The 144,179-nt window shown below is 37.7% G+C and overlaps 1 protein-coding gene across 5 annotated transcripts; it reads left to right on the top strand.

Moving 5' to 3' along the window:
- Positions 1 to 28,304: 28,304 nt before the first annotated feature.
- GUCY2F (guanylate cyclase 2F, retinal) lies at positions 28,305 to 135,017 on the top strand. Of its 5 annotated transcripts, XM_016160404.2 has the most exons (23): positions 28,305 to 28,625; positions 33,220 to 33,483; positions 40,928 to 41,072; positions 41,339 to 41,463; positions 48,157 to 48,971; positions 58,402 to 58,703; positions 69,639 to 69,993; positions 71,314 to 71,398; positions 75,249 to 75,345; positions 79,405 to 79,536; positions 85,003 to 85,092; positions 94,006 to 94,182; positions 95,664 to 95,820; positions 101,450 to 101,599; positions 104,592 to 104,740; positions 110,567 to 110,730; positions 111,532 to 111,724; positions 114,996 to 115,170; positions 118,518 to 118,616; positions 121,501 to 121,595; positions 130,581 to 130,669; positions 130,758 to 130,846; positions 133,772 to 135,017. In XM_016160404.2, exons 5-22 carry the CDS (start codon positions 48,242 to 48,244, stop codon positions 130,843 to 130,845), a joined length of 3,327 nt encoding a protein of 1,108 aa, XP_016015890.1. In that variant the 5' UTR covers positions 28,305 to 28,625; positions 33,220 to 33,483; positions 40,928 to 41,072; positions 41,339 to 41,463; positions 48,157 to 48,241; the 3' UTR covers position 130,846; positions 133,772 to 135,017. The 5 variants fall into 5 exon arrangements, 4 of the variants coding, with proteins under 4 accessions (XP_016015890.1, XP_016015895.1, XP_016015900.1 ...); XM_016160409.2 differs by lacking the exon at positions 33,220 to 33,483; XM_016160414.2 differs by lacking the exons at positions 33,220 to 33,483; positions 40,928 to 41,072.
- Positions 135,018 to 144,179: the final 9,162 nt, after the last annotated feature.

The following is a 144,179-nucleotide window of genomic DNA, read 5'->3' as shown; positions in this document are numbered from 1 at the left end:
CACAAATTTTGACTTTGATCTCTCTATTCTCTTTTTTCCAAAATTTTCCTGATCTTTAAAGACTTATCTTGGTCTGGTCTCAGTTTACCTTTCCAGACCTCTCGCCCCCTTATTCATCAACATTGGCAAAGTTAACTACTATTGTTTGCCAAAAGTGACTCATGCTTACTGCATTATAGGTGATTACTTTTCTTGATCGAGAGCATGGAATGTGTCTGGTATTTATTATGATTTCATTCAATCCTCTCAACCCCTGGAAAGGGAGATATTATCATCTAGGTTTTTAAGAATTTAAACGAAGTTCAAAGACGTTAAGTAAGTTGGCCAAGTTGACACAGCTAGTGGAGCTGTGATTTCAACTTACAGCTTTTAGTCACTCTACTATTGACATATTTGTTTATACTATGCTTATTTTGGAATGTTTGTTCCCTCCATTTATACCTGCCTATTCAAGGTCAAGGGTAGGTAACTCTTCTTCTGTGAGGCCTTCCCTCATTTTATGTCCCCAAAAACCCAGAGGATAGGACTTGTCCTGTGGCTATGAGTGTCTATTGGGGTGGGGTAATAATGCTGGGGACTAGAAGAGTATTAAGAGTACTGAAAAGGGACAGTTGAGCTGGAGGTGAAGGAAAGCTTCAGAGTTTTGCACTGAATGTTTGCACAAAATTTTTTTGCACTTTATTGATGTGCGACTAGGGCGGAAGGCTGGGAAAACTGATAATATAGAAAACAATGTTGGGCTCTGATTGCTCAGAGCAGTGAATTTGAACCTTATGAAAACTGTTTGGTGAGACAAATGGGAACCAGATGAATAAGGCACAAAATTACTTTTTAGTAGATAACTGCACCACATGTGCAAAAAGTGGAGAGAGTGAATAGGAAGGGTGTAAAAAGGCTTTTCTTATAACATAGAATGGCATACTGGTTAAGCACATTGCTGTTGACACCAGTCTAGGTTTAAATCTTTGCCATGACACTGAGTAGCTCTGTGATCTTGACCAAATTATCTAAACATGCCATGTCTCAGGTCTTCAACCTGTAAAATGGACATAATGTTAATAGAGATCTCATAACACTGATGTAAGAATTAAATGAGTCAATACCTAGCATAACATTTTCACTTCAGAAATATTATTTTCCTGCCCATGGCAGAGGAAATTATGCAGCCACCTATTTGAGACTATAAAGTTAGGACAGATTAGATAAACTTCAATGTATTGAAAGGCATCAGTACAGTTCAGGAGAGAGTTGGGGGCCCTGGAATAGAAGACTGCAGGAGCAATAAATTGGGTTAAGATTGCTTGTGGCTATGCTGTGCAGCCATCTCTCTTCGTCAAGTATAGAGGTAATGGAATTAAACTTTGGAGTTACCAAAGTGAAGATCTCTATTTGAATCTTCACCTTTAATAAGGACTATTCTATAACAATCAGCAAAGTGATCTGAGCTATCAGTTCCTTCTTCTTAGGTCTCTAATTGGCAACCACCCTTGTCACATTGTCTCATGCTCCACTAAGTTAGCCAGTTGCCTCTGGCCTGTTCACATTAGTAATGCTTTTGAAAACAGGTTTATTGAGATACAACTCATATACCATACAATTCACCCATTTAAGGTAAGCAATTCAGTAGATTTTAGTGTAGTTAGTATGAAGTTAGGACAGATTAGATATGCAAGCATGATCAAGAAATTTGAGAAAATTTCAATGCCCTAAAAAGAAACCTCTTCGCCATTAAGGTTCAGTTTCCATTTCTTCTTCATCCCAGCTCCTGGAACCACCAACATATTTCCTAATTCTATAGATTTGCTTATTCTGGACATATCATATAAATGAAAACATATAATATGTGGTTCTTTGTGTCTTAGCATAATGTTTTCAAAGTTGTGACATGCATTAAACTCCATTCTTTTAAAAAATATATATATTAGTTTCAGGTATACAGTACAATGGTTAGACATTTATATAATTTATGAACTGATTCCCCTGATCACTCGAACACCCATGTGACACTACATATAGCCATTACAATAATATTGACTATATCCCCTATGCTGTACTATATATCCCCATGACTGATTCATAGCTGCTAATTTGTACTTATTCATCACTTCACCTTTTTCATCCAGCATCCAACCACCCTAGTGATTGGATCCAATCACTAGTTTATTCTCTGTATTTATGAGGGTTTTTGTTTAGTTTGTCCATTTCTATTTTTTTAAGATACATTCTGTTGGTTTTTTTTTAATGGTGACATTGGTTGACAAAATCCAATACGTTTCAGCTGTACACTGTGTGTTCATCTCCCATAGTTAGATTTCTTTCTATCACCATACATTTGACCTCCTTTACCCTGTCAACCTCCCCCATGACCCTCCTCTTACCCTCTGTTAACCGCTAGTCTATTTTTCATGACCAGAGTTTCTGCTTGTTTGTCTTAATCATTTGTTACTTTTAGGTTTATATCCCACATATAAGTGATATCACATGGTTTTCAACTCTTTCTGTCTGGCTTATATCATTCAGCATGATTATCTCGAGGTCCATCCATGTTGTCACAAATGGCAGTATTACATCTTTTCTTATAGTTGAGTAATATTCCATTGTATTTATGTACAACCTCTCCTTTATCTAATCTATCGTAGGACACTTCAGTTATTTCCATATCCTGGCCACTGTGAATAATGCTGCTATGAACATCAGAGTGCAAATATCTTTTCAGATATGGGTTTTCAAGTCTTTGACATTAAATACCCAGTAGAGGGATTGCTGGATCATATGGTAGATTGATTCTTAGTTTATTAAGGATGCTTCATACTGTTTTCCATAGTGGTTGTACCAATTCGCAGTCCCACCAGCAGTGTATGAAGGTTTCTTTTCTTCTGCATCCTCTCCAACATTTGTTATTACTGGTCCTGTTGATTATAGCTATTCTAACAGGTGCGATATGGTATCTCATTATAGTTTTGATTGGCATTTCCCTAATAGCTAGTGATGTTGAGCATATTTTCATACATTTGTTGGCCATTTGTATGTCCTCTAGGGAGAAATGTCTGTTCAGGTCCGTGCCCATTTTTTGACTGGATCATTTTTGTTGTTGTTGTTGTTGTTGTTGTTGTTGTTGTTGTTGTTGAGTTGTATGAGTTCTTTGTATATTTTGGATATTAGGCCTTTATTGGAGGCATAGATTGCAAATATATTTTCCAATTCAGATGGTTGTCACTTTACTTTGTTGATGTTTTATTTCGCTGAGCAGAAGCTTGTTAGTTTGATGTAGTAACATTAATTTAATTTAGCTTTTACTTTCTTTGCCTTTAAGGTTAAATTCATAAAAAACAATTTAAGTTCAAGTTCCTTGGGTTTAGTTCCTATGTTCTCTTCTATGCATTTTATTGTTTCAGGTCTTATAATCAGGTATTTAATCCATTTTGAATTAATTTTGGTGTGTGTTGATACACAACAGTCTAGTTTCATTGTTTCGCAGGTGGCCTTCCAGTTTTCCCGGCACCATTTATTGAAGAGGCTTTCCCTTTTCTGTCCCGGCCCGCGCGACAGTCAACAGGGATCCTGAGACAGAACGGGGAGGGGAGGGAGACAAGACGACGCAAAGAATGGAGACAAGACAGGCTTTCTGATCAAGTCTTGTTTATTAAAGCTTGCTGCAGGCTTATATAGGGCGTGATCGGGTGATGTTGCATTAGCGGGGCTGATTGGCCAGAGACATTCAGGATATACTGTGTAACACAAAGGGGCCGGGCGGAAAGACCCGCGAAAAGCCCCTTTGGCAGGAAGCGAGGCAGATACATCCGGGAGGCTTACGTGGCCTTGGCGGGAAACCCTGCTGAGCAGCCATTTTCGGCCTGGCAGCCATCTTAGTCAAAACAGCCCCCGACACTTCTCCACTGTAGGTTTTTGGCTTTTTTTTTTGTCAAAAATCATTTTCCCATATAAATATGGGTTTATTCTGAACTCTCAATTCTGTCAAATGGTCCATGTGTCTGCTTTTCTGCCAATATCCTGCCATTTTGATTACTGTAACTTTGCAGTATAATTTGAAGTCACAGAGTGATGTCTCCAGCCTCATTCTTTTTTCTCAGGATGGATTTTGAAATTAGGAATCTTTTGTGCTTCCATACAAAGCTGATGATTTTTTGTTCTATTTGTTTAAAAAAATGCCATTGGGATTTTAATAGGGATTGCATTAAATCTGTATAATGCTTTAGGTAATAAGGTCATTTTAAGTGTGTTGATTCTTTGAATCCAAGAACACAGAATATTTTTCCATTTCTTTGTATGTTCTTCAATTTCTTTTAATAGGGTCTTGTAGTTTTAATTATGTAGGTCCTTCATGTGTTTCGTTAAATTTCTTACTAGGTATTTCATTCTTTTTGGTGCAATTGCAAAAGGAAATATTTTTTCCACTTCTTTATTGACACTTCATTTTTAGAGTATAAGAATGCTATGGATTTTTGAATGTTGATTTTGTATCCAGAAACTTTACTGTATTTGCTTATTGTTTCTACTAGTGTTCTTGAGCAGTCTTTAGGGCTTTCTATATAATCATGTCATCCAGAAATAGTGACAGTTTGAATTCTTTGTTTCCTACTTAGATGCCTTTTATATCTTTCCCTTGTCTGATTGCACTCGCTAGGACCTTCAATGTTATATTAAATAACAGTTGCGATAGTGGAAAGCCTTGCCTTGTTCCTGATTTTAGAGGGAAGGTTTTTAGATTTTCACCATTAAATATAATGTTGGCTGAGGGTTTGTTATATATAGCCTTTATTATGTTAAGCTACTTTCCTTCTATGCTGATTTCGTTAAGTGTTTTGATCATAAATGAATACTGTATCTTGTCGAAGGCTTTTTCTGCATCTATTGATATGATCATATGATTCTTATTTTTTAATTTGTTTATGTGGTGTATCACACTAGTCAATTTAAATATGTTGAACCATACCTGTGTCACTGGGATGATGCCCACTTGATTGTGGTGTATAATCTTTTTAATATGCTGTTGTATTTGGTTTGCTAGTATCTTATTTAGGATTTTTTAAAATCTGTGTTCATGAGAGACATAAGTCTGTAGTTTTCTTTTTTTGTGTTAATTTTACCAAGTTTTGGTATCAGGGTAATGTTGGCCTCATAAAATGTGTTGGGAAGTATTGCCTTCTCTTTGATTCTTTGGAAGAGTTTGAGAAGAATAGGTATTAAATCTTTCTTGAATGTTTTGTAGAATTCATTGGTGTAGCCATCTGGTCCTGGACTTTTACTTTTTGGTAGGTTTTTCATGATCATTTCAGTTTTCATACTGCTGACTGGTCTATTTAGATTTATCAATTCTTCTTGATTCAGTCTGGGAAGGCTGCATTTTCTAAGTACTGGTCCATTTCTTCTAGGTTATTAAATTTGGTGTTATATATTTTTTCATAATATTCTTGTAAAATCTCTTGTATTTCTTGTATCTGTCTTAATTTCTACTCTTTCATCTACAATTTTGTTTATTTATTTCTGATCTTGTCCTTTTTCTTTAGAGAAGCTAGCCAAGGGTTTGTCAATTTTATTAAACTTCTCAAAGAACTAGCTTTTTGTTACATTCATTGTTTTCTTTTTCTTTTTTTTGTTTTGAAATTCATTTATTTCTACTTTAATTTTGATTATTTATTTTCTTCTACTTTAGGGTTCATTTGTTATTCCTTTTACAGTTTTTTAAGATGAAGTTTTAGGTTGTTTATATGGGCTCATTCTAGTTTTCAGATATAGGCCTGTAATGATATGAACTTTTGTCTTGTAATTTCTTTTGCCATATCCCCAAAATTTTGATATGTTGTACTATCATTATCATTTGTTTCTATTAACTCTTGATCTCTCTTTTTATTTCTTTTCTGACCCAGTTATTCTGTAGTTGTATGTTGTTTAATCTCAATGTATTTGTGTTAATTCTTGCTTTCTTTTTGCAATTGATTTCTAGCTTCAAAGTATTATGATAAGATACTATGGTTGGTATGATTTCAACCTTCTTATATTTGTTGAGGCTATCTCTGTGTCCCAGTATGTGGTTGATCCTTGAGAAGGATCCATGTGCACTAGAGAATGTATAAGCAGCTGTTTTGGGATGAAAGACTTTGTAAATGTCAATTATGTCCCACTGGTGTACTGTATTTTTTCAGGATGTTTTTTCCTTATCGATTTTCTGTTTGGATGGTCTGTTCATATCTGATAGTGGGTATTGAGGTCTCCAACTATGATAATGTTTTGTTCTGTTTCTCCTTTTATTTCTGATAGTAATTGCTTTACACATTTTGGGGCTCCATGATTGGAAGCATAGATATTAATAAGTGTTATGTCTTCTGGTGCACGATTCCTTTTATCATTATGAAGTGTCCCTCAATATTTTTCTTTACTTTTTTTTATTTCTAAGTCTATTTCGTCCAATATTGGTACCACTACTCATGCTTTTCTCTGAATGCTATTTGCTTGAAATATCATATTCTACTCTTTCGCTTTGAGTATATAATTGTCTTTGGAGTTGAGATGTGTCTCCTGGAGGCAGCATATGGTTGGTTTTTTTTTTTTATCCATTGTGCAACTCTGTGTCTTTTTATTGATGATTTCATTCCATTTACATTTAGGGTGATTATATTGAAATATGAGGTCTTCTTATAGCCCTTTTATCTTTTGCTTTCTGGTAGCTCAGTGTTTCCATTGCTTCCTTGTCCTTATGTTTCTGTTTTCCTCATTGTGGTTGGCTTTTGTGGACGTTCCCTCTAGTTCTTCTTGTTTTATGTTATATACTTCAGTTCTGAATGTTTAGTGTGTTGTTACTATTATGAATACGTAAAGGATAGCTATATATATAAAGTTGTTCATGATTAAATAGCTACAAGAAAATAAAAAGGCATTATTAAGGCTTTATATAAAGCAAGGATCCAAGAAGCTTTGACTCCACCTACTGGAAACCAAATGAAAAGAACCTAATTTGCAGCAGGCTAAAGAGAGACTTTATATAATAAATCTTCTTTCAGGAAAAAAAAAGCAGAATACATTTCCATTAATGACCAGGTGGAGAAATAGTCCAATAAAAACCTTGAACAACCTAGGGGACAAAACATCTCAGAAAGAAAGAGAAAAATCTCCAGAAAATAAGCTTACAGACATAGAAATATGCAACTTAAATAACAGAATTCGGGGCAGTACTTCTGAAAAAATGCAGTGAGTTCTGAAACGAGTCATATCAACAATTGAAAGAATTGAAAAAACAGCTAGATGAGCAGAATGAGTTCCTTAGCATGGAGATTGAAACCCTCAAAAAGAACAGAATAAATCTGGAGATAAAAAATGTAATAGCAAGCTTGGCAAATAGCGTCAACCAAATGGAAAAAAGGATCAGAGATATCAAAGATAGAAATCTAGAAATAAATCAGAAATAAAAAGAGAGAAATCAAAGATTGAAGAAGAATGAAAGAGAATTATAAGAACTAGCTGATAGCATCAGGAAAGGAAACATAAGAATAATGCACATTCTCAAAGGGGAGGAAAAGGAGCAGGGCGTAGAAAACATTTTCAGATTAAGAGTTAATGAGAAATCCCCAAATCTAAAGAATGAGCTGGAGCTTGGAATTCAAGAAGTCAACAGAAGACCCAATTATTTCAACTCAAAAAGGCCTTCACAAAGACACATTGTATTAAAATTATCAAAAATCAATGTCAAAGACATAATTCTCAAGGTAGAAAATAAATTAATAGGACTACATCAAACTAATAAGCTTCAGCTCAGTGAAAGAAATCGTCAACAAGGTAAAGAGATAGCCAACTGATTGGAAAGTATATTTGCATGAAATGCCCCCATTAAAGGCCTAATATCCAAAATATACAAAGAACTCACACAACTCAAAAACAACAAAAAATCAAATGATCCGATCAAAACATGAGCAGAGGACCTGAACAGACACTTCTCCCAAGAGGACATACAAATGGCCAACAAATATATGAAAAGATTCTCAACATCATTAGTTATTAAGGAAATGCAAACCAAAACCAGAATTCTCACACCTGTTAGAATAACTGTTTTCAACAGGATCTGTAATAACAAATGTTGTAGAGGATGGGGAAGAAAAGGTACCCTCATACAATGCTGGTGGGACAGCCAATATGGAAAACAATATTAAGCTTCCTTAATAAACTAAGAATGGATCTACCATATGATCCAGCAATCCATCTATTGGGTATTTATCCCAAGGACATGAAAACCCATATCTGAAAAGATATTTGCACACTAATGTTTATAGTAGCATTATTCATAGTGGTCAGGACATGGAAGCAACCAAAGTGTTCTATGATAGATGATTGGATAAAGAAGCGGTGGTACATATATACAATGAAATACCACCACTTGGACAACATGAGTGGACCTTAAGATAATCATGGTAAGCAAAATAAGCCAGGCATAAAGTCAAAAATCACATGCTATCACTTATATGTGGGATATAAACCTAAAAGCAACAAATGAACAGAACAAACAGAGACTCATGTACATGGACTATAGATTAGTGTTTACCAGAGGGTAGGAGGTGGAGGAGGAGAGAGGGAAGGTAGACAGGGTAAAAGGGTCAAATGCGTGTGAGGAAAACATAATTCAACGATGGGAGGTGAACACATGGTGTAAACATGTATATGCCTTACTGTTAAAGTGTACAGCTGAAACTTATTGGATTTCATTAACCAATGTCACCATAAAAAAATAAATAAGTAAATTTCTTTAAAAAAGGAAAGAAAAACAATTAAAAAAATAAAAAGGAACGGACAGAAACTGTAGCAAGAAACTTGAGGGAAGGAGAGTGTAACTGATGATGAGAAATTACTAGAAAATGAGTAATGTAAAACTGGTGGCTAGGAACTTCAAGAGAAAGATTGCAAAACAGTGTTTAAGAAAGCAAAAAATATCTGGATTGGTTAACTAATAGGGTTTTAGATATACAGGGATAGGAATTTTTTTCATAGAAGCAGCATTGGGATTTGTAGTGGCAACCTAAATCCCTTTTTTCTAATAGCCGAATATGTGATTTAGAATATAAAATGTTATAAGCTAGAGTAAAAACCAGACAGCAAAATGAAAATCAATAGGTAGTACAAGGAAGGTAGTAACATCGAATAAGAACAAAAAATTGTGTCCAAAAGCTAATTTTAAAATCATAGGAGCATCCAGGGTGAAGAGGAAAAAATAAAGAAGGCAAGGTTTGGGCGGGGATAACCTACCTTGATGATCTCGCCTCATCGGGGATGAAAATCCTACATAGTTGGAGGATGAGGTGGCTGAGCCCAACTCTGAACCATTAAGGCTTTCTCTAGAAGTTGCTCTGGCATCCCGGAGCCAATTGTGAAATGAGCTACAGGGCAGACAAGGATCAAGGTTGGAAAGTTTAGCCCAGGTAGCTGCCATAGCCCACTGCTTTTCCAGTTACAGGTTCCTGCTAGAGAATGGAGGAGTTGAGGGAAAGGCTAAGGGGCAAGATTGAGGAGTTAGACCAGGCCAACTTCCATAGCCTGCTGCTTTCCTGGTAGAGAGCCTCCAGTGAAAATGAAAGCAAGGGGCCAAAAGGAAGAGACAGAAGACTCCCTGGGACTTACCTATCCTGTTGTGATCTAAAGGTGCTGTGCGGTCTTAATTTGGGGTCTGGGCAGGGTTCCTGTAGGTCTTCTTCACAATTCAGATGAGAGGCACTGAGTTTCAGGGAAGTTAGAAGAAGAGAAGTAGGAAAGACAGATGGGAGCGATGGAAACTTGCTCAGTCACAGGGTTGGCCTCTACTAGATCCCCAAAATGACATCGGGCATTGCCTAAGAGACCACTTGGATTTGCACAGATCCAGACAAGTACCAGCCACACTCTAAAGAGAAGAGTCATGGCCCACTTCGGCGGATCAAGGTTATGTTCTTTGGTTTCTTGATAGTCACCAAGAAAGATGTTGCAGGATGGGACAAATCTCCACAAGTAAGGGCTCAACCCTATGCCTGTTGAGAGAGGGTCCTTGACTCCGTGCAAGAGAAAATTCAAGTGCAAGCCAGAATTAGAGACAAAAGAAAAGTTTAGAGAAGGAATAATGCTCCACAGAGACACGGTCTCCTCTCAAAGTCAGAGAATGAGGCAGAGTGTTTGAGGAATTGAGTTTATATCTGTTTTCCTTTCATGGTATGGGTATGCAATGTTAAAGTCAAGGGAAAGTATTTGTTAGTAATCTCTGCAGAAATCTTCATGTAGGTTCCCGTGTTCTGGCTATATAATGATCAGCTAGGTTCCATGTGTTTAGCATCATGTAGCAGGCTCTGAATATAATCTGGTTTAATAGTCAATTTGTGTAGTTCTCATGCCTCTTTTCTATATTAAAGTTACAACACATACTTTTAGTCTGTATGTGTCAATCTGACATTTTAGAAGCTTTGCCTAGATAGCACTTCTGTAAATCTTTTAAAAGATATTATTATAGGCTATTTTTAACGGTTTATGTTTATGTTCTTTACTAGATTTCAAGTTCCCAGGGCTAACATTATGTGTTTCTCATATATTAAACACTTACTTATACCACTGGCACTGCATGAAAACTTTATACAGTGTAGGTAGTTAAAAGTAAACGATTTAATAAAATTTCCTCCTCCTTTTAGCTTGCCTTTATCCCCATTCTGAGTCCATTCTGAAGGAAGAGAAGGTGTGAGCTAATTTCTTATACAGGGAACATTTCCTTCCTGTCATAATAGAAGTGAGTGAATAATCCATTTTCACCTCATTACTTTTCAATTGCCTCCTCTATGAGATATTCACAGGTCTTATATTCAGGGGAGAACAGTTCTTTCAACTCTGTTGGAAACTTCTTTTTCTTCGAGTAATTATTTTCAGAAGCAAAATGTATAGTAAGGCTTTTGTATTGGTTGAGCTCTGGTTTTTGGAAGTCCCACTAAAACTGTGGCTCACCAGTCTGCAAATTTCTTAGAAAAATGTGAATCATCATTGTCAAGACATCATAATATGAAGGTTCAGACTGGGGCATTCATTTAATTAACAAGGTGAGAAATTAAAATCTGTAAATTTTCTTATCTTACTTGGCGCTATCTGAGAAGTCTCCTTCATACTAAACAACTATTTTTTCTTACTTTGTCCCTCCCACCTAATTCCAATCTTCTTGCTCCCAAGAGCTCAGTAAAAATAAACAAAACAAAAAGTGCTCCCGAGGACTTCAGAGGATTCCCTGAAACTCCACCTCTCCCAATTTTCAGCCCTAACCAAGGCACATCCAGTGGTGTCCTCAATATGCCATGTGCCCCTTGCTAAGCAGCTCTAAAGCCCGCACTGGTGGCAGCTGGCCTCGGTTTCTGATGTAGCCTTTTGAGGAAAGTATAGGCACAGTATCCAGGGATTGCATGCTGTACCTTGCCAGGTGGCCCCAGAGGGGCACAGGCTGGGGCTAAACTTGGTTTGCAGCTAAACTCCTCTCAGGACTGTGCCACTGGACACCTACTACACAAAGCCACACTAATAAGACCAGGGGACTTAAGAGCTTTGCTTAGTACATAGAAACAGCTACAGAAAGGCAGCCAAAATGGGGAGACGAAGAAGCATGTCTTATATGAAAGAACAAAACAGAGCTCCAGTAAAAATGGAGTCAAGCAATCTAAAAGATGCAGAGTTCAAAACACTGGTTATATGGATGCTCAATGAATTTAGGGGAAGTGTAGATGAACTCAGTGAGAACTTTAACAAAGGGATAAAAAAACATAAAAATGGAAATGGAAATTATAAAAGGGAACCAGTCAGAATTGAAGAATACAATATTTAAGATGAAGACTATATTAGAGGGAATCAACGGAGTGGATGAAGATTGAATCACCAATATAGAGGATGGGGTAGTAGAAGACTCCCAATAAAAACATCAAGAAGAAAAAAGAATACAAAAAAATGAATATAGTTTAAGGAGCCTATGGGACAACATCAAGCATAACAACGTTTGCATCATAAGGGTATCAGAAGGAGAAGAGAGTGAGTAAGAAGTTGAAAAACTATTTTAAGAAATAATGTTGGAAAACTGCCCTAACCTGGTGAAGGAAATAGGCATACAACCCAAGTAAGCTCAGAGAGTCCACCAAAAAATGAACCCAAAGAGGTCCACATAAAGACACATTGTAATTAAAATGCCAAATAATCTTAAAAGCAGCAAGAAAAAAGCAGTTATTTTCTTACAAGGAAGCTCCCATAAGACCGGCAACTGATTTCTCAAAAGAAACCATTCAGGACAGAAGGGCTTGGCACAAAATATTTAATGTGATGAAAACCCAGGATCCACAGTCAAGAATACTTTACCTTGCAAAGCTATCATTTAGAGTCGAAGGACAGATCAAGAGCTTCCCAGACAAAAATAAGCTAAAGTCCATCACCACCAAGCCAGTATTACAGGAAATGTTAGAGGGACTTCTTTAAGAAGAAAAAACATGTATCAAAAACATGAATAAAGAATGGCAATAACTACCTATCTATCATCAAGTACCTCAAATGAAAAAGAATTAAGTTCTCCAATCAAAAGACAGGGTACCCAAATGGATAAGAAAACAAGACCCTTACATGTGCTGTCTACAAGAGACTCACTTTGGATTAAAAGACATATACAGACTAAAAGTAAGAGAATGGAAAAGATATTTCATGATGGACCTAGAGGGTATTGTGCTGAATGTTGTAAGTCAGATAAAGACAAATGCCACATGATTTCACATATACGTGGAATCTAAAGAACAAACTAAACAACAACAACAACAATGAAAATAAACTCATAGATACAGAGAATATTTTGAAGACTACAAAATAGTCTTCAAAATATTCTCTGTGAATAGGGGCAGTGAAAAGGGGCAAAAGGATTAAGAAGTACAAATTGGTAGTTACAAAATAGTTATGAAGATATAAAGTATAACTTAAGGAATATAGTCAATAATATTGTAATAAATGTGTAAGGAACATAGGGGTACTAGATTTATTGGGGTGATCACTTTGTGAGTTATAAAGATCTCTAATCACCATGCTGTACAACCAAAACTAATTTATTATTGTGTACCAACTATAATTTTTAAAAGCTAATTGAATTGTACACTGTAATTATGAGCAACTAATTGTCTATTATATTTCAATAAAGCTGTAAAAAATGCAAAAAATGTGCTCCGCACTGCCTCCCTCCAAACATATTAGGGTCTTAATGTAATCACTCAATATTTTTATATTCTTTTTACCTTTAAATATATGTTTTCCTGATATTAACATAGATTTACAAAAATACTTTTTGTATTGCCTGATATAAGTATTTCCCATTTTTTTACTTTTCACCTTTTGAGTCCTTATGTTGAAGTGTGTCTTTTATAAATTGCAAATAGCTGGATTTTGGGAGCTTGGTAAATTATTTTTTAAAAAATGATATAAGATTTACCTATAGTAATGTACGTAAAGTTTAAGTGTACTGCTTAATGGATTTTACAAAAGTAAACACACTCATATAACCACTAACCATATCAAAATCGAATATTTTCCATGCCCCAGAAGACTTTTTCCCATCCCCTCCCAGTCAACACTCCCTAGAGGTAACCACTATAACAACTTTCATGATCATAGATAGTTTTTGTCAGTTATTTAACTTTATAACAATGGGTTCATACACTATATATTCTTTAATGTCTGGCTTTGTTCACTCAACATTAGTGTGAGAGCCAGCCATATTGTTGCACTCTAGCAGTAGTCCATTCTTTATAACAACCTCAATCTGGAAACAACGCAAATGTCAATCAATGAGAGAATGAACAAATAAACTGATCAGGAAAAAAGAGTTTAGTATTTCACCATTAAATGTGATGCTAGCTTTTAAAATATACCCTTTATTAGATTAGAAAAGTTCTTTTTTATTTCTAGTTTGGTGTGAAATTTAAAAAAAAATCATGAACAGGTGTTACATTTTATCAAATGCTCTTTCTGCATCTGTTGACAGCTTTCACTTTTTTCAGCCAATATAATAAAATACACTGGTTGACTTTCAAATATGAAACCAAAATTTCATATTGGGATAAACTTTACTCAGTCATGATTCATTTAATACACTGCTGGATTCCTTTTGTTAATATTTTGTTTAGGATTTTTGCATCTATGTTTATGACAGATATTAAGCTGCAATTTTCCTTTCTTGTCATATACTTGTTAAGTTTTGGTATTAGGGTTCTGCTGATTAAATATAACTGCACTGGCTTTATTCTTAGTGTTTGCATTATATACATATATACAACCTTTTCCCTTTCGACATTTCTATATCCTATTATTTAATAAGTCTTTTAAGCAGCGTTTAGTTACATTTAGTTTTCTATAAAAGAAAAAACAGTCTGATAATCTTTGTATTTATTTGAAGTGTTTAGTGTAGGTAATCCTAGAAATTATAACATGCACCCTTGACTTACTCTAGTCCATCTGAAATTAGTATTTTACTATATCTATATAAAAACATATAACAGTTTCACTCTATTTACTGATCTCTCAGCTATTGTTGTTAAATATTTTATTTCTATGCATGTTTAAAACCCTATAGGAGTAAATTTTATGTTATGTGTATTTTACCACAATTAAAACACTACAGGACATTATTATCATTGTTTTAAAGAGTTAGTATTCTTTGTTCTCTCCTGCAGTTTAGTGCTTCCATCTGTGATCATCTTCCTTCAGCCTGAAGTGTCCTTTTTCATATTTCTTATAGTGTGCATCTGCTGGCAAAAAAATTCAATTTTTATTTAAAAATCTCTTTTTCTTTAAGACGAAATTCACATAACTAAATAAACCATTTAAAAGTAAACAGTATGGCGACTAGAGTTAACAATACTGTATTGTATACTTCAAAATTGCTATGAGAGTAGAGTTTCAATATTTTTACCATAACAAAAACAAAATTGTAATTTTGTGAGGTAAAAGATGTGTTAACTAACCTGTATAAAGTTATCACACTGTACATCTTAAACTTACACAATGTTAGAGGTCAATTATATTTCAATAAAGCTTGGTGGAAAGTGAACAATTTAGTGGCATTTGGCGCATTCACACTGTTGTGTAACTACCGCCTCTATCTGATTCCAAATGTTTTAATTACCTCTGAAAGAAACACTGTACACATTAAGTTACTCCTAATTTCTCCTCCACCAAGCTCCAAGTAACCTCCATCTTCTTTCTGTCTCTACGGATTTATCTATTCTGGATATTTCATATAAATGGAATCATATAATATGCGATCCTTTGTGCCTGGTTTCTTTTACTTAGCATAATGTGTTTGCAGTTCATCCATGTTATAGCATGCATAAGTACTTCATTTCTTTTTGTGATTGAATAATATTCCATTGTATAATATACACTATTTTATTTATTCCTCTATAAAAGGACATTTAGGTTGTTTAAATCTTTTGGCTATTGGGAATAGTGCTACTGTGAACATGCATATATATGCATTTGTTTAGTACTTTTTCCAATTCCATGAGGTATAGAGTTTTCTTTTATTGTGGTGTCTTTGGCATTGGTATCAGGGTAATTCGGGCTTCATAGAATGAGTTAGGAAGTTTCTCCAACTCTTATTTTTTTGAAAGAGTCTGTGAAGGCTTGGTATTAAGTTTTCTTTAAACTGTGTGGTAGATTTCACCATTGAAGCCATCTGGTTCAGGGCTTTCTTCGTCGGGAGGTTTCTGATTAGGGATTAAATCTCTTGACTTTTTACACTTATGTTCAGATTTTCTGTTTCTTTTTCTGTCAGTTTTGGTAATTTTTATGTCTTTAGGAATTTGTTCTTTCATCTAGGTTATCTAATTTGTTGGCATATAAATGTTCATGGTATATTTTATACTCCTTTTTATTTCTGTAATATTAGTAATCATGCCAGCATTTTCATTTCCGATTTTATTAAGTACTCTCTTTTTTCCTTGTCAGTCTAGCTAAAGGTTTGCCAATTTTGTTAATCATTTCAAAGAACCAAATTTTGATTTTGTTGATTTTTCCTAATAAATTTCTATTTTCTATCACTTATTGCTACTTAATTTTAATATTTCCTTCTTTCTACTTGTTTTGGGTTTAGTTTACTCTTCTTTTTCTATCTCATTAAAGTATAAAGTTATATTATTGATTTCAGATATTTCTTCTTTTTGTTTTTATTTATGTATTTATTTTAATTTATTTCTTTATGGTGACATTGGTTACCAAAATCCAATAAGTTTCAGATGAAGATTTTAATAGTAAATCAGGCATACACACACACACACACACACACACACATATATTTACATTGTATGGTTACCTCCCATAGTTAAATTTTTTTCTGTCATTACATATTAGACCTCTTTTACTGCATGTACCTCCACCTTCACCCCTCTCCCCTACCCTCTGGTAGCCACTGGTCTATTGTCCATGCCCATGAATCTTTATTTGTTTGTCCTATTCATTTGTAGCTTTTACATTTATATCCCACACATGTGATATTGTGTGATTTTCAACTTTTTCTGTCTGGCTTATTTCACTTAGCATGATTATCATGAGGTCCATTCATGTTGTTGCAAATGGCAGTATTTCATCTCTTCTTATGACTGAGTAATCTTCCATTGTATATATGTACCACAGATTCTTTATCCAATCATCTAACATAGGACACTTTGGCTGCTTCCATGTCTTGACTACTGTGAAAAATGCTGCTATGAACATCGATGTGCAAATATCTTTTTGGATATGGGTATTCAAGTCTTTGGGGTAAATACCCAGTAGAGGGATTGCTGGATCATATGTTAGATCAATTTTTAGTTTCTTGAGGAACTTCTATACTGTTTTCCATAGTGGCTTACCAATTTGCGGTCCTACCAGTAATGTATGAGGGGGTTCCTTTTTCTTCGCACCCTTGCCAACATTTGTTATTACTTGTCCTATTGATTATAGCTATTCTAACAGGTGTGAGATGGTATCTCATTGGGGTTTTGATTTGCATTTCTCTCATAACTAGTGATGTTGAGCATCTTTTCATATATGTGTTGGCTATTTGTATGTCCTCTAGGGAAAAGTATCTGTGTAGGTCCTCTGCCCATTTTTTGATTGGATCATTTTTGTTGTTGTTGTTGTTATTGAGTTGTATGAGTTCTTTGTATATTTTGGATATAACACCCTTATTGGAGGCATTGCTTGAAAATATACTTTCCCATTCAGATGACTGTCTCTTTACCTTGTTGAAAATTTCCTTTGCTGAGCAGAAGATTGTTAGTTTAATGTAGAATTATTTATTTATTTTTGCTTTTACTTTCTTTGCCTTTGAGGTCAAATTCATAAAATCCTATTTAACTCCAAGGTCCTTGAGTTTAGTTACTATGTTTTTTTCTATGCATTTTACTATTTCAGGTCTTATATTCAGGTCCTTAATCCATTTTGAGTTAATTTTGATGTGTGGTGATAGACAACAGTATCGTTTTATTCTTTTTCAGGTGGATTTCCAGTTTTACCAGTACCATTTATTGAAGAAGCTTTCCTTTTTGGCTTTTTGGTTGAAAATTATTTGCCCATATAAATATGGGTTTACTTCTGGACTCTCAATTCTGTTCTGCTTGTCCTTGTGTCTGTTTTTCTGCCAATCCCATGCCATTTTGATTACTGTTGCTTTGTAGCATAATTTGAAGTTGGGCAGAGTGATGCCTCCTCCAGCCTTGTTCTTTTTTTCTCAGGATGGCTTTGATAATTCAGGGTCTTTTTTGCTTCCATGCAAAGCTGATGATTTTTTTGGTCTATTTCTTTATAAAATGCCAATGGGATTGTGATGGGGATTGCATTAAATCTGTATAATGCTTTAGGTAATATAGTAATTTTAACTATGTTGATTCATTCAATTTAGGAACACAGAATATCTTTTCATTTCTTTATATATTCTTAAATTTATTTTAATAGGGTCTTGTAGCTTTCATTATATAGGTCTTTTACATGTTTCATTAAATTTCTTACTAAGTATTTTATTATTTTTGTTGCAAGCACAAAAAAAATTATTTTTTTCTACGTCTTTTTCTGTGGCTTCATTATTGGAGTACAGGAATGCTAGTTATTTTTGAACATTGATTTTGTATCTAGAAACTTTGTGCTTTGCTTACTGTTTCTAGTATTGTTCTTGTGGAGTCTTTAGGGTTTTCTATATGGAGAATCATGTTATCTGCAAATAGTGACAGTTTGACTTCTTTGTTTCATCTTTAGATGCCTTTTATATCATTCCCTTGTCTGATTGCACTTACTAAGATCTCCAATGTTATATTCATTAACAGTGGCAATAGCGGACAACCTTGCTTTGTTCCTGATATTAGAGGGAAGGTTTTTAGTTTTTCACCATTAAGTATAATGTAGGCTGAGAGTTTGAAATATATAGCCTGTATTATGTTAAAGTACTTTCCTTCTATACCGATTTTGATTATAAATACATGCTGTCTCTTCTCAAAGGCTTGTTTTTTTTGCATCTATTGATATGATCATACGATTATTTTTTAAAATTTGTTTATATGGTGAATCACATTAATCGAGTTGCATATGTTGAACCATCCCTGTGCCCTGGAATGAACTCATCTGATCATGATGTATAATCTTTTTAATATGTTGCTGTATTCGGTTCGCTAGTATCTTATTTAGGATATTTGCATCTGTGTACATGATAGATAATGGTGTGTAGCTTCCTTTTTTTGTCTTATCTTTAACAGCTTTTGGTATCAAGGTAATATTGGCCTCAAAATGAGCTGGGAAGTGTTGCTTCCTCTTTGATTTTTTAGAAGCATTTGAGAATAGGTATTAAATCTTTGAATGTTTGGTAGAATTCATTGGCAAAGCCATCTGGTCCTGGACTTTTACTTTTTGGTAGGTTTTTGATGATTATTTGAATTTTCATACTGCTGATTGGTCTACTTAGATTTTCCAGTTCTTCTTGATTCAGTCTAAGAAGTTTGTATTTTTCTAAGTACTGGTCCGTTTCTTCTAGGTTATTAAATTTGATGTTATGTACTTTTTCATCATATTCTTGTATGATCCTTTGTATTTCTGCAGTGTCTGGCTTAATTTCCCCTCTTTCATTCCTGATATTGTTTATTTTTGTCCTTTCTCAATTTTTCTTTAGTTTATCCAGGCATTTGTCAATTTTATTAACCTTCTCAAAGAACCAGCTCTTTATTGTATTTCTTTTTTCTTTTTTTTGTTTTCAATTTAATTTATTTCTGCTCTAATTTTGATTATTTCTTTCCTTCTACTACTTTAGTTATCATTTGTGTGTCTTTTTCTAGTTTTTAAGATGAAGCGTTAGGTGGTTTATTTGGGCTCGTTCTAGTTTTTGGAAATAGGTCTGTAATGATATGAACTTTCCTGTTATGACTACTTTTGCCATGTCCAAAAAATTTTGATATGCTATAGTATCATTATCATTCTTTTCTATGTATCCCTTGATCTTCCTTTTTATTTATTTTCTGACCCAGTTATTCTTTAGTAGCATATTGTTTAATCTTCATATATTTGTGGTTCTTCCTTCTTTATTTTTGCAGTTGTTCTCTAGTTTCAAAGCATTATGATCAGAAAATATAATTGGTATATTTCAATCCTTTTATATTTGTTGAGGTTATTTCTGTGTCCCAATATGTGGACAATTCTTGGGAATGTTCCATGTGCACTAGAGAAGAATGTATAAGCAGCTGTTTCGGGATGGAAGGCTCTGCTAAATGTCAATTATGTCCAGTTGGTTAATGTGTCATTGAAGGATGTCATTTCCTTATTGATTCTCTGTTTGAATGATCTGTCCATATTCGACAGTGGTGTATTTAGGTCCACTACTGCAATAGCATTTTGGTCTGTTTCTCTTTTAGTTCTGTCATCAATTGTTTTACGTATTTTGGGGCTCCATGATTGGGACCACAGATATTAATAAGTGTAATGTCTTCTTGGTGCATAATTCCCTTTAACATTATGAAGTGTCCCTCAATATTTTTCTTTACTTTTTTTATGTCGAAGCCCATTTCATCCAATATTGGTACCACTACTTATGCTTTTCTCTGAATGCCATTTGCTTGAAATATCATATTCCACTCTTTCGCTTTGAGTATATAATTGTCTTTGGAGTTGAGATGTGTCTCCTGGAGGCAGCATATGGTTGGGTTTTTTTTTTTTTTTGATCCATTGTGCAACTCTGTGCCTTTTTATTGATGAGTTCATTCCGTTTACATTTAGGGTGATTATTGAAATATGAAGTCTTCTTATAGCCCTTTTATCTTTTGCTTTCTGGTAGCTCAGTGTTTCCATTGCTTCCTTGTCCTTGTGTTTCTGTTTTCCTCATCGTGGTTGGCTTTTGTGGATTTTCCCTCTAGTTCTTCTTGTTTTATGTTATATACTTCAGTTCTCAATCTTTGGCATGTGGTTACCATTATAAATATATAAAGATTAGTTACACACATATGTATGTGTGTATACATATATATATACATATATATATGTATATATATATTCCATTTTTTTTCTGCACATCCCTTATCTCCATTCCCCTTTGTGAATTTGGATCTTTGAGTTCTCCCTTTTTCAGTCATCGTTGTCTAATTTTGTCCCTATGTATGCTGAACATTCAATACTATCTTGTTATAGCAAATCTCTTCTTGTTGTTTAGGCTTATAATGCCCTGTTGTTAGTAAGGATTGCACTCCTCTGCTTTTATTTGCCTGATAATCACCTTCCTCCTAATTGTGTGGTTTTTTTTTGGTCATTTTCTTTTAGGTGAGGTGATCCTTTTCAGTATTTCCTGTAATATAGGCCTTGTAGTGGAGAATTTACTCAAATTTTTGTATGTCCGGAAAGGTCTTTATTTTTTCTTCATATCTAAAGGAGAGCTTAGCTTAATATATTATTCTTGACTGGAGTTCCTTTCAGTTAATAGTTTGAATTTGATTCCAGTCCTTTCTGGTTTGTAAAGTTTGTGCTGAGAAGTTTAATGATAATCTAATGGGGTTTACTTTATTCATTACTATCTTCTTTTCTCTGGCTGCCATGAGAATTCTGTCTTTGTCATTGATTTTTGATAATGTTGATAAAATGTGTTTTAGTGAAGGCCTTTTTGGGTTGAGATAATTGGGTGTTCTGTTGACTTCTTGAATTCCAAGGCCAGTTCATTCCTTAGATTTGGGAAATTCTTGTCAACTATTTGTCTGAAAATGCTTTCTAATCCCTGCTCCTTTTCTTCCCCTTCAATAATGCCCATTATTCTTATGTTTCCCCTCCTGATGATATAAGCTAGATCTTGTTTTTCTTTTTCATTATTTTTTTATTCTTCAGTTTCTCTCTTCTTCTTTCTGATTTATTTCTAGATTTCTGTCTTCGATGTCACTGATCTTTTCCTCCATTTGGTCAAGTCTATTTCCCAAACTCGCTATTTCCTTTTTTTCATCTCTTTCAGTGTATTTTTAATCTCCAGAAGTTCTATTCTGTTCTTTTTGAGGGTTTCAAACTGCTTGCTGAAGAACTCATTCTGCTCATCTAGTTTTTTTTTAATTTCCTGAAATTGTTGATATGACTCGTTTAAGATCTCGCTGAGTTTTTTCAGAAGTACCATTTGAATTCTCTGTTATTTAGGTCGCATATTTCTATGTCTGTAAGCTTATTTTCTGGAGATTTTTCTGTTTCTTTCTGAGATGCCTTGTCCCCTTGGTAGTTTGTGGTGTTTAATGGACTATTTCTCTGCCTGGGTATTAATGAAAGTGTATTCTCCTTTTTTTCCCATAAAGAAGAATTATTATATAAATATCTCTTCTCGCAAAGAAGACGTTTTTCTCTTGTTTTCAGTAGGTGGCACCTAAGCCTCTTGGATCCCTGCTTTACATAAAACCTTAATAATGCCTTCTTTTTTCTTATAGATACTAAATCACTCACTACCCTGAGTCACCGTCCCTCTCAATGTTAATGACAGTTTCAGTACCATTTGCTAAAATTCCCCTGGGAATCCACTATGTTTTGTTTCAGAGGATATGGGGGGAGAGGCTTTCTGGGTTTGTGAATGGGGTGTGTGGCTCATCACTGTTTGTAACACTGGTTGGTAATAATCAACTGTTGTTTCTCTTCTGGTCTGCTTCTCTGCCATACCCACTTTTTTGGGATTTTTTTTACCCTGAACCATGAGCACTTTCACCAGCTGCATGGATGTCACAGCTCTGTCAGGCTGGGTGGGCTGTTCAGGGACCCACCGCACCTTCATCTTTCTCCCTCCTCCTCTTGGTAGCTCTGGCTTCAAGAGGCAGCTTCTTTGTTTCTTCCAGTCTACTGCCCGACTCCCCAAGTTTTGACCTGTGATAGCTCTTATGTGCAGATCCCATGGTCAGACGTGCTGATGTACAGCTTGGGTTTGTTGTTGTTGTTGTTGTTGTTGTTGTTGTTGTTGTTGTTGAGTTTTAGCTATTCAGTTTATTGTTGTTTCAAGGGGAGAGGTCTGGGGACATTTCTCACACCACTATATTTCTGACATCACTCTTTATTTCTTCTTTTTAAATGTAGATGTTTAGTACTATATATTTCACAATTAGCACTTACTTGTTGAATCTAAAGCACAAAATAAACAAACAAACAAAATAGAAATAAACTCATAAATATAGAGAACACTTTGATGGTTGCCAGGTGGGAGGGGAGTTTGGGATTGGTGAAAACAGGAAAGGGTTTAAGAAGTATGACTTGGCAGTTACAAAATAGTCATGGGGATGTAAAGTATAGCATGAAGAATATAGTCAGTAATATTATAATAACTGTGTATGGTGTCAGAAGGGTACTAGATTTATCAGGGTGATCACTTTATAACTTATATATGTGTTAAATCACCGTATTGTACACCTGAAACTAATATAATATTGTATGCCAACTGTATTTGAAAAGAAAATTTTAAAGTCAACAATTAGATGTTCCACCTGAAATTCAGTTCCTTCCAATGAACTGAACTTCAGGTGGAACGTCTAGTTGTTGACGTAGTGTGAACAGAAAAATGACCTGAGGTGTGTGTTAGCTGATCGGGGACTTGGAAAAATATAATTGGACGATCGATGACACAAGATCTAGAAGATATATACATGGATTTCTTGAAATGGGCACAGTGTGTAAACGTAGTTATGCCCCACATAAATGCCCACTAGAGTGTACCTAGTCCAGAGGAGGTTCTCAATTATCAGCTGAGAAAGGTGAGCCAGCCTGTGGATATTAGCTAGATTCTCTCCTCAGTCACCCAGTGTTTGCACAATTGACCCGTGTGCAATAGAAAAGACATGTAACCAGGGATAGAGATTCAGCATGGACTTGGCAGCATAAAGTTCATTAAGATTGATTCTGGCTACTGCTCCTGCTGAGTATTCAACCTGCCAACAGCATAGGCCAGTATTGAGCTCCTGATAAGGCATCATTACTCTGAAGTACCTACTGGCTACCTGGTGGCAGATTGATTTGATCAGACCTTTCTCATCAGTACTGAGGGACCGTACTTTGTCCTCACAAGGATAGACACACAATCTGGTAAAGATTTGCCTTTCTTGTTCACAGGGCTTTTGCCCAGTCACCATTATTCATAGATTTAGAGAATGATTTATCTGTGCCAGAACTAAAACACTGTAATAATTAATTCATGTGTCGACTTGACTGTGTCCAGATATTTGGTCACACTATTCTGGATATTTCTGTGAAAGTGTTTATTGAATGAGATTAGCATTTAAATAGCTGAACTTTGAGTAAAACAGATTACCCTCTATAATATGGATGGTCCTCATTCAATCAGTGGAAGGCCTGAGTAGAAAATGACTGATCTGCTCCAAGTAGGAGAGAATTCTGCCAGTAGATTGCCTTTGTATTTGGACTACAATACTTCCTTGAGTCTCTAGCCTGCCAGCCTACCTTGCAGGTTTTGGATTTAGACCTACCCAATTTCATGAATTTCTTAAAATAACTCCTTCTCACATGTATACATTTCTGTTTCTCTGGAGAATCCTAATACATCCACCCAACATTGCATCTGACCAGAAATCCACTTTATGTTAAATGAAGTAACACTTAATTCACATTCATGGAATTCACTGGTCTTACCATGTGCTTCTACCAAAAAAAAATACCTGTCCTGGTAGAAATTGTAATGGCCAGCTAAAGGCTCAGTTATGGCACCATTTGGGAGACAACATCTTGTACATTTGGAGTGCCATTCCATAGCACAGTTCATGCTTAAAACTAGCAGCCCATTGCCAGAATGTATAGGTATGAGAACCAAGGAGTGGACTTAGAAGTAGCCCTTCTTACTAAAACATCTAATAACTAATGTTCTCTTCCTATATCCTCAAGCTTGGATTTGGTGTTTGAGGTGTTAGTGCCTGCTTGAGGGAGGAATGTTTGGTCATGTTTCCAATGAATAGGAAGTTAAGATATTACCTGGTCATTTCGGACACACCATACTACTAAATCAAAAAGCAGAAAAGGGAACAGGGCATTGGCTAGAGTTACTAATCCCAGTTACCAGGGGGAAAAATGGGTTGCTGCTACACAATGAAGAAAAGGAGAACTATTTTTGGAACTCAGGTGATTTACTGAGTTGTTATTATACTCTTTTGCCTAATTATACTGGTCAAATGGAAACTGGGAAAATCCAATAATATAGATAACACCACAAAGAATTCATATACTATAGATATGTTTGTTTTTCCCACAAGTTTAAGGACTCTATCTAGCCTGGATGCTGGTGATAGAAGAAGGTAGCTTTGATTATTACTTTATGCAAAGTAAAAGGTTTGCTTAAGAGGTTGTAGAAGCTGTAATTTATGTTACCTTTTTTAAACCCCATTTTAATCCTTATTACCTTATGTGAAGAGAACTAGTGATGACTGTTACTTTAGGTTTCAGCTGTAAATGTGACTGAATTCAGATCATCTGGTGATCACATAGTAGCTGGTGGGATTTTGCGTGACCCTGTGCCTGTGCAACAACTCTTAACCTAGATGAAAGAGTGGACACCGAGGAGCATACAGAGTGGACTGTGTTAGATATCTTTCAATTGCTTCTCCAAATTCACTTCTCTATTTTTTCTCACCCTGCTCTTCTCCCTTGGGGGATGACCTTTACAGATTCCATCAATAGGCTCTTTGTCCTTTAGTTAGTTTTAGTTAGGTTTGTCCATTGGAACCCTATGGCAAGATTTCAGAAAAGAGATAGGAGATAAACTATTTATTACCTCCAGCTCTTTCTTTGTAGGGCTATATAGAATTGGTTATGTCCATCTACCAAAGGTCACAATTCTTTTAAGAGGTGTCCTTCTACATGAATCTTTTTGGGTTCTTATAAACACTTCCTTCTCTCATTTATTCTAGCTTCGGGGTTTTAACAATGCCAGAATATAGTGCTGTCCCTTGTGGTGTTGCTACACTATTCTCACTAACCTTCCTTGAATTTTTGTATTTTGCACATGCACCTCTTTCCTACGGGTACCCTAATATGTCCCTCTCCCTTGTTTCTTTCCTTCTTGTCTTGTGAATTTTCTCCTCCAATTTCCTTAATTGTAGGTATTTACTAGGATTTCAACTGTTAACTCTAAGCATTTGGCACCCAAATCTATAGCATACCGTCATTCAGGCCTAAATCTCAAAATTATATTTAACTCCCAACCCTTTCCCTTCCCACCTCTACTGTTATCAAATAAGTTGCTATTATGTCTATTCTACCTCTTAAATATTTCTTTCATCCACTCTCTCCTCTTTTGTTTCCTGGTTACTATACTATACAGCATGGTGATGAAGGGCATGGGTACTGGCCTCAATCAGACCTGGGTTTGAATTCTATTTTTGCCACCCATTTGGATAAGTTCATTCTCTCATTCAATGAATAGTTATTAAACGTCGACTGTGTGCTGGGTACTGTTCTAGGCTCTGAGGATTCAGTAGTGAATAAGACTAAGTACCTACCTTCATGAACCTTATATTCCAGTGGGTGACGGACAGATTATAAATATGGACAAAACAATAAATTAGGCAATTTTGGATTGTCCCTTGATGAAAACAAAAGGCAATGAGAAATAAGTACCATGGGAGGAGGAAATCTTAGATAAAGTCATAAAGGAAGTTGGCTAGAGAATAAAAGAGTGTCCTAGACCAAGTCTGGGGCTTGCTAAGATTTGCAGGTTGAAAAAATACAGTAAGTCCTCATTCAATGTAGTCAATATGTTCTTGGAAACTGTGACTTTAAGTGAAATGACGTATAATGAAACCAATTTTACCATAGGCTAATTGATATAAACAAGAGTTAAGTTTCCACGATGTATCACCAAACATCACCAAAGTTCTAAATAAAGACCCTAGACACTCCTAATATTAAACATTGAAATGAATGTGAGCTATACATACATTTAAAAAAGATGAATAAAAACAAGATAATTATTTACAGCTCATTGATTGCAGTTCAGGTTCATGGGTGGCAGGAGCGTATCTGGGCAGCTCAGGGCACAAGGTGTGACCCAACCCCTCCAAAAATGCCCTTTTATCATAGGGTGCATTGATATACCCACACTCACTCAGGTTGGGACAATGTGGATCAGTTCACCTAACATGCAAATCTTTGACATGTGGGAGGAAACTGGAGTACCCAGAGACAACCCACACTGACATGGGTACAACATGCACACTCCACACAAACAGTAGCCCCAGATAGAAATCCATTATTTTTTACATCAACATTATAAAGAAATAATATTGAATGAAATGACATTATTTGAGGACCTGCTGTAATAGCAAATGTATCTATGGCCTTTACTGAGTGCCAGGTACTGTCTCAAGTGCATTACATACAGTAATTTATTCAACTCTTGCCAGAACCCTAGGAGGTATCATTTTGATTTTTATCATCATTTTATTACTGAAGAAACTGAGGCACAGAGAGATACCACATAACTTGCCCAAGGTTATATAGAAAGCAAATGGTAAAACTGGGATTTGGACTTAGGCAGTCTTGCTTTGGAATCCATGTTCTTGACTTTCTTTAAGAATATTGCCCTCCAAGAAGAGAGGAGAAAAAGTCAGCAAAAGAGACTGAGAAGTAAGATTACTTCCATGACCTTCAGTTTTCTCATCTGTAAAAAGAAAATAAAAATAGTGTGTGCTTCACAGGGCTGTTGTGAAGATAAAAGTCTTATAATGCTTGAAAAGTACATATCACAGTGCCTGTCAAGTAGTAGCCACTTAATAGACAGTAGCTACAGTTACTACTTTTTAGACTATTGTAATACTTTCCTAACTGTTCTGATTCCTCTCTCTCCAGCTGCACCACCCCCTGCCTTGAACCCAAACAAGACAACCAGCTCACATATTCCAATTTACCTCTATGTAGTGGTGCCATTGTGATTTTGCATAGTACTTACCAGTTTAAAATTCTTCAATGGTTCCCAATTGCCTACAGCAGGGGTAGATCAACATTTTATGTAAAAGGTCATATAGTGAATATTGTTAGGCTTCGTTGGCCATATGTTCTCTGTTGCTACTACTCATTCTTGTCATTGTATAGCAAAAGCATTCATAGAAAATACATTTAAAATGATCATGGATGCATTTCAATAAAACTCTACTTAGAAAATAAACCATGGGGGAAGGCATGATTTGGCCTGTAGGCCATAGTTTGTCAACCCCTGGACTATAAGATTAAGTTTTGTATTCTGGACCCTACCTTCTTCTCACAACCTTGCCTCCAATTGTTTTCATATGTTGCTTTGCAAACTGGCACCCAGAAGAGTGCAAGGGGAGACCAAAGAAAGGGGCAGGCCACTCCAGAATGGTAAGTGGTAGGTTTAACAAGCAAGGAAACTTACTTTAAGGCTTGACCTGAGCAGATGCAGAGGAGTAGATTTCTGCACACACAAACTGTAATCTTAAAAGTTTATATAGAGGCTTTAACTAGTTCGGCCATGTACATTATACAGATGGTCTTGTATTGGCTGAAAAATGAGTGCTAGAAATTTATTACTCACAAGAAAATTACTGCTTGGCTGTGTCCATGGGAACATGGCTATGTCCATGAGAACATAGGCTGTCACCCATAGGAACATAACATTCTAAACTAGCTTTCTGCTTCTGTAATCCTGCTTATGCACCTGACCTGTGAGTTGACAGGTAATGAATAGAAGAAAGATAGCCCTTTGTGTTTAGACAGAATGAAGAATGGGATTTTGGCCTTAAAACCCCTGTACCTCTTCATTTCGGGGCTTCTTAATTTGGGGTCTGTGTACCCCTGGCAGACCCAGCTGGCTGAATAAATAGTGTTTCTTATAACTCACTCGCTGAGTTCTGCTGATCTGTGTGTCTTTCGGGGGCTGGCGGCCACAACATTTGGAGGCCCCAGCAAGATCTCAGGGAGGGGCCCTGAGATCTAAGACCGGACCGGCCTCCAAAGCAATTGCTGTCCCTGTTACAGATTCAAAGGGGTGGCCAACCTGAGACGTTCCAGGGCCCTTGAATGCTGTGATGGGGTTAATGCAGTTGTCAAGGACACAACTTTTAGGACACACTCTTTGTTCCTGGTCCCGACAGGAATCTGGAATCTCTGAGGCCTCAGTGTCTGGATAAAAGGTACCTTCCTGGTTCTGTTGACTGGTCATTGGGGGTCCATGGAGAGACTAGACGCAGTCATATCTCCCGGACCATGGCCAGGCTGTGGGATGCCACTTCCTGTGCCCTGTTGGTGGGTTTTGTTTATTGTCTCTGGTCCTGTCTAGGTTGTAGGTGGCAGATTTCTCTGGGTCCACCTGCACCTCAGTAATTGTTCTTGTCTGAGTGTCAGTTTTGCGTTGTCTGTTTTGTGTTTTCTGCACAAGCGATGGGAGGAAGCCTGAGTTCACAGAAGATACCCTTGGGGTGTCTCCTGCGACATTTCAAAAAGGGGTTTGTAGAGGGAGCTGACTATGACATAAAGTTTTCTCCAGGCAGACTAAGGACATTGTATAAAGTTGAGTGGCTGTCTTTTGATGTAAACTGGCCTCTGGAGGGCTCTTTTGACAAGGGTTTGGTGAGGAATGTTTGGAAGGTTGTCACGGGAGACCCAGGACATCCTGGTCAGTTTCCCTACATTGATCAATGGTTAAACCTCGTTCAGAATCCCCCTCCTTGGCTCCGCCGGTGTGTCCTTTCTCTGGGGGAGAAGGCTGTAGTTGTGGGCACCCCGAAACATGCAGCAACTAAATCTCCAAGACAGCCCAGTCCCTCAGTCCTCCAATCTTCATTGGAGGACAGTGACCTTCCTCCACCCTATAATCCAAGACAACAGAGGCCAAATAGCATCGCCTTACTTTCTTGGATGGCCAGCAGGTAACCCCCACGGGCCCCCAGCTCCTGCTCTGGGTGGGGCATCAGCCGATAGATACCACCACCACAGTCATCCTCCCCTTGGGAGAAGCACCACCCCAGGGGCAGCACACTGACAGGCCCTTTATGGTTTACATGCCTTTATCGACTAGTGACCTGTACAACTGGAAGGCACAAAATCCGCCTTTCTCTGAGAAACCCCAGGCATTAATGGGACTCACTGAAAGACAGACTCACTGCCCAACCTGGGACAATTGCCAACAGCTTTTACTTACCCCCTTGACCTCAGAAGAACGTGGATGCATTCGAACTGAAACACAAAAGATACCTGTGGGAGGGAGGAGAGTTGAGGAAGCAGGGGAACAGATTGAAGAGAAATTTCCCTCCACCCGCCCAGCACAATTCTCAAGCAGGGAGAATGGCATTAGATCGGCACCACCAGATTCTAATTGGGGGAATTAGGATGGCTGCTCACCAGCCAACTAACCTTTCTAAGGTAACAGAAGTTATACAGGGAGGGACCTCAGGAATCCCCTGGAGTGTCTCTTGAATGAGGCATACCAGGTATACACGCCCATTGATCCTGAGGCCCATGACAACCAGCAGGAAATTACTATAGCCTTTGCTACTCAGGCAGCCCTTAATAACTGAAAAATTAGAAGGTTTTGCAGGGATGAATATGTCCCAACTTGCTGAGATAGCCCAGAAGGTGTTCAACAACAGGGAGGCACCGGATGGCCCCAAAGGTATGGCTAAAATCCAAAGCTACTGTCATCAACCCAGCCAATCTGTTGCCAAACTCAGACCCCAAGACCCCCGTTCATGACTGCACAGATTTCACAGATGCTGTGTATCCCTCGCGGCCAGACCTCAAAGACTCTCCTCTGCCTGAGGCCGATGAAGTTTTGTTCATGGACGGGAGCAGCTTCGTACAAGAAGGAAGGAGGTATGCTGGCGCAGGGATCGTAACTCTAACTGACACTACCTGGTCACAAGCTCTTCCCCATAGGACTTCTTCTCAAGAGGCAGAACTCATCGCCTTCACTGAGGCACTAAGATGGGAAAAGGATAAGGCAGTCACAATATACACTAACAGCTGATACGCCTTTGCTACTGCACAAGTACACGGAGCCATCTACAAGGAAAGAGGGCTTCTGACTTCAGCTAAAAAGGACATTAAGAACAAAGAAGAGATCTTAGCCTTACTTGGAGCCATATGGATGCCTAAGGGTCTGGCTATTGTTCTTTGTAAAGGGCATCAAAGAGGAAATAGTCCTGAGGCTGAGAGAAACTGTGGAGTAGATGCAGAGGCAAGAGCAGCAGCCACAAGGCCAGTGGGGCCCCCACCACATCTACTGTTGTCCCTTACCCAGAACTGCCTCTGTTTCAAAATAAGGGAGCCACTAGGAACCAACAGGGTTGACGGACGACCCCAGATGAAAAAATTGGGCTCTCACGGGCCCTTGGAAGGACTCTCCTCCACCAACTACACCAGACCACACACCTAGGGCAGACTAAGATGCTCCAGAAGGGAGAAGAACCGCAGAGGAGATTGCCTCATGATGCCCGGCTTGTGTCCAAGTTAATCCAAAGATGAGGAATATAGAAGAACCTAGGCATAGAGAAAGAAATAACTTATCCGGGAGACTGCTTGGAAGTTGATTTCACTGAGGTAACCCTGACTGTGGGGGGCTACAAATATTTACTTGTTTTTACAGACACCTTTTCAGGATGGGTAGAGGCCTTCCCTACCATGAAAGAGACTGCCTTAGTAGTTACTAAGAAACTACTACAAGAAATACTCCCTTGATTTGGTCTCCTCAGAACTTTAGGGTCAGATGATGGGCCAGCCTTCATAGCAAAGGTATTACGACAATTGGCTAGATACCTAAATGCAATAGAAACTCCACTGCGCCTACTGGCCCCAATGTTCGGGCCAAGTAGAGCAAATAAATCAGACCCTAAAAGAAATATTAGTCAAATTAAAATTAGAAACTGGTGAGACCTGGGTAGAACTTCTACTTTTGTTCTCCAAGCAAGCGTACTCTGTATATTAATGGATTCACCCCATTTGAAATTTTCTTTGGAAAACTCCCACCTGTAGTACCTAGAATAGAAGATGAGAATAAAGGCAGAACTGCATAACCTTGTCTTGAGTCTTTACAGGCCCTTCAAAGTGCACAGAAAAAAATTTGGTCCTGGGTTCATTCTGTCCACTCAGCCCCGGGGACAGACCTCCCCATCAGTTTCAGACTGGGGACTCTGTGTGAATCCAGAAGTTCACTTCCAAAGGACTAGAACCCAAATGGAAAGGACCCTTCACTGTCTACCTGATGATGCCCACTGCAGTTAAAGTAGATGGCATCCCATAATAGATTCATCACTCCCCTGTGAAGGCAGCATGAGAGTGGACAGCTCAAGAATATGGGCCCTTAAAAATAAGACTCAAGATTACATAAGTATAACCCTCTATTTCTTCCTCTTTTCCTCTTTAGTCCAAGCATTTGACCAGCTACAACCAGAACCAGAAAGATAGGACAAGATTGCTGGTTGTGCCTTAACCCCAAAACCCCGTTATGATGTCAGGGTAGGAACTCCCTAACCTTAACTGACCTCAGCAGGCTAGAATTTCGGGTTGATTCACTAGCCGAAGTAGTCATTTAGAATAAAAGAGGTTTAAATTTATTATTCTTAGAATAAGATGGATTATGTATGGCTCTAGGTAAAACCTGTTGCTTCTATGCCAACGACTCGAGAGTAATTAGAGAAAGCTTACGACTAGTACAGAAAAATTTAGATGCCAGAGAAAGACAGAGACAGGAATTAAATAACTAGTTTCATAAGATGTTCAATTGGTCACCATGGCTAACGACCCTTTTATCTGCTGTAGCTAGACCTGTAATCATCCTCCTCCTCTTGTTAACTTTTGGCCCATGTTTCCTTAATTTCTTGTTTACATATATAAAAAAGAGAGTTAATTCTATTAGACTTTTAGTATTACAGAATAGGGGCTATGAACAAATTCCACATAAAGAATCAAAGATTTGATTGTCTGCTAAGGCCAGTGGAGAATGTATTGGCTGAAAAATGACTGCTAGAAATTTATTACTTGCAGGAAAATTACTGCTTGGCTGTGTCCATGAGAACATGGCTATGTCCATGGGAACATAGGCTGTCACCCATAGGAACATAACATTCTAAACAAGCTTTCTGCTTCTGTAACCCCACTTATGCACCTGACCTGTGAGTTGACAGGTAATGAATAGAAGAAAGATAGCCCTTTGTGTTTAGACAGAATGAAGAATGGGATTTTCGCCTTAAAACTCCTGTACCTCTACATTTCGGGGCTGCTTAATTTGGGGTCTGTGTACCCCTGGCAGACCCAGCTGGCTGAATAGTGTTTCCTATAACTCACTCACTGAGTTCTGGCGGTCTGTGTGTCTTTCGGGGGCTGGTGGCCACAACAGTCTCTACAAAACGTTACTATCACAAGGCTATGTCCTTGGTATAGCTTCTAGCATTGGAAAAACAAGTGGAAAGCACATTGCAAGGATGGGAAAGGGGTGAGGAGCATCTGACTGCTCAGGTCCAGTTCATGGATCAACTGGTGGTCATATACTCTTGATGACCTCTTCCAATGCCCATCGTTCATTCAGTTCTCCAGTCAAACCAGATGACACTCTATTCTCTTTGCTTACATTGTTTTTTTTTCCTATCTGATTGCCCTCCTCTTCATGCTCTGTCTGTTAAAATCCTATGTATCTGTATTGATTAGTATCCTTTGTTTGCAAGCAACATAATTGACTTTGGCTGTGGTATAGACTGCAGGTGCTCATCAATACCAATGTTTTCTTCCTTTTAGATGCTAATCTAGATTAAATTTGCCACCCCACCTTGGCTAAGTGTGGCCATGGAACTGAGTCCTGGCCAATGCGATATGAGCAGAAGTTACATGTGCATTTTCCATAAAAACCTCCCACATTTGAACCTGCCAGCTGATGCAGAGAATGCCAGTCTTAGTCAGCCCAAGCTGTCATAACAAAATACCATAAACTGAGACAATTTATTTATCACAGTCCTGGAGTTGGGAAGTCCAAGATCAAAGTGCCAGCTGATCCAGTTTCTGGTGAGCACCCTTTTTCTGGTCTGCATATGGACTCTTTCTTGCTGTATTCTCACTTGTCTCTCCTCACGTCTCTTCTTATAAGGGCACTAATCCCATTCATAAGTGTTCCACCTTCATGACCTGATCACTTACCAAAGGGCCCACCTCCTAATATCCTCACATTGGGCATTAGCACTTCAACACATGAATTTTGGGGAGACAGAAACATTCAGTCCATAGCAACTCCTAAGACCTAGTGAAGAGCAGAACCAAAAAATATAAGGAGCCTGGGTCACTGAGTAATTGCGGAGCATAGTCCTCCTGCTAACCCACTTTGGATTAGACATAGATAAAAAATGAACATTAAAAAAATCCACTAAGATTGAGGAATTTGTTTATTACTTATTTATACCAATAATTGGCTAACTGAGGAATTTACTTGGAAGGTGATGGGTTAGCTCACAGAAGGAAAGACTAAACAACCGGTCCTCAGAAACAGGTATCTTCCAGGATCTAGATGGAACTAGTGTATCACTTTTCCAGGATGTTGTTGGCACTATGAATCACCTCCAACTGTTTTTCATCTTTGCGTGCTTAGCTTAAGATTCAAATTTTTGTGAGAATTCAATTGCCTTGGCTTAGACCTCATGCCCACGTCTTAACCAGAGGAGCACAGGGCATATTGATTGGCAGTCCTCAAACACTACACACATTGTAGTAGAAGAGTCTTTCAAAGGAAATAACAAAGCTGGTGCTTGGCATATCCTGAAAAGTAGCAGTGAACCTTAGGCTTTATGCGGTCCATTTATTGAATTCTTAATTACTGTTATTGCACTTTTTAATTTTAGAATTTTCATTTGATTATTGTTTTATAGATTCTAATTTTCTGGTGAAATTCACCATGCTGTCCTTTATTTTCTTTAATATTTATAGTCTACGCTACGTAACTGCCATAACTGGACCATTATGAGTCTGTTTCTATTGCATGGATTTGTTTCATCTCGAGCTTTTTTCTTGGTACATCCTTTACTGACTGACAGCTTTTGTGCCCGAAAAGATTTATAGGCTCTAGAAAATTTTATGTCCCTCCAGAGAGGATTTGCCCTATTTTCTGTAAGGTAGCAGAAGGGAAAATTACTTTAATCCAATCAGCCACTGAAGGGTATTGAGTCTGGTTTACAATGTTTGCTAGACTCAGCCTGTCTCTAGTTTGCCCCATTCCTAAGCTAGAGATAGATCTCCAAGGAGTCCCAAATGAGAACTCAAGGTGGATGTTTCCTAGATAACTTCCCCCTAGAGAAGTTCTGAACTTCAATCTTTGTCTTCTCAGCTCTGTGAAACTCCCAAAACTCTACTCTTAGCCACTATTCTTGACTTCTAACTTATTTCCCTGTGCCCTTTAATTGGAAGATTCCTATGCTGAGTGTCAGGCTCACTTTTCTGTGCTTCTCTTCTTTCCCTATTGTGACTGCTCAGATTCTAGCTGGCCTTGGTAGACCTTAAATTCCAATTTTTGTTCTTTCTCCCAGTCCTGTGATATTATCTAAAACTCTAGTGGCTTCTCTGCCTCTTAGGAGCTACCCTCTACCTAGTGTCTCAGCCAAGAACTGACAAATATCTTAAAGAGAAGAAACAACATGTAAGAAGTTCAGTTTACATTGGCGAGTTTCCCTTCTTTCTGGAATCTCACCTCTCAAGTCCTGGCTCTCTGATGCTATCGAAAATGATTGGGGGGGGGTGGGATTTTACCTGATTTTTCTAGTTGTTATCAGCAACAGCATTTGTCTACTATTAGCTACTCTCATGTTAAAGCAGAAGTCACTTGTGTGGTATAATATTTTAATAAGTATGGGGCCTAAATAATTTTTCTTGTATATTTATGTGGTTCCTAACTATTTTGAAAATTAGATGTTTGTAACACCTCAGATATATAATGTTTAATAATAATGATGACAATGTGTGTATCAGTTGGAGTTCATTGTGGGAAACAGAAGCCACTCTAAGAAGTTTAAACAAGAAAGGATGTCTCTACCTTTTTATTACAGAAATGGAATTATATAACCTGTTTCATAAATATATCCTATATCATGGCATACTTTCATGCAAAAACATATACAACATTTTTTTTCAGTTTGATTTAAAATATTTTATAGTGTAGATGTACTGTAATGAATTTGACCACTCCCCTATGATGGACGCTCAGGTTGTCTCCAGGTTTTTTTCTTTTTTTGACACTGTAATAAACCTTTTTGTGCAATGAGTCCTGGTGCTTTTTATTTCTGTGCGATAGAATTTTTCAAGTGAGATTGCTTGGTCAAAAAGTACATATTTTTAAATGATAATACGGTTAGATTACATTCCAAAAAGTTCATAACAATTTACAGGAAAGAATCAAAAATAGAGAATTGAGTACTTACAAAACTGCTGGAAGGTATAAAGGAGAGGGTTATAGGCTGAATTTAAAATAACAGTTTCAGAAAAATAGGGAACTGAAACTTCAAGTGAGCTACTACCTTCCATGTCACCCTCAGAGTTCTGCCTGGACCAAAAATCTACCATTGTCACTTCTGCAGCTGCTGCAGCTGTCTAAATACCCAGGGAATTAGATGAAGAACATCCATAGCTATGCATATGCACTAGTGGTTAGAAACTAGGTCAAGAAACTTCTGTTGCTGCCTTTTCCTGGGGTAAGGCCTCAGTTCCTCTTATACCCAGGAAGCTGGAGAAAAAACACTGCAGGAAAATCTCATACATATAGATGGGAATGGACTGCTCTTTCTAACTTGTCAGCCTATTTCCACCTGTCAGCCTTCACATAAGTGCATCTACTTGATTATACCTAATTTGCATGCAAAACCCTAGCTGCATGGGACTTTTGGGTGGAATGAAAGTGGAGTAAACTAATCCATAGTATTAGCAGTCTATAGTTATTACATTGTTTTGCTAACTACTTACTTCTGCATAAGTGAGCAAGACACTAATTTGGGGGTATACTTCCCCTACCACTAGACCTTAGAAGTGGGAGAAGAGACAGAGACAATTTGCAAAACAGAGAATGCATATGGCTTACAAAATTATAGAAAAAGAATATTTAAACAATTCATTAGTGGTCCAAAAATGCATATTGATACCAGATATCATTTTTTGGCCTGTGAAATTAACAAATATAAATTTGAGGCAACCTGAAGCTGGTGACAGAACCATAAAATGGACACTTTTATTCACGGTTGGAGAGAGCATAAATTGGTGTGAATATTTTAGAAAATAGACTATATATGTTAGGAATCATTACTGATAGTCACATACTTTGACCCAGTAATTCCACTTCAGGGAGTCTATTCTAAGGTAATAATGCTAACATACTGAAAAGAGGTTTATATTAAAAGTTATTAATTGTAGCATCATTTATAATAGGGAAAAATTGGAAACAACCTAAATATATAATAGAGGAATGGTTGAGTAAATTTTGACTCATACATGAAATTAAATATTCCACGGTTATAAAATAATGCATAAGTGGAATAATAATGCTAACCAGAAACTTAATTTTAATCCATTACGCACTATAGGCACAATGCATAAGGTCTCTGAACTTTTCAAGGACCTACAAAGGTGTTTGAAGCTTTGGAAAAATTATTGGCTTCAAAATACAAAGGTAACTGTTCCCCAAAACATGTTTAAGTAAATGTCAAAAACTGTAACAACAATTTTATAAATTATTTCCTTTTGTATTTTGAAAAAATTCAATATATCAGAAAAATAGTTTGTAAGAATTCCTGAATATATTAATCTCTGCCAAGAAGTCATAACTAACAATAAATTTCAAAAGCAAAATTTATGTCAAAGTTTCAGCAAAAAAAAAAAAAAATTAATGCTCTTAAAATGCTTGGTTAAGAAATGCCACATTTTGAGCACCTGCTGTGTGTCAGACACTTAATATGCATCATTTTTTTAAATCACCACAACAGTGCTGGGTTGTAACTCCGTTTCACATAATTTCTTTCATAAGAGGAGACCTAGGCTTTAGGGAACTTAAGCAACTAGCCCAAGGTTGCATGGCTAGGAAAAGTGGTGCTGTAGTTGGAAGGCAAGTTGGCTTGATTCCAAATCCTGGACCAGTAGTGAGAACTTACATATGTTATGGTATCAAATTAGAAGAAAAAAGCCCTACAGGATTGCATAAATAGTTTGATTATAATTTTAGAAGACATACAATATTTATTGAGAATAAAGTATTTTTCTGCTTTTTACTGCTCTGCATTTTCTATTTTTTTTTATAACAGTCAGGAATTTTGTTTTGTTTTGTTTTGTTTTTGTTTTTTAATTAAGAGGAGTTTGAGAATGCTTGTGTAATAGTGTCATCCTGTGGCTCAATAGGGTCATTACAGTCTCAGCTTTAATTGCAGGTTGGGAGCTGACAACTAGAGGGCAGCACTGCTCTTTATGCTGGTCAAGTTTTCCGGGCTGAATGTGGCAGAAAGCTAGGCCAGAGTTCCACCTCTCCCCTCAAAACTCAAAACTCAAAACTCAAAACTCAAAAAAAAAAAAAAAAATTTATAATAACATAAATAAGTAGATAGATAAGTGAAATACCTCCAAAAGCTTCTTTGTATCCTGAAGCAACATAACACAGTTATTAAATGTTGAGCCCTGCAGCCATCTGCCTGAATTTGAGCCCTGACTTAACCATTTAGTAGCTGTGTGACCTTGGCCAAGTTACATAACCTCTCTGGACTTTATCTTTTTCTCCGTCATTAGAGTGAGGATAAGAATTGTCCCAACCTCTTAGGGTTTTGTGAAAAATGAATGAAATAATATAGTGCCAGTTGAGAGGGGTGCTCAATAATTGGTAATTATTATGTTGTCTGTTAGTGTGTGTGTGTGTGTGTGTGTGTGTGTGTGTGTGTGTGTGTGTGAAGTGTTAAGGGACCGTGCTTTTGCTTTTTCAACTAAGTTAAGAGGGAAGCTAGAGAGATGTATATGTGTGTCTTCACAATCAGTCTTCTGGTGGGGAGAGGGTACCGTTTTGGATCCTTTCATTCCATGGCTCCTTAGGAAATAAAGATCATCCAGAGATGACTGAATTCTGTAAATTGCTAGGCTTTGGTATTGGGAATGTACAACAGGAACTGATATAAGTTTCAATAAAATCCAGTAGAATCCCATGAAAATTCTAGTGCTATAGGTCAACAAGACCCCGTGGGACAATATTTAATCAGTCAGATAGTGTAGTTGATGTCTCTGGCACAATGGTTCTAAAAGGTTTGTAGGAATGATCCTCAGATTGTACTCATAAATGAATTTGAAGTTTTAGTGTATTTTTATATTCAAAAGGAACCCAAATGGTTTTGAATATTTGTTATAAAATCATCATTAATTATACTGTTATTGAAGTCTACAAAGCCAATGGGTATTTTGAGCCTATGGATAAATTCAATGGGCCCACCCTGTGATTTCTTTTAAGAGGCAGTGGTTAAGAGTCTTGATTCTAAAGCTAGACCACTTATTTTCACAATCTGGCTGCACTACATATTAGCTGTGTACTACTGTAATTTTACTTGATCTCTCTGTGCTTCAGTTTCCTTGTCTATTAAATGGGGATGATAATACCAACCCTATAAGACTGTTGTGATGATTCAATGATTTGGTATATGTAAAGCCAATAGAGCAGTGCCTAGCATGTAGTGAATCCTCACTGTTAGCTACAACTATTAACAGAGGTGGGGGAAGGATAGACAGAAGTTTGTGGAACTCTTAATTTAAAAAATCACTTTCTAAATTTTATTTAGTTACTAATTCTCAGCTATTCCTACTTATGAATTTGGAACCTTATGACTAGTCAGGATTTTGGAATATTCCTTGAGTAATGGTCCCTTGAGCATCCTAGTCCTCATCTGAACTCTCCTGTGAAGTATCTGTTGGGGCTCACACACGACACCATACCACCAGTAAGTAGAGAAAGCTAGAAGGCCCTCATTTGCACAAATATTTTGACCAGGTCACCCAAACTTCTATAATTAGAGATTGCCTGCTTTAGGTAGTCACTGTGTTTTTCTGGAGTCATTGTTAAAGTACAAGTATCCCTTGGAGGGATAGCACAAGAGATGCATTAGTGGAATATAGCAAGGGTATTCATGGGCTTTGTTGGAGTCTAATGGCCTTGGACTTACATTCTGACTCTACTACTTACCCAAAATAAGACTGAATTTAAATTCTGGCTCCACTGATTAGTGCCTGTGTAACTTTGGGTAAGTTACTTTAACCTCTCTGTACATCTGGAATTCAATTAATATCTACCTCATGGGATCACTGTGCAGGTTAAAGGAGACAGGGCTTCCAAGTATGCCTGTCACGTCATCAGTACTCAATAAATATTATTGTTGCCTAAATTATCAGAGTCTTGGTATTCTTTACAAAATGAGGAGAATAATATCTACCTTCATGGTTAGTGTGAATATAAAATGAGATAATATTGATGTAAAAATGCCTATCATACCAAAAAAGACAGACAGACAATAATGAGTGTTGGCAAGGACATGGAGGAGCAAGAATCCTCATATATTGCTGCTTGGAATTAAAAATTATATAGCCTCTTTGGAAAACAGTTTGGTAGTTCCTCAAAAAGTTAAACATAGAGCAATTCCACTTTTAGGTATATACTCAAAAGAATCAAAAAGATATGTCCACACAAAAATTCATATACAATTGTAAGGGAAGCACTATTCATAAGAGCCAAAAAGTAGAAACTACCCACATATCCATCCAACGATAAATGAATGAATAAAATGTGGAATATCCAATAAAATGAAATATTATTCGGCCCTAAAAAAGGAATGAAGTACTGACATGCTGCACCATGCATGAGCCTTGAAAACAATATAATACATGAAAGAAGCCAGTCACAAATGACCACATACTGTATATTTGCATTTATAGGTGATGTCTAGAGTAGGCAAATCTAAAGAGACAGAAAGTAGACTGTGATGGTGGTTAGGAGGAAGAAAAAAATGGGTAATGACTACTTAATGCGTACAGGATTTCTTTGTGGGGGTAATAAAAATGTTCTGGAATTGAACAGTGATGAGTTGTACAACTTTGTAAATATATTACAAAACACCAAATTGTACACTTTAAAAGAGTAAATTTTATGGTACGTGAATTATGTTTCAATAAAATTGTTATTTTTAGAGTGTCTGCCATATAGTAGCCCTCATTTAATAGAAGAAATTTTTGGCCACCAACATCTTAGCTCTTAATTTAGGAATCCAGAACAGGGCCCTGAACTAATGGTGCCCATGACAGAGAGAACTACTAAGAGAAAAGGGATAGATCTAAAGTATGGGGAGTGTGTAGAAGTTGTGTGTGGGGGGTGGAGGTGGTTAGAGGACTCTCTTAGAAGAAAAGGGAGTGAAGGCATTTAAGAAGAATAGAAGGAGAAAAGCTTCACCTACTTTGAATTTTGCAGGAAGTCAGCCTGGATCATCTTTCATATCCTGAGCTAGAGTCACAGCTGATGAATGTTCTGACATTTAAAGCAGTCCTGGAGAAAGGATAATGTCTGATTATTAAACAGAAGGGAAAACGGAAGAACAGAGAGGCAAAATCCGAGGGTATGTGAGTCCAACTTTGAAAAGTAGAAGAAGGCAGTAGTCCGTGGAGGACACATTGATCCAGAGGGCTCTAATTGTTTATTAATCTCTGGGTCAATGCATTTAGGTCAGCACTAACTGTGCTACAGGTGGGATCAATTTAAAGGATTAGAAGTGTCCCCTTAAATCCTAATCCCAGTCTTGTTCTGGCGATGCTGAAGAGTGATTTACAAAACAGTTTACTATTCCTCTCAATTATTTACCTCATTAATGGAATTTATCAACAGATTGGAGACCTTGGCAGAATTATGAATGTGTAGAGGATGCACTGAAACAGACACACTGTGTAGCAATGCAAGAAATTTGCATGCACAGACGATAACTTGAAGATCTTTGAACGCTGACTTACATGGTGAGTAGTTGACAGCTCTTGTTTATTAGAAAGATTGTAATGAAGGAAAAACAACCCACTTGGGAGCTCAGACTTCTGACTGAGATATATTAGTTTTACTGCAAAACATAGTAAAAAAGTAAAGCGACAAAAGAAAGAATGAAAGAGAAAGAAGGAAAGAAGGGGGCAAAAAGAGCTTTCAAGACACTTTAAATAAAATTTGGGCTCAAAGGCTTTAGTCAAAGCTTTTGTTTAATTTCCCTCATGATTATTTTTTATTTCTTCCTGATGTTGTCTTATACAAACTGTTAACTTGGTTCAGGCTGCAACTACAAAGATCAATCATCCATAGAAATTCTTGGCTTGACAAGTTAGAATGAAGAACCATTTTTCTCAGCCATTTGTCATAGCCTTTCTTTGTACATTTAAAGAACTGTAGTTCTCCTTGTGAAATCAGGTTTTTACCAGATTGTGGAAGCTACCTTGAAATCAAATGATGCATCTAGCTACTTTTCATGGAAGCCTGATTCCATGCAGATGTTCAAGCTTGAATTACCACAGCAACAATCCCAGAAAAGCTGTGAATCAGTAGTACTCTATTTCCAAAATTTCATACCTTCAAGCTTTTAGTTATGTCCACGTTTCCCATTAACCCTGGGGGATGCTTCAGCTGGCTTGTTTTGAAAGACAGTGTCTTTTATACAAGAGCTTTATAATTTTGTCTTTAAACTCAAATCAGCAGGTAAAGGCTGAGGGCATCTCCCTCCCTCCCTCTCTTCTTCCCTTCCTTTATTTCTTCCCTCCCCTTGTCCCTCCCTTATTCCTTCCTCCATTCCTTCTATGTATTCCTACTTCTTTTTTTTTTCAGAATAAGTTTCCTTTTGCAAAATCTTGGGGTCAGGGATCAAGACTAAATCTCAGAGGGACATAGAACTTTCTGGTTCTCTAGGGAGTCCTGGCAGAGTTAGAAATACCAATGCAAATAGAGCCCAGAAAGAATGGAGGGACAAACCTTCAGCTTGAGGGTTGTTTAATAAGAAGCAACAACAATAGGGAACAAATAGCAAGAGGCACTTTCTGACACGTGGCTTGTGGAAGGACCCATATTGTAAATGTGTAAACTTGCAAAATACTATAAAAAAGCAAAATTTTAATTTAATTTTTTGTGGTAAGAACACTTCACATGAAATCTACACTCTTAAAATTTTAAGTGCACAATACAGTATTGTCAACAATAGTCACTATTTTGTAAAGCAGATTTCTAGATCTTATTCATCTTACTTATCTAAAACTTTATACCTATTGTACAACTTCCTATCTCCCTCTTCCCATAGCCCTTAGCAAACACTATTCTACTCTGTGAATTTGACCATTTAAAATATCTCATAAAAGTGGAATCATGTGGTGTTTGTCCTTCTGTGAATGGTTTATTTCACTTAGCATAGTGTCCTTCAGGTTCATCTATGTTGTTGCATATGGCAAGATTTCCTTCTTTTTAAAAACTTAGTGATATTCCATTTAATGTATATGCCACATGTCTTTATTCACTCATCTGTTGATGTACATTTAATTCCCCTCCCCCATATTTTGGCTATTGTGAATAATGCTGCAATGAACATGGAGTGCAGATGTCTCTTTGAGATCATTATTTTAATTCTTTTGGATAATATACAGAAGTCAGATTACTAAATTATATGGTAGTTCTCTTTTTAATTTTTTGAGAAACCTCCATACCATTTTCTACAGCAGCTGCACCATTTTATATTCCTACCAACAGTATGCAAGGGTTTTAATTTTTTGTTTCTATAAAAATGCCATTGGGATTTTGATAGGGATAATACTAAATCTGTAGATTGTTTTGGGTAGTATGAACATTTTAACAATATTAAGTCTTCTAGACCATGAATTTGGGATGACTTTCCATTTATGTCTTCTTTAGCTTTTTTCATTAATGTTTTGTAGTTTTTGGTGTACAAGTCTTTTATCTCCTTGGTTAAATTTACTTCTAAGTATTTTATTATTATTTATTATTATTATTTTTTATGTTATTATAAATGGGATCGTTTTCTTAATTTTCTTCGTACAGTTCATCGTTATGTAGAAATGCAACTAATTTTTGTATGTTGGTTATGTTCCTGAAACTTTATTGAGTTCACTTATGAGTTCTAACAGGTTTTTGTTTGTTTGTTTGTTTGTTTGTTTGTTTGTGGAGTCCTTAGGGTTTTCTACATATAAGGTCACATAATCTAGGAACCAAGATAATTTTACTTCTTCTTTTCTAATTTGGATGCTTTTTATTTCTTTTTCTTGCCTAATTGCTTTTGTCTAGGACTTCCAATACTATATTGAATAGGAGTGGCAAGAGCGGACCTTCCTGTCTTGTTCCTGATCTTAGAGGAAAAGCTTTTATCTTTTTATCATTGATTATGACATTAGCTGTGGGCTTGCCATATATGGTCTTTATTATGTTGCGGTACATTCCTTATATACCTAGTTTTCTGAGAGTTTTTATCATGAAACGGTGTTAAATTTTGTCAAATGCTTTTTCTGCATCTATGGATGATCATGTGATTTTTATCCTTCATTCTGTTAATGTGGTATGTCACATTTATTGATTTACATGATTTGAACCATCCTTGCATCCAGGGATACATCCCACTTGATCATGGTGTATGATCCTTTATTTTCAGTTAATTGAAACATTTTTATCACAAGTCTTGATATTCACTTCACTTACATAAAGGGCGCTTTTATTTATTCAAATAACACTGTGCTGAATGCAACTTTGCAAGTATCATTGCTAGAAGCATCTTTATTACAACTGTTGTTATACCTAACGACATGAATTACAGAAAAGGTATGGCTTTTATTCAATGAAAGAACACTGTGCTGAACCCTGCTTGCAAGTAGCTTGTAATAAACATCTGTACTACAAGTCTTATTAAACATTACAGAAAAGGTATCACTTCCATTCACTGCAAGAATCCTGTGCTGAAAGCAGCTTGCAAGTACCTTGTTAGAAACATCTTTATTATTGGTTTTGTTAAACACTTCACTACATGCATTACAGAATTGTTATTGCATCCATTCACTGAAAGTATAGTATCTTGAATGCTGTTTGCAAGAAGCTAGTTTGAAACACCTTTAACAAAAGTCTTTTGAAAAACTTCACTACATATTTTACAGATTTGGTATTACTTCCATTCATTCAAAAACATTGTGTTCAATGTAGTTTACAGGTGCCTTTATTAGAAACATCTTTTTAAAAAATATACAAGTTTCAGGTGTACAACATTATAATTCAACATCTGTATACACTACAAATGATCACTCCCAAAAGTCTAGTTGCTTTGTACAACATTATAATTCAACATCTGTATACACTACAAATGATCACTCCCAAAAGTCTAGTTGCTTTGTACATTATAATTCAACATCTGTATACACTACAAATGATCACTCCCAAAAGTCTAGTTGCTTTCCAACATGGAGTATGATTCTTTCAAGGTGCTGTTGAAAAACAAACTTTTTTAGAACTTGGAATAGGTACTTCTTGTGCTTAGGAGGAATGACCTGGATTATAATACATGAATGCTAACCTTACACATAGCCTAGACAGTTGGTCACTTAGGTCTGAGGAGCACGAAAATTTTCTTCATTTTTCTATATAAAAGTGGCCTATCCCCCTTTGCCTACCAGCAAATGATGTTTGAAATTGAAAATTTAATATTATAGATGAAATACTTTGGCATAAACTTCTCTTCAACCCCTGTGAAAAACAAACAATATTGGTTGGGGAGGAGTAGGAGAAAATGTCAAATATTATCAATATTTTACATATCACTGGAATTTATTTAAAAAGCATCTTTTTTTTTAGAATTGTTTTTCTCTCCATTAATAGAGACAGTAGAGAGAGCTGGACTAGAAGTAGAAGACAAACTTTACCTACTGGACAATTTTTCCTAAGGGTTTCTGATCAAGGCCTAAAATATAGTCCTTTTAAGAACATAGTAATATAAAACATTTCATTTGCTCTCCATGCCTCTTCTTCACTATTTAGTCAAAACATATTTGTTGAGTACCTATTAAGTGTTAGGCATTGTGCAGGACACTGGAGATACATGGTGGGCAAAAGAAGGAAAAGAACTTACAAATTTGACCTTATGCATGAATTATTATACTGGGGGGATATTTTTGCTCTCTTCTTGCTTTATATAGTTGCTAGGACTGGGCAATAGTAAAGGCAGCTCTATATGGGGAGTAGAGTCCTGTTCACAGCAACAGAGCAAGGAGGCCAACCTACTGCCTTTCCTCCCCTAATGTACCTAGTTTGATGAGTTCTCACCCAGAAGCGATACATTTAAACAGGAAATTAGCACTTGGATAACAAAGGCTAAGATTTACTGAGTTCTTGTATCAAACACTGAGCTAAACTCTTTGCATATATTCTCTTATTTTCAAACCTAAAAAAAACCCCCACTAATCATAGCCATTGGAGGTAAGTACTATTTTCACCCTCATTTATAGATGATGAAACTGAGCTCAGAAAGGGTAAATAACTTACTTGAGGGCCTCTAATCTATGAAGTCACTGAGACTACCATTATTAGACCTTTTATACTACCCAGATTGAATTCGAATGATTCATTTTTGGTTTTTAAGCATCCCTTGTTACAATATACACCAAAAATAGGGACAGTTTATAAGTCAGAATGACACCTTCTCTAATGAATATAAGTATGAGGAAAATATGGAAAAACAATGAACTCAACCTGGAATGTTAACTGCACAATATAGGGAACACTTCAGCTGGGTCTTGAAGGTAGAGCTCCTCAGGAGTACCTGGAAGCGGATTATGGGAGGAGGGAAGAGAGCATGCAAGGCAGAAGAAATGGCATTTTCCAAATCTTATGCTTAACAAAATATGTGATATATGTCTGTAGAACTGCAAAACATTTACTATAGTATCGGGTGAGAGCAGTGGGAGTTGGGGGTATAGAGAAAGGCAAAGGCCGGATGGAGAAAGACTTTACCTGTATCATCTTGAAGGAGGCCTCTACATTTAATGACCCCATTTCATTAATTTCTATTCCTTTTTGACTCACTGTGGTCCCTCAACTTGCAGCCTTACTCTCTGAATCCAAATCCAATGGACAAATACTCTTCTATTTTTAGCTTACTTGACTTCTCAGAGTGTGAGATGTGATAAATATTTTTTTATCTTCAAAGTCTCATCTTCCATAGATTGATTGTAAGGTACTAATTTCTCTGGATTTTGCTGTTTCTCTGGACTTTTCATGTAAGTTTTCATTATGACTTTCTTTCTCTCTGCCTGACCTTTACGTGTTGTGGGTTCTTAGTTTTGTCCTCTGGTTCTTTCTCTACAACTCTCTTTTGTTTTTCTTCTATACTGCCATGTCTTCAATTACCCTCTATCAATTGATCACACTCAAATTTATATCTCTAGCTCAGCTTTCTGTTATGAGATTCAGTATGTTAAATTGTCTACTGGATATTGCCTCTCCCATATTCTACAGGCATCCAGTTCAACCTGTCTAATAGCAAGAATTATATCTCTCACCCTTTCCTCTAGTGTTACCTATCTCAGAGACTTATACCATTTTCCAACCAGTTTACTAGGTCTGAAAAGCTCAAAATTATCTTGGAGTCCCTCTTTTTACCCCTTACCTTCTACACCTTGTTAGTTACCAAGTTGTTATTGGTTCTACTTTCTTAATTTCTTTGATATTTTTAATCTTGGTAAAATTCATCTCCATTCCTCTACATCTTCACTATCATTCTCTTGGTCTGTCATTTCTCACATGGGTTACTACAAAAGCCTCCAAACTGGTCTCCCTGACTACAGTCTTGCTTCTTTCCAATCCATTCTCCACACTGCTACTTGAGTAATTTTTTTAAAACTAGAAATTTGATTATATCATTTCTCTGCTTAAAACCATTGTCTACAGGATTAAATCTAAAAACCTATGAATAGCATATATGACTCTTGGTGATCTGGTTCCTACCTTGGCTGACGTTACAGACTCAAACAGAACAAATGGCTTTGAATTCTGAAAATCTAACATATCCTTTTAAAAAATGTTTTCTCTGTGTCTTACTGCATGCTGTTCCTTCTGCCTGGAAGGCTATTAGCATCAACTGACCTCAAAATCCCATTTACTTGTCTAAGCTTTCTTTCAATACTCAACTCTGAGAAATGTCCATCCTTCTCCCTCTTCCTCTTCCCTGAAATCTCAGTTTGGGTGAACTTCTTGTCTTTGTCTGGGCTACTTCGATCATAGTACTTTGTACCCTGCATGACCATTATCTATTTATATGTTTGTCTCTCTCCAAGAGAGAAGTACAGTGGTGAAAAATTGACATATTTACAACAACAATAATGATAATATCACTAATATAATGCTAACAACATGCCAGACCCTCTTATAAGTGCTTGCTGTATGTTAACCCATGTAATCCTCACAATACTGTGGGATGGTCAGTTATTACTGAAGTTGAATCACCAGTACTTAGTGGTGGATTAAATGTAGGAGCAGAGAAGAAGAAAGAGTCTCAGTAGATGGCACCTCCATTGACTATTCACTCAAAGTATAAACACTGGGTGAACAGTGTGAACATTTCCATTCATTCATAACCCATATTGCCAGATGCTTCAAGAAAATGTGAATAACGTATCTTTCCATCTTATTGACAGGCATTTGGAAACACCACAGTTCATCTTGGGAAATCCGACTAATCTTTCAGGATCTCTTTGTTAGCTTGTTGGAAACAGAAGGGCTATGTTCTTGAGACCCTCGCCTTTCTCTCACCTTATGCTCTGGTTTACGGCTCCCAGAAGACAGCAAGGACACCACGACCTTGCATCGTTCAAGCTCCTGTGGTGCTTGTGCTTCCTGGTCCTCACATGCTTCCCGCAGCAGGTGTGGGCACCCCCCTACAAGATAGGGGTAGTTGGCCCTTGGGCTTGTGATCCGTTGTTCTCAAAGGCACTGCCTGAGATTGCTGCTCAGTTAGCCACTGAGCGGATCAACAGGGACCCATCATTTGACCTGGGTTATTCTTTTGAGTATGTGATTCTCAATGAAGACTGCCAGACTTCCAAGGCCCTCTCCAATTTCATTTCCCACCACCACATGGCCTCAGGATTTATTGGACCTGTCAACCCTGGCTACTGTGAGGCAGCCTTGCTTCTGGGAAACAGCTGGGACAAAGGGATTTTCTCTTGGGCTTGTGTGAATTATGAATTAGACAATAAAAATAGCTACCCGACCTTTTCTCGGACACTTCCTTCTCCCATCCGAGTGCTGGTAACTGTCATGAAATATTTCCAATGGGCTCATGCTGGAGTAATTTCCTCAGATGAAGACATTTGGGTGCACACAGCCAATCAAGTTGCAAATGCTCTTCGGAGCTGTGGCCTACCTGTAGGGGTCGTCCTGACCACAGGACAAGACAGCCAAAGCATTCGGAAAGCTCTCCAGCAGATTCACCAGGCGGACAGAATTCGCAGTGAGTGCTTTCTCTGTGCTGAGGGTTAAATGTGGCTTCAGTGAAAGATATTACAATCTCCAAAAGGTTTCTTACCCTCACGCTCTAGGACAGCATATCACTCCCCAGTTCTTCATGTGTTTGCCTTCTTTCACTCACATGGAGGCCCCAAGCCTGTCCTGCTTTAACAGAGCCTATTTTATAAACTGAATAAAGGTACGAAGAACTTTGAGGTTAAAATGTCCTTGGAATCCAGCGCCTGCTCTGAGCACCTGAGTGGGGAAGAACAGCATCTAGAGTAATTATGGTCATGCACTCTCTATTCTCTTAGGACCCTGGTAATTTCAGATTAGCCAAAGAGGGGTGCTATTAGGTCTCCATTTTTATCTGTTCTAGTTACTAAATAGAGATTTGCCTTTCAATCTCTTCTGAATACTTTCCTCATAGGTGCCCAAGTACCTTGTGTCAACACATCTCACTTAGAACCTGTCTTCTCTGGACTCCAAAATCCACATCTTCCTTCTGTTTTCCACTTCCAAAAATAGGGCTTCTTTCTTAGCTGCACAGAACTAGTGGAAATGGAGGGTCCTGGCTGATGAATAAAAGCATATTAAAATAAGACTGCCTAAAATAAATTTTCCCCTTTCCAAGAGAAGTTTTATGTTCAAAGATAATTCTTGCAGAGACAATGGACAGAGTGTTAAGCATTTTGGAATGACCCACTGAAGCTATCTACCATCACCAGGGCAAGTTTGGTACATTTTGGGGAAGGAGGTCCTTCCTGGTCCTTTTTAATTAAATGTCTTTTACTTACTTACACCTATTGCAAGCCCTTGGAACACTTGGTTTTATTTTTTTTCTATTCTAACTTTTAAAATCTCTACCTTTTTCTAGAAAGTGGCAGCGATTTATGGGAACACTACTCATTTCCTCACTGCAACCACTCTACCACTTTAGGACAGATAGCTCAGACACTACTCTGTAAAACTAATTACTTCTGGGCTTAGTCCTAGTCCTAGTCATTTCCTTAACACAACGATGGGCTTGTTAGAGAATGGTCCAGTTTAGGCCTGGCCTATACCTAGAATCCCATTTTAAGTTTCAACTGTCTCTAGTATTGGACTTTAATTATGATTATTATGAGAAGATGAGAGCAAGAAATTTTAGTTCCAGGAACTACAGTAGACTGCTTCCAGCTCTGGTCTTCAAGATTCTGTAATGTTAAGCAATCAGTGTGGCTCTGATTACTTCATAATAAAGCTGATATTTTTAAAGCAGAGCACAGAACATTTTTAAATATATAAAACCATTTCCAGGGAGGAGTCATACCAGAAACAGGCTAACATATTTTATATCATAACTTTATAATATGTTACAAATCTTCATGAAGCCCTTGCAGTATTTCCTGCAAGTTTACATTTCATGAATGTTTCACATCCCACACATTCTAAATAATATACTCTTTAAAATGATATTTTGGCCTCTACCATAAAATATTAAATAAATCCAGGTCCTGAAGCTCTTTGGGTTGTCAGGTTGAGAGAAGTTAGGACTGAGTGCTCACCACCCACAACTCCTTTGAGTCAGGGATGCAGCAAAGTTACACATTATTGCCCTTCTATTACATACTGATTGTTTTAGGTCAATGGTTCTCACTCTGGCTGCACAATAGAATTACCTGGACATCTTTTCAAAATGATTTGTGTCGCCTCCAGAGATTCTGATGGTCTGATAGTGGGGCCCCAGCAAAGATATTTCAAATAGCTTCCCAGGTGCTTGTAAAATGCAGCCAGTGTCAAGAACCACTGCTTTAAGTTAATGAAATTGCAAACAAATGTCTTAATATGACTTTATTTAATCAAATTGTCTTCTTTGTAACAGTAAGCATCAGCCCACTAAAGGAATATAAATTTTAAGATTGGTGTTGGGGAAGCCCAGAGAGGAAGGTATGTGGTTGCAGAGCAAAGGAAGACCCTGGGTAGGGAAAACAGCAATGAGAACTGAAGTAGGAACTCAGAGAGGAAGATAAAAGGAAGTGAAAACAAAACTGTGGACTCCAGGACTTTGTCTCTGATTTTTGACAAAACAGGCAGACTCAGATGAAGCATGCTGAGACTCCAGCAACATGAGTCAGAACGTGGGTGGGTGGGTGGGTGGGTGGAAGGGATGGGCAAGGAAATGGAGCCATGGGTTAGGCTGTGCCCTGAGTATGACCTCTGGTAGCTTAGTGTTCAAATGTCCAAAAGAGTGAGTGGTACTCACTCACACTTCATATAGCCAGTTATTGGTATATGAGGGCATGGCAAGTGGTGGGTGGGATTTGACAGGAGTTGTGGAAGAGCAGTGAGTCTTAATAAGAGTGAGATAGACTTTTTGTCTACTTGATTATCCATTGAGAACAGCACTCCCATTTCTGGGAGCATGAAAAGTAGGATGCAGAGTATAAACATAAATAGAGTATCAGGAATTTAGTTAATTGGCCTACAGTTCAGGGCACATCTCTAGTCCCATCACTTTCTGATCCAATGGGACAAAAGAGCATCGATTCATCAGGCAGAGCATGGTGAATGAGTATGAATTGGGCCAACAAAGCAGGAGGAAAGTTACAACACACCAGGTATAGCACATACCAGATCAAATCGCTAATTGATTTTCTACCCCCTCTCAACTGGTAGGACGGGCACTCCTAAAGTATTAAGGATACTTTTATAGATAGGTAGCTGTTATCTATCTTGACTGAAAAGGCACTAAACTTTTTGAGTGACATCTGAGAAGAGCTGAGGAAGGCAGCTCCCTATTCTGCTGGATATGAGCCTACTTTTAACACTGTGGACACCCAAGCAAATCTTCAGAGAACAAACTTTTCGATATACAAAATACAGCAGAAAGGGATCCCTTCCTTTGGAGATGACTGTTAATATTTGGAAGTAGTAGAAATAGTTGGAAGATTGTTTTGGTCTGATCTGCTCACAATAACAGCCCCTCCCAGCCCCATGTGGTAGTAGTGGTGAGGGATAGTGGTGGGAGGGAAGGGAGAGAAAGCTAGCCCACTGCTGGCTGGTATGCCACGTCTCTTTCTTGTAAATTTATGTTCCCAATTAGGAAACGTCACTGGAACCTTACTGGAGTCAGAATGATCGCCTTCTCTGAAACAGTTCAAAATTATGGTTACAAAATACAATTCGTGATAAAATTTAATAACAAAAATGATAACAATAACAATAATAATAGTTGTGGGGTCTTGGGAGGGGCAATAGCAGAGATGTCGTTGGATGCTGCCATAGAGAAAATGAAAGCCACCATAATACTACTTTACATATGAACCACTCTCTACAGTTTACAAAGTATTTGCATACAGATACTCTCATTTAATCCTCAAGATCATTCAGGAGATAGGTATTTCCTTTCAAATTTTAGAACACCTGTGAGTCTCATGAAACAAGTAAATACCTGTAGGCATTATTAACACCAAAGAATGGGGTAAATGAAGTTCTAGAGAAGGGGGAATTCAGCCTCTCTGATTATCAGCTCATATCCTTTAAACTTCAAAGGCAATTATCAATTATTTTTGTTTCTCACAAAGTCAAATAGTAGCGATATTAATCAAAGACAAAGGCTTCATGTTACAGTCAAGGCTGCTGTGTGGTTCTGTGGGTTGTGCCCTCCACAAGGGAATCTGAGTAGGCATGAGGGCCAAATCCAGTTCACTCTCTGCTCCTTTAACCATGAGCCCTGTTGGAGGTTTTGATCCAATGGGACAAAAGAGCATCCGTTCACCAGCCAGAGCACCTGTGGGATTGCAATTACACCAAAGAGGTTCTTTTGCTAATTCTCACAAAGGCTAGCAGGAGGTCTCACTAAAAAGCTCTTTAGAGAGCTTTTCAAATGGCTATTTTAAGCCCTCCTCTCTTCTCTTCAACTTTTTGCCTATCAATGCTTGGTTAATTGTGAAACCCTTTCAATTTGAGCTTAACAGGTCACTGAACCATTTAGGAATTCCTTTAAATCTTTCTAAATTGAGAATTCTTCATTAACAATATGATGTTCAGTTAAATAAGACACAATTAGAATGGCTATCTTTTGTTCTTCGAAAATGAGATACTATATTACTGTCTTATTGCCAAGGACCCAGCTAGCCTCTTCCCATCTATTGAAGGTTATGGTGCATAAAAAATAATAATATCAATAACAACAATAATAATAGTTAATATTTATTGACAGTTCATTATGTGCTAGTTGTTTTGCAAGAGTTTTGTATGGAACATCTCGTTCAATTCTTGAAACATCCTTACAAAGTAAGGCCGCTTATTATTTAATGCACTTCATGGATGAGACTTCTGAAACTGAGATGTTAAATAACTTGCCCTACGCCACACAGCTAGTGAATGGGAAAGCCAGAATATATATTCAGGTTGGTCTACAGCAGTGCCTATCAAACCTAGGTGTATACCAGAATCCCCTGGAGGGCTTGGTAAAACACAAATTGCAGGGTCTCTCCTTCATAGCTTCTGATTCAGGAGGGCTGGGGTAGAGTTTAAGGTAAATGTGTGACACTCCAAGAGAAGTTTTAAAAGCAAGCTTTTATTGAGAGAGCGCTCTCGGGTGAGGTTCTCTGGTCCAGAGAGGAGAGGGGCCAGAGAAGTGCGCCCTGGGACGGAAGGGCGTAGTTTTTATGGGATTATGCGGAGGTAGGGTATAGAATGGGGAATGTCAGTTGAGCATCCTGATTAGGATGGTGGCGAAATAGGGCGATGGCACCAGGGCTTTAGGGTGGGCCCTTGTCTGAATTCTGATGTCAAGCTGGGAAGCCTCCAGGCAGGCCCCCAGCCGACCTAACATAGGGCCCCAGAATTAGCGTTTCCAATCAATTTGCAGTGATGCTTATGCTGCTGGTCCAGGGTCCACATTTTGGGAATCACTGGTTTAATGAAAAACTTATGCTCTACTGCCTCCTGTCCACTTGAGGTAAGCCCCTAAATCATATTCATTTGAGATCTTGTGTTCCGTGTATGGTTTATAATTCATCCCTTCCATTTTTCTTACCTTTTTGACCCACCAATGAAATTCTTTTAAGTGCTTCAGGGTGTCAAGCTTCATTTTCCTAACAATAATAACAATAGTGATACTGATAGTGCTGTGGCCAGAGACTTAGCCCTGATAGGGGATTTGGTATAGGTTTTGATATAGATAAATGTAAGTGAATATAAATGGTGAAAGAAAAACTTGTTCTTATAAATGAGTCCACTATCAGTAATGATAAAATTATGAAGATCTAGCATAAGAAGAATCTGTAAACATCTATGCTTCCTGCATTTAAGAGGACTTATCTATGTAGCAGTTTAGGAAGTTGAAGAAGACATATGTTGTAAGGTGTGGAGAACTATTAAAAATGTATCTCAAGCTGGGCTGCAATGTGAAAGCAATAAATGCACTTGCACTACTAGTTCTATTGGGTATGTAAAAACATGATGTGATGTAGACAGAATGGCTATTAACTATAATAAGTGTCTGACATCATGCTGAGCTACTTGGACCAGTTCAACATTAGTGGCAACTAAGTAAGTGGTAATATCAGCTTAATGTGAAAATGTGTGGGGTATCCTCAGCAGATAGAATCAGCTACATATCACCTAGTGCAGTATTCTTAAAGTATACTTTGAGGGCCTCCTGCACCGAATCACACTGGTGGGAGGGGGCTGGGAAACATTCACATTCTAGAGCCTCCCACCCTCTTGTTATGTATTCATTTTATAGTCTGGGTGAGGTTAACTGAGAGGAAGAGGGTATGACTCTACCTCTTTCACAATATGTACAGATGGGGTGAATTATAGAGGAATATGAGATGGGATAAATCACACTGTATGCCTCTTCCTCCTCTGGCTTGCCTAACTTCCCTCTCAACATTTATTAAAATGACATAGGTTAAAATAGATGTTAGTGGTAGGAAATGTCACAAAAGGGTTAAAATGAAGAGAAAGGACAATAGAATTGGGAGTTTCCATGGGTTGGGAGCAATATTATAGGCTCATAATATGATTGTGACCCTTAAGGACTTCTTCAGCAAAAGCTAGTGGAACCATTTCCATCTCACAAGGTGTAAGACTGAGCCCAGGTTCCTCCACCAAGAACTCCACAACCAATAATCTGTGAAAAATAAAAAAAGTGATTTTTGCCTTCTGAGAAACATAGTTCCTCTATCTCAAGGAAATCTTGGGCATAGTATTTCATTATAGGAAGAGAAGTAGGAGTTGAGTGACTTGGTAATTAACTTTTCCTAGAGTTTCATGACATTTCCTGCTGCTAGTGTTAAGCATGAAAGAGAGGGTCCTGGACAGCTTGCCACACTGGGTACCATAGTATAAAGACATAGTTGCTAAACAGCTCAAGGGGGCTCAGGTAGCCCAGAGAAAGTGTTAATATCTTATCCTGGTGAGATGGGGTCTCAGGAGGATGTATCTTCTGGTCTTTGTTTTGGTTATGGAGTGGCTTGACTATTAACAATCAGGATGGAAACTTAAAAATTGCTTTTATTTGATGATCATCTGTTGACCCAGGCCTTGTCTAGGATCTAAGGTTTCTGTCCACTAATCCCTTCCTGACAATGACTTATAGGTAAAATCCTATTTTAATGAATGTAATTTTGAGATAAGGCTACTTAGTAAAATCATCATGTAGAACAGATGCATCCACAAATCCCTGTTCACGAAGCACTCAATCTATTAAATTAAAATGTTGTTGTTTAAATTCAATATTTATGCTTTCTACTTTAATTGTATTCAATAGTAGGGTCTTGCCATGCAAAAAATAAAGAGGCCCGGGATCAGGCTCTCGAGGCTTCCATTTACTCATCTATAAAGTAATGGGAGAGAGAGAGAAGATAGATGGTTTCAAAGGGTCTTTATAATTATAAAGATTATGACTCTGTCTGAAATGCCCTCAGTGTGGGCCAATGAAAGGAAAATTAAGAGGAGAGATTCAGGTTGAAGGTAACATCTTGAGGATAATTAAACATTAGAAACAGGCATGGTAGTACCTACGTGCCCAGCAAATATCACTTCAAATCGTTCCTCCATACTAACAATTCAAATATGTCAATGTCTTTTATCTCAAGGAATCAACAAAAGATATCAAAGTACATAACCTCTCTTTCTGAAATTTTAAAACATTTATCGGGTGCATAATATTTACCAGGGGATGCAGATAGACAAGGCACAGTCCCAGGAGCTCAAGAGTTACATAGTGGGGGCTCACATAAATAAATAAGGGTAATACTTCTTGTAAGTCCCATGATAGAAGTCAGTTCACTGTCGCCATGCCCGATTTCATGTTACAAATGTGACATTAACTAGGTCATAAAATCCCTGAAACTTTGACCATAGGCTCTTGTGAACTAGCTCCAGCTGATTCCAGCACACTATTGAGGGGATGTGACCTTGAGAAATGTGACACTCCTTCGCTGAGGGCAATTCCCAGAGAGGCATCAGTAATCATCTTCTAATACCTCCAACAGTTAGGAGAATGCAGTCCCAAAGGGTGCATCTGGGTGGCACACCATAGCACCCACTACATGTACTGCATGTTACAATTATTTGCTGTATTTCAATCAACACAAAGTACTTAGCTCTATTTAACAATTTCTATCCATTGATGTAATTTTAATATTCCTTGAATTCTAGCTATTGGGTAACCTTGATCAAGTCATCTAGAGTCTGCTTTTGTAGAAGAAAGATGCCAACACTGACGTATTTGCCAAGGACGCTGTTGAACAAACTGGCTAACTAACTTAAGCACTTGACTTAACTCAATTTCCCCCCTCATTGGACCTGTTACTGGGCTAATTTGACCAAACTGATCCATGTTTGATAGTGTAAAAAATGTAGGCCATTGGAGGCCTTTGGTTCTAGTTTCTCTTTCTAACCCTTGCCATGTCAAACTTCTCTGGCACTCCGTTTTCCCATTATACAATATGTGATTATGAACAAGAGAGGCTGAATTTCTTGTTTGGCTCATGAACTAGCTCTAAAGATATCCTGAATATTCGAAGAAATATTTGAGCATCAGAATACATGTAGAACCTCTTAGAGTAATTATACTAAAGGAGCTAACAGTCATTTGGAAATTTAAGTTATGGTGTGTGTGTGTGTGTGTGTGTGTGTGTGTGTGTGTGTGTGTGTGGTGTGTTTAAATCAACTTCAAAACTTGCTAGTTATACTTTAAAAATGAAGGGGCTTTAGCTCAAAAGGGGAAATTTTCTGGGGGTGTTTAACAAGTGCAAAGAAGGTCTTTGAAAATAGATGAAGCAAGATGTAAATTCTAAAGACCACTCATTGAACATAGTTAAGCATACTCAGTTCCTGAAATTAAAGGTTCTGTGTAAGCATGTATAATTAATATTTACCAATGGCAATAGGACCTTTGCCATTCTTCAAGGAGCTCAGAATATTTACTATGCATTATCTAATTAAACTACTCAATGTACTTGTGAAATGCATTGGAATCTACATTTTAAAGATGTTGGCACTGAAGCACAAGTAAGCTTACACTAAACTCATTTAGCATGCCAAGGGGGAAATTAGATATAAGACTTTCAGTCTCATGATCTAGCTGCCATTCTTCAACCATGGCCTCCTCTAATCCATTCTATTCTAGCATAACCTTACTAAAAACATAATTTCATAAGTCTAGGAAGAATTAAATTGAGTGCAAAGTAATTTCAATTATAGAGAAGTTAGGTTTTTTAGAGCTGAACTTATCACCCATAATGTAAGTAGCATTTATAGGTGAGTGCGAATAAGTGTCATTCATTAACTGTAATGGCTTTGATAAGGGTGGGGACAGTTGGTCAAAATCTATAGGAATGTATTTAGGAGTTTGGCAATAAAAAGCAACAGTGGCTATGGAAATGTCTCCCATCCTCTCCTTTTAGCCTTCTTATAATAGCTACTATTTATTGAGTACTATGTGATTAAGCCCATTATATGAATTGCTGTTTCAGTGATCACTACCATCCCATGAAGCACATATTTATTATCTCCATTTTATGAATGAGGTAAAGAGAGGTTAAGTAATTTACTTAAGGATATACACCTAATAATTTGTGACATTTGATATAAACTTATGTCTTTGAACCCCAAAACCACTTTCTTATACTACTTCCTATTTGTTATAATTATTCTGTTTGGTATTAGGTTCTGTAGCCTGTAGACGTGTTTATCTTATTCCTATGCCTAATCCAGAGTCCCTGGGGATACTTCAGCCTTAGCTCAGGCCTTCAGCAATATCTTACTCATCTTGGAGTCATAAGATAGAAATCATTTACAAATTGGTTATAACACATTTATTTCTCCCAATCTGTAGTTTTGGATTTATTTTATTTTATTTGGATTTATTTAGTTTTGGATATATTTACTAACATATTACTGTCATAACCTTCTTGCTTTGTTGGTTTCAGTAATCATCATGTGTATGCATTCGGCCTTGATTGGGGGAGAGACTCAGAGACATCTCTTGGAATGGGCTCATGATCTGAAAATGACTGATGGAACCTATGTCTTTGTTCCCTATGATGCCCTGCTCTACAGTTTACCTTATAAGCATACCCCATACCATGTTTTGAGGAACAACCCCAAACTCCGGGAAGCCTACGATGCTGTATTGACTATTACAGTAGAGTCCCAAGAGAAGACCTTCTATGAAGCCTATACAGAGGCAGCAGCTAGAGGTGAAATTCCTGAGAAACTGGAATCAGATCAAGTAAGTGCAGATTCACAAGTTATCATGAGCAAGAACCTCAAAAACCAGGAAGGTAAATATTTTTCTTATCAAGAGCCTCTATTCCATAGGAAACCCAATCAACAGCAGGCAATCATACATTAATTAAAATCACTTTATGTTTGCAAAAATATTTATAAAACAAAGAAATGTTGTTGGAGACTTTTTTTCAAGCAACCCACCATTACAGCATACAGCTATAAAGAAAAAATATATTTAAGAACAGGGAAATAAAACTTTGATATATACTAATGTTGTTCAAGGGGGGCTAGTAAAAAGAAGTCTTGTTTCTGATCCAAGTTCTGAACCAATTCAACAATAAGACAAGAGAGCTGGTATATAAGAAGATATTACCTTAATTATTGATAAAGTTTGTATTAGAGAGTGTGGTTTCTGTCTGTAGGCATTTGAGCTTCCCAGTATTGAATCTGAAGATTAATCAGACTTCTCCATCTAGTTAATAGCATTGCTGGACCACCACATTCCTACTTCATGATGGCATATGTTTTGTAAAATGTACAGCCTGGAGAAGCATAGTAGAGCACATGTTCCTTATAGATAGCTTACTCCCAAGAGAAAGATATTAGGAGGGGTTGAACTACACGTGCTTAGTTCTGTTTCCAAACTAACCAGTCCAGTTAAATCATTCCTCCTTGTGGGATGGAATAAGCAAGGGAATGAAGAGAGGTCAGGTGTTTTTTTTTTTTTTTTGCGAGTGAGCTATCTCTATATGAAAGGAATCATTTGGAATGGGAAAGAATTCCTACCTCCTAATGTACAGGTAATGTTTAATTTTATATATAATGTTTATATATAATGTATGTGTGTGTGTATAATGTTTAAACATGTTTCAGATTCAAATCATAGCCACTTAAGAACTAGATGAAGGAAAAGGAGTGGGGATGGGAAGAAAGCAGAGAAAAAATGGAGAGCAAAGACAAAAACAAAGAGGATAAATACAAAGACAAGGAATATGAGAGGAAGATGGGGAGGCCAAAGATGCCAATTAGATTAGAAAAATACAGAGGTGGTTTTTATAGTTTGGAGGCCATATGTAGAAGGCAGTCATTTTCAGAAGTATTTAGAATGACACATAAATAAGTGTTAAAAGTTTTAGCATTTGCTAACATACTGTATTAGTTATAAAACTTCTGGCTAAAAGTAACAGAGAGCTCAACACAAAATAACCCAAGTAATTTTTTTTTCAAAATTTAAAGTTATGGGAGCTTCAGGGTCAGTTATTCAGCAGCTCAATGATGTTATCAATGAACCAGGTTTTTTTTTCATCTTTTCACTTTACAAGCCATAGCATACTAGCTTGCCCTCATGATCTGGTTGTCCTCGTGGTCCCAAGGTGGTTGCCACAGTTCCAGACATATCAGTTGGAACTGTCTATGGACAAAATGAGGAAGATTACTCTCTTGTGTTTCTTTTTAAGAGTGAAGAAATCTTTCCCAGAAGCTTCTTTCCCACACATTCCTGGGCACATTTGTGTTCCATACCCATACCTAAACCAATAATTTAGAAAGAGGAATGAGACCATTGTAACTATTACTACGACTGCTGGGCAACTGTGAATAAAATTGGGATTCTGTTAGCAAGGAACAAGGCTGTCAGGAAGGTAGTTGATTGTGTCTAACACATTCTCCATGATATTTTCCTTTTAAGCCACCCACTTTTTTTATCCTGTGTACTGCTTTTCTCTCTGAATAAGTGATTTAGAGGAAACTTACGTTTATGCATCTCTGTCCTGAGTATTGGTAGAAAGGATTTTGCTGATTCTTGTTCTAATGAAAAGAGTGACAAGCAGTGATCATAATAGTGCTGAATTTGAACTTTATGGCCACTGATAATGTTTAATAATAAATCTTTCTTTTAGGACACACACATATTTAACTGAAAACAATTGGTCAATTTGGTCAATAATTGCAAGAATTCCTCAGATTGCTAAGAATGGTTGTTCAAACCAGTTGTTTGGTGTATTTATAGGCAAACAATAAGATGGTGAATTTTTGTACTTTTAGCCGATGATATAGCACCACAGAGATACAGACTAGGTCATCTTTTTTATTTTAATTACAAGATTGAGGGAGGAGAAAGTGGTGTGTGTGTTTGTGTGTGTGTGTGTGTATTGTACGTATGTATGAGCATGTATTTTGATACAAAAACCTCAGACCTTCTACTCTTAATATTTGATCCAACCTCTTTGAGCTTGCGGTAAAGGTAACTAAGGCAAAAAAAAAAAAAGATGCCATCAGTTTGGTTGCTAGGCAGCCTGAACTCTGCTTTATTCAAGGAAATGGAGCTAAAACAAGACTCCAAACTCAAAAAAGCTTGTTTGGATGCACTTCTACCCTTACTTTGCATGCATTTTAACTTCTATTTTGTAGGTGCCTAGGCTATAGCTTCATAACCAAAGAATGATAAAGAGTGAGACAATTATCTTCACATTTGTTATAAACAAACCTTCCTATTCCTAAATTACTTTGCTGAAAGGTATTTTTGAAGGCAGTTGGTATATAAAAAAAGAACATATGATAAGGAGTTAAACAAACTTAGATAAATCCTAGCTCTCATTCTTACTAGCTGTGTGTCCTTGGGCAAGTTACTTAGACTTTTTTGAGTTTCAGTTTTCCTATCTGTAAAGTGAGTTAGTGATCTATAACTTCTAGGATTACTGTGAAGATTAAACAAAGTAACATGTGTAAAGTGACTAGCAGAGTGCTTGTCTTAAATGACTACCTTCCTTTCTACTTTTTCTCCTTTGGGGCCAGGATGATTTTATTTGTTGATGGTAACATAGCCTTTAATTGCAATCTGAATTCAGCTTCCTACTCTCATGTTTTCTGATTACTGACAGTCTCTCAGTAGTTCCAGCTTTTTAAAATTATTTTGCTTTTAGAATTCCTAATGATATTTTCTCAGATCAAATTATGCAATTCAATGTTTGCTTATCCCTGGGCTCCTGTTTTTTCCCCCTACCCAGTCAAAAGATTAACAACTATTTATCGAGTAACTGCCATGTGCCATGCACTATATTGAACTCCAGATAGAACAGTGAACAAGACAGGATTTTTTTTCAGTGGTATGTTGGAGCCCGTTCACAAAGCCAATTATGTGCATCTTTCCCCCAACTCTGTGTCAGGGCATCATGCTGGTAGCTTACAATCAGGCATTGGGAGTATTTATACCACAGAAATTCATAAATGATTAGAATTAGGAGCTATTTTCCCTCCTCACAAAGCTGTTAAACATTTACTAGACCATTACTTGTTCCTGCTCTTATGAGGCATAGATTCTAGTGAGAGATATAGGTAGTAAAGGTATATAAAACAGGTCTGTATTTTTCCCTTGCCCAATAACTTCCAACAGAACTGAAACTTCTATATATAGGCTATATTGCATATAGCAGTGGTTTGCAACCTCTTTTAATTTATACCCTTGCTGCTTTAAAAAGTAAAACGAACAAGCAAAAACCTAAAAGTGATACATGCACGTAGCTTTTAAAGTCAAGAAATTCTAAAAGGTTTGTATCAACAAAAAAGAAGAGTTCCTAGGTCTTCCCCCCATACTTCATCAGAAGCAACCACTTTCATGTCTTTAGCTCTTTACTCTAGCATTTACCTCTACTTTTCTAAATACCATATTGCTACTGATCTCTTGATTAATCAATTTTGGACATTATTTATTGACTACTTATTATAGTTGAGGGTTGTTAGCTCTCACTACTTCTTTACCCTTCTTCAAACTCTAAATATAGTTATGTCACAATCTTTAGTTAAATTTGTTTAATATTTTTAATCTTATACCTATATAAATATCATAACTGATCCATGTGGTGTAATGTGGTAATAATTCATTTCACATGTGACTTTAGATTTTTACTAATGTTTCTAATTGCTATACTTTTTAACTTGTTTACCTTAATTTGAATTTCTAAATATTTCCATACTATCAGATAAAGCTATAGATGCCTCTCGAAACAATTTTATATGTGGATGTGGCAAAACCTTTTAAATTCTTTATCATTTTCATTTGTTTTTCCTGAAGCAATCTGTCCTCCTATTCCAATCTAAACTTGCTCCCTAAGTCTGCTGCATAACTATTATGCTAGCGTTTATCTTTTCATTACTCTGGAAATTCTCTTTCCCTTTCTTCTGTATTGAATCCACTATTTCATGAACCTCGGGACCCTCATTTTCTTAGTTTACACACTCATTTTGGTGGAACACTTCCCCTAGTAGCTTCTGAGAAAGGTATACAGGAGGTACATTTTTGAGATTTTGCACATCTGAAAGTCATTATTCTATCTTCACTATTGATTGATAGTTTGACTAAGTATATAAATCTAGGTTAAAAATCATTTTCCCTTAGCACTTTGAAGACAAGGCACATTGTCTTCTAATTTTCATTGTTGGTATTGAGTACTCCAATAACATTCTCATTCCTGATCCTTTGATTTAACCTGTTTTCATTCCTCTCTATCTCCCCTAGAAGCTTTTAAGATTATCTCTTTATTCTTGATGTTATAAAATTTCATGATGCTATCTGACATGTATTATGCTATATATTTGGTGGGGCCTTTCAACCTAGAAGCTCATTCTGCATAGAAAATTATCTTATATTATTTCTTTGATAATTTCCTCAACAACATTATCTTTGTTATCTCTGGAAATACTATTAGTTGGATATAAGAGTGCCTAGATTAATCTTTTGTCCTATTATTTCTTTTGTATTATTTATTCCTTTGCTTTTAGTTTTTCTTCCTGGAAAAATTTTTCAATATTGTGTTCTCTTTAACTGATTTAAAAACAAAATTTGCTATCATATTTTTAATTTCCAAGAGTCAGTTCTTGCCTTTGTTTCATGACTATAGCATTTTTTGCTAGTTCTCTAAAGATACTCATGATAGTTTCTTTGATGTTTTCTTCTGCTCTGTGTTCTCCTCCATTCCTATTTTTTACACTTCTTTGTTTTAGTCTTTCTATTTCAAGTTGAAAGCTTTCCTTAAATGTCTGGCAATTTCGGTGGTCTATTCATATTTAAGAGTGGGTTCCAGTATAGGGCAATTGGCTAACCAGCTGCTTTTTTTTCAGTAATTGTTGTAGATCTTGCCTCTTTGGCTACTCACTTTTCTCAAAGAAGAAGATGGCTCCAATCTCATTCTTGGGAGTCATAATCCTGGCCATCAATATTCTAGGCCATTTTGATGGAAAGAGACTTGGATTTTCATCATAAGTATAAAGAATTTAACTTCATTACTCTTTTCTGTGGCCCACCTACATTCCACCTTCCTTTGGGTCAAGTGCCCCAGATTTGGAGCATCTCTGAATCAATTTAACCTGTTTCCTGTAGAGATCTGGATCTCCTTAATAAAGGTTGGGATGGTGGATGTCTAACTGCTTCTTACACAGGCATTCAAACAGCTCTCCCTCTTTTAGAACTCTGCCTCACCCCCACTTCCATAGTGCCTCCAATTCCTAAGCCTTTCTGGGATTCTCAGGGGGCACATCTGCTTGTTGCTTACCAATATTCCCCTCTTCAAGTACTTAGGTTTAATCGCCCTCCACTCTGCTTAATTAGTTACCACTCCTGCAGCAGCCTTCCATCTTCATCTTCTGTGGTTTAGTGTTACAGACATCTGCTAATACTATTAGACATAGAGGTTTAGTGTTTCTGTCTCTTGTTTTCTTTGCTGTTTAGAAACAAGATTTTAGAAAGGAAGAGAATGAAGAAAAAATCTTGATTTCACTATCTTTAATCAGGAAGTAAGAAAGAAAAAATAATTTCCAAAAGGGTGTATACGATATTCTTTTATTGGTGAATTTATCACAGTCTATTAATTAATTAAGCAAGCATTTGTTAAACTCAGATATAACATGGTAATTAAGAGCATGGCCTTTGAAAGTGGACTGCTATAAATTTATTTAAGCTCTGTGTCTTCTTTTTATTATTTTTAAATTGAGAATAATAATACCTACCTCATAGAGTTGTTGCGAGGATTAAATGAGTTAACACATATAAAGAACTTGCCTGGCATCTAATCAGTCCTCGATAAATGTTGATTATTATTAATTTTATTATTACTATGGGCTAGGCATTCTGCAGCTGATATAATAGAGAACAAAGGAGAAACAAAATCTTTCCCCAATGAAGGGAAACAGTTTTTACCATTTCAGGGTGCTAATACACTGGGTCTAAAATGGACTCTATTACTTATTGGTCACAAATTCAAGACTGGGACAAGGGACTTGAACACTGCATTACCAGGAAGATATTACTAGAGCCCTGTGCTCCTCTTCTGAAATGCAAACAATAGTAGCTATTGTGTATTCAGGGCTTACTCTGCACAAAGCAGTTTACATAAATGATCCCATCCAATCTTCAGACCAACCCTACAAATTAGGTTTTAATATCTCCATTTTATGGATAATGAAAATGAGGCTCAAGGTAACTTGCCCAAGGCCATACAGCTGGCAAGTAGCAGAGTTGGGATTTCAACTGACCATTCTAAAACCTGACCATTTAACAACACATTATTAGCCTTTTTTTTAAAAAAACTACCGAGTCCCATATCTAATGCCTTACTCAAACAAAATAACATTACTAAATGACTAATACTTTGATTTGAATAAGTTTATTGGATTGTTTTCCTCTGACATAGGATATGATAGAGCTTTCAGGACCCATGAAAAGGGAACAATAAATCAAAATAGAAAGATGGGGGGGGGACACCAGTGACAAACTTCCTAATTTGGTCTGAGGATGATTGGGTAAGGATTATAACTTTGTACCTTTATATTTTGGCACTGAATAGACTTTTGAAATAAAATCTTAGTTCCTACATTTTTCTCTTTCATTGTATTTCCTTGTTTTCAATAAAATTCTATTGGCTAAAATATATGTATTGCTGGAACACACATTTTGGATAGTTTTTCCAAATGTGCCCTTATTTGGCTAAGCAAAGGAAATCCTCTGGATTTCTCAGCAAGACCAGGGAACCTTAAGATCCTTGCACCCGCTTTTTCCATTACCCTAAATATGGGTACATCACAGGGGGATGCTAGGCTGAAGGGGATGCTGTTAGGACTGGAGCATTTCAGGATGAGGCCCACCAGATAGATTGTCAGGAAAAGTTGCCTGCAACTTGCAGTGGCTACAATTGTCTTTGTACTTCATTCTATATAAAATAATGGTACTGTGTTCATGAGTATCATATAAAACAGGTTGGACTATTAGACATCTTTTGGCTAACTTCAAGGGTTGAGATCATGCATTATTGGGGATACTACCTTTAATAATAGAAATTCAATTATCCTTTGGTTTCTTGATCTCTGCATGCATCCTGCTTTTTGTTCGAAAGTGATGTTGTCATTTTGTCCTTCAAGTGATACATTCCAAGCCAGGTGTGTTTTAATGCATGCTTCCAAGGACAAAATTCTTTGGAAGCCAGTTTTGTATCTTTCAAACACAGTAAATCTGAACTGATGATAACCAACTGAATGACAGCGTGAACTACTAAATCGAACAAATTCAAATATCACTGCTCTTGACCCAGACCTTGTTCTCTTACATACAAGCTCCAAAAGGCCTAGAGTAGGGCTAGTTAAAGTCAATGAATAACATTCAAGGATGAGTTTTAATTATCATTCATTTATTTAAAATTTACTCATTCATTCAGGTTCTGGTCCATAAGCAGACAAAACCAATAGACTGAGTCATCAGCAGTTTCACCATTCTGGGCTGTGATGTTAACAAGGGCATCTACCTGACAGAAATTCTTGCCAATCCTGTCTTTCTTCTTTGGTGCTATAGTTAGAAGCCAGGACAGAGGATTTTTGAGAGTGTCCTTTCTTCTCTTATTTGACCTTGTACCTCTTCTTTTTCTCATTATTTGAAGCAGCTGCAACTAGAGACCTTTTGTGACCAATGCTAATAAAGTGTGCCTTTGATTAATGGGAAGGGGCAGTTCTCCTTGCTAAAGGGCACAATAGGTGAAACAGGAACACAGACCAGCTAAAACACAAACCCAAGCCCTCACAGTAAGAGTAAGCCATTGTGACAGACATTCTTTTGCAGATGAATACTGTTGCTACAGCTATGTTATTTTCCTTAGTTTCAGGTCTCTCTACAATACTTTGTGGCTGTGTGTGTGTTTGTGTGCATTTGTGTGTGTGGGGGGGGGGTATGTGGTGGAGGATAGAGAATCCTGAAGAACAGGCTTCAGGTTTCAGTCATCCTGATGAATTGCTGTTAGTCAGCTCTAACAGGGGTCAATCAGAGAGCACAAAGGGCAGCATAGCCAGGGCAGCTGAAAACCCTGCAAGAGGGCTCAACTCAGAGGTGATTGTGTTGTTTTTACAGGTCTCAATCTTTGCTTTTGGCCATAGGTAGATGTGGTCTCTTTCCTAGAAGGCTTTGTGCCTTTCAAAACAGAATACTAGCATTCTCCCTGCTTTCAGGGGCCTGCTGCCCTGTGGTTTTTAACTCACTTTTTTTACTAGTATTGATTTTATACTCTATTTTCCAGCCTTCACATATTGTCATAACCTACCAAAGCCCCAGAAAAGAGGCGGGCTCTTGTAGAAATCTTGAAGACAGTTAAGAAGCATCCAAGAATGTGAGGAGGGGTAGTTAGTGGAAACCCCTTAAGGGATGTCAGTGTGTGCTAGGCAACTAAATGTGGATATCTTTGTGGCAGAACATATCATCCATCCACTATGCCTATTTTTATAGTGCATGTTAAGGCAAAGTGGTAAAGGATGATCATTGGAACTCAGTAGACTATGGAATAGATTTCTGGGCTATTAGATATCTATGTAATTTGAGGCAGGGTTTTTGGGCTGAATAACTGGAAAAATGGAGTAACTTAACAAAAATGGGGAAAACTTGTAGATGAAGCAGGGGGATTTAGAAGTAAAAATTAGGAGTTTTGATTTTGGGTCCATTAAAATTTAACATCTAAATAGATATATCAAGGTAGGCAGTTGACTACATGAGTCTGGAATTTAGGAAAGAGGCCAGATCTGGAAGTATAACTCTGAGATTTATGGCATAGATATGGTATTTAAAACCACGAGGCGAGAAGAGATCACCCCCAGAGTGAGTATAGAGGAGAGGATAAATGACCGAACTGTGGGGCACTCCAATGTTAAAAGATCAGAGAGACAAAGAGTAACCCATATGTAGGCAAAACAAAAATATTTGCAAGCTAAATTTGGTCCTTGGACTAGATCAAGAGTTAGGAGATTTCGCAGGTGTTCTGAACTAGAAGTGACCACAGGTAACATCTATTTCAACCAAGAATGCTGAACTAAGAAACAGGATAACTGATTTACAGACCTGATTTTATTGCCTAGGTGAGTGACCTTGACAAATCACTTAACTACTCTCAGTTTCCCTTTACTATGTGGAAAGTAAGACAGCTAGACGAGATATCTCCCAGGTTTAAACATTCATGATTCTATGTCCTCATTTTAGAAAGGAAGAAACTGAACTCCAGAGAGAGAGGATAAGTGATTTGACCAACGTCCTGTTATTAGGAATAGACCATAGGTCAGTGTGTCTTCTATGCTCTTGGTTTTAAACTGTGTGTGTATGTTAGAATCCCTGGGGAGCTTTCAGTAATTCTGATTACTGGGTTCAAAATCTAAAGTGTCTCATTTTGTTGGTCTGGATTGGGTTTGGCATTGGTATTTTTGACACCCTCAGATAATTTTTATGTGCAGCCAGGAGTGAAAAACCTCTGCTCTGCATTAATAAGGCATGGCAGTATCTTGTTAGCTGCTATACGTCTTTGCATTTTGACTTATATTTCCACCACAAAAATGATTCAGTTAATTTTAAATCCTTTAATTCAGATGAATGTTTTTACAGGAAGATAGCTTCCTAGACCTAGTGAAACAAAAGTAGCAAGTATCAGCTTTCCCTGAAGCTCAATAAAATAGCATGACCACAACTTTCTTGAACTCCATCCTAGAAGTGAAATGTTATAGAAAACCATGAAACCTTAGCTGGTGTACAAGGAAGGAGGGCGGGATTGTTACTCTTCTTTCCTACTTTTATGGGGGGAAATATAAGGTTTATTCCAAAAATAAACTTACAAAGTTTAAGGAGCAGTTCATTAGGCATCGTACACAAATGCTGTTTTTATCATATTTTAAAGGAGGCAGAATCATGGTGTCTATGATGGCAGCCTTACTGCTTAACAGTGGCTTCTCACCATAGCTTTGCCACCTTACACACCAATAGGATATAGAGTTTCTTGATTAAAAGCCACATTCTCCATATACTACAACATTTGACTCTGTATTTGTGGGTGTATGTGTGTTAGCATGCATGTCTGTATGCATATGTGTGGGGATATGTGTTTAAAACTGTATTCTAGTGTTCACTGTCTCTGAGGAGCATGTGTCTAGAAGAATAACCATTTTGAACTAAGATAGGACAAGACATAGACTATGGATACACATTATTTACAGTCTTACCACACATACCTACCATTCTAGTAGTGCCAGCAAAATGAATTTACCATGCATAATGCACCAGTGATTAACCTAGTAAATTTCCTTTGAGTGCCTCTTGTCTATCCTGTACTTTTATTAGTGTCCTTTATAACACTAAATCATTTTCTTAGTTTAGAAACATAAAAATATATTGTGGATGACTTGGTTCGCTCATAAAATTGTCATATTTGATATATTTAAAGATGTGAACACCTGAGGGAGAAAACAGAAAAATTCAGGGGAGAAACCATGCAAGTCCTCAGAAACAATTGTTCCCTCCCCACCTCCCGGGTCTTCATAGCTCTCTTCCACTCAGACGCGCAGCCCATAATAATGAACACAGGCTTGGAATACATTCTGAGATTACTCTAGGGCGACTAGGGCTCAAGGTAATTGTAATTTCTAAAAATAGGTTTCACCGTTGTTTGGAACCATCTACAATTCAATTTACTTTATTGCAAAAGCCATGAATAATGCTATGAAAGAAAATGGACGGGCTAGTGCTGCAAGCCTGGTTCAGCATTCCAGAAACATGCAGTTCTATGGATTCAACCAGATGATAAGGACAGATTCAAATGGAAACGGAATTTCAGAATATGTAATCCTGGACACCAACTGGAAACAATGGGAACTCCATAGTACTTACACTGTGGATGTGGAAACGGAGCTGCTATGGTTCGGAGGAACCCACATTCACTTCCCTGGTGGAAGGCCCCCTCAAGCAGATGCAAAATGCTGGTTTGCAGAAGGGAAGATATGCCGAGGAGGTAAGGAATGGAAAATCACTGGTAGTTAATGGCTCAGCTTGGGTTACAAGGGAACGTCTTTAGAGGAAGGCATATTTTAATATTAGAACACTCATAGAATCAATCATGCATTCAGATGACATAAATATCTTGGCACTCTATGTAGTTAATTTAAAATAATATGGATAATGAGAGGTACTTTACAGCCTTGAATAATCATCCACAATTTAAAAGCTGCCATCACATGTTTTAAAAATACTTGTTCTTTTGTAGGCTGCGATTGTTTCCCTTGCTAAAAAGATCACCTATCCTTCCCTTAATATATCCAAATCCTGTGGATCAGGTCCCACAGAAGTAACATATCTATACCCTCCCCTCTTTGAACTCTCATTGAACTAAAAGTCTGTACCTCACAGCTTAGTACAAAATTGCTTTTCAATTGTTTCTTGTGTATTGATTGTGATTCCCTCTCCCAAATAGACTGTTCCTTGACAACAGGGACCATAGCTAATAATTCTTATCGCCCCCAACTGCCCAGCACAGTCAGCATCCAATAAATATTTGCAGTTTGATTGACTGATGAAACTTCTCTAGCTTGTGGGAGAGGAAACCATCAAATCTCTGAGAGCCAGAGGGGAACTTTAGAAACATCCATATTATTCCCATGTAAGTGTACACCACACCCTTCTAAAACCAAATGTATGTATGTGAAATGGTCTTTGGTTTCCATTTTGTTTTAGCATGACATACCACACCTGCCTCTTTACTTGTTACATCATGTATTTCCTTCTGAAATTTTAGAAATCCATCCAAATATTTAGATTTTCCACAGACAATTTTATATTCTGATGAAAACACTATCAAAACTAGACTCACCTTTGAAGGACAAGTGTCATGTTTTACATCTATAACTCACAAGGTCTATGGGCTCAGATGAATTAAAAAGTTCTTTTATTTTTTGAAGGCAACATAATACTTACCCTTCACAGGTGAGATAGCATATTTATTCTCAAGAACTCTAATGCTATCCAGCTTAAATTAAGGTACTCAGAGTTTTTCATTTGTGGACTTTTTCTTCTAAAGAAACACCCGGGTCAGCCTTAATTCATGTAATTTGTTATTTTCAGAATGGTGAGTGGTTTTGCTTCAGAACAGTGAAATTGCTTTTTGTGTTCATAAAGTCAACAAGACAGACTGTGCTGTAGAAAAATGGAATTAAGTTAGGTAGATGCGGCTTGATTTTAGAGCCACCAGTAAGCATGAGGAGCCGCTCTGTTGTGACCTTTATTTATAGCTTCTCTCTGATAATGTCATTCTTCCTCTTCCTCTCGGTCTCTGCAGGCATTGACCCTGCCTTTGCTGTGATGGTCTGCCTTGCTTTGCTTATAGCCTTGGTGTCTATTAATGGATTTGCTTACTTTATAAGGTAAATTTTTGTTCTTTTTGTATATAAAAATGTAAGCCCATAATAACCTTGTTAATATTGATTTCCAGGAAGTTATGTTATAGTACAATGGCCTCATTACATGACCCACTGATTTTATTTTTTCCATAGTGATTTACCATCCCTACTGGCCCCATTTAGGGTGAAGTGTTTTCATGATGCCAAGAATAACTTCCTCAGTTTTGTTGTTGGCGTTGTTGCCTGAGTAAATCTGGCTCTTAACATTATGGTGAAATAAGAGAACTAGTACTTTAGGGCATATCTACTCCTCATCTGTGTTCCCTTTTCCACTGGCAGCATTTCCTATAACCACCTCCTTCCCCAAATGGTATGAACTTGTAGGGAATGGAGTTGGAGTATTTTTAAAAGTTCCAAGAATTAGGTAGATTTGGCTACAGTCTAAGATTTAGGGATAATGATACTAACTCATAGGATTGTAGTGGAGATTAAATCAACTAAAGAAAGTAAAGCACCTAGAACAATATCTGACTCATGGTAGGTGCTCAACAAATGGTAATTCTCAACTTCTTCCCAGGCACATGCTGATTGTTGGGAGCCCAGAAGCCTCACTTTGATACTCATACCTTTCGCCCAAAGTATCATAGCACAGATTTTTTTTTTTACTGCTTTTCTTCCTTGGGGAAAAAAAGCTATCCTAGTTAATCATTAACATCATCATTATTATCAAGTCTTTGTCATTCTCCCTCAGATCCCTTGATAGGTGACCAATTACTCTGATCAGAATCAGGGATAAATGGCTAAAGATGGCTTAATATGACATCCCCTTTTTAAAATAATCTTTGCATTTTAACAGTTGAAGCCTCCTTGTATTAGGATGATTTAGGGAAAGCAAAAAATGAAATCAACTACAATCCTCACATTTTGCCCTTTCCACCCTGAGGACCATACCTTTGTTATTTCTTTGTAAGGGTGGTCCTGATAACAATGTGACACAATCATGGTAGGGAATGGAGTGGAACTATTTTGATCAAGAAAAATTTCTACCGTGTATTAAGTAGCTGTACAAATTTGGACAAGACACTAAACTTCTCTTGGCCAGATTTTTCTTATTTGTAAAATAAATGAATTGGATTAGATGATCCAGCTCTGATATTCTGATGTCTGTGAAACCGTGGATTGAAACTGTAATAGGTGTTACTCTTAGTTTGTAATATGTTGGCATTGCTGTGGGGAAAAAAAAAAACACTATTATAAAACCTCCTCAGAATTAGAAACTTGGTAAAGCCACACAGAGTAGTAGGTAGCTTATGAATTTTGTTAGCTTGCACTTAATAAAAACATTAGTTCAAAGGAAGTTTTTCTTTTAATTTCGGTGACTGTGACATATTTCTGCTCAGAACAGAAATTTAATGTCTTTAATTTAGCCGTTGCCAAAGAATAACGTATTTAATTAATGTCATTACATACTTAGTGAAAATAAATGTCATTTCATCAAAAAACATTTCCCTCTAGGGAGATTCAAAGAGTAATAGCCTCAGGCTACTCAATGTCAGAACGTTCTATGGCAAGGTGGAAAATGGAGTCACTCAGCTGCTTACGTTATTTGCCTCCCCACCCCCACTGTGCCACCTTGCCCCAAATGACTGGTCTCACCGGTCTGTCCCATAAAATGAACTGATTCTTTGGGCTTAGTGTGAGCCAAATCTTCAATTCTTGATAAGACAAGGAAAAAAAAATCAGGGGGTTGGGAGAGGATTTGTTTGGATGTGGGCTGATGGGGAAGGAAGACTGGAGAAAAAAGTGATTGGGGAGGGACATGATTAGAGATGAAAATGATTGGAGAGGGACATCAGTTTGAGACAATTGATGCTTCAAGTGGTCACAGAAAACTCAGAGATGGGAGAGAAGCACATCATTTTCCAAAGTCACTTGGTTCTTGGTTCTTCAGCTAACAAAGCACAAAAGACGCCTTCTCTTTGCTGCCTACCTCCCTCTCTCTTCCCACCATGGCTGCAATCAGAAAGGCTGAGCGGCTGATGAGTTTCTGTAATAGATGGTGATTACTTGCAAGAGAGTGACTCTCTGTTCCTTCATTTTCTGTGTGTTTTGATTGTTTAATTTCTTTCTTCAGAAAGAAAGATGGGTAAAAAACCCAACTACTCCAAAACAAGGGTTTCTTTGAACTCCTCCTTTCTCCCTCTTCTGAACCAGATTGCCTCTCCTTTCTATGAAGCTCTCCCATGCTTTGTAATACTAATGATGATAATGATAATAATGAGCCCTTATACTTTCAGAATACTTCGTGCTTTTCAGAGCACTTTCACATACATTATCTCATTAGATTTTCAAAACAACTATAGAAAAGCAGGTAATGCAAGGACAATTATCTTGCTAAATAGATAAGTACACTGGAGCATGAAGAGTTAAATTATTTATCCAAGGTCATCTGGCTAATTAATGACAGAATCTGCATTACACCCTAGGTCTTTGGATTGGGAGTCCAGTTCTCATTCTAGTTGAGTATATTCTGTAGCATGATTATTTCGACAGGTGTGCCTACTTTAAGACAATTTACTACACATATGAAACAGATAAGTTAGGGAGTAGTGCTTTACTTTGCCAAAAGATTCATGTGCTCTACCCAAGAATTCACTATGGGGCTCTTTTAATTTTCTCTGCATGGCAGCAACTCCCACAGTGATAAGGGACATATTTGTTGGCAGACAATTAGAAACAGATTGTTTGTTTATAAACCAGTGAAATCACTGAGAAAAAAACTGACTGGGTTGCTGATACTTAAAGCTATAGTGACACTATAGACTTCTTAAAACAACTTGATGAAACACTTTGATTCAGTGGTTGTTTTTCCCACTCTGACATTCAGTTTTAATACATTCCGCAGGGTAACCATTAAGGGGTTATGGAAAAAGTGAAGCCAAACCAAAGCTGTCAGAACCCCAAGACAAAACAGAATAAAATAACCACATGGACCAATTCAAGTTTCCCTCCACGTCCTCAAATTGCCTTGTTGGCTCGACTAACATGACCTGCCTGACTATGTGGGTAGACATCATAAACTCCTATGTGTCAAATAATTAATTTATAGGAAATAATTATATTTAGTGCAAATTAATTGGCATGCTTAGAAAGAATCAGGGTTAAACTGTGTCTATGTAATGCTCACACAAGAGACTCATTCAGTAAAAGAAAAAAAAAAGCTAGTCAGCACACTTGTTTGGAACCATGTAGACAAAGCAACCAACTGATTGAATTTTTCCACTTTTCAACCTGTTGTTTTGGCAATGCATAGATGCAACTTTGTAAGACAAGTGGTCTTGTGGGCAGAAATTTGGGCCCACAGCCAGGGACCAAGGATTCTAGTTCCAGCCCTGCCTCAGGCTAGGGGATCTCACACAAGTTGCTTAATTTTGTTTTGTTTCTTTAATGTGTTTTTGTGTCTATAAAATGGAGGTTAACGATTCTTGCCCCTGGTATTCTTAGAATATATACTATGGTATATGAAAACAGTGTTGAGTTCTTAAAAAGTATTTGAGGTGATTTTTTTTGAATGTGCCCTTTATGTGGGAACACCATTTTTTAGTCTCCGATACTAACCCCATGCAGCACCCCCACCCCTCCCTTTTGCTATCTCTTCAATAGCATTTTCATTTTTCTCCTTTGGTCATTATAACAGCAGGTCGTAAGGAAAGGGTTGTTGTCTCTTCTTGCTATGGATACTATGGTAAAAATCCATGTGTGATTATTCTCTCAATTATCCTGTGTATTTTTAAAATTCTATCATAGGGTAAATTTGCCCTGGGTGGCAAAACATTCAGCCCCCTATGACCCTCTGATATTATGCTTGTTTCAGGCATCGTATAAATAAAATCCAGTTGATTAAAGGACCCAATAGAATTCTACTGACTTTGGAAGATGTGACATTTATCAATCCCCATTTTGGCAGTAAGGTAAGGAGCTTCTCTTTCTATTATTTCTTCAATATGGTATCCACAAGCCACAAGTGACTATTGAACACTTGACGTGTGGCTAGTCCAAATCGAGATGTGCTGTAAGAATAAAGTACACACTTTAGAACACAGTACAAAAATATGTAGAACATCTCATTAAATTAAAAAATATATATTTTAATTACATGTCAACATAATACTTTGGATATATTGGATTAAATAAAGTCTATTATTAAAATTACTCTCATCTTTCTTTTTATGTTTTTAATGTGCCTAGTAGAGAACTTAAAATTACATATGTTGCCTATGTTACATTTCTATTGGATAGTGCTGTCTTAGAACAGTTTTGTGGAGGTGATGCAGTGCACTTGGAGCACCTTGACTTTGACTTCATGTATCTCTTCCTTGTACACTTGGATTCAACATTTGATTACTAGTTCCTCAAGGGCAGAGGTATATCTTTTTTTAATGTTAGCCCACACCACCTGACATGGTGCTGATAGCATAATAGGTACTGATAGTATAAAAGTTTGATGAATGAATCAACCAGTGAAAGACGGTTGAGTTTTGCCAGGGGTTCTCTTCTGGTTGTGATTTTGTGGTAAATGGTGATCTCCACTGAGTGCCTGCTAATATACTCTGGCCCTGCACTAGAGGTGGCATGTAGTCCCTGCCTTCAAGGAGATTACAGTCAAGTCAGAAAGGCAAATTATACCACACAAGAAAGTCAATAGATACCATATTGCACAAAATGCACTATAAATATGGTAAAATTTCAAAAAAGATAGATCAGTGGAGAAGGGTGTTTCAAACACCCAGCAGATCACAAACTGTCAACCACTTTTGTCTGTCTTTATAGTTATAAAAGATAGTAGTCAGAATCTTGAAAATGTGAGATTATCAATGAAAATCTGGATTCCTGGGTGTCCTTTAAAGGTTGGAAGATCTATAAACCTTGGGAATCACTGTGATAATTTGCTAGAACTCAGTAGTAGGTACCTTTTTTGGAAGAAGCATGCCCTCTGTAGTTTGATACAGTTCCCATCACTCTCCATTGTCTTATATTCAGCCTATATCATCAATTTCTATTATTTACCTGTCCCCTAGAGGCATCCTATGCAGAGAAAAGAGAATGTGTGAATGTGTGGGGAAGTATTTTATCAAATGTAACTAGCAATGAGAGAGGGCCAAAATAAAAATATCACTCTTTGAAAGTTGTAATATGGTGGTAGCAGAATGTAAAAAGAGGGCACAAATACATCATATTGTCCCCATGTACTAGTGTACCAGATCTGAGAATTCTGTGACCAAACTGATCATTTGCCTAAAGTGACACTGAAAGGTGTGCATTAACTAGTTGGCTGGGTGAGAATGAATTTGCATGGCAATAGCCTACCCAGTTGGAATAAATGTTCATCTGTTTTGTTTAATTCTCAATTACATAACCCTCTTACTTGTTCAAATCATTTTGTAAAGCTGATATTGTGTTACTGGAAGTGAATTGCTGAATGCCAAAATAACCACTCTGGCTGAAAGCTATATATCCACCCTCATGCTATGAAAACTTATGAATGTTGGTGTTAATTTTTGAAGCCACCAGAGGACCCTGGGACTTATGGTAGTAGAATTTGTCTGTTTTTGCCACACTTAATATATCTTCTATGAAATTTCTCACCTTAATTAGAAAGGGTAGATACTGAAATGCAAGCTCTAAAGCAATTCCAATAGATAACACAATACTATAAAAACAAATATTTAATTCTGTGAAAAATATTTTTTTGTACAGAATTAGATGATTAATAGTAAAAGCAGATGGCTAGAAGTTATTGTCCAAATGTAGAAATCTGAAGTTTTGGTCAAAAGCAATAAACCAATTTTTAAAATCCTCACTTCTTTAGTGGTATCCATATCAAAATGACAGTTCATATCAATTGCCTAGAAGTTTTGGCTCTAAAGTATCAAAACAATAAACATAGCTCAATATTGAACTGGATTAGACTTTTCTTTGTATAGTCCTTGCAATAGTCCAGTAATGTCTATGGAGCTTCCATCTATGTCTTCTCTCTTTCCCACTGAAGTAAAAAATGTATTTAGGTTTCATACAGTTTCTCACAAATTTCACTATAAACAGCAGAATAATGCTACCTTCAGATAAACACAGGGCTTAGGGTTTTAAAATCTTCTTCATGATGATAGATATTTTCTTTCATTTGTGCATAAATTTCTACATAATGAGAGTTAAGAAACAATCAACACTTTGCACCATATGAAGAGAAAAATGATAGCAACAGGGCTTGATAGCCTTATAGGGAATATTCTTTTTATTTTTTACTATTTTGGCCCAGGTGAAAAAGGACGGCATTATCCTAGAAGAACATAGCTCTTGGCCTTCAGATCCCTGTTGATACTTGGCTTGTATCAAGGATGCTGATGGGAAAAGATAGGGGAACATACATTATCCTTAATTGGTGTGTAGTCACAAACTTGCAGCTGGCTGTGTCTAATCAATCAAGAAGCCAAGCCAAGAATTCCATCCAAGTGGAATGTCTGAAAGTGTAAACTATTGGTGAATATAAAATTAATTCAGTCTAGAAAAATTGGCAGTTCAGTAGAAGTCAGATCAGGAAAGGAAGTTTTTAGAGGAAAGTAAAGCTGAAGCCCAAATGTATGTGGATTTTGGCACATTCTCTTGCTTTCTCCTTCATGAAGAAGTCTGTATCTCACTATACAGATCTAGGTGCTCTTGCTGATATAAGAAAATAAAAAATGAAAGGGGAGTAGGTTTCTCTCTGGCTTTGCTCTGTTGAAGAGAGTTCAGGTTGATTTAAGAGCTATGTGAAGAGTCAAGTTTTACATCTTGTCTGAATCTTGAGCTGTTGGGATTTCAACACATTGGTGTTTGGGTATAGTTTACTATTGCCTTGAAACTTTGTGATAGTCTTGTGTTGGTAGAATTAACTTAACTCAGTACTAAATCAACTAGTGATCTTTAGTTTATCAAAGACCATTAAGGGCAGAGTGTATGAAAGTACTTAAAATTAATTTTTATTGGCAAGCAAGAGTGAAATAAAGCATAATATGGTAGAAAGCACACAATGCCATAAAATGTAATGTCTACATTCTTCTTCCAGTCCCTATGTCCCTCTCTAGGTTTCCGTTTCCTCATTGTAAAAGAAGGGTGTTGGAGTTGGGGGTGGGGGCTGGCATAGACATTATCAAATATAAATGCTAGCTCTGAATTGCTTTAATTCTAAAAATAGGCATATTTGGAGACATGGAGAAAAATATGAAGAACCTGTTGACTTATTATTTCTTCATATGAAATAAGTCTGCAGGTTCAGTTGAAGATAAAAATGTTCAGTTTTAAAAGCTAACATAGACAACAGATAACTCCTCCTTTTGTCATTGAGCTGTACACTTCCTAGCCCTTCCTTACCAGACTTAGATTTACAAGTTAACAAATAAAGGAATAGGGGTTTTGGCCTCTTTAAGCATTAGACTTGTAAATCATGGGTAGATGATCTACTTACTCTCTACCATTTTGTTACTTTCTGGGATAACTTCTGCCATTAATCTTGCCTGCACAAAGAGGGATTCCTTTCAAGATGGTATAACAAAAGGAGCCAGCCCTAAAAGTCAGATGGGTAGTATTCTGTCCTACTTCAGCAATTGATTTTTTCAAAATGTTAGATTTTTATATTTTCCCCATTTTTGTCTATAAAATGAGAGTCTCAGAATAAATTATAGCTTGTGTTCTTTTTTGCCTCCCAAATCTATGATTCTAATCTTCTTTAGAAGATGGAAGTACCTACGAACCTTTATTCTCTTTTGTCATATATGGCATTGAAGCATGGAACCAACACTGACCTAAAAAAAGTGCCGAGGGATCGGGAAAATTGATCAATCTCATGTTTACAGAGTTCAGTTTATATAGTTACCTTCTTAGGAATAAAAAATAGAAACGAAAAAGATAAACACAGTACATACACCATAGCTCAATGCTCTGTCCTAAATCATGAGAATTTTGCTCATAACGTTTGTTTCTTAATCCATTCACAGAGAGGAAGTCATGCCAGTGTAAGCTTCCAGATCACTTCAGAGGTCCAAAGTGGAAGGTCTCCAAGGCTCTCCTTTTCTTCAGGGTGTCTAACTCCAGCTACTTATGACAACTCTAACATAGCAATTTATGAGGTAGGATATTCAACAGCTATCTAATCTGCTGGTTTCTTGGGTTTTAAAAATGAGGCTTAGGACTTAGTGACTTAGGACTTAGTCTTTGGGCAAAAATATTGAGGCTTTTGGTAATATTTTTAAGTTTTTTGTTCATTATCTGTTTACGGATGTCTTTGGTCAACATTTTTTACAATGATTTTCCTTAGCAACTAATCTACTTACTTATAACTTCATTGATTTTTCAACTCCATGTATTTACTATATATGTGGAAAAAAAGTCTGAGACCCAAACACTTAGTCATGTCACTCCTTCCAGAAGATATAGATATAATAATAAAAAATAACTTTCTGAGTCAATTTTTTTGTGAAAGGAAATCTAGAGACATGTTTGCATAGAGTTCAGGGAAAACCTATCCCTTTGAATTCTTGTTGTTCTTTCTATACCTGTTTTCTTTAGGCATTGTTGAAATATTTTTAAATTATTCATTTATTTTTTTCAGCTTGTACTGACTCTTGGAGTAACAAATTACTCTCTTCTGTGTAAAATATAAATCTTTTTTATTTCACTTAAGTTTCACTTTAAGCTTTAAGAGGCCACCTCTGACCCCTTGTTTTAAGATACTGAAATTTGGCAACCAGAAAAAATCTGCATCAGTTGGAGAGATGAATTGTGTTTTTTTTCTCAGCAGGAAAGAGTTAAGCAGAGGGTAAAAGAAAAACTTGACTGCCTTTCTGTCCCTCCTAAGTGAAGCCTTCCCAGTGTGGTTTCCTTGTTTTGTTTGAAGATACTCCCCAAAGCATCAAACACTCGCAACTTCAATAGTAACTACAAAGAAAGCTCAAAACAGGACAGAATGAGTTTTTAGATTATCTACCACATTTAGTTTTCCAAGTGAATGTTCTCTTCCATTGGATAAATAATTGACAGGGACCTAAAATACCAAAATTGGCATGGTATATATTTTCTCTGTAGCTAAGCACTTTGACTTAAATTTGTGGCAGGAAATCTCTGGATCTTGCCTTGGACTTAATTTAATCAAAGAGGAGATTTTTTCGTCAAGTTTAAATTTGAAATATTGGGGAACTAACAGCTCTACTCCCTCAAAGACCAAAGACAAGATAATCACATAGTTTTTGAATGTCAAATGGAATGGGCTGATGATTTTATAAATGTATTGACGCTTCTAATATCCTGATGTTAATCTCAACCACTGAAGGCAATCTCTTGGGGTTTTTTTATCTGTAAAATGAGGGGTTGAACGAATTTTTAAATCTTGGTTGCTCATTAAAACCTCCATAGGAAACTTTAAAAAATACCTGTGCCCAAGTCCACCCCTAGTAACTCTGATTCAGTTGGTGTGGGGTGGGCCTAGACATTGGCATTTTTTAAAGTTTCCCTGTATGTGCAGATAGGGTTGAGAATTACTGGACTATGAAATATTTGAGGCTTCTTCAAGCTTGAATGTGCTATGATTCTGTGATTCTTTGGAAGAATTTAGTGTTGAATTGTGATATGTTTTATTTGGTAGAGTTGGATAGTGTAGAATTGAGAAGGGAAAAATAAAAATCTGTATATAACTGGTTTTTAAGTATCAGTCAGATATTTTCTCACTTGAGAAAGAGGCAGAGAGTTAAATAAGTTCCTACAATGAGTGTTGGTCAGGCAGATCATGAGTATTTCTGAACTGTGTAGGCCAAAGTGTGTTGGTGAGAATAATATCACACCATGAAGTCAAGATTAGGCTAATGACATGGTGTTAAGAAAGACAGCTGAAGATAGAAAACTTCCTGGCTAGGGCTAAAGAGGTCTCTGGGAGGGAGCAGAAGTTAATTGAATCAGCAGATCAAATAAGGGGTCCAGTATGCCTTCTGAACTAGCCCTCTATTAGGAGCGTTTTAAAGAAGATTTGTTATCTAGTTTCTGTTTAAAATAAATCAAATTTTCATAATAATTGCTATTGAGTGACCTGGAAGTTCCAGAAAATGTGCCTGGAGTAGCAAACACCTAATAGCAAAGGACAGGCTTCTTTAAGGATGTGCTATAACATTGTACTACACTGACACAAATTCATGCTTTGATTGTACACACAGGTCCACACCATTTGGGAATGCACACAAAAAAATCAGCCCTTTTACTATAGATACTCTATGAGATGTGAAAGGAAAGCCATATGAGTAGGCTGCTGGGGAGAAAGAGCTGTGAATGGTAGATGCAGTAGGAACACGTCATGATCTGTTCTGATAGCCACTGTCTAGGGGACAGGGGTGAGGTGGTCCAAGAGAACCCACTGAACTTATCCTCCCTCTTCATTCTCTGACTCTATTGCCTTTCAACTTCTTCCTGTGTTTTCCTCTTTGTCTCATTTCTTTTTCTCACCCTGAACACCATACACATCTATCTCCCTTTCCCAAAGGGTTTTTTCTCCTATCTTCTCACCTTATTCTATATCCCTTATAGTTTTTTCTCCACCCATCTCCTTCCCACCAACCATCTTCTCTCTCTCTCATCACAGAATCAGATCATCAAAGCTGCAAAGGACCCAAGAAATCATCTAAGTCATCTAGCTCTATCAGTGAGGAAACTAAAGCTCAGGCTAATTAAGTAGCTGCCCTCAGGCCACCTCAGTATTTGAGACAGAGCCAGGTTTAGGATCTAGTTCTCTTGACTCTTAGTTACTTAGTGCAAAAACAGATGGACTTTAAATTACTTCTAAAAACTTTAGTGGATAGAGTTCGATATTTCTTCTTAATTAAAAAGCGAATGATGAGTGAAGTATTTTATCATTCTTTCTCTTAAAAGAAAAGAACAAAACAAAACAAGTAGTGCATGTGTGGTAAAGATAAACTGCCCATTTCTTCCTTTATCCTCATTATTTGTGAAGTAGGACATACACAGACTCAATAAAATTTTGCTTATGTGGTTTTTGAGAATTATTTAAATCTTAAACACACACAAATCCCCTAAACCAAAGAAAGCCCATGAAACTAAAGAGCAACAAAGTGAGAGATGGAAGTCCTTGGTTCTACTACTACCTAGCCCCCTGACATTGGGCAAGTCATGTAATCTCTTCAGGATTCAATTCCTTTATCAAAATACAAAAGACTGGGCTAAGGATACTTAAGACCCTTTCCAGCTCTCAAATTTAATGATTTGGCAGAAACAAATTTCTGCTTAATTACCTGTAAAAGCTAATAGCCATAGATAAAGCTAACCCATGTCTGTAATAGGGTGGCTCCAGGAAGATCATATTATATGCTGGGTATAGGCAGAGTCGGGGCAATCAGTACTAATGTTCAGGTTGTGCACTGCATAAGGGCACCACATATTTATTATTCACATTGTAGATATATTCTAACTTATACGAGAATGGCAACGAAGTGGGCAAAGAGATTCTGGCCTTCAAGCACAGTTCTGAAATGAGGTGTAGGGGGACCTTCTCATATCTACATTTATATCAGCACACTGGACTATGCATATACATAGTCACTGGTAAACATATGTGTACCTGGCTGTGTGCTGTCTTGGCTATGTCCCAGGAGTTTCCGTGAGGTCACTCCTTTCTCCTGCCTAATATTCTTGGAGACATAGTTTAAGCTTCTCAGCCCTTCTCTACAGCCTGACTCCAGACCTGATGAAGAGGCCTCATCTGGCTAGCAGGGCTTGGTGGTATACAAGTATTCATGCTGCTAGTGAAATGTGTTACTTGGTATCTGGAGGATGTATGAGTAAATAAGAGTGTGGTACATGTGTATATGTTTACAGCCAGGGCTGCTGCCCAATGTTACAGGGCCGCCACAGGCTGTAAAATAATATTCTCACGTAATTATTTCTTTTTCACTTCAGGGAGAACACCCTTTTCTAATTAGCAAAAAAGATGCCATATTGGCTAGGATTGACCATGGGCCAAGTAATATAGTTACAAAGATTCTGGGAAAGCTTTCTTGCCCATTAGTTTAGTTTATCTCCCACATTGGGTGATTTTGTAAATTCCCAGTTAGAGTTTTATTCTTTCAGCTTAAGCATTAGACTTTGACCCCTCTAAAGGGCAAAGTCCTTTGAAAGCTAAAACTTCAAGCTCATGTCAGGCCCTCATGACTTCTATGATTAAGTAATATAAGTGTGGGGTAGAGCCTGAGAATTGGCTTTTCTAACCAGTTCCCAGGTGACCATGATGTAGCTGGACTGGGATCACACTTGAAGAATTGCTGGGCACAAGACCAGAAAGGCTGCCTTTGGTACTTTGACCATTCTGCTGCTGCCAGGTATTGATCCTGGACTGAGGATCACTGGACTTTGGGCACTGAGCCTGGCTGGCACAGTTTTATTCAGCTGCTGAAGGCCTCTAATGGCTATCCCCTAGTTAAAGAGTTTTGAGCTCCTTGGCTAGAAGATGTTCTCTAACAAATTGTGGATGAGTAACTCAGATGCTTGCAGCTTACGTATTGGTCTTTCCCTTTGGCAGGTCTCTGGATGAAGTGCCACAGCTGGATATATTCTTTAATAAGAGAGTTTTACTCTCTTATTTTTGGAATTTGACTGCACAGAGCTCTCTGCTTTATTATTTTTACTTAATGACAAATTGGTACAGCCTGCATTGGAATCTCTAGGTTATAAGTAATAGATGTGAAAACACTTTGAAGAGTAGAGAGCACTATGCAATTGTAAGGCATCATCATCTTCATCATTATCATTATTATCATTATTATTATTGTAAAGAACTCCATATTTGTATTACTTTTGAAAATTCAGAAAAAACTTTTGAGTTGGGCAGAAGCTAAACAGAGTTTGATGACTGATGAATCTTTGTAGGCTCTACATATAGCAGAAAATTATGTATTAGACACTGGTGTTAAAGTGAAGACAATAAAATAATTATTGTTTTTGACTTGAAAGCAGCCTCAGAGACAGCTATTTTATATTTAAAAAGTCAGAAATAGACTTCTGAAAGACTCTAGATTACTCATATTACTATGGTAGTACATTTGTGCATACAAATAAAAATAACATTTAATCTATATTTAAGCCAGTCAATTCATGATTAAAGCATAAGAGGCCCCCCCCAAATGGCCTGTCTCAAGAGAAAAATGGACTAAGGTAAATGTAGAAAGCATTTGCTACACTATATCTCCCGCTATAGATGCCTCAAGGCAGTGAGAATTGCAAAAACCAACTATCACCATTAATCACAGGGAACCTGGTACTACATCACTTAGCTATGAATAAGTGAAATGACCTAGCACTTTCTGTGGGTCTGCGTACCTGCACTTGTTTTTTCATCTCTAGTTAATTGGAATTTTTAACTCTTCTGTATGACCTTATTTTTAGCTCGGAATACAGAATGTCCAGGAGGTGGCAGGTGAGCGATGAGGAACAAAGTTTGATTGGGTTGTTCGTCTAAGTATAAATCCTTCATGCAGAAAGGTCAGTTCTCTAAAGCTGGTGGCAACTAAGTCTCATCACCATTCTCTATCTTTTCTTTTTAGGGTGATTGGGTGTGGCTTAAAAAGTTCCCATCTGGAGATTTTGGAGATGTTAAGTTCATCAAATCCAGTGCAAGTGACATGTTTGAAATGGTATGAGAAACCCTCTTTCATATACATTTCCACTAAAATAAATCCTTTCTCCAAAGTAACCAACACCAGCAGTTAGGAAAGAGCCCTTAATAAATTAGTGCAGGGAACCTGCAGGGTTGCTACTGGCTCAATATAACCATATGATGTAATGGTAGAATTATGGGCTCTGGAGTCAAAGACACATGTAGGATCCAATTCTTAGCTCTACCCTTAAGAGCTATACTAACTTGGGTAGGTTACCTCAACTCCCTGAGTCCCACTTTCATTATCTGAAAAGGGGTACATTAATGTCTACTTCCCAGTGTTGGATGAGGATTCAAAGAGATAATACATGTAAAGCATCTTGCACATTTCCTGACATGTAGCTTCTTTGTAAAATGGTAGCTATTATGATTATTATTAAGTACATATCCCATAATCATTCAAAATCTCCAGTTGCCACACCTGGAAAAGTCATTCACATAAGAAAAATGGTAATTTCTCCTGTCCCACCAATTATTTTCAAAGAATCCTTGGATGGTTTATTTAAAGAAGCAGCCTATAGATAAGGCAGGGATTTAAAATGTTGGTTCCTCCTTAAACTGCTAGTACATAAAACATTTGTGAAACATTTAAGGTTTCATGTCAGATTTAGTACTAACAAAAATCTTGGGAGACATGACGTATTGAAATCTTCAACTTTTGATCATAACCAGCTAGGAAAATACTATGGAACAGGTGAAGTACATGTGTACCCAGTAAATATTTAGATAACCACCTGATAAAGCAGGTGCTCCAAGCATTCTCTGCTTCCTGGGGTTGTCCAGAATATCAGTAAGACATGACTGCATGGAGGTATCTAACTGTTTCCTATATATAATCTTCATTATTGCTTATAGCTGAGGATATATGACTATAAAGATTTAGGAAAAATTTAGGCCTGAAATTTTTCCATGCTAGGGATACTAGCATAAAGCTAGATGCTGTAATAACAGACCCCAAAATATTTAATGTCTCAAAGACAGCAGATATTTACTTCTTATTCAAATAACAGTATAAGGTAGGTGTTATTGATTGGCTGGTGATTCTCTTCCTATATGATGATTCAAGGACACAGAATATGACCAGCTTATAGCTCTGCTATATCCAAAGGCCTTGTCATCATCTGCATTCGTTTATAGAAGCAGAAAAATAATATGGATGGTGTCTATTAACTTTTTAAAAGCCTTAGACTACAAATATCACTTATCACATTCCGTTACTTGGAATTCAGTTGTATGACTACAGTTAGCTCCAAAAGAGTCTGGAAAATGTGGACTAGTTTTTTTTGTCCCCCCAATACAAAAAGGAAGTAGATTTGTATGGGACAGCTAGAAGTCTCTGATATAATCACTTTGAACTCTGTCTTTCAATAGGGGTTCAGAGCCCAGTAGTTTTGGCTGCTTGGTCCATGAGAGATGATACAATGAAACCTTAAAAGAAGTCGCTCATTTTTCTACATGTGGGCTGATTTTTCATGTCTGCCTTAGCTTGTTTTAGCTACGTTAGATTAAGAGAATTGTCATAGATGTCAGGCTTTTTATGCTTAGGAGGCAGCTTTGGCGGCCAATAGCTGCCATGTCCAACAGGAGTAATTTAACTTCATCTTGGGTCACCTTGTGATCCAGTTTAACTTCTTGGAGAAGTAGGCTCATATTCTAAGCCAGTGTATTCCATCTCAATAAATGGCCCACCATACTCAATGCTCAAAATAGAATAATCCTTGATTTCACCCTTTCCCTTATTCCCAAGGCTTACAGTCATGTGATTTATATCTTAAAAATATATCTATGATCTGCTTATTTCTGTTCATTTACACTACTACCACTCTAAACCTCTCTCTCTCTCTCTCTCTCTCTCTCTCTCTCTCTTTCTCTCTCTCTCTATATCTATCTATCTATCTATCTATCTATCTATCTATCTATCTATATCTGTATCTATCTATGTATCTATCATCTAACTATCATCTATCTATCATCTTTGAAGTCTATTTCGTCTGATATTAGTACCACTACTCCTGCTTTTCTCTGACTGCTATTTGCTTGAAATATCATTTTCCACCCTTTCACTTTGAGTCTATATTTGTCTTTGGAGCTGAGATGTATCTCTTTGAGGCAGCATATGGTTGGGTTTTGTTTTTTGATCCAGTCTGCAACTCTGTGACTTCTTATTGGTGAGTTCAGTCTATTTACATTTGGGGTGATTATTGAATTATGAGGTTTTCCTACAACCATTTTATGCTTAGCTTTCTGGTAGCTTAGTATTTTCATTGCTTCTTTGTCCTTGTGTGTCTTTTTAAAAAAAATTTTGGTTGGGTTTTGTGGGTTTTGTCTCTGGCCCTTCTTGTTTAATGTTATATACTTCGGTTCTGAATTTTTGGCATGTGGTTACCATTATGAATATGTAGAAGAGAGTATACACGCACACACACACACACAGAGTCATCCATTTTCTTCTTCACATGCCTTATCTCCATTCCCCTTTGAGAATTTGGATCTTCGAATCCTCCTCTTTTCAGTCATTGTTGTCTCAATTTGTCCCTATGTATGCTGAATGTTCATTACTATCTTGCTATAGTAGATCTAGTAGATCTCTTCTAATTGTTTAAGATTATAATGCCCTGTTCTTAGTAAAGGTTGCACTCCTCTGCTTTTATCTGCCTGCTAGTCACCTTACTCCTAGTTATATATTTTTTTGGTCACTTTGTTTTAGGTGAGCTGACCCCTTCCTGTATTTCCTGTAATGCAGGCCTTGTAGTGGAGAATTCCCTAGATTTTTGTATGTCTGGAAAGGTCTTTATTTCTCCTTCATACCTAAATGAGCACTTAGCTTGATACATTATTCTTGGCTGGTAGTTCCTTTTATTTAATAGTTTGGATATTTGATTCTACTCCTTTCTGGTTTGTAAGGTTTATGCTGAGAAGTCCAATGATAATCTAATGAGTTTTCCTTTATAGGTTACCATTTTCTTCTCCCTGGCTGCCCTGATAATTTTTACTTCTTCATTTATTTTTGATAATTTTAATACAATGTGTCTTGGAGAAGGCCTGATTGGGTTGAGATAATTGGGTGTTCTGTTGATTTCTTGAATTCCAAGCTCCAGCTCATTCCTTAGATTTGGGAAATTCTCACCAACTATTTATCTGAAAATGCTTTCTAGTCCCAGCTCCTTTTCCTTGCCTTTGATAATGCCCATTATTCTTGTTTCCTCTCCTGATGGTATCAGCTAGTTCTTGTATTTCTCTTTCATTATTTTTCATTCTTTGGGTTGTCTCTTCTTTCTGATTTATCTCTAGGTTTCTGTTTTCTATATCACTGATCCTTTCCTCCATTTGACCAACTCTATTTCCTAAACTTGCTATTTTATTTTTAACTCTTGCATTGTGTTCTTCATCTCCAGAAGTTCTATTTGGTTCTGTTTGAGGGTTTCAATCTTATTGCTAAAGAACTCATTCTGCTCATCTAGTTGTTTTTTTCAATTCTTGAAATTGTTGATATGAATCGTTTTGGATCTCATTGATTTTTTTCCAGAATTACCATCCTGAATTCTCTGTCATTTAAGTCTCATATTTCTATGTCTTAAAGCTTATTTTCTAGAGATTTTTCTCTTACTTTCTGAGCTGTCTTGTCACCTTGGTTGTTCATAGTATTTAATGGACTATTTCTCCACCTGGGCATTAATGGAAATGTATTCTGCTTTTTTTTTTCCAGAAAGATTTATTATATAAAGGTCTCTCTTTAGCCTGCTGCAAAGAAGGCACTTTTCTTTTGGTTTCCAGTAGGTGGTGTCTAAGTCTCTTGGATGCCTGCTTTATATAAAGTCTTAATAATGCCTTTTTTTCTTTATAGATATACAATCACGCTTGCTACCCTCAGTTTCAGTCCCTGTCAGTGTTAGCAACACTTTTGGTGGTGTTTGCTCAGATTTCCTTGGGGCTCCACAGTGTTCGGTCTTGGAAGATATGGTGGAGGGGCCCTCTGGGTTAGGGGATAGGGGCTATGGCTCAACCTCATGTTTTGCAATGGTTGCTGGTAATAATCAACTGTTATTTCTCTGCTGTCTCCACTTCTCTGCTCTTTGCTCTGATACCTGGGCACTGCCTCTGGCCATGTGAAGCTCACAGCTCTGTCAGGAAGTGCTTTTCAGGGAACCTGCTGCACCTTCTTCCCTTCCCCTCCTCTTGCACGGAGCTCTGGCTGTAAGAGGCAGGTTCCTTGTGTCTCCCTGTCTACTGCCTGACTCCCGAGGTTCTGACCTGTGGTAGCTTTTATGCACAGATCCCACACTCAGACATGCTGGTGTGCAGTTTGGAAGTTTTTTGTTAAGTTTTAAATGTTCAGCTTATTGTTGTTTCAAGGGAATAGATCTGTGGATGTCTGTCCCTCTGCAATGTTTCTGGCTATATATATATATATATATATATATATATATATATATATATACACATACATATATATGTGTATATATATACATATATGTGTACATATATATAGTTGCTTACCTACGTAAGGATGTTTATAGGGTAAATTTCTATAATTCATAATTTCTTATTTATTTTCAATTACAGTTGATATACAATATTATTTTATATTAGTTTCAGGTATATAGCATAGTGGTTAGACATTTATATAATTTATGAAGTGATCCCCTTGATTAGTCTAATATAGTCAACAATATTATAATTAATCTCTTGATTGTATTCACCAGATACTTTTCTGTATTCATTTTACCTAATCTCTCTAGTACTTACATTTTCTTAAAATTCTTTCTGACACTTATTTAGTTAGTTTTTAAATTTATTTAGATGGCTTTTTTATTTTAAATTAAGTTTATTGGGGTAACATTGGTTAATACGATTATATAATTTTCAGGTGTACATTATAATTTGACATTTTTATATTCTATTGTATGTTTACCACCCAAAGTCCAGTTTACTTCAGCTACCATATATTTGATCCCCTTTACCCATTTCACCCTCCTCCTAACTCCCTATATTTGACCCCCTTTACTCTGTCTACTTCCCTTCTCCTCCCTCATCCTCTACTCTCTGGTAACCACTAGTCCATAGTCCATGTCCATGAGTCTCTGTTTGTTTGTTCTGTTCCTTTGTTGCTTTTAGGTTTATATTCCACATATAAGTGATATCATGTGAATTTCAACTTTTTTCTGTCTGGCTTATTTTGCTTAGCGTGATTATCTCGAGGTCCATCCATGTTGCATATGGTGGTATTTCATCTCTTCTTATGGCTGAGTAATATTCTGTTGTATATATGTATCACAGCTTCTTTAGCCAATCTTGTATCGTAGGACACTTCAGTTGTGTCCATGTCTTGGCCACTGTGAATAATACTACTATGAACATTGGTGTGCAAATATCTTTATGGATATAAATTTTCAAGTCTTTGGGGTTAAATACCCAGTAGAGGGATTGCTGGATCATATGGCAGATCAATTTTTAGTTTCTTGAGGAAGCTCCATACTGTTTTCCATAGTGGCCGTAACAATTTGCAGTCCCACCAGCAGTGTATGACGGCTCCTATTTCTCCACATCCTCTCCAGCATTTGTTATTACTTGACCTGTTGATTATAGCTATTCTAACAGGTGAAAAATGATATCTCATTGCAGTTTTGATTGGTATTTCCCTAATAGCTAGCGATGTTGAGCATCTTTTCATAGATTTGTTGGCCATTTGTATGTCTTTCTGACATTTATTTGACTTTCCTGAAATTCTTCTTGTGGTGTTCATGTGTTCTGAATAGAGTTTTCTCCACTTCTATGACCTCATTTCTAAGTATGCATGCAGAATGTTCTTTTTCCCATCTTTTAAATGATGGTATTTACATCTTCACTTTTTATTCTGTATTTCTTGTGTTATCTCTTTCACACTCATTAATCTCACCTTCTCTTTACACATTAATAATTCTTGTTTGTTTATAAAAATCAGACTTCTTTTCTGAGCTCCAAACCCTGAATATCCAACTGTCTGTGGAATAATTCCACCTTTATGTCCCATGGGCTCCTCTTTTTTAATATGTCTCCAACTAAATAACAAAATATATTTGGTCCCCAACTAAATTAATCAGCCTTTTCTACCACTAAAAATTTGTTTCTGCATTTGTCTTAGGTCAGATTCTCTAAAAGTTGAGCCTGAGATAGAGATTTTTGTTTAAATTACTCATTGAGAAAATGTTCCAAGAGAAAGGGAGAGAGGGAAGCAAGATATGCCAGACATAAAACTCAGCAAGAATGTGATCTCAGGTGGAGACTCGCTTCAATTTGATCTCATGGAAGAAATGCTGGAGTGTAAGTTGTGCCATGAGTACTACCTTCAGGCTAGGGAGTTAGAGCTTTGTACTGTACTCAGTCAATCATTGGCTGAGGTCTGAGGGTGAAAGCTAACATTTGGCTTGAGCTCTAGGACAATTTTCCTGAAAATGGAGCAGCTATGAGTTGTCAGTCAACATTCATGGCAGCTGTAGGATGCGTAGTAAAGGATGGGGTACCATCCACTACTATAACATCCCTAAATTCTCTATATTGACATATAGCATCATCATCTATCCAGGAATCCAAGCAGATGTCTAGAAGTGATCATGGAGTACTTTACCTTCACATCCTCTATTAAGTAGTAATAATAGATAATAATTACTGAGTGCCTATAAACTAAATTTCAAATTCTATAGCAAGTTTCTCATAGCCTCAAAGGATGTGGCTCCTATCTATCTCTCCAGACCAGTGTCTGGTAGCTTTCCCCTTATACTCTGTTTTGGTCACCCTAAAAATGTTGCTGCTTCCTCAACATGCTCTAACTCTCAGCCCCTCTTACCATGTCACCTATACCTGATTAACTCTTACTTGTCTTTTATGGCAGTTGAGACATTACCTCCTCAGGGAAGATTTCTATGAACCCCTAGACTGAATTAGATACTTAACATCTGAGCTCCTTGGCATCTCATGCTCCATTCTATAAGAACAAATTTCACAGTGAAATACAGCTGTCAGTTTTCTTGTCTAGCACCCATCTTTGAATATGAGCTCTTTGGGGACAGTGATTTCATTTCATTTATCTCAGCATCTCCAGCATGCAGTCCAATGTCTTGGACATTGTGGTCACACACTAAATATGTCTCACATTAGTGAAAAAATTAGTAGTTATAGAGGGAAAATGTAGTCAGAAGTCTAGATGTTCCTTCTGAAACAGATTTTGTAGGCTTTGGCCCGATGTATGTATATAGGTTATTAATTTTAATAGATGCTGGGTAGATGAATATTTACAGAAAGACAATATATTCCACCTTTTACTGTATTAATACTCTTTGGTCATCCTGGGTCACTAAGCTCCACTCCACAGAGTTCCCAAAGAATTATGAAGAAGGCCACAGCTCCAGCATTCACTTATAATATGCCAAAAGAGATTCCTCTCTGAAATTTTCTGTTGATCATTGCATTCATTTTTATCACTGCCTGTGATGTGGTTTATAATAAGAAATATATTTTTGATCTTTGTCCCCATTTCCTAAAACTCTCTGAATTTCTTAAACTATGAGAATGATCAAGGTGTCTTTTGTTATGTTAATGAGGTGACTTAAGGAAATCACCTAATGATGAGAGCTCGTTGCCAGAAAAACCAACCATATGATTGGAGGGTTGGAACTTTAAGTCTTACTACTCTGACCATCAGGGAGGGGAGAGGAACAGGAGGTTGAATCGGTAACCAATGACCAATGATTTAATCAATCATGTCTCTGTAATAAAGCTTATAAAAAATAAGAAAAAAACGGCTCAGAGAGCTCTAGGTGGGTGAACACATGGATACTTGGAGAGAGTGGCTTGGAGAGGGCATGGAAGCTCCGTGCCCTTTCCCCCATACCTTGCACTATGTGTCTCTTATATCTGGCTGTTCCTGAGTTACATATTTTTATTAAAAAACTGGTTATCTAGTAAGTAAAATGTTTTTATGAGTTCTGTTAGGTGCCCTAGAAATATAATCAAACCTAAAGAGATGTATTCGAACTTCCAACCTATAGCTGTTCAGCTGAAAGCTCAGGTGACCTGGATCTGTGAACTGTGTCTCAAGTTGACAGGAAGAGGAAAGTCTTGTAGGACTGAGTTCTTAATCTATGGGATCTGACTTTATGTAAATAGAATTGGAATAAAGTTGAATTGTAGGACACCAAGCTGGTGTCAGAGAATTATTTGGTTGTGTGGGAACACCCTCCAATACATACACGCACAAAGTAGAATTGGTGACCAGAACCCTTACTGCCACAACAAAATAGCACAGAGTGGCTTAAAACGGCATCCACTAATTGTATCACAGTTCTGTAGATCAGAAGTTTAAGAGGGCTCAGCTGGGTCTTTGACTTAGCATCACACAAGGCTGAAGTCAAGGTACAGGTTGTGCTGGGCTCTTATTTGGAGTCTCTGGGGGAAAACCACTACTAGACTTATTCAGGTTGTCAGCAGAATTTAATTCTGTGCTTTTGTAGGACTTAGTTTCCCATTTCCATGCTGGCTGTCAGCTGGGAGCTGTACCAAGCTTCTAGAGCCTACTTACATTCCTCAGTTTGTAGCCTCCTTCCTCCATCTTTAAGGTCAGTAATGGAGCATTCAGAGCTCACATTTTGAATCTCTTAGAATTCCTCTTTTCTCTCCTCTTATTATTTAAAGGGCTCATGTGATTATGGTAGATCCACCCTAATAATCTCCCTTTTGTCATACAACATAACACAATCACAGGAGTAGCACTAGGGTTTGGAGATCATAGGAGCCAAAATTCTGCACATCACAGCCACCAGTCATAAGAAGGGTGGAGAGAAGTGTAAGTGCCCTAAACTCTGGTCTCCAACTGAGACAAAACAGCTGTGACTGTCCTCTTTCTCTCTGTTTCCAGATGAAGGACCTGCATCATGAGAATATTAACCCTTTATTGGGCTTCTTCTATGATTCAGGGATGTTTGCCATTGTGACAGAATTCTGTTCCCGAAGGAGCCTAGAAGACATACTGACAAATGAGGATGTGAAACTTGACTGGATGTTTAAATCATCACTCCTGCTGGATCTCATCAAGGTTAATGGAAAGACTGAGGAAATATTGGATTTTCCTGGTGGATTAGAACTTAAATGTTTTGGGATGTTTTATTTTCCTTAGATCGTTGTGATTATCTTATCCTTAATCTTCTTTCCTAGGGTCTGCCCCCATTCCTTCTCACAGTCCCCTTGTCCATATCTGGTATAAGGTACTGATGTAGAAAGGATTCACCTGTCTTGCCCCACCTCCGATTTTAGGGCCAGATTTGTTTTCACTTCCTGCTGGCATTTAGCACCCTACACCTTCAGCAATCCTTTCTTCCATCCAATTTCTCTGCTTTCTTGATGTGGCAAAGTGCTCATTTCAAGATTCTTTGGTGCTCTTAGGCCCATAACTCAGCTTTCACCTTCTAAAAAGTGCTTCAGTCTAGAATTAGGTGATGGGTCTTTGCATACCATAGGTGGAGGTATGGAATGCAGCATGATCAGATAGCCAAAAGACCATTGGGTCTATCAGGTAGCACCTCCATTCTTTGATGCAATGACTGTTGACAGCCAAGGGTGTTCATAAATATGGATGGGCTTCACTGGAATACACGAACTCCCTGAAATTGTATCTACATGCATTTTTATGGGGCTTACCTGGATACTTGTTGAGTTTCCTACATATTGATCATAGTCTTGACCTTTGTATTATACCTTACTTTTTTCAAGGTAGCTTTATAGACGTTGTCTCATTCCAATTATCAATAAAATAAGTGTGTTTAGCCTCCTTTAATTTAGGCTCAGAGAAGCAAAATGAGGTATATTTTGTTATATAGTATCTGCAACTTACCGTTTTTCACTTACTTTATGGCTTAGAAATGTTTCCCTGACAGTACATGTAGATCTACTTTATTATTCTTAACTGCTGCAGAATATTCCTTAGTTTGGATATACCAAAATTTGGACAGTCTTTTCTTGATTGGTATTTATTGTATTTCCAATTATACAATATTATTAAGGAGAGCTGCAGTGAGAATTCTTGTATATGTTTTCTTGTACAGATGTGCAAGCATTTTTTGGAGAAGTAGAATCCTTAGGTCACAGGCTATGCATGCTTTCCATTTGCCCACCCAAAAGTATACCAATTTCCATTCCTGTAAACAGTGAATGAGAGTTGAACTAGACCTTCATGGGAAAAATCAGAATCTTCAAATTATTGGCAATTATATACATATGAATCCATCCTGTGTTTGAAATGACAATAAATCTTTCAATAATCCATAATTCTCTATACACACAAGGTATGACTTTTTGTCAAAACAAAAAATTATAGAACTAAAATGGAATTAAATTTTAGAACTAAAAATCATTTTGGAATGAGTCTTGTCAAAGTTTTGCTGTGCCCGTGGATAACAACAACAACAAAAAAGCTAAATATCATAATAGCTCATACCATTAACAATCTCAGAAAGTGGCTCTAAAAGCACAAAATAGTTAAATACATTGCTAAATAAATCTTGTTTGTATCATCTGCAGGGCATGAAGTACCTACACCACAGAGAGTTTGTTCATGGGAGGCTGAAATCTCGGAACTGTGTGGTAGATGGGCGTTTTGTACTAAAAGTGACAGATTATGGCTATAATGGCATCTTGGAAATGCTAAGACTCTCCCAAGAGGAACCTTCTGCTGAAGGTAAGCAATGTATTTTACCCTCCTGAAGAACACAAGGTAACTCTAAAGTTCAAATGAGAACTTGCATTGAATTAAAGCCTCAGGCTTATTCAACTCCCTACTTTTGTTGAAAATCCAGCCTCATTTCCAAGCCAAAGGAGTTGAATTAAGTCTGCAGGCTATAGTCTCTGTACAGCCTAACCTTAAGAACAAAGCCTTTGCAATAATGTTGAGTTCCTGCTGTGACAGGATTAGGCTATATTGTTTGGAGACCCCAGGATGCCCCGGAGAAACTTACTGAGTATTAGGCACACAGTAGGTGCTCAAAAATACTTGTCAGATTGAATGGAAGGTTATTTGGTAGCTGGACTCCCACAAAGCACATTCTGGAATGAGATGTCACTAGAGCCTACCCTCACTGTCTCTGTCAGAGAGAAAGAAGCAAGGGGGGATGTGCAGCAAGTAAATGCTCTGTGGATTGTGTGGGATGGCTTCAGACAGAACTATGCCATTCTAGTAAATAAGTAGGCATGCCTGCAATGTTCATTTTGTGTTTTTGTCTTCTGTTTAATGCACTAGTGACAGCACTAAACTATGACAATGTAGAGATCATTACAGATAAAATAGGAGAAATCTGAGATGAGGAGTGGAAGTTGTTGAGTGAAGACTAGGAGGAAATGAACTATGGCAGAAAGGGAAGAAGAAAAAAAATAAGGAGGAGAAATAATAGTGTTAAATATATATAGGAAACTTGGACATTAAAAGTCTTAACCAGTATTGCAAGGGCAAAGAAGAGAGAGGGAGTCTCTCACACACACACACACACACACACACACACGCGCGCGCGCCGCACGTACACACACACACAGAGAGAGAGAGAGAGAGAGAGAGAGAGAGAGAGAGAGAGAGAGAGAGAATTCGAAAAGACTGAAGGAGAGATACAAAATTACAATATATACTCATATGCTTAAAAGGATCTTTGGTATAGTGGTTTGACATTATTTACAAAGTGATCTCCCACCCGGTCCCTGCTGCCCCCGCCCCAATTAGTCTAGTGCCCACCCGGTACTATATACAGTTATTACAATATTATTGATTATATTTCCTATGCTATACTTCACATACCTGTGACTATTTTGTAACTACCAATTTGTACTTAATTCCTTTGCCATTTTCACCCATCCCCCAACACCCCTTCCATCCATCAACCATCAGTTTGTTCTCAACTGTAATGGAAAAAAAATTAAAACTAAATGCTAAGATATGGAAATCCTGTATGAAATAAAAATAAGAAATTATTGTACAGACTTGTAAACAAATACAAGATATACTTAGTATATCTTACTTAGATATAAAAGCAGCATAACAAAAAAAGGATCTTTGGGATTACAAATTTTAAAACTGCTGACTTTTCTACATAGGGGAAACGAAGAATGAAAGACAGAGAGGCACATGCGCAGATAGAGACAATCCAGTCATCAATGGCATCATCTTCACGCTTTACAAAACTTGTGGAATAATAAGCTTTAGGGTGTTATCTTGTCCAGTTCTCATTTTACATATGAGATAACTGAGTCTCAATATTTTCCCAAGTCATGTATCTATTTTTCAGTAGTTCCAGGAATTCAATTCTGATCTTTTCAAGACTATCCCCTACACCCCGCTAAATTAAAACTTATATAACAATTTTCTCTTTCTCTGCCCATCCATGCTTTGGAAGACTTGAAACTCTTGGTCATCATAATTTAAAAATATGTGATATTCTCTCTCTCTCTCTCTCTCTCTCTCTCTCTCTCTCTCTCTCTCTCTCTCTCCCCCTCCTCCCCTTCCTCCCTCCCTGTTCTTGTTGCTGACCTTGCCTAGTACTATGGTTATTACTTGGCTGATTCCAATTTGAATTCTTGGAATAGTTTCCTCATGTTAGTGCTTGGATGTTGCGACTCCAGCTGCAGAATGTCAAATACTTAGCTTTCTGTCAAAATTAGTCATCTAAAAAAGATAAAACACAATGCTCAGCTTCCCAGAGTTCCATTTAATTCACAGGTTGGGAACTTTCAAACTTAAAAAACAACTCTGGTCTTAGAGTGAGGAATGAATAGCTGCAGTGTGTGTGTTTGCATGTGTGTCAGCATGTTTGTGGACTGTGTCTGTCTTTTTCTTTGCCTCTCTCTCTTAGTGTTTCATTTCACTCTCCAAATTGTAATGGCAGCCTGGATGCTCAATCCATTCTTCACACATTACAGCCAGAGGCAGTTTTCTAAACTACAGATCTGCTCATGTTATAGTTGTGCCAAAATTCATTGAAGGTCTTCCCATTGCTCTTATAGAGTTTAAATTATTTTACATGGCTTACAAGCCCTACTTGGTCTGGGCCTTGCAGATCTCTCATGTTTAATCACTCTCCCTCCACCTCTATGCTCCAGCAGTGCTGAACTCTTTCCAGCTGTTTATTTACATCAGGTACTCTCTTATTTCCAGAATTTCACACATGCTGTGCACATTGCTTGGGACACTCTTGCCTTCCCACTCATTATAGTCTGGCTAATTTTAATTCTTTAGGGCTCCACATAAATACCACTTATTCAAGAAGCTTCCCATGACCCCTTATGATAGGCTAAGTTCTCTTTATGATCTTTTAGCACTTTTAACTTTGTTGTAATACCATACTCTGTTGGTATTACATGTTTAATTAGCTAGCTATCCTCTCTCCATATTTGAACTATAAGATCTGTGAAAGCAAGAAACAGGTTTCCTTCCCTCAATGCTTTTTACTTCCTGAAAGGATAAATGTTTGTTGCATCAATAAATGGATGAAATAAAATAAAGAAACTTCTTGATCCCTACCTTAGATGACAGGGATAAATAGAATCTTATAATTGAAAAGCTCTTGGAGATGATCTGGCTCAACTTTCATTTTACAGACAGGGAAACGGAGGTTAAGAAAAGTAAGGTTATTCATAACCAAGGTGAGATTTTGAACCCAGGTCTGTTGACTTCCAGCTCTGTGTTCTTTTTGTACTGTGCCACACTGGTTGTCTAAAGGTGATTTTATCACCATAGCAAGGCACAGAGTTAGTCCTTCCCTCAGCAGATACAAAACAAGCTTAGGTAATTTTTTTTTAGTTTTCCTGACAGTTCAAGTCTAATGGTAGGTAGTAGTTCTTACTTGGCTCTGGAATGGGAATGGGAAAATGGGGTGGGCTCTAAGTGTATTCATTACAGTCTACTCTCAATTATATAAGTACAGTGCAGATAAAGCCTCATTTTAGCCATTAACAACATACATGTAAGTGCTCTCTGAAAATACTATTTGGTAATGATTGCATTTAATAACCTGGCTTTTTATCAGAGAGAGTTTTGTCCTCTTTTCCCTTCTCGTGCTTTTAAATGTGTGTGTTGGGGGTGGGAGAGAGAGAGAGAGAGAGAGAGAGAGAGAGAGAGAGAGAGAGAGAGGCAGGTTGCCAGTCAGAGGTAGTCACATACCACTTTCCCTGCTCCCAAATATCTCTCCTGTCCTCCCCCCAAAACCATATGCTTGAAATCTCATGGTCAGAAATGTATTCCTTTGACTTAAGTATCATTCGATCTTTTTAGTTTTATTTATATATATTAGTCCATGTAGGCAAGGAGACATCAGGGCAAATTCACTATAGGGAGTGTATCAGACTTTCATAGGGGCAGGGGTGTGAGGGGACAAAGGCTGGGGACGCCTGTAGAATAAAGAGAGAAGATGAGGATATGATTGTGGGTAAGGCCAGAATTCTCTGATTCATCATTTTGATCAGGATCGACTTAAAATAAGAATATCCAGGGTTACTTTCTCTTTCCTGGGTTTCACGAATAAATAAAATAATCTCAGACCTTTTACCCTCCTTCCTGCTTCATAAGAACTTGTTCCCTGGACTCCATTCTCAATACCTCCAATTTAACAAGATGAAAAGTAAGCCAGCACTTTCCCTCCTGCCACTTCCACCCTCAGCAGACACTCTTCTCCAGCCTATCTATCTGGCCATCAGCATGCTGTTTACTACAACTTTCTCCACTTCTCAGAGCATATTGATCCTATTCCCAGCCCTGTCACTTTCTTCTCCATTATAGCCTTCCAATGTATCTGGTTCCTATACTGTTGCTGACATCCCCACCCAATTCAGGCTGCTTTCACTTTGCCTCTGGATCTTACTGTAATAACTTCCTAGCTGGTCTCCCTGACTTCAGCCTCTCTCTTTCTTCAATCCAGCTTGTGCAGTTTGCCAGATTAATCTTCCTAAACATGGTTTTTCATCAAATCCCTCTCCAACTCCTGCACCCCTACTGCCTTTTGTATTCACTTCAAATGCCTTCATTTGCCTCTCAGGACCTCTCACCTTCTGCCCTCATTCTTCCAGGCACCCTCCTTCCCCCACCTCATCAACCCCATTTCTCATTTCTTTTTATTTCTTAACAGGACCCTTCTTTTCAGCCAAGCTAATCTGCTTACCACCACCCCCATCTGCAATTTGCTCCTTTCTACCTCTTGTGCTTTTGCACTTACTTTTCTTTCTAGGGGAAAAGCTTTACCCTCTCAGTTCTAGGAAACTGCATCCTTGACCATCTTAACAAACTCCTTTAAGATATAACTTTTCCAGGAAGACTTCCTGGATTAAATTGATCAGCTCAGTTTTTTACTTGTTTGAACCTTGTAGAATTGTCATATCTAACAATTTTTGACCAACAGAAATGGCAATTTCATATGGTTTAATATAAAACACTCCCTTCAAATTTTGACTATTCCATTTATATTGTTAATGTGTATTTCTTTATATATTGCTTAAGGGGCCCTCCCAAAGTATTTCCGAGTCTCTGACTGTCATAACTCTTTGAAAGCAGAAATAATATGTTTTTTTTCCCTGATGGGGTCTGTAATGGAGCATAACACACAGTGGACATTCAATTTTGGCTTTTAATAGATTCATTTTCCTGCACTATATAGCGGGACTCATCACTATGTCTCTTGTATTGCAGTTAGAGATACACATGTCTGTCTTACCCTCTGGTCTGTGAACTCTGCAAGGGCAAAGGCAAGACCTAATTTATCTATTGCACCACACTTGCACCTACCACAATGCCTGGTACACAGTAGACTTTCAATAAATATTTTAAGAACTGAGTTGAAGGAATAGATGTATCATTTTGCTCTGTAAGGAACAGGAGTCCTGGGGATCCTCTTATCCTTTTAGAGAAGAACTGAAGAAAGCAACTTATGATTCGCTGAGCTCCAGCAAAATCAAATTACCTGACACATACAGATCTCAGCAAACAGCAAATCCATGGCAACCGGTTTGTCAGTGTACTCACCTTTCCCTGGAAGCCTGCCAACTGCTACTTGCAGGCTCAAGAGAGCAAGAAAACAAACATCAGATAGTTTTTCTACTTTGAGCTTCTCTGCACCTTCCCCATCACCTCTGCAGTATCTGCCTGCATTGTCCTGAGGTGGGGAAAGTAGTATGCTTTCTCTGTGGGTAATTCCTTAGGTTCATAGATTTAGACTCTGGGGAGTCTGTCTAATAAAAGTATAAAGCAGTCAGAAACAGCACCCTGGGAGTCCTTGAGGGCATTGCAAATGCTGTCAGTTAATCCTCCCTGCATTCATTACACAATGCTTTCTTTTCAGAGTTGCTGTGGACAGCCCCTGAACTGTTGAGAGCCCCTAGGGGCAGCAGGTTAGGTTCTTTTGCAGGTGACGTCTATAGTTTTGCCATCATCATGCAAGAAGTGATGGTCCGGGGAACCCCATTCTGCATGATGGATCTGCCTGCTGACGGTAAGTGGGGGGTGAGAAAAGGGCACCAGGAGTCACCATGACCCAGGTTATCAGGCCAACCTAGGCAGTTGTGATTTGCCAGAAGAATGAACACAGTTACATGTTTGTGCTAACTGCCTGCTAGTCTGCAAGCAGCCTGTGTTGTGTGTAGATGGAACTTGGAAACAGGCAATTTTAAGCATTTGGAAGAAATTTCTCCACCCAAGAAGCTAGTCTTTTTCCAAACTGTGGCATAAGCCAAGGGCTCACAGGACCTATATCAATCCTTTATTTTAGCAGCCCCCTCTACTCCTCTGAGATACTTTTTGCCAGGTATTTCAGTATCCTTCATGATGCTTCTGCAAGGCAAGGTCCTCCCATGCTTTCCCTTTGACAGGTCACAAGTTTTCATCTTCGTCTCCCATTAAAATGTTTGACCAGTAGCCAAATGAATAATGAAAATTAGTGGGCAAAAGTTTGAACAGAAGTAGGATATTTGTATATTCTAAAAGTATGAACCTGCTAGATACTTACTAATTACAAGTGGAAAAAATACTAAGTTTATGAGTGAAAGACCCTGCAGGCACTACCTTGACCAGGTGATCAAGGCACACCAACATCATGTACCCCCTGTTATAACACACTGAGAGGCCACAACACTACCTCTGTGGTATTTTTGCCAAAAGTGTATGACCTCAGTCTAACTATGGGAAAACATCACCCCAACTGAGAGGAATTCTACAAAATAATTGGCTGATATTCATCAAAAGTATCAAAGTCATGAAAGACAGAGAGTGAATGAGGAGCTACCAGAGACTGGAGGAGACCGAGACACAATAATTAAATCTGGTATGGGATAGTGAATTGGACTGTGGGACAGAAAAGGAATATTGGGGGGGGGGGCATTGATGAAATTTAAATGAAGACTTGAGATTACTAATAGTATTGTGCAATCTTAATCTTAATTTCCCTTGTACTATGGTGATGTAAGTTACTAATTTTAGGGGAAGCTGAATGAAGGGTATACAGGCAACTACTCTTTTCACAACTTTTCTGGAAGTCTAAATTTATTTCAAGATAAAGGATTTTAAAAAGGCATATAAAATAAAACAAAAACTCCCAAATACTTAGCTGTCCTTTGCCCCAGAGTCCCATATCATTGTTCTATTCAAGGCTTCCCAGCTATTTCTCATCACTTGTTAGGTGAAGCACAGATTTCTCACATGACATACAAGCTCTTTATAATCGGGCCCCTAACCACCCCTCTAGGCTTCTGTCATTCCTCACACTCTAGATAAGTCACATGACTGACAGTGCCCTGAAAATACTACGGTCTCTGCTACCTCTATGCCTTCACGCATGCTGTTTATAGTAACTAGAATGCCTTCACCTTATCCCCACCTTACCTTATCCAACTTTTATCACTTCCTCTGGGAAGACTTCTCTGATATTTTTCAGTGTGAACCAAATGCCCCCTCTGTGCCCACCTGTGTGTATGTCTGCTAGGACACTTGTATTGTTCAGATCATTGTTTATCACCTCAGTTGGACTGTGAGCTCCTTAAGGACATGAAACATGCTGGACCAATGCGGATAGGTAACCCATTCAACCTGATGATGTTCTGAGAAAGGGACAAGGACTCACTCTACTAGAGACTGGATGGGGTGGCTGTGCCTCAAAGGGTTGATTAACATGAAATCTATTGCACTGAGAGCAGGGTGCTGTAATGGAGTAACCATTACTGGTATAGGCCAACCTGAATTAAAGGAGCAAAGGGTGTGACGTCACTAAGAGCTGAGAATTCAGAGGCAACAGCTGACATTCTTTCATGGGGCAAAGGGACACTCATTACGGTATGAAGCAGCACTGGTAGAGTGTTACAGCCAATGGGAAGGGCACACTGTTGGGGCAAGCAAGGTTTGGCTCATGATGAGGATGTTAGAGTTGGGGTTGTAGAGAGGGAATGAGGGAATAGAAACGAACTGAAGATATAGTCAGAGCTTGGATTTTATCCTGTGGGTTATAAGAAGTCATGAATGGGTTTTATGCAAGAAAGCGACATGGCCAAATTCATGTTTTAGGAATGGTTTGGAGAAGGCTAGGCTGGAAGCAGAGAGATAAAATTGAGGCCTAGTGTGGGTTACCAGAGAGACATTGAAATCGACCCATTTTCTCCTACTTCTAGGAAGTTTTCTCTGTTTGTAAAAAGGTCAGTCTGATTGATCTAGATATCTGGTCACTAATGGCCATTGTGTCTGAATTGGGAATTTCAAATTCCAAGTTGAGGTCTGAGATTTGAAAGAAAGATACTATAGTAGACTGAGACTACCTGGGGTCATATTTGAATTCTGTCACTCAATAGCCATGGGACTGAATAAGTTATTTACTCTTTCTTTGTCTCAGTTTTCATTTCTGGGGAATAAAGAGTTCCTATCTCATTTGTCTGATATGTCTGTAATGAGAATCAAGTGAAACAATACATGCGACGTCCTCACTCAGCCCACAGTCTGATGAAGTTTCACTGAAAGTGGAGTTCAAGGACTAGCAGACAGGAGGCTTCTGATGAGGTCCTGAACTATTTACTAGAGTTCTTTACCCTCTTTTCCTAGGACCTGAGCTAGGCTTGGACCTTCCTGTGTGGGAGGAGGTAATTATATCTATTGTGGGAATTAGAAGGCTTAGATGAGTTGGATATGGGTGAAGGGAGTAAGATCGTTGGAGGTATAATTGATATGAAATAGGCCACATCTAAAACCTAGAAAAAGCAGGGTAAACTTGCCAAAATGATATCAATAGCTCAAATTGATTAATCTTCCATTCCCTCCTCAATTGACTGATGCGACCTTTGCTCAGATACAATTTATATTCATGCCACCAAAGGTGGAAGCAAGGACATGAGCTTTCTGTGATTTCGCCTTACCATCCCCTTTCTTGGCAAAAACTCAATTGTCTTTGCTAAATCTTGGTGCTTTTCCTACAGTTTGTAGACCTTTTTCTTCTTGCTTCCTGACAGAAATCATTGACAGACTTAAGAAACCTCCTCCTGTGTACAGGCCAGTGGTTCCTCTTGAGCATGCCCCTCCAGAATGTCTCCAACTGATGAAGCAGTGTTGGGCTGAGGCTGCAGAACAGCGACCAACTTTTGATGAAATATTTAACCAGGTAAGGATTGCATGAATCTTAGCCTGGTACAGCAGCCAACCCTAACCCAGCCTAGTCAAAACTAACTTCTTGAGTTCTTGTCATAGTATGGTAGGAATCTCTTAAAAGAGAAAAATACATATTTTTTTTTTTGGAGAAGAAGCACGGAAGTAGCCACTTAGAGGTATTTGATGCTGGAGCATCCCAGCACATCCTCCAAGAGCACAAGGGTTGGTTTTTGTGCTCTTCTATATCTGAACTTCTGTTTTAGACCAGCCATAGTCTGACCTAATCAAACTTTCAAAGATGCAATTAAATCACCAGGCATTTGCAAGGCAATAGCATTGAAACTGTTATAAGATGGGCATCATGAAATAGATGGGGATCCTCGTACAGTAATTTTTGCTTTGGAGATCCCAGAGAACTCAGATGAATATACCATTTAAGTGATATCAGGTTGTTTTTGGAGGGTAAGGAAAATATGGGGTGTTTGAAATTGTATTTGAGATGAAATAAAGTACAAATATGGAATACAAAAGCAAGAGATTCCTTAGGTTCCTAGGGAATCTTCAGGCAATAGAGTGCATGAAAAGTGATAAACTCTGTCCTTAAGAGAGTGAATTTCAGAAAGATACTGAGGGACACTTCATAATGATAAAAGGAATCATGCACCAAGAAGACATAACATTTATTAATAGCTATGCTTCCAATCAGGAAGCCTGAAATACATAAATCAATTACTAACAGAACTAAAGGGAGAAACAGACCAAAACGCTATCATAGTAGGGGACCTAAATACTCCACTGGCAGATATGGATAGATCATCGAAAGAGAAAATAAGGAAATAACATCCTTAAATGACACATTAGACCAACCGCACATAATTGACATTTACAGAGCCCTTCATCCCAAAATAACTACTTATACATTTTTCTCCAGTTTACATGGAACATTTTCAAGGGTTGACCAAATACTGGGACATAGAGATAACCTCAATAAATATAAGAGGATAGAAATCATACCAATCATATTCTCTAATCATAGTGCTTTGAAACTAGAGATCAACTACAAAAAGAAATCAAGAAGAACCACAAATACATGGAGATTAAACAACATGCTACTGAAGAATAACTGGGTCACAGAAGAAATAAAAAGAGAGATCAAGCGGTACATAGAAATGAATGATAATGATACTAAAATGTATCAAAACTTTTGAAACACGGCAAAAGCATTCATAAGAGGAAAATTTATATCATTACAGGCCTACCTCCAAAAACAAGAATGAGCCTAAATAAAACCCCTACTGCTTCATCTTTAAAAAACTAGAAAAGGAAGAACAAATGAAGCCTAAAGTCAGCAGAAGGAAAGAAATAATCAAAATCAGAGCAGAAAGAAATAAAATTGGAAATGAAAAAAAATCAATAGAAAGAATAAAAGCAACAAAGAGTTGGTTCTTTGAGAAGGTTAATAAAATTGAGAAGTCCCTGACAAGACTCACTAAAGAAAAAAGAGAAAGGACACAAAGAAACAAAATCAGGGATGAAAGAGGGGAAATTACGACTGACATCGCAGAAATACAAAGGATCATATAAGAATAATATGAAAAAGTATATAATACCAAATTTAATAACCTAGAAGAAACGGACCAGTACTTTGAAAAGTACAATCTTCTTAGACTAAATCAAGAATTGGAAAATCTAAATAGACCAATCAGCAGTATGAAAATTGAAACAATTATCAAAAACCTACCAAAAAGTAAAAGTCCAGGACCTGATGGATTCAGCAGTGAATTCTACCAAACATTCAAAGAAGATTTAATATCTGTTCTCCTTGAACTCTTCTAAAAAATCAAGAGGAGGCAATACTTCCCAACTTATTTTATGAGGCCAATATTATTCTGATAGCAAAACTTAGTAAAGATAACACAAAAAGGAAAACTACAAACCACTATCTCTCATGAACACAGATGCAAAAATCCTAAATAAGATACTAGGAAACTGAATACAGCAAAATATTAAAAAGATTATACACCACGATCAAGTGGGCTTCATCCCAGGAGCACAGGGATGGTTAAACATACACAAATCGATTACAAATTTTAAAAAATAAGAATCATATGATCATATCAAAAGATGCAGAAAAAGCCTTCAACCAGATACAGCATCCATTTATGATCAAAACACTTAACAAAATCAGTATAGCAGGAAAGTAATATAACATAATAAAGGTCATATATGAAAAACCCTCAGCCAACCTTATACCAAATGGTGAAAAACTACAAACTTTACCTCTAGGAACAGGCCGAATGATAATGCTACTAAAACGCAAGGCTGTCCACTATCATCACTGTTATTCAATATAACATTGGAGGTCCTAGGAAGTGCAATCAGACAAGAGAAAAATTTAAAAGACATGCAAATAGGAAACGAAGAAGTCAAACTGTCACTATTTCTGGATGTCATAATTCTCTATATAGAAAACCCTAAAGACTCCACAAGAATACTTCTAGAAACAATAAGCAAATACAGTATATTTTATGGATACAAAATCAATGTTCAAAAATCCACAGTGTTCCTATACTCTAATAATGAAATGTCAGAAAAAGAAGTGGAAAAAAGAATTCCTTTTGTCATTGCAACAAAAATAATAAAATATCTAGGAATAAATTTAACAAAACATGTGAAGGACCTATATAATGAAAACTACAAAACGTTATTAAAAGAAATCAAAGAAGATACAAAGATATGAAAAGATATTCCATGTTCTTGAATTGGAAGAATCAACATAGTTAAAATGACCTTATTACCTAAAGCAATATACAGATTTCATACAATCCCCATCAAAATCCCATCGACAGTTTTTAAAGAAATAGAACAAATATCATTAGATTTGTATGGAAGCACATAATAACCCGAACTGCCAAAGCCATCATTAGAAAAAAGAATGAGCCTGAAGGCATCACTCTGCCTGACTTCAAATTATAGTACAAAGCAATAGTAATCAAAACGGCATGGTATGGGCAGCAAAACAGACCCACGGACCAGTGGAACAAAATTGAGAATCCAGAATTAAACCCATATTTATATGGAAAAATAATTTTTGATAAGGACCTTTATGAATTTGACCTCCCAGGCAAGGGAAGTAAAATCAAAAATAAATGAATGGGACTATATCGAACTAAAAAGCTTCTTTTCAGCAAAAGAAACTGTCAACAAGGTAAAGAGACAACCATCTGAATGGGAAAATATATTTGCAAGCGACACTTCTGATAAGGGCCTAATATCCAAAATATAGAAAGAACTCACACAATTCAATAATAACAACAAAAATAATGATCCAATAAAAAAAAATTGGCAGAGAACCTGAACAGAACCTTCTCCCTAGATGACATACAAATGGCCAACAAATATATGAAAAGATGCTCAATGTCACTAGCTGTTAGGGAAATGCAAATCAAAACCACAATAAGATACCATTTCACACCTGTTAGAATGGCTATAATTAACAGGAGAATTAATAACAAATGTTGGAGAGGACACGGAGGAAAAGGAACCCTCATACATTGTTGGTGGGACTGAAAATTGGTACAGCCACTATGGAAAACAGTATGGAGCTTCCTCAAAAAACTAAAATCAATCTACCATATGATTCAGCAGTTCCTCTATTGGGTATTTACTCCCAAAGACTTGAAAACTGATAACCAAAAAGATATTTGCACACTGATGTTCATGGCAACATTATTCACGGTGCCAGGACATGGAAGCAACTGATGTGTCTTACAACAGATGATTGGATAAAGAAGCTGTCGCTTATATATATACAGTGGAATATTACTCAACCATAAGAAGAGATGAAATACCGTCATTTGCGACAATATGGATGGACCTCGAGATAATCATGCTAAGCAAAATAAGCCAGACAGAAAAGTTGAAAATCACATGATATCATTTAGATGTGTGATATAAACCTAAAAGCAACAAATGAACAATACAAACAAACAGAGACTCATGTACATGGACAATAGACTAGTGGTTAGCAGAGTGTAGGGGGGATGTGGGAGGAGATAGATAGATATGGTAAAGGGGGTCAAATATGTGACAACAGAAAGAAATCTAACTATGGGAGGTGAACACACAGTGTGAATACACATATGCCTTACTGTTAAAGTGTACAGCTGAAACTTATTGGATTTCGTTAACCAATGTCGCAAAAAAAAAATAAATAAATACTACAGCCATGCCACCCTGAATATGCCCTATCTTATCTGATCTCGGAAGCTAAGCAGGGTCTGGCCTGGTTAGTACTTGGATGGAAGAGCATCTAGAAAGACTGGGCATCTAGAAAGACTGGGCAAATAAGTAAATTAATTAATTAATTAATTAATAAAAATTTGTAAATCTCTTAACCAATGAGGAACGAAATAAGATACTGAATTTCTCTCAAGAGGATGATTCTTTTCTTAGAATTGTGAACTCAAAGCGGGAAATGAGGAAAGGATGGAAAGAGTAGGGTTTGTTGAATCTACAGAATACTGAAGCTGATGGTGCTCTCTGTGAGTGCTGTTTTAGCTCTGATGAAGAAGCTTTTGAGCCTTGCTGTTGTACAGCACTGAGATGCTTTGTGAATGACAGGTATCTGAGGTAGAAAAGAGAAAGAGTTGGACTGAGAGCCTGAAGGGCCCTGCATATGAAGTCATCCATGTCCCCAGCTAACGATGCTCCATTAGCCTGGCTGGGTTTCTTAAGGACACTCAAACAAGTGTTCAATAGTATAGAAAAGTCAAAGGACCATGAAGGTCAAATTTCTAAAAACTTACCATGAAGCAGGAGAAACATTTGCCCTTATATTGATGCTAGAGATGTTATTTCAGAAGGCAGTGTAGAGGGGGATGATAGAAAGAGTGCACATCACAGGACCTTAAAAAAAGACCTTTCTGGGGCTGCTGTCACTAAAATGCTTCAGTAGAAGTTTAGACTGTATGAAAGATAAGGGAAACCTCCCAACTCCCTGTAGCTAATAAAACTTAAATGAAAATAGGAGAGTGAGGCTCCTTGGGTTAGGCAATAATGGAAGCCCAAGACAGCTGATCTGGCTACTGAGATTACCTGCAAGATCGTATGGATGTGTAGATGTGGACCAGGCTCAGAAAAAAAACTGATGTTGAGCTTGTGGCATTGAGTGCTAAGTGGAGCATGTGTGGCTCAGGAGTGTTCCCTGGGATGGATTCTTAGATGTCTGCTCAATAAAACTACCACCAGTCTTTTTGTTGTGAACACAGCCTTGTGCATACTGAATACAGCAGCAAGGAGTGACTACCCCTTTGTGATTCCGATGCTGTGGCAAACTCCATTTCTGGAGATGGACAGGGTCCCAGGAGGGTATATTAAAAATCTGTGGCATGTAATCACTTTTAAGGGATAAGGGCAGAGAATGGGCAAGACCAACTGAGTTTCTAAATTACCCCAACGAACAAGAAGGGCAGGTGTTATGGGACATTATTATTCCTAGACCCCAAGGTAATAAATAGGGGTAGATCTTATCATGTAGATCCTGGGTCAGATTTAAGAGATCAAGGAACCTTCCACTGACGAAGAACTGGCAACATAGTAGCATTAGAAGATAAGGATGATTTAGTAGATTGAGGACCTATAAGGGTAAAACAGCACTCTCTGCCCTCTGGGCCAGGGTGATAATGGAGGTAGGTGGTGACTTCTGCCATTTTTACCTGGGTTCACCTCTCTTGTCCTGGTATTTTAGAAAAAGGGATTTGTGATAAAGGGTCTTGTTTCATCATATCTGAATTTGGGGAGTAAGAATTCGCTGGCTCCTCTTTCTGTTTATTTCTAGTTTAAAACCTTCAATAAAGGGAAGAAGACCAATATCATTGATTCTATGCTTCGGATGTTGGAACAATATTCTAGCAACTTGGAAGATTTGATCCAGGAGCGGACTGAAGAGCTGGAAATTGAAAAACAGAAAACTGAAAAGCTTCTAACACAGATGCTACCACCGTATGTGTGAACACCTGTGGAGTATGAATCCTTATCACAGTGTGTTCTCTTAAAAATAGAAAAAATTACCCATCAACTAACTGCTCCCTCCCCCATCCTGCACCCTCTATACTCCCAGTAGGCTTGAGTCACACCTTCAAATCAAAGAAGAATTGGAAATCAAGGGAGCAGAGCATACTTCCTAATTTTCTGCTACCTGTGGATCATGCTGGTCATTTAAGTTTTTGGTGCCTTGGTTTTTCTATGTGTCATTTCATGACTTTTCCTGGAAGTTGACAAATTTAAAGGAGGCACTTGTTGAGCTCCTAGAGGAAAAGTAGCAGGGTTGTTTTCTGGTTGAAAGCATTATCTGTTACTACAATTTCCAAATTTTCCTTTAGTTGAAAGCATTATCTGTTACTACAATTTCCAAATTTTCCAAGGCACTGTATTCTAACAATCTTCTAGGAGATAATTGAGGAAATTAGTCTCTTACCAAGGCAATCACCTGGGAACATTCACTGGGGGCATGGGGTGGAGGATGCTGAGGAAGGATAGAAAGTTGAAAAAACTTTACAAAGGCACAAACCAGGGCTGTATGTTCAGTGGTGTATTCCAGCATCTAGAACAGTGCCTGGCACATTATAAGCACTCAATGTATATTTGTAAAATAAGTGAAATAATTAATTTTTCCATCTAAGTGACATTTCCTTCCTCATCATTTACTTGGAAGTAACTTTTGGAGAAATTGTATTTTAGTAGGTGTGTGTGGCATGAAGAGAGGCTTGTGTCCTCTGAGGAATAGTGGTATCTGCTTTTCAGATCAGTTGCTGAATCCCTCAAAAAGGGCTGCACAGTTGAACCCGAGGGTTTTGACTTGGTCACCTTGTACTTCAGCGACATTGTTGGCTTCACCACCATCTCAGCCATGAGTGAGCCCATTGAGGTGGTAGATCTTCTCAATGACCTGTACACACTCTTTGATGCCATCATTGGCAGTCATGATGTCTATAAGGTAAGGTACTTAGCAGAGAAATATATTCCAGAGAAAAAATTTTATGTGAGGCTTATCTATGTATACTTCAAAGTTGAAGGGTACAATTTTATTGAATGCTGTTATTTAATATTTAAAATTTAAATACTAGATTTAAAAATGTTCATTGGTATTCCATTGGAAATGAATGACAGAATTAATATAATTTCTTACTTTATAAAACAAGTCTCAATCTAGCAAGAGATTGCTGGTCAAATTTCTTTTGAGCTATTTTCTAGAACTGGGACTAAGAAGTAGTTTGGTCTGAAAGAGTTATTGCACTTTAGTGGCTGACTACCCATAGAGTAGGCAGTATCATGCTAGGCACTGAAGGGGATACAGAAGAAGTGCTGGTGTTTTGTCCATAGTTGGTAACTGCTATAGAATTCATCTTGGAAAATTTGTGTAGATCGAATATGTGCTGTTAAAATTTGTTTTCCTCCTTTAGGTATGATTTTTATATAGGAAGGAATTCTAGCATTGCACATGTCAAAGAGCTATTAAACCTGAGGCTGTTTGGAATTGCTACAGGGTAACCAAGAGCAAATCTTTTGGTCTAAGATCTGAAGAAGTGGTTAACTGTGAGGTTGCAATCTCCTGCTCCTACCTACCCCCACCCCTCCAGCCTGTCAGTTTCCACTCTTCCTATCAAAGGTTATATAAGATGAGTAGAGAACAGATGGCTACAATCACTCATTTTGGTGCCATGACTCTTTACCCTTGATTTTATGTGTTATCTTGTTCCTAGACAGAAAATTGCTAAAATTTTCATAGCTGTGCAGGGATATTATGTTGTCTGTAATAAGGAACTTTTCTTATTGATGGAGGAAGATGCCCCAAGCATCCCATATTTTAGACTGCTCCTCTGTCTTAGGAACAAAGGTAGAGTTGGAGGATGAGCAGCTTCATTCATTGGATCCTTCACAGTAGTCTAAAATGTTCCAACTATTGAATCACATGCAGGGCAGTGTATTTATTTCAGATTAGACAGGGCCCTTTCGGGTCAGGTAGATAGCCTCAGAGCTAGGCCAAGTCACCTAAATAGGGCTCAGAAATAGACATTATACCTGTCGATCAACAGGAGCTGCAAACTAATCATGAAGCATACATGGAGACCACAGAGGAGGAAAAATCCATGGAATCAGTCTACCTGTTTCAACTTGTTGAACTCGACCAAACTAAAGAGAAAAAACAAACCACTGAAAGCAAATTCGTTGAAACTAAAATTAAAGGTTATTCAGCATGAACAGTAACACAGCCACTGGTTTAATCAATCTAGCTGACATTGTTCAGATAATTTCTGGGGTCTTAGGGATGAGGCCATAAGGTATTATGGTACTTCATGGTTACAGTAGGGAGTTAGTGGGCCGTTTCCAGGACAGAGCGGGGTTATGTGAATCAAAAAATAAAATTTAATTTTTTAGTCTTGTTTGTTAAAAACACAGTGCAAAGGAAATAAAAATTGAACTAGCATTGAGTCATCAAACTTGGTTTGTTTTCATTTTCTTTACCTGTAAAATTGTAATCACTTTCCCTGGCACTTGATAATCTGACATGGAACTGAGAAGACTACTGTAGAATCATGAACTTGATGCTTTGTTTTCAGTTTCGATTCTCCTGCCACCACCTCATCTCAACTAGACCCCTTTGCATATCGCCTCTTCCTTTCTCTGTCTTTATGTTGGCTTATGCAACCCACAGTTCTACAACAGTCTCACACTAAGGCCAGGCAGTGCCCATGCTCCCTTTCCTTCTAATCTTCTCATCCATATCCTTGGGGAGTCCTTGGTGATTGACTAAAAGGTGAAGGGTTAACCACTGGTCTCTGATAATGGCCAGCCAATGAGTTTCTCCCTTCCATATAGCATTTACGTGGTACTTGTTGCCTTCCTCTGTGTAAGCAGGCATCCTTAGTTGTGGGTAAGGATCCTTTTATGAAAGTGCACCAGGTAAGGGAGGCCCAGAATGGAAACATGCTGAGATACAAAGCTCTGTAAGTTCAAAGGATTGTTGTTATGGGCTAGATAGGGAATCACGATGAGGGGCCTATTGCTGATTACTAAATGTTCTCTGGAGCTGAGTCATAGCCACAGTCCTGTGGTTTGTTTGGTGATGATGATAGTGATCATAATGATGATAATGACAACAATGGTGATGATGATGATGTTGATAGCTTGCACTTATCATCTACTAGGTGCATTTTAAGTGCTTTGACATGTATTAAGTTTTTAGTTTTAAAAAACTCTGTAAGTATTGTCATTATCCCTATTTTACAGATAAAGATACTGAAGCACAGAGAGGTTAAGTGACTTGCTCAAGCCCATACAGTTTATACATGGTGCATCTGGGATTCTAACAAAGGCAACATGACTTCAGAGTTTCATGCTCTTAACCATTGCACTCATGAGTGCAGTTCTTTAGGAGAACATGGATTTTAACTGGATCTAAACTTGTACTAACAGAGTCTGACTGGCAGATTTCATGGGAGTCCTTTCCGCTTACTCTCTTTTGGAATTACTTGAAAAGCTCCAATCCACTAATCACCTCAAAGAGTGAGCACATTTTTGTGGGGAAGATGAAGAGCACAGATTTGCCTTGATTTTCAGGTATCCAGCTCTAACTGCTCCCTGCAAAGCGCTTGAGGGCTAGTACTTCTGCCCTTTCAGAGGTAGCCACTAGGAGAGGAGGAGATAGCTGGTGGTAAAAGACCCAGTTCTTTTACCCAATGGGATTGCAAAACTAACTTTATCATATCAGCAAGGCAAAGTAGAAGGAACAAACACTTCCACTTCCTTCCTTTCCCTTTTCTTATACTTACCTTAAGGCTGCCCTACTTTATTCGCCCAAGATCACCTAGAGAAATGCTTTATGGTGGAGTGTCATGTGCACCATTTCCTAGGGTGATCTCCCATGGATCTCCACAGACAGTCCCAGAAAACTCCACTTCCCCTTCCCCCAGGAATTACTTGGAGCCGGATAGTTCTCTGGGGCCAGCCAGAACCCTGTAAAGTAGCTGCACTTATTTCAAAATCTATGGGTGTGGAACCTAGACATCAGTATTTTTTTATAAAGTTCCTTAAGTGATTCTAATGTGCAGCCAGGCCTGTGAACCACTGATAATCTGTCTCTCTCGCTTTACAAGAACACCTGGTTTCCAACATACCCCTTAAACTCTGTGAAACACACATGCACACACACACAACACACACAAAGAAGTTATTGGCTCACTGATTCTATTTCCCCCAATTCTCAGGTAGAGACCATTGGAGATGCTTACATGGTGGCCTCGGGGCTCCCAAAGAGGAACGGCAGTAGGCATGCAGCTGAGATTGCAAATATGTCCCTAGATATCCTGAGCTCTGTGGGTACCTTCAAGATGCGGCACATGCCAGAAGTGCCAGTCCGGATTCGAATAGGCCTGCACTCAGGTAACAACAACCTGCAAAAGCAAGGGATGACCTTTCCATGCACCTCAAAGGAAGACTAGAAAAGAGGAGAACGGGTAGTTCTTCTCTAATTACTGGCAGCTGGATTATACAGGTGTCTAGTGCTGCATAATTTCTTTAAGCCTACTCAGATTTGCTCTGTTCTCAGTGGGCAGCAGTCCTTGTTCAAGGTACCAAACCCTTTCAGTCTACCTTTCTTGTTAGAGCTAATATTTACTTGTTTGACTATGATACAAGATCAGCATGCATGTGTTGTATTTAGGATAATTCATTTAATTGGTTAAAATCTCAACTCCTGATGTATTTATCTCCCACACTCCTCCCACTTGCTTGAATATCTTCTGGTTCTCCCTTTCATTGTATTATTCCCATCTACCTTCATACGTTCACAGGTATTTTGACAGATACTACACTTGACATCACAGATATCTTACTACTAGCCTTTCTTCTCTCTCCACTCATGTCTTCTTTATTATTGATTTTCTCTTCTAGGCTCCTTTCTCCTCATCCATTTCATTCCTTTCCTACCAAATATCTTAAATGAGTGATTGACACTCACTGTGCCATTTCTTCGGTATCCAGTCTTTCTTTAGCCCCTTTGCAATTTGGCTTCAGTCTTCACCACTTTTCCCAGTCCTAGTCTGCCCTTATCTCTCTGAAACATTTGATATTCTTGACAGTCCTCCCCAAAACTTACCTCAATTGGCATTTTCTCACTCACCAAATGCTGCTTCTCCATTTCATTCACTGGCTCTTCCAGCTATTCCTGCTCTCTAACTGGTTGCTCCCACATTTTCTGTAAAGGTCTGAGTTGTGGTCTCTTTGATCTCTAACTCATTTCTCAACCCACTGCAACCTGGCTTTCATTTTCTGTCATTGTCTAATATTCTCTTCTGTTTCTTTCTGTCCCTTAGGTATTCGTATTGCCCAGGGATCTGTCCTTTATCCACTGTTTTACTCTCTTTACATATTCTTCTGGGTAATTTTATTTATGTTTATGGTTTAACTATCATTTGTATGTTGATGACTTCCAAGTCCAGAACTTCAGCATATGTCTTCTTCCATAAGCTTCAGCCTTATATATCAAACTTGATGCTGACATTTCCACTCAAATGTTCCACAGAAAATTCAGGCTTGACACATCCAAAACAGAATTATTTTCTTCCTATGTGAACTTTCTCTTCTTTCCATATTTATTCTCTGTTTCAGTTAGTGGTATCACCATTTACCTCGTGATTCTGGTTAGTCTTGGGAGTCGCTCTCCTTGACTCAACCCTCACCTGACCTTCACCATTCAACCAATTACTAATTCTTGAACATTTTACCTTTTAAACATTTCTTGAATCTGTCCTTGACTTAGCCACCAGCATCTCTTGCCTGGATCACAGCAATAGCATTTTCCCCCCTCCACTCTTGCTTCTTTCTATTCATCCTTCTCATAGTCATCAGCATAATCTACATTTGTTTGTCTGTCTTTCCATCAGATTATAATAAGCTCCTTGATGATTAGAACCATATCTTACTCATGTTTGTATCCTGAATGCTTATCACATAGTAGGTGTTCAGTATTTTTATTTTAAAGAAAAGCTATCATCTCTCATTGGTACTTTAGTTTCACTAACCCCCCTCAGCACATCTCTTCTAGGATGATTCACCATTACTTCAAATTCAACATATCTAAAATTTCAAGTCATCCTTTCCCACAAACCAGCATAAGTTCATAAGCCCATGTCAGTTTCCTCATGACTGTCAATCAGCCAACAAGTCTGTTGGTTCTCTTTTCCTCATGTCTCTCTTTTTGATAAATGTTTCCCCTCCACCATCCTCATGGCCTTTCTAGTACTCACAATACTGTAATTGGATTACTGCAACTATCATATAACATGTTTCTCTGGTTATACCATTTACTTTTTCAATGGATTCTATATACTGATCTGAAAAAAAAAGTAAAATCATTTTCATTATATAATTCCCTGCTCGAAATTATCTAGTGGTTCAAGGTCCTCCAGCTTGTGCAACCCATTATCCAATTTTGTCTACAATTTCTCCCCAGCTGCCTGAACTATGCAAACTGCTTTCTCTATGAACTTCCCCAAATTCCATGCTCAATCCCAACCACAAACCTTTGATTCATTTCCCTTTTCTACTATTCAAATGCTACCCACCCCTCCAGATCCAAATCAAATTCTACCTTCTCCATCAGATCTTTCTTGACTGAATCAGATCCTAATAAGCAACACCTCCCTTTTCTAAACTATTACAGCACTTCTACCTGTAGCATGTATTTTGCCTCAATCATACATTGTCTTGGGTTGTTGGTTAATTACTTTGTTCGATAGTCTCTTTTCTTCAATTAGACTATAAACTCTTGGAGAACTGAGACCATGTATTACATTTCCTTTTTTCCCCCTTTGGTGTCTAGTTTAGTGTTCAATGAATGCTTCTGAATGGGTAAGGAAGAAATTAAAATGGGAAACATAAATTCTGTAGTTCTTATTTTTATTCTTAAAAATTAAAGTTCAGAAAGAACTTTTAAAAGCAAAAACACTAATTACTTTCTCTAACTCTGGAAACAGCAAAAAGACAAAGCTAAACAATTTTAACATAGAAACACAATACAGACCAGAAAGGTGAAGGTGGAGAACTTCCTAACTATTCCTGAACTGAGTTTTCGGTATGGCTGCTGAAGACTTTTTTCAAGTAAGGTCCACTCTATGAAATTTAACATGGCTATATTGAATTGTAAGTACAAAAAACATTCTAAAGGCAATTAAAATGTATTCTTGGATTATCTATCAATATAATATATATCTATACATATATATCTTCCATGCCCTTAACACAAATGATTGAAATCAACTCTGCTTCTTCAGATTTTCCAACTGTATTAGCAATAATTCTCTTGATAGACACAGTTTGGGAGACAGATAGTACTTTGACATTCCTCCTTCCAACACTAAGTCACAAGAAAATTTCACGTTTTTTTTTTCTTGCAACAAACATGTTTGGATCCTGAATCTCTGTGTAGGCTCTTCTGGTTTGGGTTTGATGCTTATTTGTCCCTGTTGACAGATATAAGCATCTTGGGTATGACTGCTGCTTAGAATAAAGGTATAAATCAGAAGGGTAGTCATGTTTGCATTGTTATACACTTGCTTTCTTGTAGGCCAAAGAGTTCATTACTCATAAATCTTCCTCAGGATTCTCAGAGCTATTTGGTGGCAACTTTATTCCTTTATGCAATTACATTCCTTCCCTTGGCAGTGTTCTTCTGTTAGCACTGGATGCCTACTTGTTGACTATAATCCCAACTGCCTGCTACTCTATAGGGCCAGTTGTTGCTGGAGTGGTGGGCCTTACCATGCCCAGATACTGCTTGTTCGGAGACACTGTGAACACAGCTTCTCGGATGGAATCAACAGGGTTACGTGAGTACCTATATTGGGATGGAAGGGGTGGCAATCTACACTGTTTGGAAAGTGATTCTTCCTGAAGAGAGGGGAAAGAGAGCAGGGTATTTGATGTTTTAATGTTTTAAAGAAAAATAAAAGATAATTTGAGAAAATTAAGGAGATTTAACTTATAGTTTTCCTGGCCTCTAGTGGCAAACCAGTAGAGGGTGATGTTGGATTGAACATGTACCTTTCTTGTTCTAGAAATAAAGCCGTAGCTAAGTAACATTGAAACAGCCAGTATTTAAGCAAAACGGCTTTAAAAATCCTTTTGGTAAAGTAAAAATTGTCCATCCTGGTGTTTTTTGGGGGGTCATGTTGAAAAAAGAAATAGGTAAGAAACTGACATTTTTAGTTTTTCAACAAGTTTGTGGTGACATACCCAGAGGAAGCTGCCTCCTAACTGGCTACCGTTTGCTGCTCTAGTCCTCTTTTTGAGCTCGTTAGGACCCAAGGAGTTCTGGCTTCACCGAATAGCCCCCTCAAATTTAGCTAGCAACAATCTCTCAACCTAAAGAGCTTAGGATTCTGGAATTATTAATTCCAACTTGTATATAAACTCTTAGCTTTGATCAAAACATCCATGGTATCAATGATATCATTTCTTTCCCACTTTGAGAAGAAAATGGTACAAACCATTATGACATTTTTCTGTTGCCAACAACTCTTTCTTGGTTATATACTGCCACTGCTAAGGCAATGTCAGAATCACAGTGTACTCCCTACCTATATCATGGCTGACCAAAGTGATTTGTTCATGCCAGTAAAGGCATAGAGAACAACAATAGATTGTATATACAGTTTTCATGGTTTTTATATTAAAAAAACCCACTAAGATCTTAGCAGCCCTGGCTCTGGTAGTTATGAAGCAAGACAAACTCTTCCCAAATTTCATCAATATAAGCAAACTAGTCCCTGATGATATGGCAGCTTATATTAATAGTGGGTGATACCCTGTCTGACCCCACTCCTCATCACTCATGTGCAGAAACAGGCTTGCACAATGAGTCCGGTCTCAGTCAATCTAGACTATACAGCCATGATTAAGGAGGCAAAATGGACCTTAGAAGCTGTTGTCAGAATAAATTTTCTGACATCTGGGAAAGTCAGAACTCTACAGACACAGCCAAGGCCATGGACATAGTCATTCAGGAACTGCTACAAGCATATGACTTGGCTCTTGAAGTAAAACTCTAGGTGAGGTGAAAATGGTCATGGAACTGCAATACAGGTTTGACACAGTACCCTGGATTGATGTAACTTGTAGAAGACTAAAGCAATATTCTGGTCTGCACAAAAGAAACTCCACACATTTCACACTAAAAATATAGAACTGAGAACAGAAATGGAATTTTCAGGTTTAGGCAGTACCTCATCCAGTGATCAGTTAAGAAGAAAATGGAGTGACTCATATGCAGCAGGTGTTTATTAAGCATTGACAATGTAAGTAAGACATTGAGAGGGATACACATGTTGTATTTGACGTAAGGGAGCAGGTTAGTGTGCTTTTCTGGAAGCTAAAGACTGGGACTGAAATATGGCATTATGCTCCACATGAGATTGAATGTCTTTAAAGAGGTAGCCTCTAACCTCATGTTTGATATGAGACTGAGGCATGTCACAGGTCTATTAAAAAATTGATTTTATCAATACCTCCTTTGTGCCCGTTGAATCCACTGAGTCTAGAATCGAAGTGACTAGTACCCTAGCCCTGGAGTGATCCTCCTTGTCACACAACTAGGTGGTGGTTGAAATGAAATATCTCTCTTGAGCTGTGTGTTCCCCATCAGTAGGATTACCCTACCGAAAAGCTTCCTGACAGCCAGATGCTAGTGAAATGGCACACACAGGGCTGACTAGGAACACACCAGATGATCATATGACTTTTAGGTATGAGACTACCCTTTTTAGCAGATGTTCTGGGTGACCATGAGTTAATGAGAAAGACACTAACAACAGCACTGAACTGTCAAAAAAATAAAAGTTATTGTAAGTAAACTTAGCATAAATTTCTTTGGGTTCTTTTCAGTTATGTCTTCTGACTTAGATTGTACTCAGCTTTTAAAAGAATTAGCTTCTCAAGTACATGTGAGATTAAGTCTTGGATTTTTATTTAAGATTCAACTTGAACAAGGTCTAACTTTATAGGATGACAGTCAAGAGTCCTGCCTCAGTTAATAAGTGATTGTTCTTCACCAAAGAATTACACTTAGTTTCCAACAAATTTTTTAGTCGGTGTCTCTTATGTAAAACTCTTATCCCAGATTGGGATAATTAGTTGGAAAATAACACATTCATGTGTATACACAGCTAGATGTGCCCACCTAAAATACAGCTATAAATGTACAGTCACCACAAAATGTTGACAGAGGTCGTGGGCCATTTCTTGTTGATGTTTTATTTTAAGTATAGCAATATTGAAAGATAGTTGTATGGATGTATATGGAAGACACTTTTTTGTCTCTTAAGTAGGATATGTAAACCTTGGGAGTTCATCCCTGAAAGCAGCTTGTGAGAGACTCTGCTTGAAGCCTCACTTCCTTCAGAGGAAGTTGTGTTTCAGCAATAGTGGTTGTTGGTTTTTCCACCTCAACACTTGAGTTAAATTAACAACTTTCCTTTGCATAGTCTTTCATCTGAGATAGTGTCTAGGAGCTGATAGGTGCTACAACTAATGCCTTATTTGGGCCTGGTGAGGAAGACCATCATTCCCCCTCATTTTCCTTTGAAACCCTAACTAAAGCTCTTTCTCAGAGACTTCATTTAGGGTCTAGTTCATTTAGAAATTGGGGACTTTTACATTAATATTTTCTCATTGATTTTACCTGAAAAGATTCAAAATCATCCTTCTCTTTTACAGCTTATCGCATCCACGTAAGTCACAGTACCGTGACAATTCTTCGAGCTTTGAATGAGGGCTATGAAGTGGAGCTTCGAGGAAAGACAGAGCTCAAGGTATAATGTTATTTTGTTTTGTGAGTCAACCCACTTGGATACACCTGCTTCTGGAGAGGTCATGGTCTGCTGAAAGAGTTTACATGGGTGTCTGAAACTCAGAGCCATAATTTGGGCAGAATTTTCAGCCCCATTTTGTTGTTCCCAAAAGATTGTTTCTTTTTGCCTCAGTTTTTTTTTTCTCTTTAAAATATGGTTACAGAAAAGGATTGTTAAAACTCTTGTATTTTTCAGACTATGAGTTGCATCTTTCTCTCTTAAATAATTTCCCAGATTTGGCTTTCCAGTGAGCTGCACTATTATTTATATTTTCTAATTTCCATTTTGTTTACTTTTTGGCAATGCTAGACATTGTTCAATAAGCTACAATATTGATGAGTTTGGATTTTCTATTTGCCCTTTCTGACTTTTCATCCCCACCATTGACCCCCTGTTTGTGTCTTTCTATGAGGACCAAGATAAATAAAGTCAGTTCCTATGATAGACGAACACTTTATATCACCTTTCTCTCTGTTAGGACTATCACATGACCTGGGATTCTGAATTAGAATAATTTTCCTTTCCTTTCCTTTCTTTCTTTTATTCCTCTCTCTCTCTCTTTTTTCTTGTCATTTCCATTGCATTTTTTTCATCTTCCTCTGGATGACTCTCAGGCCTCTGGCTCCCCCTATTATAAGAGACTAGATACCTAATAATGTAATGCCTTCATTTTCAGATGAAAAACCAAGGTCCAGAGAAGTGAGGTAGTTTGATCAGGGTCACACAGTCAACTGATAGCAGAATCAGGCCAAAACTCAGGAAACCTGACTTCCCGTTCATTACTCTTTCCATGGTACCATATTCATGAAAATTATTTCCTCAGTGATTTTCTTGGGCATGCAAAACCTGCTCACTCAGTAAAGCATAATTTGTTTCTGTCATTGGCATGCTTTCCCCCAAATGGTGGCAATTTACATATAAATAGATTTCAGAAATTAAAGGTTAGAAGGTCTGATTCTAGCTGATCAGTTCTTTGTCTAGCTAGTCCTAGTTTGTCCCTTCCAATAGATCCTTAATTTCTTTCATCCAGTGGGATGAGTCACTTATGAGGGAACAGAGGTTCCTTTCCCACATCTATTGATAACTCAGTGAGATGATGGGGGTGGTGATATTACTTGGGAAGTTAATCAAATCACCCATGGCTTTTGTGATCCCAATATATATTCTGTCATTTCTCAGCAGAGGAGGACAAAGACAGCTTGGTCTCTTAAAGCACTTTCCTCTCTGTATTGCTGGGCACAGTTGTCCTCATTTAAAAACTGAATTGCCGAAGAGGCATTACTTTTGAAACTGAAAAGGAAAAGTATGCCCCTACCCTCATGGTTTTTATTGCCCCCAAATTCCAGTCAGAAGCAATCACATCTTTGGGTGTTTCAGATACAGAAGCTAGACTATGTTAAAAGGGCTCTTTGCAGCTTCAAGTTTCCCCCACACCAGGGAATTTGGGAACATGCTATACAGCAAGTTGGAGTGAGAGGCTTCTCCTAAAGCCATGTCAAGTCTTGGTTATTAGGGTGGCAGTGTCCTCCTGAGGAAGAGAGATTGAGAGGAAGATACTAAGACAGAAGAAGAGAGGGGGCCCAAGGGTAAAGGAAGAGTCAACAAGAAGAGAGAAGATAATAGGAAGCAAGTCCCAAAGAAAGGAAGAGAAGTGGAGATACTTTGTGTCACCGTTCCCCCACCTCCTCACCAAATGTCAAGTATTGGACAGGGGGACAGGTGATTCCTCATCACTTAATGGCATGCAATATATCCCCAATAAGGCTATGTCACCAGCACACTTCAGAAATTCTGATTCAGGGCTTCCAGTCAAGTTGGTGGACTAGGTAAATGCTGTGCTTGCCTGCTCTCACAAACATATCAAAATTGCAACTAAACTACAGAACAACCATCACTGGGAGTCACCAGAGTTCTGGCTGAACAAAAGTCCTACAACTGGAGACACACAGAAGAGACCACTTCAAAACTGGTAGGAGGGGATGAGACACGGAACAGACTGGTCTCATACCTGCAAGTGGCAGTTGATAATAAGGAGGAAATATCAGCTCTAAAGATGCCCCCAGAGGAGTTAAGGGTCCCAGCCTTACATCAAGTTCCCAAGCACAAGGTTCTAGTGCTGGGAAGAGAATTCCCCACAACTTCTGGCTATGAAAGCCAGTGGAGATTGTGGCTGAGTAAGACAGAGGGCTGAAGGAGTCACAGACATTCTTCTTAAAGGGCTCATGCACAGACTGATGAATTCACTCACTCTTAGCTTGAACACTGGGGCAGCAGCTCAAAAGGTGCTGGGGAAAAACAGGGAGGAACTGAGTTGTTTGGCTTTAGAGTGAGGACTGGAGGGCAACTGTTTCCCAGACAGAAGTGCTGGTAGAAGTCATTATCCCTTCATTGAACCTTCCCTATTCCCGGTGTGCAGATGCAGGTGGCCACTGTATCTTGGTCTCCATTAATGTAGCTAACATTGGTCACCCTGCCTAGATTATTCCCTGAGGCCCCGCACCACTCAACTTGCAGGCCCATCCAAGCCACTTCCGGAGGCTTTCCCATACAAATGGCCTGTCTTGTCTGATGCCGCAAACTTTCCTAAAATCTCTCAAAGGTTTACAAAACCTAAACAAGCAGCATCTGGCCTCAGCATGCCCTGTACCTCTTGCTGAGAAGCTCCAAACCAGAAACTAGCATCAGCTGTCCTTGGTTTGCAGCTTAACTTCTTCCAGGTACCTCTGAGCCCAGTGTGAGCGGTGGTCAACTGTGGATTGTTTGATGGCTCATGCCAGGTGATCCTGGGCAGGGCACAGGCTGTGGCTGATCTTTGCCTTTGGTGGGGCCCCTTCCAGGAGGCCCAGGCCTGCATGCCCAGTGTCCAGTTCAGCCTGAGATATAGCATCACCAGGGCCACATCCAAGGAAGACAGACCAGAAAGGCAGACAGGGCAGGCACCAGAATTCAACTAAAGTAAATCCTACTCCATAGGGCTGGCCCCTGCACAACAGCTCCTCCACTATAGTCATGGCAAATCCTCACAACAAATCAACCTGAGGATCAATCCCTCCCATCGATGTGAAAAGAGCAACCAAGGCTCAACTACAATAGGAGGACACACAATTCATACAAGGCACACACCTAGAGCACCCAGCTCTGGTGACCAGGGAGATCACCCCACTGGGATCCATAGGACACCTACTACATTAAGCCCAGGAAACATAGCAGCCCTGCTTAATAAATAAAACAAATACAGGATGCAGCCAAAGTTGGAAGACAAAGAAACATGTCTCATATGAAAGAGGAGAACAAGGCTCCAGAAAAAGAACTCAACAAAATGGAGACAAGCAATCTACCAGATGCAGAGTTCAAAACATTTGTTATAAGGATGTGCAATGAACTTAAGGGAAGAGTAGATGCACTCAGTGAGAACTTTAATAAAGAGATAGAAAACATAAAAATGGAGATGGAAAATATATAAGAGAACTAGTCAATAATGAAGAATATAACATCTGAGATGAAGAGTACATTAGAAGGAATCAATAGTAGATTAGATAAAGCAGAGGCTCATATTAGCAATTTAGAAGATGGGGTAGTGGAGGATACCCAATCAGAACAAGAAAAAGAATACAAAAAAATAAGAAGAGTTTAAGGGGACTTTGGGACAACACCAAATGTACCAACATTAACATCATAGGGGTGCCAAAAGGAGAAGAGAGATGGCAAGGAATTGAAAACCTATTTCAAGAAATAATGATGGAAAACTTTCCTGACCTGGTGAAAGAAAAAGACATATGAGCCTAGGAAGCACAGAGAGTCCCAAAAAAGATAAACCTAAAGAGGCCCACACCACACACATCATAATTAAAATACCAAAGACAGAGAAGAATCTTAAAAGCAGCAAGAGGAAGCAATTAGTCACCTACCAGGGAGCTCCCATAAGACCATCTGCCAATTTCTCAACAGAAACTTTCCAAGCCAGTAGGGATTGGCAGGAAATATTCGATGTGATGGAAAGCAAGGACCTACAACCAAGATTATTTTCTCTATCCATCAAAGCTATCATTTAGAATTAAAGGACAGATAAAGAGCTTCCTAGACAAGAAAAAGCTAAAGGAATTCATCATCACCAAGTCAGTATTACAGGAAATGCTGGAGGGACTCTTTTAAGAAGGAAAAAGAAAAAAAAGATAAAAAATATGAATAATAAAATGGTATTAACTACATATCTATCAACAATTACTTTAAATGTAAATGGCTTAAATATTTTAATTTAAAAAATCTGTAGTTGAATGGATAGGAAAAAAGACTCTTACATATGCTGCCTGTAAGAGACTCACTTCAGATTGAAAGACACACAGATTGAAGGTGAAGGGACAGAAAAAGATACTTCATGAAAATGGAAAGAAAAAAACAAAAAAAGCTGAGATAGCAATACTTATACCAGACAAAATAGACTTGAAAACAAAAGCTATAACAAGAGACAAAGAAGAATCCAGTAATCCCACTTCTGGGTATGTATCCAAAGAAACCTGAAACACTGCCTTGAAGGAACATGTGCATCCATATGTTCATTGCAGCATTGTTTACAATAGTCAAGATATGGAGACAACCTGAGTGTTCATCAATCGAAGAATGAATAAAGAAGTGATACATATATATACAATGGAATATTACTGAGCCATAAAAAAGAGTGAACATTTTTCCCATTTGCAGCAACATGGATGAACCTAGAAGGTATTGTGCTGAGTGGAGTTAATATCAGACAGAAAAAGACAAGTGCTATATGATTTTACTTACATGTGGGATCTAAAGAACAGCAACAAAAAATAAACAAAATAGAAACAAATTCATAGATATAGAGAACATTTTGATGGCCTCCAGATGGAAAGGAGGTTGAGGGGTGGGTGAAAAAGGGGAATGGATTAAGAAGTACAAAATGGTAGTTACAAAAAAGCCATGGGGATGGTAAAGTATAGCAAAAGAAATAGTAATATTGTAATAACTATGAATGGTATGAGATAGATACTGGATTTATCAGGGTGATCACTTTGTAAGACATATAAGTGTCTAATCGCTGTATTATATGTCTGATCCTAATATAATATACGCTAACTGCAATTAAAGAACAACTATTTTAAAGAAAGTATTATCATAGGGGCCAGGAAAAGCCTCACCATCCATGCAAAATTTATCAGCTCTTGCTTGATATCTTTCAGCCTATTCCATGGAGACAGCAGAAAACTGCCTGAGAATATGTAGGCCCTTTAGGCTCCATTTCACTTTTCAATGTCAGTTTTGGTCAGATATATGGCCTAGTCAGTAGCTTTTTAATTTTTACTTTTTAAAAATAAAGTGGATGACTGGAGTTTTATTTCCTCTATTGAGAATAAAAGAAATGAAAGAGGAAAAAAATTGTATTCAACATTTCTACCCCTTATCCACTTCGTGCTGCTGGAAAGCAATAATTGCTCTAGTACATGGATCAGAAGGACCATGTTTGATGGCCATCCAGGTGTGATTTCAAAGCTAAAAAATATCCTTTCTTCCCATCTGATGAAATTTCTCCCTCAGAGTCTCTTCTCTTGGGCTCAAGGCTTGGACCTAGTAACAAGAACACTTTTACTCCCATCTCCTTCATTGGAATAATGATACTTAAAGTTGTTTCCCTCAGTGAAATCAAAGATGTAGATTAGACTGGGGGAAAGAACAGACCATAGAGAAGTTGAGTAATTGAGTGGCTGGTAGATACAAAGAAAGAGACCAAAAATGAGGAAGTTGAGGTAGCTTGATAGAGAACCTATTTAAAGATATGAAGCTCAGCTTCTCTGGGGAGCTGTCCCACTGCCCACTCCAGACCCCTCTTGTACTCTGCTGGGAACAAATCATCAGTGCTTAACTGGCCAATTCTACTTTTTTTCAATACTTTCCTAATGGCCTGGTGATAGGCCATCTTATCACTTTTTTTCTTACATGAGTCCTGTTTCAGTTACTGTGTTCCTGACATGTTTGAAGCTCCTTGCTGAGACTTTGTATATATCTTGGCTTATTTACATTCTGAAAAGACTTTCCCAAATAGTTGTTCTCAGCCAGGTTATGTTCTCCTTGACAACGGTGGACACTTTCTGACCTTGTCTCTGAATTCTGAGAGTAACTATTATCTGATTCTCAGATCCTTAAGCATTATTCCTGTTTTATTTTTAATTTCTACTTTTTTCCCAACTTTTTACACTTCTGCCCTCAAACCTTAACAAATATACATGAACATGCATGCGTACTAGCACATGCACACACACACATGCACCACATACACACACACACACACACACACATGCCAGCAATTTAGCTAAGAAATAATGAGGTTGTAATAACAGAGTCCTGAGGGTCAGAACATCTGGTCTGTATTTCTTGTCCCTTTAATGACTCAATGTGTGACATCGGATGAGTAACTTCATCGTCTCTGTGCTTCCATTTCTCCACATAAATCCTTTTCTGACCTGTGATTATCAGGAAGCACATTAATTACAAGGTTTAAAATTCCCCCAAATTACTTTTTGGCCTGTAGACCTGCCCATTGACTGCAGTATACTGGAAAAGCTATATAGTGTGGAGGCAAGAGCAATAAAAATTTGGAATCTAAGAATGTTAACTAGACTTATTGTGGTGATCATTTCACAACATTTACAAATATTGATTCATTATGTTGTACACCTGAAATTAATAAAATGTCGCATGTCAATTATACCTCAACAAAAAAATAGTAAAGTCATAGTAAGAAAAAACTTGCAGTCTATTAAAGTTGGCTTCAAGTACCAGCTACGCCTGTTTCTTGACAAGTCATTTAATCTTCATGAACCTCAGTGTTACCATTTGCAGAATGAGGTTAATAATAAACCTACCTTCCAGAAGTTTTGTGAGGATTAATAAAACAGGAGATTAAAACTGTCTTGAAAGTATCAGGGCAAAGTAAGATGATTTTATTTGAGGGGTCTCTAGGGATGCTTAGAGATTGATATTGAGTCAAACAGTTTGCTTTAGATTTTAGTTGTTACATACTTGTTTGTACCCTCTCTCTTTGACAGAATTTTGGAAGTAAGGTGGGTAAACAGAGAGCTAGTATTCTAAGGATTCTTCTGCATGGTCTCTTAAACCTTGGAGAGTCCCTGGAACTCCACTGCATACTCTTTGATTTGGAAGCTTGTCTCAGTCTCTAACACTCCCATCCTCTTTTGCAACCATTAGTTTCGGCATCCCTATGTGTCCCCAGGACTGATCCAAATATCTGGTCAATCCTCTCCTCTGCAAAGCTCCCTTGGGCCTCTGTCCTGAGAGCCCCTAGATCTCAAAACAAACAATAAAATATGGCTTGGGGTTGGGGTCCTCAAGTTTGAACTTTAAGACTATGTTTTACCAAGATGAAGTCCAATGATACCTTTGAGTATTGCAAGTGCTCAAGGGTTGAGAGTTCCAGTTAATGAAACAGTCTGATTATCTACTGAGCAACTGTTTTGTACAAGACACTGTACTAGACACTGTGAGGAAAAGAAATTACTCAGGAGACAGAAGAGTTGGGCTTGTGTTTAGAGCTGAAGTCATTGGCTGAATAGGTTTTTGTCTAACTACACTGTGAACTCCTTTAGGACAGAGCCATCTCTGTATTCCAAACCCTGGTACTGTGAGGGTGGAATAACTATAAGAACGAGTGGTGTGAGTATATTTTCAAGTTGTTTGCCCCTTCTGAAAACAGGGTAACCACAAACAGTCAAATTATTTGAGGTTTAAGATGAATTGGTTGCCAATTTATTGGAGGTTGGTCTATTGTGGTATTCTCTGCCTACTTGCTTCATGGAGGGCTTGTTCAGAGTCTTGAACAAAATATTTGTAAAATGCTTTAACATTCTGCAATTAGCTGTGCTAGTTATTATTATCGTTGTCATTATTGTTATATATTTTATATGTAATATAAAATATATAACAATGGATTTGATATTTAAAGGGGTCAACACTAATTGGAATTTCTAAGTTAAACAATTTAAAACTGTTCCAAATGAGATCTCCTGAAAGTAAGACCATATTTCAGATTAATGAGTTGGAAACACATTCCATTATCTTCCTCAGTCTTAGTACACACATTTTTTTTCTTATGGATTGGAGAAAATGAGGACAGACAAAAGAGAATTGAAAGGAGGAGATAGAAACACATTGAGGAGAGGGTTTATTAGAAGAAAGGGAGGACAGAGCAGAGGCAGATTTGACTCCTCCAAGGTCATCATTAATGCTCTGGATGACTAATTTGAGTTTACACTCCCTTTATGTTCTCAGATCTATGGTTCTTGACAGCCAACTAACTGGGCTATAAATGGAGGCCTCTTTCTATCTGTAAGAATTTCCTGGCAGGGTGAAAAGAACAATGCAGAAGTGTAGAACTCTCATAGCAGCCTGGGTGTCCTGGCATTAAAAACACAGTTGCACAGCCTGCTTTCCATTTCTATTCCCTTTCTGTTTTTTTCTGAGAGTTGTTGGATGGCAAGGTATTGGGGGAGGTAGACTCTAAATGTATGTACTCTAGCTACAAAAGACAGTGTGTTGCCTAATGCCAAAAGATCAGGGTAAAAATAACAAACAAAATCTTCAACTGAACATCCAGATGTTTGTTTGCTATGAAGCCAAACAACCACACATTCTTGAAAGTGGAGTGGCATGGCGATGGGTAGACAAAACATCTGGATGACAGCTTGAAATGGTGTTCACTTTTCATCTGGCTGCTATGGCACCTTTTGGAGCTTGCCTGACCCTTAAGTATATATGGCAAGGAAGCTGTGCTGAGAGAAGAAGACTCCAGGGAGTGGTGACAAAGGAAAAACAGAGGCAATTTCTGAGCCAAACCAAATACTTGTATCCTACTGATCGGAAGGATTTCTTTAGGTTTATAGGATGTTTAATATTTTCCATATTTTCTATAAGGGCAAAGGCACAGAAGAGACTTTCTGGCTGGTTGGAAGAAAAGGCTTCACAAAGCCCCTTCCTGTGCCTCCACCAGTGGGCAAAGATGGGTAAGTGGTGTTCACACTTTACTGGAGTCTTCCATTACTCTGACACACTCTCTTTACTAACTGTTTTTGTGTCTCTTCTGCCCTGCAGGCAAGTGGGCCATGGCCTGCAACCAGTGGAGATCGCAACTTTTCAAAGGAGAAAAGCAGAAAGGCAGCTGGTGAGAAACAAGCCATAAGGTAATGGCCAGCAGGAGAACAGAGCATAGGAGCTTGCCAGATTTTTAAAGCTGGGGCTCCCTTTGGCATGGGTGCCATTCTCAGCCTACACTCTGTTGGCAGAGTGTGACGGTGTTGATGAACTTCCAAGCTCTGCTGAGTTATGCAAAAGCCTGTTGCAGAGTGAGCTGCATCTTAGGGAGGCTGGCTGCTCTGGTCTGAGAGAGACTCTTGCCTCCTGCACTGATAACACATTTTAATGTTAACAAGGCTTGCCTTGTTATCCAGTTGTCAGGTAGGTGTACCTGTCTATCATTGTTGAGCACCTGGGGTACATGGTGAGCCACCTCAAGTCTTTAGAGACTAACATCTACCTAAGCAACTCAGAAATATTGCAGTGACCCCCTGTTCCTGGGGTCTATTGGCAAGACCAAATTTGAGGGGATGCTTATGTCATTTCCTATGGAGGCATTGCCCAATCCTTTCCAAAGTTAGCATTGTCAACCAAACTAATACTGACTACTCCTTGACTGCCTGGCTTGAATGCAGGACAATTTTCCCCATCCCTCTTCATCTACTAGAATGATATGATTCTGAAGCAGCAAAAACAACCTAATTATCAAGAATTCTTCCCATGTATTTATCTCTGAGGAATCCATTGCTTTCTTGGGCTCCTCTCAGTTTCTTTCCTCTTCTTTATCTTGCTTTCTCATTCTCTCTTTTATGAGGACTTTGACCCCAAGACCCATTGCTCCCTCTACATATCCTTGGAAATCACAAGATTCTAAAGTAAACATTAGAGCATCTGAAGTTTACTTTTTTAAGCATGTTCCAGAATAATCACAGTTCTAGCAACAACTACCAAAGGTATCCACATACTTCCTATTTTTCCACTAGCTTCTATTGACTTTATCAGCTCTCTATTACTGTTTCTCTACTAAGGAAACTCAGTGCATCTTCATTCCTGCAACTATCACAGGTACCCTCTACAAATCATAGTAGTTATGCTTCAGAAAGGCTTCTGTATTGAGCATGTAGCTCCCCTGCCACCCTGACACCTGGGGCCTGGCTCTGTTCTTTTCTATTGAATAATATAAGCAGTTAAGTAGCTGGGACATCCATACATCCAATTTCCAGGAACATTTTTCCCTGTGAGGAAGGAAACACACTCACAAACATTCAGTCTTAGTCTCTGTCTCCTTCTGTCTTTCTGTCTCTCTCTGTCTCTGTCTCTCTCTGACACACACGCACACACACACACACACACACACACGCACACACACAGGGAAAAGGTTTGGAGGCTCTTGAAGGGTTTTCACTTTGGCAGGGTGATGTGCAGGCATTGAAATTACTGTACAAGAAAACATTCCTAAAAATGTGTTGGAGTTTGTAGCATAAGACACTGTGGCTGACTCACTATCATTGGCTCTGTGCTCAGTACTGCTTTCTCAGCATTGCAGATATATGTGGCTTAGGCCATTTACACTCACTCATCTGAACCCCTTTGGTCCTTGTAGAAAGACACAAACAGGGGGTCAATGGTGGGGATAAAAAGTCAGAAAGGGCAAATAGAAGCCAATTGGGCCAAAAGTAGGTTTGACCTCTGATCCTGGCCTCACTAGCACTTGTGCTTTGATCAGCATGCTAATTGACCACAATGTCCTTGGTAGGCTGTGCAAATCACAAAAGTCCTCAAGAAGAGCACTCTTGACAAACTTCAGAAGGCTTGACCTAAATCCAAGAGGTCTCGGACATCTCACTTATCTCATTAAATGTTACATGTTGATGTCACCCAGTAACACTAGCTATTCCAGAATGTTCCAGAGTGACTTTTAGTGAGATAGTTACAACTTACAAAAGAACCACAATACCTCTAAATACCTCTCGCCCACTGCCATTATCATGGGAGGTATTAGGGGAAAACTTGAAACCCTTAGATAGCCCTGTGAAATTAGACAAGGAAGAAGGAAAGATGCTGTGAAAGGGGGCAAAGCTTTGGCAAACTGAATACAGGTGCTGCCTCTCAGGCAGGGCCCTGCTGTCTACCTAATAATAGCTCCTATGACATGTCCACAAATATCCACCATTTTACAAACCTTTCTAAAGGTTATTGTTTTATCTCATTACTAAAATTTCACCAACTTGGGTTCATTTGGGATTATCAAACCTCCTCTTTCAACCATCGATGCACCTCTTGAAGGGTCAGTGGCAATTAATCACTCATATTATAATGAAGGTGACTGAGCTAGATGTCCAGGAGGACATGGAAGTTTCATTTTGATTGGGATGAGAAGAAACAATAAAGTTCGCAGTTTTAAAGAATGGATGGTCACAGAGGAGGGCTTGCAAGAACACAAGAGCAATGGATCCCTGGGAGATGGGAAACAGATGAAAAAAGTATGGAGATAGAAAAGTCAGTTTAGATTCCACCACTTTAAAACCTTTGTTTTGGATTTTTCTTAGACTGCACCCCCCAAAAATATGAGAAGCATACATCCTTTTAATTCTACTCTCGGCACCTGGGGCCCCTGCCAGAGCTTTAATATAACTATTCTTTATGTGGGTTAAATCAACCTTTGTGGACTGGCCAAGAAACTTGACTACCACATACATACCACTATTTCTATGGAGCAATGTTGTCCAAATTCCAAACCATTGACATAAATGTTTAAGACATACTTCATTAGAAAGTTGAGGACTACCTGTATATTAACATGGCCCTTTTTTGTTAAATTTATTTTTAAAAACCTTGTAAATAGCAACATATAATTATGCAAACATGACAAATGTAATAATGTTTATTTGTTCAATGATCCAGGAATGTTTAGCAATTTTCAAACTGTTCATGGAGTAGAGTGGTGTTGCGGGGCTTGGAATCAGTCGTATTGAAATCCTGTAAAAGGCCTAGGATGGAGAAGGTATACTGTTTTCTCTTTCCCCATCCAGGAACAAAGGGCCCCAAGATTGGAATCTTCTCTTGGTGAGGCAATGGAAAAATCTCACTCCACTTCAATGAATTGTTCTGCCTGGCAAGAAATTAATGAATGACTATACTTCTGAGGATGACCAATCTCCAGGGTTATTCAAGCCTAATTCTAGTGTAAGAGGGCCTTGGGAAGTAAGTTTAATAAGCTTTGTTCATTACACAGCCATCACCAAAAAGACATTTTGAATGTAAACTTCAATGGATGCGAACTATAAGGAAGAGAAGAAAACAACCTCCAAGTTTAGTCATTTCAAAAGATCAGGCAAACTTGGACTGAGATCAGAAGGTCTCTATTTTCACAGAAAAAAGTAGGAGGCACTTTGTTTTCCTTTTAATTTTGTTTGAATTTCTAAGAAATTATTTAATGAGCATAATTTATAACTAAGATACTATGAGATAGTGCCAGGAAAAAAAATTTGCAGCAAAAACACACCTGAATCCCGGTCCACTGTGACTTCAGTTGGGTGGAATGCATAGGGACTAGTGGGGAGGAGAAGAGCTTGGTTAATTGGTTAACTGAGAACTAAGAAGAACTTTATTTGTTTTCTTATTTCTTATTATTTGAAATCTTTCCAAAACTGTCATGGTCTCTTTTCTTCTCTAAGTAAGGAGAATCTAGGCAACATAATTGAATTGTCCTTGCTAGGTAGGTGAGTATCTCACTGGGCCTCAGGGTCATATTCTGAATATTATGGAAGAGATGTAAGAGATATTGTCAAGGTAAAAGATACAGAAGTGATGGATTGGATTGAGCAATTCTTTTAAAGTTTTGAACTGTCTTCCCTTCCCCTGCCCACCCTGCCTTTCAGGCCCCTACCCCTGTTCCTGAAATAAATTCCTTTGAACATTTGTTTTACCATTATGCTTTTACTTTTCCAGGTTCGACTTTTAAGAGGTTATTGGCAGTGGCTTGCCACAGTCACATGAACCAAAGCAATAAAGTTTAAGTCACATGAATGTTTAAAATAGTTAAGCAAGCTTTTCCTCCCTTTTATTATAAAAATAATCTCATTAAAACAGCTGAACCCAAACATATCCAGTAAAGCAGTTAATGCCTTTAGAACAAGCCTTTTTAAAGAAAGAAATGCCTAAGGTATAATTTGATACCTTTATCCCTAATATTTAATTTTTTCATTATCAACTCAACCTGAATCTGAGCTTAAAGTCAAAAGCTCTTCCCAGCCACTTTCTCTATACCTTAGTCAAAGCGCTCTTGGATTCTTTACAGAAACTAACTTCTCTCAGCCTCAGGTGGTCTATTTACTATGCTAAAGCTGATCAAGAGGATACGGAAAAGGTTGAAGTTGCCTTGCAACCTCCTTGATCTGACTTGCTAATTCTGTTTTCTAGACATGGCAGAGAAGGAGGCTGAAGTATCATCCTCTACTTATGGCAAGGTCTCAATCAAAAACTGAGCTTTTAAGACTTCTAGAAAGAAGCAAGGCCTGAGGGAAGTTTCTAAGAAAGTTACCAATTCAAAACAGGACTTCACTTCTCCTAGAAGAGGTGGCACTGTCCTCAAGTGTGAATATAGAAGGATTGTTGGGGGCAAAGGAAGGGGAAGGAGATTGCAACTATAGGCTCATGGACCAAGATTCTCCAAAACATAGTCCAGTCCTTCAGGCCCAGGAACTGTAACCCCAGGGCTAGGCCTGTGAAATAAGGACTGCCAGCCAAAGTCTTTTATTGAGTAGCGAGACCCATTGAGAGTGATACTTAGCTTTGTCTGTTTCTAGCCCTTATTTCCCTCCTTGGCATTTCTCTAGTTCAGCATGTCAACCAAGCCTATCCTATCTTGCCCACTAATTCTGTCTTGTTCATGATCACATCTTCTTTTTCTTGATTCTATCATAAACCCCCATCTAAAACCACTCTTTCGTTTCTTGGATTCTTTTTCATTATAGCCTTCTGCATTGACCCAAACTGAGCTTTCTTTAATTTGCCTTAATGTTTTAATTATTTGTGGGGAAGAAAAACACTCTCTCTTTCCATGTATCATTTGATTTATTTAGTGGAGTATAGCCTGATACTTATATACAACCAGCTATTTCTCTATTCACCTGTTGCCACTAGCACAGTGGCTAGAATTGGTGGCTAAGAGGGACCAAAATGATTATTTTGACAGCTCTTTTCCAAAATAGCTTATATTCCTTGTCTGATATTTAGAAAACAGCTTAAACCGTGTTTTCAAATAGAGATTTAAATTAGTTTTATAATATCTCTTATATCTGCTTATTTTCTTGTGATTTGCCTCTTCTCAAAATGGATTATTAGAAAAAGAAAGCCAAAGGTTAATGAACTGCAAATTGGGTTCTGCTTATTTAGGTTTTACTGTACTTTACAAATGTTACTTAGCAAAGTGGTCATGTCATGAGGCATTATTTAAGTCCTTTTAGATTTTTTTTCTCACTAATCTCGACAGCAATACATGTTCAGTTTAGAAAATTTAGAAAACAGAGAAAGGCACATAGGAAATTAAAATTGCTGAAAACCTCTTTAGATCCTTTATTCTATTTCATTCTTCCTGTTTGGGCTCATTTCATAGATTACTGCATATTATAACCTCCACCCAGACAAAGAATACCTTAAGTCACCTGATTCTCAAGTTACTCAATTTTACATTTATTTTATTGCTGGCAGCGTTACTCATCTTTTTCGTGTTAGAGGCTGAGTCTGTTTAGGTTGCGGGCATTTTTCAGTGATCCACTTGTTCATTACTTTACTTGGTGTAGCTAAGCAGAAGATAGCAGATGGCTGTCCACCTCATCAGAGGGCTGTAAATCAATTTACTACAGAAAGCTAATCTACCAAAAAGTGTTGTTTCAAGGACTCCCATTCTGCCTACCTTGTTTTAGACTTAGTTTAAACAGCTTTATTACCAAGCTACTCATCTATCTCATCACATTCTTGTCCTTAATCCAAGGGGAAGCAACTTACAAGGAGTGAGAGGTGGCAAACAACCAAATAGTAATGCTTCATGCACTGAGTTGTCACATCTATGTGGCATCAAACAATAGGATGTAAGTTAAAGACTCAGTTGAACCATATCAGCATTAGACAAAAGGCCACAATGGATTGATTTATTTTAACCTCTTTCCAGCCAAAGCTAGTAGACCTAATCAAGCACATTTTCCATCTGACTGGTTGCTTCTAGCCCATTAAAATAATGGAATCTGTACAATTCTCTCACATCTTCTTTGGTCCATGCCATCTTCTCAGGTCAAGATGATTGATAGATAGCCCATAGACATAGATACAAGCTGTCTTTATAAAAAGATGAAATGTCTGTTATTTGTGTGTTGTTTGGGATTCTCTGGAGTGGTTTGTAAAAATTCTGATATCTTACCTCTTTTCCACTTTTGGTGTGCTGTAAGACAAGCAATAATGAATCTCTTTCAAAGAGGCACTGAGAGCAGAGGTGACCATTAATTTATATTTTTACTTTGATTCACTGAAAATTAGAGCGCTCCAGATACCAGTAAAGATTTTTCAAAGGTGACCTAATTCCAAGCAAATGAATATGCACATAGAATCATAGAGCAGCAGGGCCTTGGAGACCATTTAACCCTGTCCAACTATGGAAAAGGATATTAGAGTCCCAAGGGGAGAAACCATATTCCTAAAGTCACCATCTAGTTAATACAACTGGAACCATTCTTATTAAGGTCAGAAAGATATATGAGCTATCAGGGACAATTCCTGACCATTAGAAAAACTTCTTAGAGATCCTGTAGTAAGAATCCTAACTGCATATATGGGTGCAAGCTTGGAATACTTTGGTTTGAGCAACTGTACTGACATCACAGTTGGAGAAAGAGAGAGAGAGAGAGAGAGAGAGAGAGAGAGAGGAGAGAGAGGAGAGAGAGAGAGAGAGATTATAGATTCCTTTGTCACTAAATCACCTTTACCATGCAGACAGACTCTCATCCATAGCCATACATGTTCTTAAGTTGATCTGGCCCAAGTGGATAGAAAATAAACCTCTAATTCTACCTAGCCCCGTGGATTTATTTGTAATTTATAGAACACAACCTTATTTCTATTTATATAATTAAAGTCTCAGACAGGTCTGAGAAGAGACCTGACTTCAGAGGATATCTTAGGGATATTTTTACTGTGCCCATCATCCAAATAAGAGCTCCACTACATAGTGAGGGAAGTCAGAGTAGAACTAAGCCTGCTAACTTCAAAGCAAGATAAGAATAAATTCTGATTTATTATTGTTAACACTACCTTTCTCCTCTAAAACCATGAAATTTGAGTTGTGGGTACAGTAGTCTACCCAGTAGATATAGGCTGGCGAGAGAAGACCTTTGACCCTTTACTCACTCACTACAGTTGCTTCAGGGGTGACTGAACCAATCACAGGTAGCAGCCTCAGGTGAACTTCTCATGACCAAGTCTTTTCGGAATGAGAGATCAAAGAAAAAGCAATTGCTCCAAGCAATTGTATGGCACCCCCTAGAGGACTAGATGATGGAACTAGGTTCTTTGTAAGTGGCAGTACATTAACTTCGTTGTGGCATCTTGGTGTGGTTAAGAAGCAAGATATGCTTGTTCTTTTGGGTATCCCTTGGTCCAGAAGCAATCTAGGGCAATATAGGGTCAGAGTAAATTAGTTGGAATGGTTATGAGTCTGTGGAATCTGCCCCATTGGTCAGATTTGGGTTGACTTAATCACTGCAATATCAGGACAAATATTAACATGAAATATACCCATTTATGCCTATAATTTGAAAGTGCAACACTATTTTAATAGTTTGTAGTGATAGCATTCCAAAAGGGTATCATAAAATGGTTATGTTATTCCAGAAATGTAATTTTTTCCTTCTGTGTGTATATCTCCGTCTGTATTTCAGTGTACTTTTCTAGGATTAAAGTATGGATATTCTAACTTTCCTGTTCCAAAATTTTTAATATTTTTCTATTTTTATAAACTCCTTATTAGCTTCCAACCTAGCTTTCTCTACCCTACTTACTGTAGTTTATCTCTAACATAAAACTATTACTGCTCTTTCCCCGACCTCCTCTGATTCCATGTTTTATTCATGTTTTTTTTCTCTTCCTAAAATTCTATCCCTGCCTCCCACCACCACAGGTTCAAATTCTACCCATTTTTCAAAGTCTAGTTGAATATCACTCCCTCCAGAAGCCTTCCTTGATCCCACTAGTGATATGTCCCTATTTCTGAATTGCAATAATAATTTTACCTATACTTCTTTAATGGTTATATAACATTAACTTGTTTTATAGCTATTTATATACTTGTTGTCTCTATTAGATTTTGGTCTAGAGAAAAAATTATTGTTACAAGCTTCTTGAGGACAGAAACCATGTTTGATTCATCTTTGTGCACTGTACAGTGCCTGACATATGTAAGGGCAATCAATAATTAATTATTGAATGAATAAATGAATGCTTCTATGCATCTCTATGTATGCATCTTTCCTTTGTGCACTTCCATCTCTTTCCCTTTTTTGCTTACTGTTTTTCCTGTATTTCCATCTATCTGTCAATCTTCCATTACCATTTTCTCTCTCTCTCTCAACTCTCTCTCTCTCTTCATATATATAAATATTATGTATGTATATATATAGATATTATGTATGTATATATAGTATGTATATATAAAATGAAATAAAAATTTAATTAACCATTATAAAAACCAAGTATATTTTTATTTGTTGAGTTTATTAAATTGAGATTAGATGCATTGTTTTTATTCTGAAAAGCAGTCATGTTTGTATATTCTGCTCATAAATTCCAAAGAGATAGACTCACATTTTTATTATGTCGTTGTTGGGTAATGTTTTTTTTTTTTTCATGATGATCACTGACTTTGCTAACAAAATGTTCCCCATGTATGCATTGAAAATAATTCAGTTGTTGTTTACTATGGTTTTTCTCTTGATGCATTTAGGAGAACCAATTTTAAGAATTGTAATACGTAGCCAATAGAGGTGGTGACAAAAATACTAAGAAAGAGGTCATGGTAGCTCTCTTGATATATGCGAAAGGACATCATGGGGAGCAGATTTTCACTTTGTTTTATGTGTCCTCAGCAGCTAAATGATTAAATGATAGAAGTTGGACACATGAGGTCCACATAAGGAAGAACTTACAGAACTAATTAGAGCTGTCCTAAAATGAATGTTTCGGTCTCAAAGATAGTGAGTTCTTTATTATTAGGGATTTCAAACAGAGGCTGAATGGTCATGTCATAGGACAAGAGTAGATGATATTAGCATTGTATGAAATGTTGGGATAAAGATCTCTTAAGATCGTTCCCACTCAGAGTCCTTGGTTCTATGATTCCCTAACATCCTTAAACTAGATTTAAGCAGGTTTTAAATGTTAAGAAAACATAAAACAGATCAATTCAAATTAAAAACAGGAAAGAATGTTATATGAAACAGAACTAGAAGCTTCAGACAGCCCCATGATAAATTACTGTATTTGACCACTAAATTTTGCTCTGAGTTTCTTGGTAGTTATGGTAAAAAAAAAAAGGGGGAAAAAACAACAAAATCCAGTTGCATTGTTTTCTGTCAAGTAAAAAATAAATGCCTATGAGTTCAACTGCCTAGACATTTTTTTTTCCTGCCACTGAATTCCAGGAGGAATTTATCAGGTAATTCCTTGCATAATTGTGTTTATTATAATAGACTGTGTTGTTTCACAAAATATATAGACATAATCTTCAAACGGACATATCTTTTCTTCCCCTTCAAAAAAAGCTGTAAAATGTAAAATCTTCAACCAGTAGGAGTCTTTCCTTTAGAATGCTAAAATATTATAGTTAAGGCAAGTTGTTTGCTGTTGACCTGGCTTAATATACAGACCTGGCACAGAGAACCTAGAAGAATGGACAGATGACCTTTGTCTTCTCTCAAGTATCTCCTGTATCAAGTGATTCTTTGAATCACAGACAGTTCATTGGTGAATTCTCTGAGGGATGTCTCAAGGAGGATTGAGATTAAGAGTCTAAGGATTTGTGGTTTCTATCAATTACTCGCTGGCAAAGGACAGCAGAGATACATATTCTGGTCCTACCTATTTCATAAGGATGCCATGAGGATGGAAGAAAAGATAATTGATGTCAAAGTACTGGGGAAAGTTCCAATTTCTAACCAAATGTCAGGGATGAGGATTAGTGCTATTGCTACCAGACTGCATCTCACTGAGTCCTAGTTCTCAGGGAGTGCTTTGGTGGTTAGCTGCTGGGAAAAGACAATTTGTCAGATCTGCTATGAAGTGTCATTGCATATCTACAGGGGTAAGGCATTCAACCCTAGAGAAAGATGATTTTATGAACTTAATGAAACTTTTATAGATGAAGGACCCTCATTGGTCAGTAACAAAGTAGTGTCTTGGTCAAAGACATAGTCTAGGAACCAAAAGTAATTTCAAAATAATTCATATTCTTGTACTAATCAAAAACCATGAAGGAGATTAAGAATAACTCATTAAAATCCCCCTTCTCTCCTGTTTGTTTATCTTTTGCATCATGTTCTACAGGTTACCAGTGTCTCTCTCTTCAATTATTCAATCTCCCACCAACTTTTTTCCCTCAATATTTCCCTCTCTCCAAGCACTTTACTATGTACATTGGCTTAGAATGCAGCCTAAGTCCTTTTCCTCTGCTTTTCATATGTTCTTGTTCTCTCTTCTTTATTCTGAGTCACAAAAAACCAAAGATCAATTTTGCCAAACATAGGAGGGATAGGTTGGGATGGTCAGCATCCGAGAAAATAAAAGCCAATCTCCCCTTGATGAAGGTTGTTAAAATATGAACATTAATAATTTTCATCTCATCACCATGACAGAGAGATAGATCACCAAAATTATTTAATTTCACTCCTTTTTGTTTTTAACACTATTTCTCTTCTCTTCATTCCAACTTACAGACTAGTTTTTTCTATAAGAGCTGGAAACAATAGTTAATTATAGTAAAACCTGCTGGTGCATGTGGTTGGAAAAGGTAGTGAGGCTGGTGGAAGGGCTGGTACTCCTCTTCCATTGGTCCTATACATCATTCTGAGAGATGCCATCCTTGGCATACAGAGGGAGCAAAATGGGGCTGGCTAAACTTCCCAGTGCTTTCCACATTTGAACTCTGCAGTGTGGCTTCAATATTTGTCTTGTGGTATGAAGTCACCACACATTAAGAATACCTCTTCAAATAAAAATCCAACCCAAAATTCTAAAGCCAAATGTAAATATTTTTTTATCTGATAATACCATCTCTCTATTGACAAAAATTCTGGATAAGAGACAGAAAAATAAATTGGATGCATTTTAAAGGTGCGGAGAAAACATCTTCATTCTCTCATTAATGGCCCTAAAACACTAGCTGCAGATTTAAAGAAATGCCAGCTCCTATGCATTTTAGAAAAGATAAAGGAGTATATACTATATCTAAATTTCTAGATCTCTTCAAGATTCCTCCTAGATTAATGAAGTAAATAATTTTAGTGGTCATTCTAATCTTACTTTTTCATGTATGTCATGGGATACTGATACCAGATGGGATATGCACTCTGATTATAGGTATGGAGTGTAATAGTTGGCTTAAACACAGCAATGAGAATAACTCAGTGACTCATAGTAGTGTTGGCACAATGTCTTCAGCACTTAACAAAAGCTCTGGCATGTATTAATAAAAAAGCAGGTCAAGCTTAATAGTTGAAGACAGTGATATACATCCTTAATCGTCTACTCAATATCCCACCTAAAGGTCCTCAAATATAGTTTTTACACATTGTTGTTTCTTTTTATGGTCCACATAAGTAGACTCATAGAATTTCAAAGCTGGAAGAGACCTCAAAGGTCATTTAGTTTAACTTTCTTATTTCACAGACAGGGAAACTAATCCCAAGGAAGAAAGTACCCTCTCAACGTTTGCACAGCTAGTTAGTGGCAGAGCCCGGTCTTGAATTTTCTTTCTCCTTGTTTCAGAGGCATAGTTACTGTTAAATTCAAACACCTGCTGGCAGTAGAGTATCCACTATTGAAAAGGCACTAAGTGTTGTTAATAACTTCTGCTCTTCAGTTCAATATATTCTGACCCTTTTTCATTATAAAGCCAATAAATCATTAGTGATTAATTAGGCCTTCATGTGACATTATCATTTCTAGCCTGCTCCATTATCTTGCATTTTTCCCTTCCTCTTTGGCACCAGTTGAAAAAGCTATATAAACTATTTTTGGATAAGCTCAGTTGGTTAGTTATATCACATCAGTAGAAAGGAAAGGCCTCAACTTTTTATTAGTTTACACTCTTAAGAATTTCCTGGCTTACATTTTCTAAACAGACTTGGTCTTTAGACTTTATGAGGAAGTAAATTGTGCTTATGTGAATAATGTATTTATTCAGCTTTCTCCTTCCCCATGGGAGAGAGGTTTGAAATTGCCAAACTATAGATCAACCTAGGATCACTATAAACTAATTAGTTTTCAAATCCTCTGACCCAAATTTTCTGACTGTAAGAAGTTAAAACCAGAACAAGAATCTGCTAGGAGCTGCCAGATCTCCTAGACAAAAGTTTTTCAGACTCCCTTCTTAAAATAATGCTTTCATGGTATTCGGTTAACTGATTTTAAAATTTCATCTTGTAATTGTACCAGTGAATGCTAGTTCACTTAATTATGACACTCACTAGAGTGGTATTCTCTATCTTTGGAAAGGGAGAGAATTGAATTTATTCAAAGTCAGTTGTAGGCAATGGTCGACATTAACTTCAATGGAACTGCAGTTTTGACCTGTCCTCCCTCTGCCTCTCTCTGAGATAACCTTAGCTACTTGAAGGAAAATTTAATATGTTGAATGTTAACCAGTAAAATAGACTATTACTCAGAGGTCTAATATACCATCCACATACCTGACTGCAATAGAACAATTCAGAAGAAGCTATCTTCTAGATTCTGTCCAAGGTGTTATTCATTAAAGTAACTCATTGGTTAATCTTCATCCTATAAGATCAGCTGGATATTCATACAGCATGACAATCCTGGCCATGTACTTGGAAGTTTCTCTTGTCATTTTTTTTGACAGTGCCAAAGAGATAGTACCATATGGGTGGTAGTTGGAGTTTATTTTCTGCTTCTCTGCCAATCCCATTTCTGAGCTAAGGAATCAAGGCAAGGTGGACATATATGGCAAAGAGATCTGTCTATTCATGAGAAGTCAAGTAACCATAGAATTTCCAAAACTTATTTCCTTTTTAACTTGTCATCCTTGGAGTAAACATCAACTGTGGCTATTAACTCCAGGCATCATAGATTTTATGAAGAGCCAGTTAACAACATGTCACTTTAAAATCAGGAAATTACTAATCTATTTCCTTTAGCAGGCAATTTCATCATTTG

The sequence above is a fragment of the Rousettus aegyptiacus genome, unplaced genomic scaffold, assembly GCF_014176215.1.
Source record: "Rousettus aegyptiacus isolate mRouAeg1 unplaced genomic scaffold, mRouAeg1.p scaffold_m13_p_9, whole genome shotgun sequence".
NCBI lineage: Eukaryota > Metazoa > Chordata > Mammalia > Chiroptera > Pteropodidae > Rousettus > Rousettus aegyptiacus.
Note: the sequence above shows the minus strand (reverse complement) of the source record. Positions and strands in the feature narration are given on the sequence as shown.

Bases quoted from the DNA above. Each gene is read 5' to 3' on its own strand.
- GUCY2F (XM_016160414.2), top strand. From the start codon at position 48,242: ATGTTCTTGAGACCCTCGCCTTTCTCTCACCTTATGCTCTGGTTTACG. The intron at 85,093-94,005 runs GTATGAGAAACC...CTCTGTTTCCAG, and splicing joins CAAGTGACATGTTTGAAATG to ATGAAGGACCTGCATCATGA. The intron at 118,617-121,500 runs GTGAGTACCTAT...TCTCTTTTACAG, and splicing joins GATGGAATCAACAGGGTTAC to CTTATCGCATCCACGTAAGT.